This window comes from Patella vulgata, chromosome 1, assembly GCF_932274485.2.
Source record: "Patella vulgata chromosome 1, xgPatVulg1.2, whole genome shotgun sequence".
In the NCBI taxonomy this organism is placed as follows: domain Eukaryota; kingdom Metazoa; phylum Mollusca; class Gastropoda; family Patellidae; genus Patella; species Patella vulgata.
The window spans coordinates 67,263,666-67,407,844 of record NC_065879.2 but is presented as its reverse complement, the minus strand read 5'-3'; the positions used below and the strand labels follow the sequence as shown (position 1 = coordinate 67,407,844).

General features: G+C 36.1%; 2 protein-coding genes and 2 long non-coding RNA genes across 4 annotated transcripts; 1 reads left to right on the top strand and 3 right to left on the bottom strand.

Annotated features, from left to right (window-relative positions):
* Positions 1–55,513: 55,513 nt before the first annotated feature.
* On the bottom strand, positions 55,514–111,924 carry LOC126820554 (uncharacterized). Its single transcript, XM_050548587.2, has 7 exons — positions 111,645–111,924; positions 87,429–87,861; positions 83,987–84,142; positions 82,791–82,928; positions 59,390–59,529; positions 57,484–57,598; positions 55,514–56,835 (listed from the first exon to the last, which is right to left on the bottom strand). Exons 1-7 carry the CDS (start codon positions 111,645–111,647, stop codon positions 56,795–56,797), a joined length of 1,026 nt encoding a protein of 341 aa, XP_050404544.2. The 5' UTR covers positions 111,648–111,924; the 3' UTR covers positions 55,514–56,794.
* Positions 111,925–114,832: 2,908 nt separating this feature from the next.
* On the bottom strand, positions 114,833–125,744 carry LOC126820584 (uncharacterized). The gene is made up of 7 exons (XR_007680009.2): positions 125,709–125,744; positions 122,237–122,328; positions 119,460–119,493; positions 118,892–119,035; positions 118,037–118,133; positions 116,409–116,557; positions 114,833–115,738 (listed from the first exon to the last, which is right to left on the bottom strand). It is a non-coding gene; the product is annotated as an uncharacterized LOC126820584 (long non-coding RNA).
* Positions 125,745–125,785: 41 nt separating this feature from the next.
* On the top strand, positions 125,786–134,903 carry LOC126820576 (protein archease-like). The gene is made up of 8 exons (XM_050548626.2): positions 125,786–125,943; positions 126,887–126,911; positions 127,517–127,527; positions 128,451–128,482; positions 129,070–129,151; positions 129,999–130,081; positions 130,436–130,488; positions 133,899–134,903. The coding sequence occupies exons 1-8, from the start codon at positions 125,847–125,849 to the stop codon at positions 134,023–134,025; spliced, it is 510 nt and encodes a 169-aa protein (XP_050404583.1). The 5' UTR covers positions 125,786–125,846; the 3' UTR covers positions 134,026–134,903.
* Positions 134,904–136,501: 1,598 nt separating this feature from the next.
* On the bottom strand, positions 136,502–140,782 carry LOC126820599 (uncharacterized). Its single transcript, XR_007680019.2, has 2 exons — positions 140,500–140,782; positions 136,502–137,895 (listed from the first exon to the last, which is right to left on the bottom strand). It is a non-coding gene; the product is annotated as an uncharacterized LOC126820599 (long non-coding RNA).
* Between the last annotated feature and the right edge of the window lie 3,397 nt (positions 140,783–144,179).

Sequence of the window (144,179 nt, the reverse complement as noted above, 5' to 3'; positions counted from 1 at the left end):
CAGCCCTTTACCATAATATCCTTATAAATAATCGTCAAGATTTGATGATATTTGTACGGTACTATACTACGCTTGTGCATAATGTACGGTACCGACGATTGTTCAAAGTTTACTGACATAGACGAAAATGTTCATATAGTACATATTAAAACATGTGTAGCCTAAGTTGTTTAATGTTCTTTAAAGTTCTCTATAAGTGTACACGTTGCCCACGGCCATGACGATTAGCAGACAATCGTGCCCTTTGTTTCGTGTTTTAATAATTGCTGTTTGTAATTTGTGACTACGCGAATAGTCACTCAAATTGTGGCGAACTGTTGTTTTGACTTATTTCACTCAGATGAAAGATGTATATTTACAATAATTGTATAATGGATATTATAAGCAGTCCCTAAAGACAACAATAATCGTTTAATGGCTATTATAAGCAGTCCCTAAAGACATCACGAGTTTTTAAAAAAAATACACAATTTTACACTTTTAAGATAAATTTAATAACAGATAATGTCTATTAAATACAACGGACAAAGAGACAAAGCTTTTAGTTTGTCATAACATCCTTTATTTCTTTTTCAGTTATTTTCGTTCTGCGCTTGTAAAATGAATTTAATTTGTTGATTTGTTGCTTAGATAGTCACATATTAACAAAATGAGATCATTAGAGTGCACATGTGAATATTTTCTGACAAACACATATAAATCATCAATGTATTCTTAAAAGATAAAGCAAACTTTTGCTTTTTAATTTGATTTGGTAATACACAATGAACATTTTAAATTGTTTCCCGAAGTAATGACCACGCAAAACTGACTGATTAACGGGCGGCTTAAATATATTTTTTAAAGACTGGACTAATCAGGCGCAAACAATCTACATTATCTTGGACTGCTCACGTATTTCACAGACGATAACCGATTAGAAAGTATACTTCTGAAAACCAATAAAATCTGAATAAGATATATTTTTATTACATAATTAAACCAGGCATACAAAATAAATAGACGTAACCCCGTAAATAATGTCTAAAATTGCATTATGCCTACGTACCACAATTGTTACACAATATGGGGACATTATCGAAACTTTATTATGTCAGCTTTGACACAAAGCGGGACTAATTAAATATCCTTACCATATCAGCGGTTACTCATGACAGTTGGTTGATTTCTTACCAGATGGTCGGCCATTACCAGATGGTGCTATGTAATGTCCGTTGACTTGTACAGAAAGCCAATCTGACATTAAGCAATAGCCAGCTATGTAATCGTTCACTCCCTTTGTCGGTATGGTCAAATCCGCAACACCTATCGTTTTTAGGATTTTCCGGCGTGGTTTCCCCTTGTCAGTTGGACACAATCTAAGTATTTAATACATGTAGTATAGATAAATCTAAATTAAATATAGTAAAAATTATGCATTTATGATTCGTGGATCTGGCTGAAACACTGAATAATGAATGCTGCCTGCCCCCGTGACTGAAAACTCGTGGAGCTGAATGAACAAGCCAGCAGTGAGGCTGATGTCCCCCGCCGAAATCCCCAAATAAATAGATGACACACATTAATTAATCGCACATTATTATTTATTTTTCAAAAGTATCAAGCAATCAAACTATACACTGAGTTTCATCACTCTCTATCAGATATAATCAAGATTATCTTGTCCTAAAGTATTGACCAATGAAATTGATTAGCTCTGCTTAGCTTCAGATCGAAATGTTAATCATTGAACTCAGTCAAGAAATTCACCTAATGAACATCTACATCAAGTATAAACTTTCTACCTCAATAAAAAGCAGAGTTGTTATGTTCCAAAGTCTTGACCAATCAAATTACTTATCGCTCATTAGCCTAAGCAGAAAATTCTCACCATCGAAATTAGTCAAAGTAATGATATAATGAATCTAAATTCGGAGTTCCATCGCTCTCGCTTCATTATAACCAAAGTTATCGTGCCTCAAAGCATCAACCAATCAGATTGCTTATTTCTGCTTCATCATCGAACTCCACCAAAGCATTCACCTAATGAACGCCTACACCACGTTTAAACATTCTACCTCAATTAGATGGAGAGTTATTGTGTTCCAAAGTCTCGACCAATCAAACTGCTTATGGCTTTGCTTACCCTCAGCAGAAAATATTTATAATCGATCTTAGTGAAGGCATTGATATAATAAAGCTATACTCCAGGTGCCATCACTTAATTAAAGTTATTGTGTCTCATGTATATCAACCAATCAAATTGCTTATCTCTGCTTACCCTAAGCCGAAAATTCTCACCTTCCAACTCCGTCAAGGCATTCACCTAATAGACACCTATGCCAAGTGTGAACATTCTAATTCAATTTGAATGAGAGTTATTGTGTCCCAAAGTCTCGACCAATCAAATTGCTTATCGCTCTGCTTACCCTGAGCAGAAAATGCGCATTATCAAACTTAGTCAAGGTATTGATGTAATGAAACTATACATGTACACCAAGTTTCATCACTCTCACTTAATTAGAACTAAAGTTATCGTGTCCAAAAGAATCAACCAATCAAATTGCTTATCTCTGCTTACCCTAAGCAGGAAATGCTCATCTTAAAACTCCATCAAGGCATTGACCTAATAAACACCTACACCTAGTATGAAGATTCTAGCTCAATTAGAAGGATAGTTATTGTGTTCCAAGGTCTCGACCAATCAAATTGCTTATCGCTCTTCTTACTCTGAGCAGAAAATGCTCATTATCAATCTTAATCAAGGCATTGATGTAATAAAACTATACACTAAGTTTCATCACTCTCACTTAATTAGAACTCAAGTTATCGTGTCCCAAAGCATCAACCAATCAAATTGCTTATCTCTGCTTACCCTAAGCCGAAAATGCCCATCTTCGATCTCCATCAAGACATTCACCTAACAAACACAAACACCAAGTTTGAACATTGTAGCTCAATTAGAAAGAGGTTTATTGTGTCCCAAACATTGTGACGGACAGACAGACTGACAGACAGACTAACAGACAGACAGACAGACGGACGAACCCATTTTAATAGTCCCCTGCTTTCTTTGAAAGGCGGGGGGGGGGGGGAATGTGTGAATTATGACTAAAACCTCGTGGATCTGAATTAAAACAATGAATGTGAACTATGTGTCTATCGATCATGGATCCGAATTAATGGATGGGATACGTGAATAATATAGATGTAATGGAGTTGAAATTGAGTTGAAAACTGACTGACAGACAGACGGACGAACCCATTTTTATAGTCCGCTGCTTTCTTCGAAAGGCGGGAGACAAAAAAAAAAAAAAAAAAAAAATGAGTGAATTATGACTAAAACCTCGTGGATCTGAATTAAAACAATGAATGTGAATTATGTGTCTATCGATCATGGATCCGAATTGATGGATGGGATACGTGAATAATATAGATGTAATGGAGTTGAAATTGAATCAAGATGGAGCACTCGGAGATAATATACATGTATTACGTTATACTAGACAGACCAGGATTTAATTCTTTTTAATAACTTTCCTTCTCCATAACTGCCAAAGAATAACATTGATGTGATTTAAGTCATTATAAATCAAAATACCTCAGACTAGCAAACTTTAATTTTATTTCTTATGGCAGGTCAAGAATTTCCCTTTCTACCCAGCTCACGAATAGACACGCCTTATTAGCCAGTGTGCTGCTCCGCTCACGTCGAGAGCCAGAAACGTTCTAGCGACGAGTTCGGTGTTCTTATCTCACGACTATCGCCAAGTCCTGATCCAACCTCCTCCGAGGTGTCAGATTTTCGGAAAACTCAAATGACTAGTGTCTTACAACCTACTCTCTCATGATTATTTTTTGATGCTCCAAATGTCTGTTTGTTACAAAAAACAACAGTTTATTTTACAATAAATTAAACATACATTATGCAAGAGCTAAATCTGCCTATTACAAGTCTTTATTTAGGCTTCAGATGTTATAGAAATGATTAATTAGGCCTTTATTTACACAAAAAGCTCAAAATCAACTCTGAAGACCCACATATGGCTTGGATACAGTTTGGATTTAAACAGTCGTCCATTTAAAATTAAATCAATAAATGACGGACCAAGCTTACGTTTACCGTTAGTCGCTGATGTCACTGCCCAGCGAGGCTACCATAACCATTGCGCATGTTACTTGATAATCGAGAATATGTGTGTGGAGTTTTCGTCTGTCAATCAAACGATCGTCAATTCTCATAGACGGTGTAGACACAACTGATGCCTATTTCTAGTCTAAACTTTCAACAGTGACAATTCCGTTCAGAACAAAGTAATTTGACTGAAATTTTTAACATCTATTTTTGAATTATTATAGCAAGAATGGCTAACTCTTTATAAAACTCGTAATGTATCTTTAAATGGTACTCTTATTGTTTTTAATTATTGGTGATATTGACAATTAAACTTTCAAAGCAAACATTAATCGCATAGTGCTTGTGCGATCGCTAATCAAAATAACACGTAAGATAAACCCCATTCAATGATATGTTTAGCTACTTAAACGGCAAAATAATTACATTACATATGTTTTAAGTGTAGTTTAATGATCGAGAGCTATACATTATGGAAGATTAGATAAAGAGCTGGGAGTTCTCAATATAATAGTTCAAAACTAGATAATGTAAAGGTAATATACTGAAAATTTCAGTCAAATTGCTTCACTCTAAGCCGAGAAAAACTTATTTTCAAATCACTGTAGATTGTTACCAATGTCCCGATAATTACAAAGTCTCGATTATCCATTTTTGCGGTTAATCATCAACAGGCGGACACATAAGATGGCATGAGGAGTTATTTGTGGTCTATTCATGTTATTAAATGTCTAATTAAATTAATAGTTTATATAACATTTCAGGACTAAAGAAAGACCTGCAATAGGAAGATTTAGCTCTTGCATAATGTATGTTTAAGCATAATGTATTTTTAAACGCTAAAATAATTATATTACATGTGTTATATGTGAAGTTTAATGACAGGGCGAGATATTAAGTAATATATAGATAAGTGTTCTGCTGTTCGAATATTCAGCCAATATCGATCAAATATTCGAATAGTTGCTATAAAAATACGAAGTTCAAATGCATACGTATTGTTTCTCAACCATCTATAATGCTATACAATTTCAGACATCATAATGGTTCTTATTTAGAAGTGTAACAAGCGTACAGTCTTTGGTTTGAGGCAAGAGGTTTTTGTTTTCTCAATAGCACCCACGGTGTTGCAAAACGTAACCGACAAAAATAGATGGCGTGGATGTGCATCTTCAACAATTTAAATGATTTCATACAAAATTGAATAATTTATAGATACTTGAATTTTTTACAAAAACTTTCCTACTAATCAGTGGCAGGAACAGTTTATTTTTATCAATAACACCCAAATCATTGCGAAAAATGATTTGTTATAGACATGTGTGTATTCTACACCATGTCCAAAATTTAAATGATTTCATAGACAATTGAAAAAAATATGGATAATATAAATTTTGACGTAAAATTGATTGATTCAAGGTGGTTGCATGCATTCCAAAATGGAAGCAGTTTTTATTTATCCCAACGTAGCCATCTTTGTTTATGTTAGTTAAAGTAGCTAAGTCCGTAACTCAATATCATCCAAAATCTTCGACATTTTGCAATTTAAATCAGCATTGGTGTTGTGATCTTACCTGGAAAAGATGGGCTTCTGATATCCAATATTTAAGACAGAATAAACATTTTAGCATTGGTACACCAATCGTGTACCATAATGCGTTTCAGCGCCATTTGTAACAAGGTGCTCAAAGAATGGGGCTAGGCATATTCCACAAGTCATGTCGAACGGTGATATCATATTCTTATTTGGAGAGCATGCGCAATAAATAATATCGGTGTTGACTGGAATAACCAGACGCTAGAAACTGACTTGCGGTTGAGACTTCTGGCGTATTTCGCCGAACATAACTGATGACAATTCACAGTAAAACGGACACGATTGAATGTAAAACAGTTTATATGAATTCATATTACATTATTACATGTGTTGCGACTCATTTGTGCCAATTTCTAGGTCCAAAATATTAGCGATTTAGCTCCTTTAACTATATCTAAACGTAGCCATCTTTGGTTATGTTAGTTAACTAATGTATATCTATCTAAAGGTAGCCATCTTTGGTTATGTTAGTTAACATAATAGATCTAATATTGCTTCATGTCTGTAAGTTTGTTTCATATATTGGTCTTTTTTTAGATTGTATCATGCTCACTGGTGATGAAAGATGATTTGTTGAAATATATGGACTCTTTTAACCGTCATATCTTCCTTTTTGTTCATTCAGGATTAAAATCTGCATGTTATTAAAGGAGTTACATGATATATCTGTCATGTGGCTTTTATAAATAGTTTAAAATGTGTAAGTTGCAGTTCCATCATGTCGGTATATGTCGCTTTTTCAACATTCCAATGCATAATTTTGCTAAAAAAAAATTATGAAATCTTTTGGTTATGATGTGTGCAATATGCACATCTATTACTTATTTTCATTGCCGTTCACTATTAGCTATAATGTGTGCGCTTTTGACGAAAAAAAAAACGATCTTGTTACAGTTAAAGCTAAGGCGCTTTCGGTTATCGTGATTTCTTTATTATGGTCGAATTAACTGAATCCGAATTTCATTTAGTCCGGACCATAGTCCGAAAATACTGAACCTTGCTATTGTGGCATGGTCGGAGTAGTTCCAAGATGGCGGGTGTCGATGAAACGTACGTATAGAATATTTAGAAATAATTTATTTTGGTTTAGCATATGATTTTAGAAAGCTTAAAATAATTTTAAATGGTTGCTACTTCTATGAGCAGATATCTTTTGTCTCATATGTTATGTCTGAATCTATGTAGGTCTAGAAAAAATAGAGTAAAATTACAAGGAATTTTGTCGTCTCTAAAAATTAGTTTGAGTCGCGCAAGATTAATTTCATGAAGGTAGTATTTGTTAAACTATATAACATTATATAGCACAGCGATCCATTATCCTCCATGGAAAGATGTATAGACCTTCCTTCAGCAAACCTTAGCCAATTTAGTAACTTCTGGAAATCGATGATAAAAGTTCTGGTGGTTGACTGACCAGTTCCAACATTGGTCAGCACATGGTTAGTCCGAGTCAAAATGATCAGCAGTAAATATTCGCTTGACCGCTATTATCACTGAAGACCAATTTTATGAGTTCTCAATACTATTTCTTTTTCTTCTGCAAATTAACTTCTAAAACATTTTTCTTCAACCATTAAAAAAATAATAAAGGTGTTAAAAGTATATATGGACCAGTTTCTCGTTACTACGTCCGATTTAAACAAGGGGGAGGGGGCGAATAGTTAACGCGTGAGCGTTAGATCAGAAGGTATGTTATTGAGTCAAGTGGAGTGGTTTCGATTCCCGGCCTGTACGTAGGGTCACATGTCCAACATCGTGGGTTTTCTCCAGATCCTGTCACTGCTAAAGACCCCTACGTGCAAACGAATTATTGAAATAAAATTGAACCATATGTTATTCCCGAATTGACCTAGTTTGTGTCGAGTGAACGTTATACTCCCTCTCTCTCTCTCTCTCCTAAATGCCAGTCACTAAACTGAAGGGAAACTTCTATCATAGAAGAGATAAACATGAATATGCAAACTAAACTTCGACTTAGTGTGTGAGGTTGGAATCAAGGATATCGTCTGATCCCTATACGAAAAAAGTTACATCCTTTTGGCGGTATCAGGAGATCACCTGAGGACGGGGACTTGTTGCGAACACCGGTCGGGCATGCCTACGTGAAGGGATGGATGGTGGGCTTAGAATTTGCTGTTGTGTGTAGGGATCTACGGCTCTTAGAATGACAACGCTTGCGCGTCTTGACTTCATAATTACGAACAGCATTGGACGTTGGGCCAACCTGCACGTTACCTTACTGGGTATGAACTGGCAGCGTGTGTGCGCACTACCTTACCGTGTATCGACCGTCTCTATATCGGGGCATGGGTGGCAACTAAGCACCTGTCTACGCCCACCAAAGGTTTCTATGTTTATAGCTTGTTCTAATGATTAGCGTCTGACATCGGAGCGAGACTGGCACTAAAAGGCCTACTATACGATGTACATGTATTTCAAAAGGCATGACTGTGTCTTCATGCCTTGGTACAGAGGCGACAGGTTTCATTTCGAGTCTTCCCATTCCTACCTTATGCTGGACCATGATCTCTCAGATTGGCTCTTCTGGCAAGTTTCCGTTGGAATTTGTTGGAATCAGAAGTGAAGCCCAACGAACGATCTTGTGGAAGCGGACTTTAAATATAGTCATTTCATGCACGCGCACTGTCACGTTGGTGATCGAAGTTAAAGCAGCCTTTACCCTCCTGTCAGACAGTATCCACACACAGAATAGTCAAATGTCTGATCACGTAAACAAAACATGGTCTAAATATTCAAAATTTGAAACAATTCCACTTAAAAAAGGCATCGGAAAAAGTGGGTATTAAACTAAATTTAGACACAAACTTGATTCCTATATAAACAGGGTAGGGCTTATTGGTGACCTGTTTCCCTTTAAACTACCTAGAACAATCGTTCCAAATAGTACGAAACCGCGGTGGCTCAGTGGCAGGTAGGCACTGGAGAGCTAACCAGACAAGTAATCCCTTTTCGCCAGTGGTGCAAGCCTTTATGCGACGAAAAATATGCGCATGGCATTTGCGCGTCTTCATTCACCCCGTTGGCGTAAAAAAGGCAGAGCGTTAACCTAACCTCCAATTCATTCTTAATTAATGGTACAATGTCAATAATAAGGCCCAGCTATACAATGGCATTCTTGAATTACTTAAATGCACTTGATGGGGTTTTCACCAATCGGAATAAACGCAGAACCAGTAATTAATGAAACCTTATTTAAGCGGGTTTCCCAACCATATCAGTCTTACTAACAGCAGCGAAAGAATCAAAATACGTCTAATGCCATTATATTTCTATGGATCGATTGGTGATAATGTGAAGAATTTATGGTTTTGCTATTGATATATCTCAACAATGATTCTGACATTTTATAAACAACTGATATGTAGGACACGGATTTGTATTTACATTACTGTGATGAACGAAAATTCCATCGATCCATGCGGCTCAATAAGTAGCCAATACACCCGCCATATTTATGTTTGGCGAATTCTAATTGATGAGCCAGTCTTTATTCCGATTCAATCCAAGCAGAGAAATTATCTAGTGCTGGTATTTTTATTTAATTAAAAGTTACATAGTCAATCCGAGTACATATTTTGGATGAAGCCGTGATATATGCAAATCATGCACAGTTTAAACTACCCTCGACATTATCTTTAATACATCTCTTCACCTAAATCAGTCCGAGCTACTTTTTATGGTGAAACAATAATTTACCGGTTCCATATTGTCTGTTTATTAATTCATTGAATTATTTTTTTTTATTCCAATACACATTTAGAAAAAGAAAAACAAAACAGATTTTAATAAATGCAACTCAATATCATCAAAAATCTTAGACATTGAAAACACGAATTATTTGTCAATTCAAATCAACATTGGTCTTGTGATTTTACAGGGAAAAGATGGGCTTCTGATATCCAATATTCAAGACAAAATAAACATTTTACCATTGGTACACGAATCGTGTACTATAATGCGTTTCAGCGCCATTTGGAACAAGGGACTCGAGAACAGGGCTAGACATATTCCACAAGTCATGTCAAATGGTGACGCTATATTCTTGTCTGGAGAGCATGCACAATAAATACTATCGGTGTAGACTGCAAAAAACAGACGCTAAAGATTGCCATTCACATGAGACTTCTGGCGTATTTCGCCGAACATAACTGATTAGAAGATACAGTAAAAATAGAAACGATTGAATATAAATCAATTTATATACATTCATATTACATTATTATATGCGTTGCGACCCATTTTTGTCAATTTCTAGGTCCCAATTAGCGATTTAGCTCCTTTAAACATTTTTTGTGAAATCTCGTAATTAAATGCCATCACTTTTCATATTTTAATACTTGCAAGAACTCAGAAATAGAAAAAAAAAGTCTTAGTAGAAAAATAGCTTTTAGTTATACAAACAAGCGGTTGTCATGCAAGATACACCCACATTTTGCAAGAGATGCACAGAGAACAAGCTAAAATAAAAGAAGCGATTTGTCAGGGGTCATAATCCAGGAAGTAACAGTCAGGAGGGGTCATTTAGGCCCGCCGTTTCGACCTGAAATTCGAACATAACCATCATTATGGTGTAACGGTGATAAAACCAGATAACAATTGTGACCGCTAGATGGTCCACAAGCTAAAGACGCGATTTTTCGTACAATCAGGGGTCATAATCCAGGAAGTTACGTTCTGATATTTTCAAATAGCATATATTTTAAGTTTCATCAAAATCTGATAAAAATTATGACTTCCAGAGGGCCCACAACCTTGGTATTACATGTATATACTTTTACATTATTTGCTCACAAGGAGTGGCCATTTTGTCAGGCAGTTTTGGTCCGATTTTTACGAAATTCGAACTCAACCGTCATTAGGGAGTAACGGTGAGACGGTAACGGTGACAGATTAAACGTTTTTATAATCACATAAAAATTGTGACCCCTAGAGGGTCCACAAGCTAAACACGTGATTTATTTTCGTACAATCAGCGGCCATAATCCAGGAAGTTATGCGCAAATATCGTAAGGAACCAAGGTCTTTGGATTATAGACATACATTTCAAGTTTCATCAACAGCGGATCAAAATGGTGTCTTCCAGTGTGTCCACAACCTTGGTATTTCATACTTTTACACTGTTTGCGTACAAGGAGCGGCCACTTTGTCCTACAGTTTCGGTCAGATTTTTACGAAATTCGAACTTAACTTTCATTGATGTGTAACGGTGATATATTTAAGGGCTTTTTTCAAAATGAATACAAATTGTGACTTCTAGCAGGCCCACAAGCTAAATAAGCGATTTTTCGAACAATAAGTGACCAAAATCCAGGAAGTTACGTTCGGATAGGCGCGATTATTGAAAGAAACCAAGTTCTTTGTGATATAAACATAAAGTTTCATCAAGATCCGATCAAAATTGAGGCCTCTACATGGTCCACAAGCTTGATATACCATATTTTTATATTTGAACACTATTTACGTACGAGGGGTGGCCATTTTGGTCCGATTTTCACGAAATCCGAACTCAACCGTCAGTAGGTTGTAATGTTGTTATATTCAAACGTTTTCATTTAAAAATTGGATAGAAATTGTGAGCTCTAGAGGGACCACAATCTAAAAAGGAAATGTTTCGTATAATCAAGCGCCATAATTGAGGAAGTTACGATCCGATATACGCGAATATCGAAAGAGACCATTCAAGATCTTTGGGTTTTATATAAACATGTACTTCAAGATTGATCAAAATTGTGACCTCTGGAGGGTCCACAACCTTGATATACCCTATGTTTATACTATTTGCGTACGACCGGCGGCCATTTTGTTCTGACAGTTTTGGTCCGATATTCGAACTCAGCCGACATTACGGTGTAACTGTGATATATTCGAACTTTTTAAAAAAAAAAATTGGATAATAATTGTGATCCCTAGAGGGACCACCAGCTAAAAACGCGATTTGTCGTACAATCAGGGGTCATAAATCAGTTACGATCCGATATGGGTGAATATCGAAAGGAACCAAGATATCTGGGCTATAAACATACATTTCAAGTTCATCAAAATCAGATGAGAATTGCAGTATCCACACGCTAAACGCGTGGTTTTTTGTACAATGAGGGGCCATAATCCACGAAGTTATTGTCCGATAAATGCCAATATCGAAAAGACCCGAGATCTGTTGGAGATAGACCTATATTACAAGTGTCGTCAAACTAGGATAAAAATTGTGACCGGTAGAGTGTCCACAAACAAATTGTGGACAGACGTCCATCCGGACTGACAGAGGAGACGGCATAATACGTCCAAATGAAAATGTGGGGCGTATAAAAAAAACCAAACCTTAAACACATCATAGTAGGACATTATTAACTTAGCTACACATCTTCTATAGATCATTATAATAAAAATAATGGTAAGTACAGGAGGATCGCACCATACTTAAACAAGACGAGACAAATGAAATGAAATGGGGTTTAACGTCCTGCTGTTTTGCTCCGAACTGGGCTAATGAAGACGGGCATATGCCATACAGTGTGCTATATGAGGGAAATTTTGCCCGGACAGCGGCACTACGGCCTACTCTTATATCGAATTCCAACTGTCAAGGGATCTTTTACGTGCACGCCAATGTGTACACGGGACCTCGGTTTTTCGGCCCATCCGAACGACTAGACAGCTTTCCTTGTCAGCCCCTCCATCCTGCATCACTGACAAGCGAGAACCACGCCGGAAAATCTGGATGAACTTTCTCGGCCAATGCAGGGATCGAACAACAAGACGAGACAATCAATATAAACAAGACATTGCAAGCAATAATCAACCACCATATTATTACTCAATCAAATTTTTAGTTCCAAATGTCCGCGCAATATTTATGGTTTCTAAATTGACAGGTAATATTTTGAAATCATATTTACGGGGAAAGAAGGTTTAGTTATTATTTTAATTGTACTGGAATGTATCTTGTTTTTATTACAGTACGGTTCCTCACAGCTCTTACAGCAAAGGATGAAAAGGTCTGTCACAATTGATGACAAATTAAAGCACGTAACCCCTATAGCAGCCAGCCCAAACCTCCCTGTGTACCTCTCAGCTTCGGTTGTATTTAAACTCCTTGCATAACGTTTCAACATTTGATATTTCATGACCGAGGGCATGATATGTGTGCAAAGTGCATTTATTGATAAGCACAAAATTACAGAATATTTTTTTATGTTATCTTCTCACTTCTATTTACGTAATCCGTTCACGCAAAGACAGAATATTTAACACTTGATTTTTTCCACCGGCCGTTTTTCTTTCTCTCTTTATCGTGTAATTATTTGTTTATTTCCTTTTTATTTTATATAAGGATGGTACACACAGATAACATCGAATCTATTTTCAAGCAGTGACCTTTCCGTTCAAAATGTATGTGTTGTATTGTTGATTGGAGTCCAAAATATGAAATGGGGTTTAACGTCCTAATGTTCTGCTCCGACCGGTCTAATGAAGACGGACATATGGCATACAGGGGGAACTACGCCGGAAAATTTCTGATAGCGAGCCAACGTTTCACCCGCTGAGTCACCGTGATTCAATGGTTGAAGACAAATCTGCATGTAAAGATATTTTGCGCTAGAGTAAAAGATGTACTTTTGCTTTTAAAAGAACTCATGCGTTTAACTACAAACAAGTCACAGGTATGTGAGGCTGGCCACGATTCATTAGCGGGACTATACAATTTTACCTTTATATCTGCAGTACTATGCTGGTTATATACTCTTCAAAAAAAGAAAGGGATATTGAAATGCAAATACCTATGCAGGTTGTGATATGATAAATGATGACCACTGAGCTGCACGTGCGACACGCAATAGCGCCATACACGTGGGAGGGGTTCATTGTCAAATTTGACACTTCAAGTAAGGGTTGATGAAAACTGCCGCGTGCTCGTTAATCTATCCATGTTTGCTTTCCTATCGGTTCTTCAATAAGAGTTACTGTTTAGCGTATCTTTGCTTTAGTGTGTTACGTTTATTTTGATCGGGAGACATATTCGTCAACGTCAACCGACAACACTGCAAGAAATGGCCGTGGCACTGCAAGAGGAGTGGGTCAGATTGCCCCAAATCGTGATTGGACTGTTGATTAGGAGCATGCCACGACGAATTGCTGAATGTCTCAGGATTGCTGTGTAGCAATTACTCATTATTAAGACAAAAATCAAAAACGTCCATTTTCACTTTGCCAATGAAATGGAGCCGTCAGATGAGCCGCCCATATGAACTGGTTATGTTCATGTGTAGGCAATTGTCATGTTATTAACATACACTGGTTACAGGGGCGCAGATCGCCCAAAATTAGTGGTGGGGACAGTTCATTCGCGGGCGACTATTGGTAAAGAGGGGGGGTTGGGGGGTCCTCCCCCGAAATTTTTTGAAAACTAAACGCGCTAAAACGCACTCTGTGGGTATTTTCAACATCATTTTCTGGCAGCAAATGATACGAAATATAATCGAACGCCGCTGGCGTGAGCTGCTAGAGGTTGGGGGGGGGGGGGGCTTTTACAATTTTTTGAATTTTTGTTACAAAATGGTGCCTAAATATGCATTCTCAGCGATTCTGAGGATTTTTTGTACCAATAACAAAATAGTCCAGAGAGCAATTTTTTAATCGAAAAAAAATTCCAATAAAGTGTTTAAAATATTTAAAGCTAAAGAACAGTACACATATATCCACTCTGTCCGTTTCTTTTCCCTTTTGTCTTCTTTCTGGACGGCCCATGACAGGTTTTAAAAAATGTCTTTTCCGATAAATTCCCTAAATTTCTAAACCATCTTCAAAACAGCAAAAATAATTCACTTACTTGTAATAATAAGTACACGATTCTTGGCTCAGCTTACTGTACTCCAAAAAATAAAGGTTTCGAGTCTTAAATTTTAGATTTAATTGCCTATATTCCACAGAGAGAGAGAGAAACCAGTCTTTAAAAATAGTATGGCAGCAAATCCAGCAATGAAGGGTTCCCCTTGTATACAAACTAAATCCTTTAGTTAGGTGATTTATCATCCAGTATACCAGATAAAAACAAAATCTCAGTTATTCCTTAACCCTTTAATACCCAGCGTATCATATAGGCACACCTACATGATATACATATTATTATAATCCCTATGGAATATTTTTAATTATTTACTGTTATAATATGAATTATAACTTATTCCCTGTTAAATAAAAATCGGTCACCGGGTGCAGCTGTACAACTTCAAGGACCCTGGCTTCAAGTGCCTGAAATGGCAATAACAGCTCTGGAATGATTTCAATTTAAAAAAATAAACAGTGATAACATCGGAAATAAGTGGTGGGGACACAGTATATTATGTCGCCACCTCTAAAAATATTGGTGGGGACGCGTCCCGGTGTCCCCACCGGGATCTGCGCCCATGACTGGTTACCTCTAATAAAATCAGCACTGCATCTCCGCAGTTTTGTATTGTTTCTAAATATCCCCATTTTTTTTTTTTGAAGAGCATAATTAAAACATTTGGTATCTCAAAAATTCTTTACACGGCAGCTATAAACCCAGTATTTGTTTGTACTATTCAAAAACTAAGTACAATATTTTACAAAATTTATATGGAACGGTCCTAAAAGAATAAAGCGAGGCGTTCTAATACAGAACAATAAAGAACGCAGATTAAAAATAATTGACATGAAAGAATTAATATGTAATAGTATTTTTTGGATTAAGAGCATATATCAGTCACCCGTTCAAACATGGCTTATACCGTATGAATTCGTTATGGCTGACATGGCGAACAATTAATACCTGCCTGCAACTTTCCAGATTCAAACTTAAACATACTATTACCTATTTATACAAATCTATTTTCCGACGTGGTTTCCCCTTGTTAGTGGTGCAGGATGGAGAACTTTACAAGGACAGTTGTCTAGTCGTTCGGATGGGACGAAATACCGAGTCCCGTGTATACATTGGCACATAAAAGATCCTTGGCAGTTGGAATTCGATATGAGTAGGCCATAGTACCGCTGCCCGGGCAAAAGTGTCTCTCGTAGCACACAGTATGGCGTATGCCCGTCTTCATTAGCCCAGTCGGGGCAGAACAGCAGGACGTTAAAACCCATTTCATTTGCCCCTTGGATTGCACCAAGACACACGAGTAAAACAACTTCGCAACCTTTTCGCATGAAACCCAAATCCAAGGCCTTTAAAATCCCGGGGTTCTCGGTTTCAAAATCAGTTGCACATGTAAACATGTGATGCCACTTCTGAACGAAGATCAACGCAACAACGCTATCGATCGGTTACAAGCAGGTGAATCCCAGACAGATGTAGCCAGACTGCTGGATGTTTCCCAGAGAGTACAAGCTCAGGCCAAACAAAAGTAACCCCACCTGCCCTGGGTCGTCACCTCCGGTTATGTCATTTGCGGGAACGGTTTAGAACATCGACCTCTACTGCAGCAGCAATTTCTGGACGGCGTAGAATCACAGGCTAGACAGTCCATAGACGCCTACCTGAAACCGGATTACGAGCCAAATGTCCCGTTAGAGCTGTTGTTTTGAAATACGCCGACACTGTTAAATCCGACTTCAGTGGGTTTAGCCACACAGGGTATGACCACAGCAACGCCGGAGAACAGTTTGGTTCAGCGATGAGTCGCGGTTCCTGTTGCAACGAGGCGATGGTTTAGCGAGGGTATACCGACGACGAAATGTCACTATGCGTAAAAATAATTTATTATATTAGTATAGTCATGAACTTATTCATCTTAATTTGTTTTCATAAATGTTTTAAATAAATGGCTGTAACCTAATGTTTATTAATAATGTAATGTATGACATGTATGAGCTTGGTAACACATTACTGCAACTTTCTTTTAATTCAAACTGTAACATATTTGTTTTTGTGCCATATCGATCAAAGGTTTGCTTTTTGCAGTTCGGCCTACCTTTGTTGACGGAGAAATTATTTATTTACTTAAATTTTTCTATAACAGTGTTTAATTAAATGTCAGGGGTCTAAATGGAAAGGCGAAGCATTTCCCATGTTTTTTACGCTTTACATGACGTCTTATTTGTGGCACGTGCTGCAATTCTTAGAAATAAAGGCGGAAAGCAAAGAAGTGTGTAACGCCACTACCTGATTTTGGAACTAACATGTACATACTTAAAACTGTATTTCTTTAATTCCCCTTTGCCCTCACTCTTTTAACTCTGAAATCTACTTTTATTCCTAGGGCAAACTGTATTTGTTTAATTCTCTTTTGATGTCTAACATCCTAAGGTTCTGCTCTGACTGGGTTAATGAAGACAGAGTAGGGATTGGAACGCGTGATCTTGATATTGTTGCTTGGATTTAAACCAACCATGTTAGATATTTAACTCTATCACAGTTATTATTGTCTGGGGTGTTTGAATGGTGTAAATCTTCTTCTGTAGATATTAAGGTGTGCCAGTCATCCCCTTAAGATAAAGCTACTATGGTACAGTATCTCGCGGAGAGGTTCTGTCATGACCGACAGTCTGACTTATACTATAAGCATCTTGAATGAGATCAGGTCTACAGTTTCGTCAATTTACCAAGATCATTATTTATGCATGCGTTTGTGGAGTTAGGAAATATTTACCATACAACTGCTCTGCCGCTTGGCTGTCATCGAATTTCAGCCGTGAATGAATCTGTCATGTCAGTTTTCAAATTGGATATAGGTTAGGTTTAAGAATTTGGGGGGAGAGGTTAAGTCTCCACATAAGCACTGACCTAGGATGATGAAAAATTAGTTCTTGATATTTCCTAGTTTTATTAAAATACATACAATACATTAGATTTATATACAAAGGCGATTTCACTGTTTATTGGTGTTGGTGGCGCTGATGGTCTTCCTTGGGTGGTGCTTCTGGTATTCTGGTATTATTGTTTCTGAAGAAAAAAGAAAATAAATTTGAGGCTCTCGGCAGAGAGCCACATTAGTGTGTTTCCTACAACGGATTGGATTTTCTAAAAAAAATCGTGTTTGTTCCACATCACCGGGTTACGGCTAGGGATTCTTATATCTAATTGATTTTAATTACTAACGGTTAGGCATAGGATTTGATATATGGTTTGTTTTGGGTCAGGGTGGAGACTGGTCTTATTTAATCTAATTTACTGTGCACTAGGATGTCGTTCAGATTTTTATTTTTAGAATATGCAATTATAAGTTTCTGTGTGAATATTTTTGGGTGATTTTCTTGGAGATCCGTATAGTGTTTTCTGATGATTTTGGACGCACTTGCTGCTGTTGCGCTAAATGGAACTACAAAAGGAGCTATTGCGCTAGCCGTATGGATATTCAAACCTAGGGGGGCTGTTGTTTTCAATTTGTCAATCCAGAATTTTTCTCTTGTTAGCCTAAACGGTTTAATTTCTTCTGAAGTTTCAAAGTCGCTCTTGGTCTTTTCTATTGGCGTGACAATGAGATCTGAAATGTCATGATTTGGTTGGTTGAATGAATTGAGACAGGTTTGTCTTTTTTGGTGACTATGTCAGACCGGTGACCGTTAATTCTTTCCCTAAGTGCATTTTGAGTCTCCCCTACGTATTGCTTGTCACATTTTCTGCATGAGATTAGATAAATTATGTTTGAACTACTACTGTCTAATATTGGGAATTTTGTGCCAGATGTTTTGTTATGGAAATGGTCGGATATGTTTAAGATTTTGCATGTTTGACATCTTGGATGGCCACAAATTTTGGTTTTATGTGCTGATTGTATATTATTTGTTTCTTTGGCGGCAAGCTCAGCTAGAGTGTTGTTTTTCATACGTCGTAGATAGCGTTTGGAGTATCCCCTTTCCCGTAGTTTGCTAAATACCAATGTACATGCTGACTCAAAGTCGGTCTTCTGAGTACATATCCTATGAAAACGGAGAATCTGAGATTTTATGATGCCAGAGAATGTATGTTTTGGGTGAAAGGAGCTTTTGAACAATAATTGATGTGTGTCGGTTTCTTTGAAAAATACTTTAGTTTCCAATTGGCCTGTGATTTTGGTGTTGTTACTTTTAAAAACGGTAGTATCAAGGAAATCTATGCTGTTATGGCTTACATTTGCGGTTAATTTGACAGATGGATGATGATTGTTCAGAATGTTGAAAAACGTCCAAAATTCGTCTAGTGTGTAGGTCCAGACTATGAAAACGTCATCTAAAAACCGCCCATAGAAATCTGGTTTTAATGGACAGAGTGGCAGAACTTCCCTTTCCCACTCCGCCATGAAGAGATTTGCATAACTCGGGGCAAATCGTTTTCCCATCGCAGTTCCGGAAGACTGAAGGTATACTTGGTCGTTAAAAGCGAAGTCATTCCTCCTCAGACAAATGTTGAGTAGTTTGAGGATTTCTTCGTCCGGCCTGGATGCTTGCGGGTTCCTAAGAAATGCTTTCCTAACTGCTTCAATACCTGTGTTATTATCAATGTTCGTGTACATGCTTTGTACGTCGATGGATATTAAAACGGTGTGTTCGGGGACTCTTAACTGTTTGATTTTCTGAATGAAATCGTTAGTGTCTTTAAGGTAGGATGGGTGTTGGCATGCTAGGGGTAATAAGAAATGGTCTATATATTGTGATACGTTGTATGATTCGCTGCAACAGTCTGATATTATTGGGCGTCCCTTGGGTATTTTATTAGGTATAAACCATTCTGTTTCTGGATTTTTATGTATTTTTGGTAGTGTATAGAGATGTCTTTGTCGGCAGTCAGATTTAGCAGATAGATAATCATATTGTTTTGCTGTTATGTATTCCTTATCCTGCAATTCATATAAGATGTTGTTTATTAAATTTGCGGTGTCCTTAAAGATGGGTTGGTCTAATTTAGTGTAATGTATAGGATTACTTAATTGTTTTTCTGCCTCTGAGATATAGTCTGCACGATTCATTATGACACAACACGAGCCTTTGTCGCTTTTCTTAATTATTATGTTTTTGTCCTTTTTAAGGGTGTTTAATGCCGTTTTAGTGTCTCGGTTGAGATTTGGTTTTTGTGACTGTGGTTGAATGGATGATATTTCTATATTCATTTCGTCGAAAGTTTTTAGGATGGCTGGTGATAATGACTTTTTAGGTGGTTTCCATGTGGATTTTACTGTGAATAATTTTTTACCTCTGCCGGGTTTGTTCCTAAAAAAATAAGTCAACGAAAGTGTTCTTTGGAAGCGATCGGTTGCCTGGGTGATGGGGTCTATGGATGTTATTGTGGGGGTTGGGATGAATTTAAGGCCTTTATCAAGAATGTTCATTTCTAGGGGGTTGAGAAGTCTGTCGCTCAAATTGACAACTGTCTGTCCTAAAGACGGCTTCTCATTCCTTTTCCCTAATCCTAGTTTAAATTCCTCATCCAGCAGTTGATGATCTCTCTGGCCGTGTCTGGGCTCCAGTGGATTGCGTCGTTACCTTTCAGTTCTATTTTGCCCTTGAAGGTTGGTAATGTGGTGGCGTTTGGTGAAGGTGCAGTGGAGATCAGTTGGTTGTAGCTGGTGATGTTTTGGTAGGCGATCGGATTTTCTTGTCGGAGTCGGGAAGAAGTGGGGATCTGTGTGGCGAAGAGCTTGGTTGTTGGGAAAGCTGCTCTGGTCACCTTGAGTATCCTTGGTCCACTTTCCTCCCTGTTGTTGAGCCCGACGTGTATCACTAATTCCTCTGGTGCAGGACCCATGTAGTTCTGGAGTATCTGTCTGATGTGGCTGATCTTGGCTCCAGAGTAGCTATGGATCTCCCAGTCCCCGACGAAGGATGCAATCCTAGCCAGGTTAGAGGATCCAATAACCAGGGTCTTTGCCATGACGGGTGGTAGGAACCATAAATCCTTCTCGTCTTTACCTTTGTAGCTGTGAGGTCTCTTTAGGGATAGGTTGAGTGATCGCCTACATCTGGTGGAAGATCTGGTGGCGATTCTAGGGTTAGGAATGATGGGCGATCTAGGGGACAGACAGTCGACAAGCGCGTTTAGTGGCGATATAGATCCCGAGGAAGTAGGTGAGCCAGACACAGCCCGGGGCGAACTGGTTGATCTAGCTGCACGCTTCGAGGGAGTGTTAATGCAAGTGCCTTCTCCAGGGGATAATTTTCTCTTGTTGGGTGTGTTTCGTTTTGGTGTGTCCCGGAGAAGGTTGTGTGTAATGTGCATGGGTGATGAATTGTCAGATATCCTTTCACAGTCTCACACAACAACTTTTGGTCTTCGAAGGAATAATTAGTGGGCAGAAATTCGCCCATGTACCTGTTATCACCCGTCACTTCAATCAGTTATATAGAGGGATTACCCGTGTTTTCCTTTTGCGTTCGTCACTTCCGATTGTTGAAACATTGATTCCACATCTATCGTAGCAATGATCTCTGTGATAAAATAATATTTGGAACTTGTTTAACCAGTTCTATCACATATTATGATAATGACTGGCACCAATATTGTCCTTTAAGTACACAATTTTACATCTATTCATCATTCAATTTTCTGTGCCGTTTCGAAGACGGTCACTCTCGTATATAGCTGTACGTGTAATATAAATGTCTTCCTGTATACAATAGTTTTAAGAATAGACACAGCGTTCATTTATTACTATAAATTGTGCTATATTATACATCAGTCTAGTATTGACAGGTCTAGTTAACACAGGAAAATGAACATCCACTACTGGAAAGAGGCGACTACTTTGGATAGAACCCATGCCATGAGGTTTATGCTGTAGAATAACGATTGTGTCAGATATTGTGATTAAATCCCTTTCGAATCTTAAAAATAAGATAATTATTTCAATTTTTATACGCCCACATTTTCATGTGGACGTATATTGTCGTCGCCCCTGTCCGTCCGTCCGGACGCCCGTCCGTCCACAATTGTTTGTGAACAGTCTACAGGTCACCTTTTTTTTTATCCGATTTCAATGAAACTTGAAATATAGGTTTATCACCCTAAGATCTCGGTTCCTTTCGATAGTGGATCCTATAGAGGTCACAATTTTTATCTGATTTTGTTGAAACTTAAAATGTAAGTTTATAACCCAAAGATCTCGGTTCCTGTCGATATTCGTTCATATCAGAGCGTAACCTCCTGAATTATGGCCCCTGATTGTACGAAAAATCGAGTTTTTAGCTTGTGGACCCTATAGAGGTCATAATTTTTATCCGATTTAAAAAAAACGTATTATTTTATCACCACTAAGGACTGTTGAGTTCGAATTTCGTGAAAATCGACCCAAAACTGACACGACAAAATGGCCGCCCCTCGTTCTCAAATAGCGTAAAAATATGGAATATCAAGGTTGTGGACCCTATAGAGGTCACAATTTTTATCCGATTTTGTTTAAACTTGAAATGTAAGTTTATAACCCAAAGATCTCGGTTCCTTTCGATATTTGCGGATATCGAATTGTAATTTCCTGAATTATGGCCCTTGATTGTAGGAAAAATCACTTTCTTTTTAGCCCGTTCTCTATCCATCTCTCGAAAATGTGGGCGTATCCTGCCTGACAGCCGCTGGTTTTGTGTTGTTAATATCTTCTCTGTTTTTACATTTCACACGGGGTCTTGCCAAGTCATGCTTTTAAAGTACGACGAGTTCTTTAGGATTATCCAAATGATCATCAATATGTTTGTTGATTAATCATTTTTGATTGTAGACCGGATATAATACAGATGCCTATCCCAACTTGTCTTCTGCCTGGCGTTTACCATATCGAAGAATGTGTGAGACAATCCAAGCGACTGACTGGTTCGCATGTTAAACTACTGACAATGCCAACACGAATCACCTTTTCTCAAAACAATGACTCCCATTTGTTCTTCATCAAATTGTCGAAGTACGAGCGGTCAATGATGCAAATAAATCGGCATTAACTAATGGACATTTGTTGTAAGATTGGTAGAATTTTTGCTCTTTAAATTAATAATAGCATTACATTAACTATAGCTTTTGACTAATAATTGGTTTCATATTATAGAGAAGTCATATCTTATGCACTCAAATTCAATGAGTGATGGGTTTATACATGTATATAAAAATAGTTATAATTTCATACACATTTAATTCTGGGCCCTTATTCACGAAAACTTAAACTAAGTTACAACCGAAGTTTTAAGAAATACTGCAACTTCATTGGATATATGTAAATTGATTTAACTGGTCAGCCAATCGAATTGCAGTATTTCTTAAAATTTCGATTTTATCTTAGTTTAAGTTTTCGTGAATAGGGGCCCCGGGTTAATAATAAAATAACACGTCGGACACTTCTGGTGGAAAGATTTTACTGTCCCTACTGTTCAATCGTTACAGAGTGGTTATTGACGTCATTAGGCTTAGTAACTAATCATCAAAATTAATTACGTAATATTTGTCCAATTAAATAATTGGCAGTGCTGTCTCAAAGACACTGGCAATGTTAAGGTCCCATAGTCATTAGACTGGCCCTGGATTCTTAGATAGCTGAATCGTGTAGATTCGAGAGAGATCGCAGAGGTTCACGAGTCACCATCTGGATTGAGTGGACCCCATTGATTTGTAGGAGAGCCATATGATGTAGTGTGTTTAGTCAGTAAACTCGGTCTGCGAGTTAGGGGTTAAGAGAGAAAGACATGTTAATTTTAAGTATGGCAATGTAACATATGTATCCAGTGCTTGATATAAAAATGTAGAAACAAACTGTTGCATTGTTTTTCATAATTTTCTTAATCTTAACTACTGAGATGGTAAGAAGATACACAACCTAGCCATAAGAAGATAATATAGCCAGAATAATAGACGATCACAGGACTAATAAAATGTGTAGCAGAGAAGAGACTATGCGTCACGCGTTGGATATGGGGAGTTTTTGGCTTATTAGCTTTCCACATCTTACCAGCGGCGCATAGCGCTGCATAACGCTACACATTATCTTAGACAAAGCTGATGTTTTATTGTTCTTTTTGGCTGAGTTATGTTTAATTCCGTGCTATTGTAATGGAGAGTTTCATTATTAGGAAGCCATACTCTTGAAGGAAACAAAGGGGAAATTGTAAAGCCTCTAAAGCATACACATGCGTAAGACCAACGTATCCACGGTTGCGATAGTGATAATTGATGAAAAATTGGATTCGGTCAGTCTATCGAATTCCAAATATAGGCACCAGATCCCATAAAACACGAAGTAGTCTAACCAATTCCAAAGTGAGTTATGACAATTGACAGTACACATTGCTTTATCTCGATTTCGTGTCGCCTTGTTGTCTCGGGCACATCCGTTAGTTAACGAATAAGATAACTTATTTCTATTCATGGACATCGAGTGCAAGATGGTATCTAAAAAAAGGCTACAGTCCATATTACTTTATATTGATTTCACGCCGTCTTTGCGTGGTCTTAGACACATCATTTAAAGAATGAGAACAAAATCTAATATCTTGTTATCTAACCATCGATTTTTATTTTAATCATTCAAATTAGAACCTAAAGAACATGTTTTCTTTACTTATTGAAATAAGAAGAAAACTGATTATTGCCAGTAGGAGGTATATATACCCATGTTTGACACAAAGCAAATTCAGGCAAAACTTAATTAATACATTTGTATAAACTGTGTGGGGTTTTTAAAAACCTTTTTAAATGGGCTGTTTCTTGTTCAGATTTCTACTCATACCAAAACAGTCATTTTTGCATGGCAATTTATATTTATTGTATACTGCCATCACGTTTAGTGCAATACGGCCATGATGCTTTCTGAGCAATACTTTCACTGGTATCATTGGTGACTACGGGCATTCTTGTTAAACAGACATGATATGGTTCGGAAATATAATGTTAGAAGATTTAACTTCTTTCAAATAACGTTTTACCTTTTGCATCTTGGTTTCATTATATGCCCTAGTTCGTTAACCAAAAAAAAAAAACCTTCTGATGGTAGCAGGGTAGACCTGTAGATCTTCAGGTTTCCGTTAATGAAGGATATCCTATGATATGAACATAGGACATAATTAATTCCTACGTTGGTTACCCACAAATGTAGCTCCCCCTTTGCATGAATATTTTTTGTGTCGAATTGGAGAATGTGGTTTGAATGTACGGTTTTTTTGGCAAGTTTTTATGGATATTCATGATTTTGATGCAAAAAAAGAGGTTGGTTATTTTGAAATTTAGGACTGACATTTGCATGTTAACTAGTATGCTACGATTTCCAAAGTGAACTTCATACATGTTTTTTAGCAAGAGCTTGTCAAAAACCTGTGGTAGATAGCGTCCAACCCAAAGAAACTTTGGTAAAAAGTTCAATCTGGTTAAAACACAGATCCTATTTCGTTTCGTTTTTATAATTCAAAATTTCGTTTTACTTGTCTTTACTACACTTGGATCTGGAAGAGTTGTTATTTAACTCGTGTTCTGAATGGTGTCAGGGATAAGCCAATGAAACGGTCTGTTACGGCGAGCTTTAGGCGTGTTTTGCACGGAACTGTGGGTAATCCACTAGTAACATCAATGCTGATTGGTTAATCAAATGTCTGACATCATAGGGTCATAAGTCGGTCTTTTGACCCCTGACGTGACCTATCGCGTAGGCCATCGAAAGTATAAAAAAACGAAACGAAATATAGATCTGTATTTTAATCAGATTGGGAAAAGGTTAAGAGCCGGTCAGTTCCTAAACAATTGCGCATAGTTAAGAATCCGGCCCCTAACCTAACTTTCTCTAGATGATTCGTGTCAAGATGAAACAGATTTACGAATCCAAATCGTACATCACGAAGATTGATATGATTTGCTGGATATCTGAACAGTGTCCGCCACGTGGGTGTTTTCTGTAATGGTTCCTCTCAACAGGTAGTTAAAAAGGAAATCGTATCTAAGTCAAGTAAATAACGTATTTCAATAATTATACTGTTATATTTAGAATACCCCTAGACTAATCTAATTATCTAAAGACTAAGAAATTGACTGCTTGAAGCAAAACAATTTTCACGCGCGAATGTTGAAATCTTGAAAACTACTACAGACTATGTGTATATTATTGGATCGCAAGCTATTTTCGCATATTGCTTACACTCTGATGCGGCTGTCTGTAACTACTGGTTCCTAGGATGTGCCATAGTATATATTTTGATATACATGTAATTACTTCTCAAAATTAACCAATTGCTTTAAAGTGGATAAGTAGAGCAAGCTCGCAAGTATTGTTTGTCTGTAAAAGACAAAACGCCACGGGACGAACGATTGACATTATTTCAAGGTGGAAAAAAATGTCACTTTTTTTTACATCCTGTCAATCTTGCCCTACAATTTTTCAAAGATAAACGCACCGAGAATATTTCGGCGCATTCACTTTTTTACACACCTATTCCAGTTACTATACCAAATTTCCGCATGTATTCTCAGAAATTTAATATAATTGCTAAAGATCAAAAAGATCATTTAAGCCTCAGTGCCCAATAGCGTGACAAATAATGCAAGTATTTTACAGAATCTCACCCAATCACTTTCAGATGATCAAATAAATGTTAATTCTTCCTTTTGGAATTTATCACCAGGTTTAACCGTCATTGCACTTGGATTTTCTGTACTGGCATTACTATCGCTTTTATATGGATATTCTCTAAAATAAGACGCTTGTCTGCACTAATATTACTTCTCCAAATATCCCCCTATGTACGTTCCAGTAGCTTACCCACATTCGAATATGCATATACCACTCCAAAACCTGGAGTAGATTATAACTTAGTACCTTTAATATGGAAATATGTGCCTTTAATACATGCTACTATCTGTATTATTCTCCTCATTATTATTTCATATAAATTATATCAAAAGAAAACTTCTCATCCTGTATCAATATTAGAACTAACAACAGATTCATTATGTGAATTTATCCCTCTTATGTCCTGTCATTATGTCCTTCCTACCAGAGACAATTACTGATTTGTATGTACAAAACATGATACAACCTTCACTTCTTTTAATTATGATTTCAATATATCTTTATTTGAGTTATGATGTTCATTCGTTAATAAACCCAGTTCGACGTCAAATAATTAGTACTTATGTTTCTTATAGATTAAAGCTCCTTGAATAATAGATATTGTGAGAGCGCTGTGCTTCGATGTATTAGAGAAACGCACCCTCAGCATAAGAAGTCCTAAAACACGTCAAGATAATACAACAGAGCACGCTCGCAGATGTAACGGATTACAAAAATCCACTCAACATTAACCAGCAAAGTTGCATATCTAAAAGGTTATAACTTAAAGTAATCAATAATAAGAAAGGGGTATTAGATATTCTGAAAGGGTAAGTATATTATAGTCTGCCTTGCGCATGACGCCCAAATGCATGGCATATTTGTATTAGACAATACAGTATAGAGAACCAATCACAGCAAATAGGCCGGCAAGATACCTGTCGAATACCCCTTTAATATGATTTCCTTTCGGATTTCGGGTTCGGTAAATAAGACCCGACTCACGAAGCAAGAGGTCTCGGGATTGATCCCTGACATCATGCTGGTGTGGGCAGGACAATTCATCCGGATTTTATAGCTTCAGTTTCCCATATTCTGGTTTGTGCAGAAAAGTAAAACGTTAAATCTTATTTTATTTCATTTGTATCATACCATACTTTTTGCTTGTTGGTCGGTTAAAAACCTTGAAATCGTTTCATCTAGATGTGATTATCATCCAAATGTGTCATAATAAAAATAATGTTACCGGCTTAAAGCTTAAAAACGACAATAGACCGAACACAATATACAATGTAATCAAGTTGTATGCCAAGGGTTATAAGATTTAAATATTTCATTTATGTAGGGATATTAAGAGCTAAATCTGATTATTGCAAGTCTTTATTTAGGCTTCAGGTGTCATAGAAATTACAAATTAGATCTTTTTTTATACAACAAGCACAAAATCAACTCTGTAGACCCACGGAAGGCTTGGATTTGGCTTGGATTTAAACAGGATTTCATCGATTGATTAAATTTTTAAAGGGCGTCGTAAGCGGAGATTAACCGTTACGTTGACGTTATATTCCCGGAAATTTTAGATCGAGGCTAAATGATAGATTGTACGCAGCGAGGCCGCTGTTGAGCGAGGCCGCATGTCAGTCAATTTGATTGAAAGTTCGATATATACGGCCTTGATATTATGTTTAGTTGTGGTTAAAATGAGAGGTTGGATGTCGGTATTATACGCTTTTTTGTCACTTGCGTTTACAAATTATGGAAATTGATAAACATCGCAGCAAACATCACCCCAGTTGAATTGCAGCCCCATTGGATCACTGTTTCCTAATCCTATTTGTCTGCTTCGGGAGTTACGTAGGCCTACCAGTTACATTACAAAGAGTACGCGCAGGCTAACAAGAAGTCGGCTATAATTATGCCTCATTGATTTGGTCCATTCCTTTCAAACTTTCGCTTCTTATCTATATATTAAAAGTCTTACGAATTGAATTGCAACCCCGTCTCAAACCGAATAGGCTAACGGTAACACGTCCATTGAAAACGTTACTTGATAATCGAGATTATGTAGGTGGGGTTAACGCCTGTCAATCAAACGATCGTCCATTCTCGGAGACAGTGAAGAGAGGGTTGACTCCTATTTCTAGTCAAAAATTACAATGGTGATAACTTTGTTCAGAATAAAGTAATTTGACTGAAATTTTCAATATATTCTTCTACCATCATCTATTTTTGAACTGTTATAGCAAGAATGGCCAACTCTCTATTAAAATCTCCCGTAATGTATCTTTAATGGAAAATCTAATTCCTTTTTTTCGGAAATAAAGTAAGCTTTAGCCTTCTAACATGTTGTGTTTGTAGAATAACCATTATTAGAATATTACCCTATTTATGTTTTAAGTAATACGTAAACAAATCTAATGGAAATAGCCCTTTACTTGTACTCAATAATACTTTACTTTGTCGTATATACATGTATTATAAAACCCGTACTTCATCAAATGGAGTGAGTACGATACTTGAGCTACTAAACATTTATAGGCGGAGGACTGGGAAGTCCTAACTAGCTTAGTTTTCAAAAGTCGTTGCAACTCACCGCTGTGGAAAGTTTTAATATTTATTTCTCGAGAAATAAGCCTAATGTGTTGTAAACAAAACTGCCACACTCCAATTTATGTGCCAGAAACGTTTTAAACAAATTATCTAAACGACAGCATTTTTTGTCATCGCAATAATAAAAGTAGTGAGACGGCGAGCTTTCAGGCTATGAAAATCTAGTAAATAGCGAATAACAGTAAATACACGTGACCTTAAGGAGAATTTAATCGATCACTGTCGTTGTTTTCCTATAATATAATTAGGTCGATTTTTTTAGCCAAACTCGTTGTAAATCATATTTCTAATGAAAAGAAGGTGCGCACTATTAATACTGGTATTTACCGGTGTCGGCTAACATGTAATAAGTGCATAAATGTGAAAGATTTAGGTCAGCAATGACTCATTGGGTAGAGTGTCCAACTGACAGCTGCTCACCACTTGGCGATTATGTGCCGTGTTTTTGGACCCTCCACCCCATCAGACGGACAGTTTTCCCCGATGCCAGACAAGCTTTACCCCCGTGAAGCCGCTGTCGGTAATACCTGACGGGCTTGTCCTCTCTCAACAAATTCTTAGCTGTTTGTAGCCTGTGTAAATGTGATGAATCAATTTATTATTCTTAAGATAGTATACGACACTGTGGAATTAATTTTTGCATGCATCGTGTTTAACGTCCCACCACAGCTCCGAGTATTAAGATAATTTGAGAAGGGTTGGAAATGTTGTTTGATAGCAATGATATAGGCCTATATATAATCGAATATAAATATAGATAATTGCCAAATATCAAAATCAATCAAGGTGTGTGAAGCTATATTTTATTAGAGGCTCTCTTCCTACTGTATTTGTCTTTGTGTGTGTAGACATACATACTTTGCATTGTCGAGTTCACCCTAATATTATCTGGTTAGAATAGATCCCCTAAGCCCACCCTTCCTCATCCCATATAATATAACTATGCATAAATCAAATGCAAGGCCCAGCCCCCCCCCACCCCCAAATAACTGGCTAAAATGTCCCTTGTTTGTCCATTCCCCTATTTTAAAAAATATATATAGACTACTTGGTCTTGCTCAAAGGAGCGGTCTATGGGAGTTTTAAAAATAAATAATTTTTTTTAACTTTATTTATTAAAGATAATTGGATTATAGAGCAGGCAAGCCCACTCTCCAAAAAAAAAAAAAAAAAAAAATACAAACAGATATAAATATTACAATCAAAACATAATGAAATTACAATAATAAATCAAATACATAAATATACACATATATATATTACATACACTCACACACACTCATGTACACACTACACATACACTAATTCATTGATAATTAACAATTGAGAAAAAATGTACCATAATAGACTAAAATAAATATGTATGCTGCACATGTCTGATATATAAAGAAATAGTTTTAATACATGTAGTTCAAAAATTAAACATTAAATATTACTGTAATGACTTTAATTGACAAAAGTTCTGATTTTAATGAAAATGAATATGGAAAAACAGTATGTACAAGCTCTGTTGATAAGATATGAATTTATAGGCTTGAATCAGCATACAATAGGTATGTAAAAACATATATACAAAGTCATTTTAAAATTTAATAAAACATGTTGATTTTGATTTTATAATTATACTAAATCCTTCATGGAGAGAGAGAGAGAGAAATGGGATTTAACGTCCACTCGACACAAACTAGGTCATTTCGGGACTAACATATGGTTTAATTTTATTAACATAATTCGCTTGCGCGTAGGGGTCTTTAGCAGTGGGAGGAAACCGGAGGACCCGGAGAAAACCCACGAGGTTGGACAGGCGACCCTACTCCTTGCCACGTACAATAAATCATTCATGGACTAAAGTGTACAAAATATGCATAATGAATTTGTTATGGTTAATATATGTTATAGCGAGTTCAATGATAGGTTCAATATTAACAGAGATTACTTGAATTGTAAAACTGTTCAAAATTTAAACTCGACTAATGATACAGATTTAAAACATTAGTTTAACTATAAAATAAAACAAAATTATAATCTGATGGAATAACTTGATTTTAAAAATATCAGAAATCAAGATAAAAAAAATCACTAAACTTCAGCCGATCATAAGGGACAGACACAAAAAAAATCCCTGATGTAAGAGTTATAAACTATGTGAGAATGTAGCATTCAACTGAGGATAAAATCCATGCTCCCATATATTGCTTTAATTTTAGTAATGCCAGGTTAAAGGTGTACAAAGAATTGGGGATAGAAAATCATTTTAAAGAAAAGGAAAAAATAATAATACTTTTAAAACAGATATTTGTTGATGTAATAATGAAAATATATATATATTTTTTTTTTATTGAGAATGTATTGATTATTATTATAGTTTTTACATTCAACATTCTTCTTCATCATCATTATCATCCATAGCCATCTCTGTGGGTGTAGTGTAGGTGTGGAATTTTAACAGTCTTTACATCCACATAGATCTGTAAAGGAAAGAGCAGCAACTTACACGAACATCTACAATTAATACAATTGTGTGATAGATCAAATTATCTTTGCTCAGTTAACAATATATTACCAGTAATATAGTAACTTAGCTCAGACTTCCTGGGTGAATATTAATTTCTAAACTATAATTCTTGCATGATATTTATACTAGAATATATCGCCTAAAACTACGAAGCCCAATTAACCGGCCCACTAGATCCCTACATCTAAATTTTTTTTGAACAATGCAATCTCTAAATGAAATCAAAATCTAAAATTGCTCATTTAAATAGCATTTCCGCCTGTAGGATCTTTTCACGGCTTAGACTAATTGCCTTTGATTTTTCAAACTATGCTCCCACAAGACGGCAGGTTTTGTTTTAGACCAATCACCGACGGAATATAAATTTGACAGGTTTTGTTTTAGACCAATCACCGACGGAATATAAATTTGACAAAGTTCCATGGAACCTGACTAAAATGATTCTAATAAGAATGTAATTTTAAATATTATGTGCTGTACTCCATATTTCTAATATTACTTTATTGAAAATGATATTTCATAACCCTTGACATTGTAATTAATGACTAATGTAATTTGTTAGTTATGTTTCATAAAAATGTTTTGCCCTTCACCAGTTTAGGCTTCGGTTTTATTTTAAAACTTGAAAGTTTGCCCACCACTGCAAGTACTTTATATATTTCTTAACAACAACCAACGTGAACACTCACAGCCTAGAAAAAATTTAAATACTAAGACTAAGAAAATAATAATAATAAAGTAACTAATAATAACATACAAACATACCTTCGAACACATCTCGATACGTGATTGCAATGTTTTTTTCTTCTTCATCCAAAGTCTGCCACTGTTTTGAATATTCCACACAATGCCTCCAGGTGTTGTCGTTAAAAACCAGTAACTTGCAGGGCTGTGTTGCATTCTGATGAATAACCTAGTTAACATTGATGGTTAGATTTACGTAAAGTTTACGTCATTATGGTTAGATTTTGGTTAGCGTCCAATAATGGTAAAATTCTTTGGTTAAATTTACGTTACTTTTACGTCATAATGGTTATGGTTACTTTTACGTCAGAAAATGACGTAAATGTAACGTAAACTTTATGACGGATTACTAACCAATTTTTTTCGCTTTAAATACTTCTTGAGTAAATAACATTACAAGTGTGTGCACATTCTAACAATTGATAAATAGTTGGAATTCAGACATAATAATTATATATGTATTATTGGTTATAATTCTAACGTTATTCTAACGTAAATTTTACATCAGGTTTCTAACCGTTAGTTTATGGTTAGTTTTCTGACGTAAATCTAACGTTAGTTTTCTAACGTTAATATAACGTTAGTTTTCTAACGTTAATATAACGTTACTTTTATGTCATAATTTTAACCGTTAATTTAACGTTAGTTTTCTAACGTAAATCTAACGTTAATTTTCTAACATAAATCTAATGTTAGTTTTCTAACATAAACCTGATATTAGTTGTATAAAGTAAAACAAATGTCAGTTTAATTTCATGATACTAACAATTAAATTAATGTCATTTTTTATCCTTAGTTTTCTTACGTAAACAAATGTCAGTTTAATAACATGAGCACCATTTGTAATGAAGCGACTCAATGAAGAAGGCTAACCATATCCCACAGGAGAATACTGGTGTGGACTAGAATAAGCAGACGCCAAAGACTGTCATTCAATTTGGGCTTTTTGCATATTTTGTCGAACATAATTGATTAAAATATACAGTAAAACCAGATAAGACTGAACTTTATTCAGTTTATATACATTCATGTTATATTATTATATGCCTTGCTACCCATTTTTGTCCATTTCCAGGGGCCCAACAATAGAAATGAAATGGGGTTTAACGTCCTACTGTTCTGCTCCGAACTGGGCTAATGAAGACGGGCATGTGCCATACAGTGTCCTATGTGGGACATTTTGCCCGTACAGCGGCACTACGACCTAGTCTTATATCGAATTCAAACTGTCAAGGGATCTTTTACGTGCACACTAATGTGTCAACAGGACCTCAGTTTTTCATCGGATCCGAACAACTAGACAGGTGTCCTTATCAGGCCCTACGTCCCGCATCACTTTCTCGGCCAATGCAGGGATCGAACCTTTTAACTCCTTTAAGAATTTCAGCCTGTAAGCGACACATAAAGAGAAAAAGGAATGAATGAATGACCTACTCTCATTTCGAATTCCAGCTGTCAAGGTTTCGTTTACATGCACATGCAACATGAGCACAAGATCTTGATTTTTTGTCCTATTTGAAGGACTAGACACTGTCCTACATTACAAACAATGGGAAAATTCTATACCAGGATCGGACCCCTCGTTAGTTAGCCAGTGTGTTAACTTGAAAGTTAACCATTAGCCATTCAACCACGCCAGTGTGCTACAAGGGAGTTTTATCCGGACAGCTGTGCTAAGGCCTACTCATATATTGAGTTCCAACTGTCAGGGGATCTTTAACGTGCATGCCGATGTGTACATGGGACCTCAGTTTTTCGTCCCATCCGAAAGGCTAGAAACCTGTGCAGTGCACAAACACATTCTCCTTATTATTCCTGTCTGTGACTACAGTAACTTGATATTGTACACATTGGAGTGCACGTAAACGATCCCTTGGTAGTTGGAATTCGATATAAGAGTATTCTGTTGTGCCGCTGCCCGGGCAAAATTTCCCTCATAGCACACTGTATGGTGTAGGCCCATCTTCATTAGCCCGGTTTAGGAGCAGAACAGTAGGATGTTAAACCCCATTTCATTTCATTTTGTGTACATGGGACCTCAGATTTTCGTCCCATCCGAACGACTAGACAGCTGTCCTTGTCAGGCCCTCTGTCCTGCAACACTGCCAAGCAGAAACCACATCGGAAAATCCTGATGAACACTAGCCAGTCAGTGGCTCCGGGGTCATAAATGTAGTGCCACAAAAACAAAATTTGCAGTTCACAAACACATTCTCCTTACTATTTGAGTCTGTGACTACAGCAACTTGAAAGTAGTCCAATTAATAGCCTTTTTTATGTGGTTTTGCAATCGAAATCAAACCTGAGAGGGAAAACAAATAATGATAATACATGAAAAAGTGTGGCACCATCCAAAGGGAGAGTGAGAATGAAATGGGGTTTAACATTCACTCGACACAAACTAGGTTATTTCAGGACTAACCGTAGGGGTCTTTAGCAGTGGGAGGAAACCGGAGCACCCAGAGAAAATCCACGGGGTTGGACAGACGTCCCTACTCCTTGTCATATTCAACCCGGGAATGGAACCCATGCCAGTTGACTCAATGACATACCTTATGATACAACACGCATGCGCTAAATCGATGGACACACTAGCCGAATCGTTCGGCTGAATGGGTGGACACACTAGCTGAATGCTCCGCCCGATTCAACCTGTCGGTTGCATCACCTTTCACGTCACATGATTAAACATGGCGGCGTCTGTGTCTTTAATCTATCATGTGACTTCTCGATATGAGTGGTGATTGGCTAATGAATTCTATATTCGGCCGAATGCTTCGGCGAAGCGAACACACCAGGCGAATATAATTGATTCGGGCGAATTATTCGGCCGAATGACAGTGGACACCGAATCATTCGGCTAGTGTGTCCACCGCCTAACCATTTGTCCATCCGACCCTCCGCCAGTGCGTTACCAGGGAGTTTTGTCTGGACAGGAGTGCTAAGGCCTACTCTTATATTGAATTCCAACTGCAAGGGGATCTTTAAGTGCATGCCAATGTGTACATGGGACCTCAGAGAGAATGAAATGGCATTTATCATCAACTCGACACAAACTAGGTCATTTCTGGACTAACATATATAGTTTAATTTTATTTCAATAATTCGCGTGCCCGTAGGGGTCTTTAGCAGTGGGAGGAAACTGGAGGACCCAGAGAAACCCATGAAGTTTGACAGGCGACCTTACTCCTTGTCATGTACAACCAGGAAATCGAAACCATGCCAGTTGACTCAATCATACCTTATGATACAACGCGCACACGCTAACCATTTGGCCATCCAACCTCGCGCCAGTGTGCTACAAGGCAGTTTTGTTTGGACAGCAGTGCTCAGGCCTACTCTTATATTGAATTCCAACTTCCAGGGGATCTTTTATGTACATGCCAATGTGTACATAAGACCTCAGTTTTTCGTCCCATCCAAACGACTAGACAGCTGTCCTTGTCAAGCCACCGTCCTGCACCACTGACAAGCGGAAACCACGTCGGAAAATTCTGATGAGCTTTCTCAGGCAACACTGTGAGCGAACTTGTGACCTCCAAGCAAGCCAGCCAGTGTCTTATTCACTTAGCCACTGTGGCAAAGGGGTCATAAGTATAATTCCACAAAAAAACCTGTGCAGTTCACAAACACATTCTCCTTACTATTCGAGTCTCTGTGACTACAACAACTACGTCGAAAGTAGTGCGAACTGTAAATTTTATTTTGTTAAACTATCGTAAGAAAAGAAACATATTGAATATGCTTGTCAATATTCTTTCTCTGTCAGAGCAGCTAAAAGGTGAAATTTGTCTTCCAAAAACTCTTTGTGAGTCCTCTTCCATCCAAAACTTAAAAAATCATTATTTCAAAAATGGTGTTGAGAGAGAGAGAGAGAGAAATGGGGTTTAACGAGAGAGAGAGAGAGAGAGAGAGAGAAATGGGGTTTAACGTCCACTTGACACAAACTAGGTCATTCGGGACTAACATATAGTTTAATTTTATTTCAATAATTTGCTTGCACGTAGGGGTCTTTGGCAGTGGGAGGACCCGGAGAAAACCCATGAGGTTGGACAGGCGACCCTACTCCTTGTCACGTATAACCGGGGATTCGAAACCACGCCAGTTGACTAAATGACAGGTCGTCACCATTCGGCCATCCAACCCCCCAAAAATGGTGTTGAAATGGGTGTTTTTGTGAATGCGCTTAGAAATACTCATGTGTAATGAAGTGCTATAATTGAACCATAATAATAATATAGTAGGCCTAGTGGACTCCTCCGTCTCATTTTGGTTGAATGTTTGGAAATTTGATGGCTAATTAGATTTAGGACACTCTGGCATATTTTCTAGGCTTGGCTTCATGTGGCCTGTTTTCCATGCATACAAGAATTAACCAATTAGAAGTTAAACAAAATAAAATCTGCTCCAAAATATTACAATACTTTTTTTTATTTCATTGCCCAAAACACCTTTACAGCCTGAATGTTAATTTTGGGGCAGCGTTTAACTGCATGGGTGGTAATTGAATTTATTAAATTGACTAACTTTTGCACAATAAGTAAATATAAATTATCTTAATACCCCAACTCAGACAAGTTAGTGGCCTTTCAAACCAATTTAAATTCGGTCAAAATTTGTAGAAATTTAGATATTATTTTATTGCATGTGTGTACAATTTGTTATGTGTCTAAGCTCTGTTACCACAAAAAATATATTTAATTTAGTCCTTATAGTAGATTCTATCACACGTTTGAAAGTTGTCCAACGGTCGAATAAATATGTTGTAGTTTGACCTAGATAAATATAAGACTGGGAAAATAAATATAAAAAAAATTCCGACATCTTAAAAGTAGATACCTATATTCGCAATGGAAATATTATTTTAAAAATCGGGATTATTTAATTTGATACAACTGAATAAAATGGCTCTAGTCGATCTATTTAAAAAAACATCAACCAAATATACGAGTTTGGCTACTGCCAGTGCAGTACTGCATCCGTCGTGATCCGAATAAAGCTGTACGTATGTATATTATATCATGTGCATGCTTAAAAAAAGGCCTCTGAATCATATAATAATTTCTTCAATTTTACTATTCATAAGCCTAAAATATTACGTAGTTATAGACTATATAAATAAAATATTGAAGTGCGTAGGCCTACAGTTGATAGTCGCATAGACTCCGTTATCTACGTATATGATATATGCCGCCATTTTGGGTCAAGGTCAAGATAAATTACAGTCAATACAAATGAATAACTACATCGATAAATTATTAAATGTAATTTCTATTAACTGATTTCAATGTTAGGTGGTCTATGTTGTCTTTTTCAGTATATTGTCCACATTGATTAAACTATCATTATTAAAATCATTTTGATTCTTCTATATTTGTACGTACTTTTTTACAACTCTGAACCCGGAAGCGAGGTATTCTGGGAAGGTTATTTTAAAGATGGCGGGCGTTTTGGAATTTATTCGTGGAGTGCATGAGAAATGTTCAATATACAGCTACTTGGATTACACAAACAGAGAAAGATAGATTATACCAGTTAAATTGAGAGGTTTTATTTGAAAGTAAGTTTTTTCTTATATCCCCGACTGCTGATATACACGTATACTGAGACTACAAATTCAGCGATATGAAAAGAACTTACAATGTAATAGTAGTAAAAATACTAATAAATACTATTCACACAGATGTAAAATTATTTCTGTCCTTATTTTTCTAATTTTTCACCGTAATTCTTACTTCTGTAAGACGCCAGGTTACGAAACAGTTTGCTTTTGTGAAAAAAAAAAAATTACTATCAGGTTATTACTGTACACATTTTCATTTTTACTTAATTAATAATTACTTAGACCTTTTGGACTAAAAAAAAATATGTCCTCACTACTCAACGCTGCAGGCTTTGGCACATGACATTTTTACTTTCATAGCATTGGCAACACTTTAATCTCAATCTTCTCTGATTCTAAATAGCAGAAATATAGCAAATTATTCTGTAACACTGTAATCAACCAGAACGTAATTCCAAACTTGACGTCTCCCCCTTGGACCCCGGCGGCTATTGCTTTTCATCAAAAATCTACCTGCTGTGCATAACTAAAGTTGACTTTTGAGCGCACGACAGAGAGTCTGGAGAGGGCCAACGCCAGTCTCTGCAGGCTGGGGCCAATGTACAGTCTTTCGAATGGGACAAAAAACCAAGGTATTTTGTACACATTGAATGATAATTTAAACCTAATTTCATTTTGATTTTGGAGTATAAAAGTTGCTTTAATTGAATTTTTTTTTTTTTTTTACAGATCCTATAGGCCTATTTGAGCACCATTCATGGCAGTCATGTCGAGGAAGTTATAAAAAGGTTGATAAGGGCTTTGTATATGGAAGCTAGATGACATTACTACTTATCATACACAACTATTTGTCACATACCGACTTGGGATTGAAACCAAGCGACTGAACTCAATAACACTCCTCAATAACACTCGTCTATGAAACCACCCAGATGGCAAAGAAATAAAGACTTTTTAATTATGTACCGAACTCATATATGTATCTATGGTAGCACAAAATTCACCAGAATGTAGGCCAAAGCTTTACTTTACAAGCAGTAGGCTTAAAATATTTTCCGTCTGATCTTGTAAGAGTCAATTGTTTATGAATAGTTTGCCTCAAGCAGATATCCTGTCACTGTGTCACAGTATCATATAACCGCTCTTTGGCTTGAACTGAGTTGTATCAGTGAGTTGAAAATCTACTGCAGCCAGTATATTAGATTCAAAATTCTAACGAGCTTTCGTCTAACTTCTAACTTCTGTTCATGTATTTTTTAACTTCTATTCATGTAATTTCTAACTTCTATTCATGTATTTTGTTAAATTAAGACAATGTATAATCCAACTTCTTTATTTGTTCAGTGTAAATTTTAATTCTATTCCATCTTATTTCTATTATTTAGACGAAAAACGTCTTCTTAATTTTTACACTTCTGCCTAGCAACCATCATTATGAAGTCATTTGGTGTCGCCACTGCGTGCTCATTTTTGGTGATTGCGCACCTGGTCGGGACCATTGTGTTGATATAAATGACACATTCTTGATAAAGACGAGAGTGTCCTCGTCGAAACGTTGCTTTATATTAAACTCAGTAAGAGTTATCTATAAAATTGTACCCTGTGTTAATGTAGACCAACAGTATATAAATATTAATTGGCTCAACTTGTCTTAAAAAAAATGAACAAATGCTGTTTAGCTTGTATTTGAAATAGAAAATGAAATATAATGGGGTTTAACATCCTACTATTCTACTCCGAACTTGGCTAATACGCCATACAGTGTGCTACGAAGGAAACTTTGCCCGGACAGCGGCACTACGGAACGATTAGACAGCTGTACTTGTTAGGCCCTCCATCCTGCATCACTGACAAGGAGGAACCATGCCGGAAAATCTGGATGAACTTTCTTGACCAATGCAGGGATCGAACACCCTACCGCTAGGCTAGTGAGCCAGCGTCTTACCGACCGTATTTGAAATCGTATTTGCAAACCATACATAGATATCACGTTCAATGTTGTTTGTGGGGTTGGATGGCCGAAAGGTTAGCACGTGCGCGCTGTACCATAAGGTATGTCATTGAGTCAACTGGTGTGGTTTCGATTCCCCGGTTGTACGTGACAAGGAATAGGGTCGCCTTTCCAACCTAGTGGGTTTTCTCCGGGTCCTCCGGTTTCCTCCCATTGCTAAACACCCCTACGCGCAAGCGAATTATTGAAATAAAATTGAACCATGTTAATACCGAACCTACATGTAGTTTGTGTTGAGTGGACGTTTAACCCCATCAGACTCTCTCTCTCTCGCTCTCTCTCTCGAAGTTGTTTTCAATTTTAGCACTCCACCAAACCATTCAACTGGACTAAGAGCGAGTCGTTTGTATCAACAGAATGGTCCCGATCAGGTGCTCAATCGCCAAATTGAGCGAACGGTGGCGACACCAAACGACGTCATAATGATGGTTGCTAGGTAGAAATCAAAATTCTAAATTTGTTTACCATTCATGCTTAACATGTAAAGTGACTAGACATTTTTCGCCTTAATAATAGAAATAAGATGAAACAATTAAAATTTACACTGAACAAAAAAAGAAGTTGAATTATACATTGTCTTAATTTAGAAATTACATGAATGGAAGTTAGAAATTACAAGAGTAGAAGTAAGAAATTAGACGATAGCATGTTAGAATTTTGAATCTAATATACCGCCATAGTATACGGGGAAACTTTTTAAACCCTTACAAATTCTTCAAATTTTTGTGATAGATCAATAATAGCAAAAATCTGTGTTAAAATTATATTTGTAATGTGTTTAACAAATTCTATCACACATGTAATATTGGTGTAATTAAGTATATACCTTATTTCAATATTGGGGTATTATATCGTTGCCCTGACTGTTTGTTTGTCCAAATTAGTTTGTGATTGTGAAGGTGACAGTTTTTTATACGCTAACATTTTCATGTAGACGTATATTTTTGTAGCCCCTGTCGGTCCGAACGTCCATCAGTCCGTCCACAATTGTTTGTGGGACCGTAACTTCATGGATTATGGCCCCTGATTGTACTGAAAGTCATGTTTTTAGCTTGTGGACCCTATAGAAGTCAAAATTTTTATACGCCCACATTTTCATGTGGACGTATATTGTGGTAGCCCCGGTCCGTCCGGACGTCTGTACACAATTGTTTGTGGACACTCTACAGGTCACAATTCTTATGCTATTTTGACGAAACTTGAAATATAGGTTTATCTCCAAAAGATCTTGGTTGCTTTCGATATTGGCATGTATCTGACCGTAACTTCTTGGATTATGGTCCCTGATTGTACGAAAAATCAAGTTTTTAGCTTGTGGACCCTATAGAGGTCACAATTTTTATACGCCCACATTTTCATGTGGACGTATATTGTCGTAGCCCCTGTCCGTCCAGACGTCCATCCGTTTTTAGCTTGTGGTCCCTGTAGAGGTCACAATTTTTATTCGATTTATAAAAAAACAAAACATGTGTATATATAACCATTACACACTAAGATCTTGGTTCCTTTTCATAATCACGCATATCCGAACGTAACTTCCTCGATTATGGCTCCTGATTGTTCGAAAAATCGCATAATCAAGGTTGAATTCAAATTTAGGGAAAATCAAAATGAAACTGCCTGACAAAATGTGTAAAAGTATGCAATATGAAGGCATTGGATACTCAAGATTTTAACTGGCCTGCAATTTAAAAATTTAATTAAAAAATGGGAAAGTGAGGCCAAGTCTCGAATATACCTGTGCCCTCATTACCACAATGCACACATCATGTCGAAACTAGAAACTGTGATAACTTGGCTCAGAATGAAGTAATTTGAATGAAATTTTCATTTTACATGTATATTATTTATTTTTGAACAATCATAGCAAGAATGGTCAGCTCTTTATCTAAATCTTACAGAAAGTATCGTTAATGTATCTTTTTCAAATTTTGTCCCCACCCCCGCAGATTGGCTGCAAAACCTGTGAACACTGCCCTATAATTTATTCACATTTGTTTCAAAGTTGGTGTGAAGCATAGATATTAAGTATTCCACAAATTTCCTTTCCAGTATTATCCCACCTAGTTCGAAAACCTTTAGCAAACGTGATAGAGGCCGTATTGTTTTTTTGGGTTTTTTTTTATCAAATTTGGTCAACGTCACAGTTTTCCTTTCTGATATACTGCTGAATGTGTTGGCGTATTTCCACATTTTCAAAGTTTTTCTCGAAGACCGTTTCCTAAATTGTCACCAACTTAATGCTGTGGATAAACTGTTACAATTTAAATGTCTACTTTTGTATTTTATTACATTATATATGTATTTTTTGAATAAAGTATAGATACTTGTAGTATATTTTGTTGAATAATTATGTAAGTTGTACTGGTTTTTTGGCGTTTGGTTGCAATTACATTTAGAATTCTGAATGGATGTTGATAAATACATGTATAGAGAGAAATGGGGATTAACTTCCACTCGAATCACACTAGGTCATTTTGGGACTAACATGTGGTTTAGTTTTATTTCAATATGTGACAAGGAGTAGGGTCGCCTGTCCAACCTCGTGGGTTTTCTCCGGGTCCTCCGATTTACTCCCACTGCTAAAGGCCCCTACGCGCAAGCGAATTATTGAAATAAAAAATTGAACCATGTGTTAGTCCCGAAATGACCTTATTTGTGTTGAGTGGACGTTAAACCCGATTTCTCTCTCTCTCTCTCTTAATTCAACGACGGAACTTATGATGCAACGAACATGCGTTAACCGTTTGACCACCGAAACCTCGAGGACGAAATAGATAGAGAGAAATGGGGCCTACGATTCAGTTTCAGTTCAATAATTGTTTGCGCCAGGAGTCTTTAGCACCTCATATGGTTAAAGAAGATTTGGTTATTGGTCGACTGAATTTTACAATTACAACCACCAATAATAGATTATATTAAAGGTTTTAATTGCTCATTTGACATTAGAATTGCATCCGAAAATGATGTTTATTTAATGTTAGATTTACGTTAAAATGGTCGGTTAGATTTCCATCATTTTGCTCATCCTTTTAACGAAAATTTAACGCCAGGAAATGACGTTAATCTAATGTAGAGTTTACGTCATTTTTACGTCATATTTACGTCATTTTCTGACGTAAATCTAACGTAAAGTTTACGTCATTTTCTGGCGTAAATCTAACATAAGTGACGTAAACTTTACGCAAAATTTACGTTAGATTTACGTCAGAAAATGACGTAAACTTTACGTTAGATTTACGTCAGAAAATGACGTAAATGTAACGTAAAAATGACGTAAACTTTACGTTAGATTAACGTCATTTCCTGACGTAAAATTATCGTTAAAAAGATGAGCAAAATGATGGTAAACTGACTGACCATTTTTACGTAAATGTAACGTAAATTTAACATCATATTGTTATGTGGGAAGGCACTTCATTTTTCTGGTCAGAATGCCAGAACAATGTGTCCTTGTTGACTATAAACGCCATGATTGAAGGATCGCGGCTAATAGTTTTCTTTTTTTTGATTGGCCAAAATGGCACTCGGCATTGATCATAGTGCGTATTCCTACGCGTGTAATGTTTATTTTTTTTAGGTGATTAGGTTAAAAAGAATTCCATTTTTAAAAAATAATTATTAAATACTGGCACATGCTGAATGTGTGGAGATCTGTTTTTTTAAATGAGTACAAAGAGACGTGTAATTTAAAAAATTAAAATCTCCCACAGAGGTTGTTGCAACGAACTTGAACGATAAATGTCTTCGGTCTTTCGCCTATTAGAAGAATAATCAATAATTTGATCAGTAACAGGTCCCCAAGCGCTATTTATCTTATTGTTTATGGGGTGACATTCTTCCAAAAAAAAGGTAGCCTGGAGGTCGCAGGTTCAAGCCCGGTGTTGGCCAAGAAAGTTCATTGGGCTTTTCCGGCGTGGTTTCCCCTTGTCAATGGTACTGGACAGAGGGCCTGACAAAGACAGCTGTCTAGTCGTTCGGATGGAACGAAAGACCGAGGCCCCGTGTACACATTGGCGTGCACGTAAAAGATCCCTTGGAATTTCATATGTGTAGGCTGTAGCGTCGCTGTCTGGGCAAAATTTTCCCCATAGTACACTGTATGGAGTATGCCAGTCTTCATTAGCCCAATTGGGGCGGAATAGTGGGACGTTAAACCCCATTGCATTTGATTTCTTCGAAAATAGCCCACCCAAGGCTTCGCCAATTCATATACGGCCGACATGAATATGGGCATGCTTGCTCATTGGGCAAATTTTGATATGGCGCCATAAATCCTGGTTCATAGTTAGTAATTATTTTTATCTGTCCTGTGGAGTTTATATTCACATGTGTATTATAACCTAAACAGGTGACCAGGCCACGTTTGATAGTTTTGTCAAGTACATTCGATCCTAACCAATGATCAAAACATATAAGTCCAACATCGGGTAACAATTAGTAAGTGGACTTGCGAATATATGAGAAAATATAATAATGGAAAGTGGTACCTTCGTCAACTATGTTTGCTTTGGAGTGTTGGCAATTTATATCTCAGAATAGAGACCCATACGTAATATTCATACCATGTAGCATTTATAGTTTTCAAATTTGACCAGAAGGAAAATATATGAATCGGACGCTCTGCTATCTAACATGGTCCAACAAATGATTTGAACAATGGTCAGGTCGATATGTGACAGGCTGTCATTAAATTGCCACAACCGGGCTTTGATTATGAGTGCGGATGATCAAGGTAAACGAACGGGTTTTAACGGTGAAGTGTCACGACACCAAATTGTGGATTTACTTACGACACCTTTTAAGGTGTCCAAATATTAAATAAAGACGTAATTTAATGCCTGCAACCAAAACACAATGGATTTAGTTGTACGTAATATAACGCTTAAACATAGATTATGCAAGAGCTAAATCTGCCTATTGCAGGTCTTTCTTTAGGCCTGAAATGTTATCTAAATTATTAATTAGACATTAATTAACTTATCCAGACCATAATCAACTCTCGGTGGCATCGCTAGCCAGTGGTATTTACTGGATTAGAACCCAGTCTGCTGCTTCTTATTAAATGGATAATCGAGCCTTTGTTAATTTGGCTGAAACTTTCAGCATTTTCTGTTTTCATTACCTGTTTGTTTAACTATTATAGCGAGAACGTACGGCTCTTTATCTAATCTTACCTAATGCCCCTTGAATTTTTCAATTGACTTCATATCAGCGCAATGCATCAGGGAATATCCTGGCTCAAGTAAGCGAGATATACCACGTTACCATGAAATAGGACGGCCCCGCGCAATGCCCACACTTATATAAACGAACTCTGTATAATTTTAATCGTCTTTGCACGTGAAATTTGTCAATGCGCATGGTCGGGTGACTTCACGTCTTCTCAACACTGTTTGCATAGCCTTATTACAGCTTTAAATTTGTCGGTCTATCATTCCCTTGTGTACAGCGCCATAATATTTTGTTGTATTGTGTAATGTTCGGGTCCCTGTGTGGAAAAAATAACTTCCGGTCTAGGGTTTCCGGTTCCGGGCGTGGTTTGAGGTTTGTAAATGTTTCCGATATTAAAAAGTGTAAACAGTTTTTTGCTGTCTTCGTGTTCACTCCTCTAATAAACTGTCAGGGTGGCTGACCGTGGATCTACTTACCTACGTCTCCATCAGCGAATTGATAGCACAGTTCCCGTGGTCAGGTTGTACTTTCGGTACGAAAGGACGGCTCTTGGCTTGTTGCCAAAAACGTGGCATTACTACACAATTTATTAACGATACCGTTTTAACGGAAAATGGTATATGAGTACCTGAAGCAAAATAAAAATTGATATATTTACAAAATTCCTCGCTGTCGGGAACACGAATTGTCTCTCTGAATTTAATCGAGGATGCATCTTCTAAGGGTTCTTTATGTGTAACCCAATCTGTATTCGATCCACACGACTTACTAGGCATAATACTGTCCTTGATAACTTAGAATAGGGAATGAAATATTACGAAGGTGCTTTTCAGTACACTTCAAGATTCAATCCCGGGAGGACAGTGTAGATGTGTAGTCTATGGGAACGATGGCAATACCATGATGCCACATGTGGATCGTAATGGTGGGTATATTTAGGTTTGGATTACGATATATTACCTTTTTGACATCACAAAAGGTCGAGCTCAAAAAGGGTAGAAGATTAATTGTGGTTTCAAAAACTGCCCGGATGAGTTTCGAAATCATCGACTAGTTTTAAAAACCATCAAGACTTATAGGTCATGTGACCTTTTGATCCTTAATGACCCCAAGGATTTCATGTATCCCAAAACGAACTATTGCATCTCGCAGGCTCACATACCTCTATGAAAGGGTATCGCTGCCATTATTAAATGCTCTGCGACAATGTCGTTTCCATTGATTATATGTAAAAAGTACAATGTACAAAGTCCTAATACCGATAATGATAAAGTCAAAATACCTCTAAGGCAAGCGATAAATGTAAAACGTCAAATGTTTAAGGTTAAATGACAAATTTTTTGTGGAAAATGCTTTTTATTACAGCATGAACTTTCATATGCAAATGTAGGATATCACGTGACTTATTAACATATACGGAAACCCGGCACACTATAAGGATATTCACCGCACGATACAGTAAATCAAGCTGGCACACCATAAGAAACTATCTAGACGGCCGTGCGTAATCATGAATGTGCCAGGAAATAATTGATAGATTCAAACAGCCAAAGAAACATATTTTCCAGTAATTTATAACACAATAACTGGAATTTCGTATTGATACCCGTATTTTGATATTTTAAACACCCCCCACTCTTTCCGGTCTCTCTATAAACAGATTTGAGTACAGCCTAATTAACTTTGATACTTTAAAAAAACAACAATATATAAGCATTGTGCCCAACAAATAAATAATATATTTAAAGAGAGGAATGAGTATACATTTTTTAGTATGGACATAGAGAATTTTTGATTAAGCATTTTCCCACAAAACATTTGTCATTTAACATTTAACATTTGACGTTTTACATTTAACTCTTGCCTTAGAGGTATTTTGACTTTATCATTATCGGTATTAGGACTTTGTACATTGTACTTGTCACATATAATCAATGGAAACGACATTGTAGCAGAGCATTTAATATTGGCAGCTATACCCTTCCATATACCTCAAGCTTTTTATTTCACTTTTCTAGAATTGTGACAATTTAAATGAGGACTTAACGCTTGACATCCATGCCAGCCAGATGTGGCACTTCGTGATCTATCACTAAGATGTCTCTAACATGAAATGATTACTAAAAACTCATTTTGTGATTGATCCCCTCTACTAGGTCGACTTTATCTGAATCGGATGTTCACCAAACTCTTCGGCATTAATCGGGTATTTCCGATTCGTAATAACAATTTATCACCATACACAAAAATGTCATCCAGGAAGAAGGTTAAAGGTCTTCGATTTGATGACAAAATTCAAATGGAATTGTAACGAAATTATTATATTAGCCTGATAAGGGGGCCTAAGTTTGGTTAATCGAACACAGGACTACCCATAATCGGCGAGGTGTAAATAAATATGTTATAAATAAATGTGTCAATCGCGACTACACTACAGTGCCAAGACGAAGGGGGGTTGGATGGCTGAATGGTTAGCGTGCGGTATCATAAAGCCTGTCATTGAGTTAACTGGTGTGGTTTCGAATCCCCGGTTGTACGTGGCAAGGAGAAGGGTCGCCTGTCCAACCTCGTGGGTTTTCTCCGGGTCCTCCGGTTTCCTCCCACTGCTAAAGACCCCTACGCGCAAGCGAATTATTGAAATAAAATTGAACCATAGGTTAGTCCCGAAATGACCTAGTTTGTGTCGAGTGGACGTTAAACCCCATTTCTCTCTCTCTCTCTATATATATATATATATTAGAAACACTTTGATTGATTAGAAGTCAGCACGCGTTACTTCAACAAAAGGAAGTCACCACGTTTAGCAGTGTTAATTTATTAAAGGAAATACCGTACACATTGTGAGGCAGCAGCTAGAAAGAATATATGCTGAATCTAAACAAAATAATATATCTCAATCTAAAATCCGATTTTTTGAGATTGGTTTCTCACGAAAAAATAAGTAATAAAAAGATTTGTCAATCATATCGTAACACGGAAAGGTCAATTAGTAATGTACAGAAAGGGTTGTCATTAATATTATTTGTTATAAATGTCAATTTTATTTGAACAACACAGAATAAAGAATAATCTAGTAACGTAAATTAATTTTTGAGTTTTTTTTATTGTTCTCTCCCATTTCATTTCTTATTCCATACATGTTAACCAAAAATTAAATCAAAACCAAAAATTTAATATATGAAATGAAATGGTGTTTAACGCCTATTGTTTCGTGTCAACCGGGCTAATGAAGACGGGCGTGCGGGGAAATTTTTGCCCTGGCAGCGTCACTCTTATTTCGAATTAAAACTGTCAAGGGTTCTTTAACATGTGTACATGGGACCTCGCTTTTTCGTCCCATTTGAACGACTGTATGTTGTCCCAGCTCCGTCCGGCACCACCTTTCTCAGTGTAGTTTATATAAACGCACAGATATATTTGTAATCGTAGTGTGTGTGTCTTCCTTTGCTCAATCGTCTGAGAAACATATCCGTGTTCATCCTATGAAAATTGCTTTCACTGAATATTATTTTTTTTGACAAAATTCAATTTCGTTTATTTTTTATTTTCTCTATTATATATTTGACAGGACTTAATTGTACTTAACATTTGACAGGTTTAATCATTAGGCCTTTATGATAACCAATGACTTGCCCTGATTCTGCAGACAGTGGCTTTTGAAAATTGCTATTACTCAATCATATTACAAATATCAAAATTCAATTTCGTTTTATATTCTGTCATTTATACGAGGGATGCCTCAAAAGTTCTAAGCCTATCTGCGAAAGACCTATACTAGTTACTTTTTCAATTTTGGAAACAGGTCTCATCCATGGTTACTAATCTGGCCGAAAAAAAGAGTTCTGATCCGCGTTCAAGAGCTTTGGCACGTATCTTGCAGAAACTTTTGTAATTCCTACCTTGTTGGCGATAATGTGCTGAACCCTCTCACGAGAAATGCCCACACCAATGGCAATACCGTCAATTAGCCCTCAATAGGTCATGCACTCGGGTAATGTTTTCATGAATGGTTGCTGTTGATGGTCGGTCATCGTCAAGACTCCCCGCTACGCTTAAATTCCACAGCCCACTTCTTTACTGTAGAAAAAAGAAAGGACTCCATCCCCTAAAGTGAAGACCATGTCGGCATGTATCTGTAATGGAGTTACTGTCTGTTCCAGGTAATACTGCTTGTCATTTCTTCAAATTTTAATTAAAATGGCTAAAACTTCGTGTAATACCTCGAATGGTCACCCCATTGCTCTCTTTCTTGTGAGAACTAAGTTCAGGTCAAGTTTTATAGCCTTTCTCCTTTCTAAAATCGAAGATTGTTGACATCTTACTACAGGAAACAGCCATGTTTGGCCTAGTTATCTGGGCGAGCCTTAGTGGACAAGGGCTGCTGGGTTTGCTTCAAGTCGTTTCACCCTACTTGGATGTATTGGTGGTTATTTCGGTCCAGTAGAATATAACTCTTTTCAAAGAATTATTTACTGAATCCCAGACCACGGTTGTTTGTCCCACTAACTTGAATATTTAATTGCCCTCCGTCCGAAGGTTGTAATTTTTTGATATCGATATAAGCTACATGTAAATTTTAACCCGCTACCGTGCTGACGTGTGACGAAATTGTGGAAGGAGGCTGCATGACATACTCAAACGTAACTCGGTCCATTCAGTGGCTTAAAATTTGCCTTGCGAACTGTTGGAAATTTTAAACTTGAGCTAAGACTGGCATGGTGATCAGCTAATTTTCTATGTAGCGCAATTCCTAATGAAACCTTCAGCAAAATTACTACTACTACTACATAAGATCATTTATCACCCAATAATACATTCTGCAGTAGATATCGCTTGTGTGATATATTTCATAATCTAAAAATGAACTTGTTATTCAATTGACCTTGATGGAAACACTGGGTCAATATAAAGGACTTTGCAATGGTTGAATTGCTGTCAAAAAATGATGTATCACTACGCCGTAATGTTCAGTAAAAGTGAAATCTACAGCAAAGAATTATATTTATCTATTTGTGCATGTAAGAAGGGATTGGGTGATAAATAAAATCTCCTACTCGTCTTAGACTGGTAGGAAATTCTCTATTTAGACAGTTATTAAATCAAGAACATGACATATGTGACTGTTATCTAAAGATTAAGATAAAGAGCTGAATATTATATATAGTTTAAATATTATAGTTTAAAAATAGATAATGATAAATGAATATATGGATACTTCAGTCAAATTACATAATTCTGAGCGAAGCTATAAATGTTGGGAGTTTTGATAAGGAAAGCGCTGTCTCGATTTCGATTGCTACCATTTTTACGATAATAAAAATATTCTCGATTATCCATTTCACTCCATTAAAAATCACGACCATCCGATGCTTTAGAGAGTTGATTATGTAGGCCTACTGGTCATGAGAATAAATGTCTTATTAATAATTTAAATAACATTTAGGGCCTAAAGGAAGACATGCAATAGGCAAATGTGGCTCTTACATAATGCATCTTAAAAGAAATTCACTTACATACGAGCCATTACTGTGTAGATTGTGGATGGTCGCTAACTGATCAGGTCAAATGTATCTAATTTTGGTAAACAGTTTTTAACCGTCCTTAATTTGCGATCCGGCTTTGTAGAGCCCCGTACACATAATTTACGTGTATATTTAGAACGTAGGCAATATTTTTTTTTAAAAAACTTTTCATTGGTTTATAATTCACTGTATTATGTTTCTGAAATAACTACAGTAATAAAATTGTTTGACACATTCCTTGACATATCGCGTAATTTTTATCTTGAAATTGTGCACAGCAATATTCCATTTTTTTCCCAGCATTCGTTTGTTTTTGTTTTCTTTTCTACTACAACATCGGAAACAAATCTGTTGTATCTATATCTAAATGTCTATATTTAAAGGAATACCGGTATGTGAAACTATTGTAAATCCAAAATTTTTTAAGATATCTTACAAATATTTTACACTTTATCTCAAAGGTTACTATTCCAATCCGATTAAAATACAGATCTATATTTCGTTTCGTTTTTTATACTTTCGATGACAAGATATAGTGGAAGTTCACGTCGGGGAACAGCGCGACTTTTGGTCTTATGACATCAGACATTGATTAATCATTCAACGTTAACGTTTCTATTGGTTTACCCACAGTTCCGTGCATCAAAATCCCAAAAACTCGCCGTAACGACCGTTTCAATGGCTGATCCCTCACATCACCCAGAACACGTCAATAATAACAACTCTTCCAGATTCTAGAGTAGTAAAGACAATTAAGACGAAATTTTGAACTATAAAAACGAAACAAAATAGAATCTGTGTTTTAATCAGATTGCCATTCAATCTGCTGCAACGCAATTCTATGAATATCGATAATGTAATGAACAGTGGGGAATATTTTATGGGCATAAAAAGTTGAAAAGTGATTCCCACAAAATTGCTTATTTCCCGGACATGTCAAAAATTTGAAATGATCTATGGATTATATGACGTATATGCTTTGAAAATAGTTGTGTTTCAGCCTTAAGATCTAAATTGCAATAAAACGAAATTGGAAATTGGTTTCAGTCTTGCTCTGCTTAATTACAACAGCAGCTAAATTTTAACCCCTAAAAGCGTTCCGAAAAGGTAAACAAAAATGCTCGTTTCTCTCAATCAGAGTTATAAAGTCTCAGAAAACAGAGTTATAAAGTCTCAGAAAACAAAATTCGGAATCATTTTACCCGACATATTTATTTAAATTTAAATAAGGGCTAACCTTTTACACCAATTTACTTATTTCTGAGAGTTCGCATGGTTCTGACATGTGCCAACTTTTCAAAATAGCTTTAATCTTTAAGTCACTCAAATGTATCCAGTGAGAATTTTTGAGCGAAATAAGCAAGGTGGAAACAAAAAAAACCCCTATCAATCTGAACAAAAACAATATTGTTTCAAACAAGCTTCAAAGTGTGAGAACCTAATAAGTATTAGGAGATACTCGATTGAACGTTCCGGAATTAAATTCTCTCTATTCCGAAAATAGTGTTAATCGAGTGAAAAGGATAATTTCGGAGTATAACGCATGTGCCGATTGCATAAAAAATATCTCAACCAATCATGTGAGCTGAAACATAATTGTTACTTAAAATACGTCACGATTCTACTCACACCACCTCAGCTGTCGGGACTGGCAGAACTGTGACAGGACTGAATTCTGTATTACTTGATTGCAATTCTGTCAATTCGGGACGTTCCGGACTGACAATCGAGCACCCCTTTTTGTCGCGAAACAAACTGGCGCATTCTCCTTCACTAGACATTTCTAACCGAATGCACCAAATTTGTTAAGTACCTGTCTACCCTAATACGAAATACAAGTGCCCTATATTAAACGCACGCGTAGTCGAAATGTTTATGTTCTAAATGTTTATGTTCTGATAAAGTGACAATGTCGAAATATATGAAATTTACAAGAGAATACTGGATTTTATCGGACTTCTAGTCATTTAATCTAAGGGAAGATATCAAAGGGATGACAATTCCAGGTATGTCACAAAGTTTTAGCCATTTTAATTAAAAAAAATAAAGGCTTGGCACGCATTTTTCGAGTCGGAGTATCACCAGGAACAGACAGTACTCCTTTTATATGCAGATACTTGATGATTGCTCTTTGTCCAGTTTTGTCCATCTTTGGTGATTGCACAAGATGGTCTGGTACGAAGACAATAATAATACTACTGTTACAGTTCTTCTATCTATGATCCATTCAATGATTGTACTTGTTGGTGGCAAACGTTTGTTTCAAACCAATTGATCTATCCATTACAGGCTTAGAACTGATCAGCCAATCCTCTTATTTACATTACTTAACATCTGTCCCAATTTATTATTGCGTCATTATGATAACCGGAGACTTGCGTGATTCTGCAGACAGTGTCTTTTTAGTTTCACTCAGACAGCAATAAATTAAATCTGTACGGATTAATCATTGTTTTATCATTGTATTATTATCATGACTTAGCATCGTCCACTGATCATCAGAACCATAAAACACAACGATAACATTTTCAGAGGTTTTTACTATCACTATGAGCGTCTACCGGGAAACTGTGACTTTGCGTGATAATTCAGAAGATATATTTTTAGTTTCACAAAGACTTCGGGTTGTATGAATTCAGAACTGTGTCAAGGAATGTTAAATATGTAAAATACCCATATACATGAGAAGTTGTATAGTAAACCTATCCTACCCCGTACACCGCACCCGTCACTCTCATAGCTATGTCGTGATCTTGTCTTAATGTGGAAATTTGTCTTGAATTATCCAACAACAGATTTCTTTTAATGCTCTTCCACACCCACACGACTACCACCGTAAGATAAACTGATTGTCAAGAGAGGTCGTCAGATGTGATTTACCGCTTGGTAATAATTATTTAGCAGAGCAGACAGTCGATGATGACTCCGGATTTCAAGGTCATCGTATCAGATCATCCACTGTACCGGACCAACAATGGCCTATCACGGGATCACTCACTGTACGAGTCAAAACTTGCAAACAACACGCTAGTACCGTTTATGCCACCTTAATTTTAAACACAGAATAATAGTTGTCTTAAAAAGCAATATGATCGTTTTAATTCCACACAGATAAATATAACGGACAAATAATGCACCAGTATGATTAGATAAGAAACCTCATCTCTCAACCCTCCGTGTTTGAGATAAGAGATAATATTTTTTAGTTTTACTTGGCAAAACCCCATCGCGAATCAGATCGGATTTCAAACAACAAAACTGTCAATTTGTTCTTCAAAACATCGATTGATTACTCTTTATTTGTTACACTTGTGCCACATCCAAGCATATAATCTTACCTGACACGGGTACCAGTCACCTCTTTTAAATCGAAGCGATAATAGCTGGCTTTTGGCCATTTTAACCAAAAGACAACTATAAACCAAAAGTTTTTCGCTACATTGGGCTGGGTTTAACTAGTCCTAATGGTATACAATTAGCTTATTTTTTAGTTATTGCATGCATTAATAAAGAAATTAAGTTTGCCAGGTGAAATTTAAAGCATCCAATCGTAGCTAAAAACAAGCACATCAGCATATCTCAACGTTTCAGCTACGTTCTCGTAGCTACATTATGTTACATAATCAGAGATTATCTGATGTTATAGACGCTTGCTGCCACTTCGACACAGGAAAGTGATTTTAATATCAACATATCAAACATATCAACCTGTCCGACCCCTGGAGTTCTTGGTAGCCTCTCTATGTGATTATGTAACTTTACCTTGATGGCATGTCTTATTTAAACTTTCTTTGATGATAAGCAAATGTTAAACCTGATATGATACATGATACATCAGCCAGATGTCTAATAAGATTCTTTTGTCTGGAATAGTTTATAAAGCCAGATTAACAAACAAATGGAGAGAGAGGTCCGGACAGGACACGAGAGCAGAGGCCATGGGCGCCTCGGCTCGGCACAAGACGGAACGAGGGAGAGCGCCCGAGAGTTGGCACATTTATGCCAAGCTAGGATATGGCTCCCTCAATACAAGTAAGTTATGGAGTCTTTAAGTTTTGTACATAAGAAGTTTTGTTAGAAGAAGCAGAGAATAAAAGTATTATAAGCTGTTAAACTAGTCTTGTCATCCGAACCTTGATTAAAGAACCAATACTGTCACAATTATAAGAAGCACCGAACAGTTTAAGTGTGTATCTCTAGGCAAAATGGCCGCGAATAATATTTATAGTGCAAATCAGAGGCACGGAGATATTGAGGTCTTCGGTATAGGACTTTGAATATTTGGTGAAGGGTATATTAAAATTTTTAGAAATATAAAGTCTTTAGGTTTATCGCAATCTGATTAAAATACAGATCTATATTTCGTTTCGTTTTTTTTATACTTTCGATGGCCTATACACTACACGAAGATCTGACAAGTTATAGCGATAGGTCACGTCAGGGGTCAAAAGACCGACTTATGACCCTATGACGTCAGACAATTGATTAACCAATCAGCATTGATGTTACTAGTGGATTACCAACAGTTGCGTGCAAAACACACCTAAAGCTCGCCGTAACAGACCGTTTCATTGGCCTATCCCTGACACCATTCAGAACACGAGTTAAATAACAACTCTTCCAGATCCAAGTGTAGTAAAGACAAGTAACACGAAATTTTGAACTATAAAAACGAAACGAAATAAGATCTGTGTTTTAACCAGGTTGGGTTTATCAATATAAAAGAAGGTATATTAAATATACTGTATTAATATATACAATTTTATCAGCACCTTTGTCAACCCAGCAACCGAAATCCTTGATTAAGCAAGATGAATTCTCAACAAAACTATACATTATCCCCAGTTATGCTTCCTTTCAATGCTTATTAGGAGATCGAATTAACCCTCGCTATATATACTCCAAAGATTGTGTAATCCAATTATAAACACTTCTTGTAATCCATACATATATATGGGGCTCGATGTATGTATAATATCTATCTGAACGCACTATAATATAGTTTAAAAGACAAAATAGTCTGCGCATTTGCAACATTTAGAAGAACTACGTCTAATGAATGGAGTAAAGTGTAAGCATACATCTGGGAATTCTAAGTCAGGAAATCAAATTCGCTGAGCTATTTGAAGCGTTGAGTAAATGATTCTGTGTGAAGTAATGGGCCATTTAACCACACAAAAATATGGAACTTAAACAATTGTATGTCAAAAATACTTTCTTTAATTACTGTTATTATATTCATGGTCCATAATTTCACAAAGATTACGGTCTGTTAATAATATATCATAAATATGTGTGCTACAGTAAAAGGAAAGAGTTATTGATAATGATTTGTTATATCCATAGTGATACAATACAAATATACACATTACAATTTGTTGAAGTTATATTTGAAAACTATTAGCATATATTTTACAGTGCTGTTTGTATTTGATTCATTTTGTAAAAATTCTCCTCAGAGGTGATGGGATAGAGTAGGGTTTAAAATTTCTCCTAGTCCTTAACAAAATATGCCGGTCATTATCAGAGTAACATATGGTTATGTGTGCAATGCGAGGAAGGGGAATTTTAGCAGGGCATCATCTATAAATCATAATAATGATCAAAACAACAGTATTTCATGGATAGGGTTAAACCCAATGAAATTTTATTTAATCATCTCTTAAAATCAGTAGCCGATTAAGTTTAAGCGATTATCAATGTTTTGGGCCACGATTAGTAAGCTTTTTTGATATGAAGAACGCATTTGTAGCTGAGATCAAATTCTACTTGATTCACGGAAATAAGAGTCAAAATTCAAAACATTCAACTGTCAGATCTAACAACAACACTATTGAAATACTGAAGTTCAAGCTAAGTGTATAAATATATTTTTTATATACAAAATAAAAACATTTTAAGCAAAAGGCGGTCTTTCAAGAACTTTATGATGTCAGATTCACACAATGCTGTCAATCAAAACAACGCATGATCAAGGTAGGGATTAGGCTTCACTCACATGTAAACCGGAACAGAAGCGCGTGCTGGATCATGAAACATTTTTTTCAAAAGAAAGAGTTTTCTTGCAGTGAAACAAAGTAATTTAATTTGTACAATCACAACACATACTATATTAAGGTTCAGTGTTTATATCGGATACCCAAAAATTATTTAGCTTTCTTTTTTTTTCTTTTGTATCTATAAATAACGAACTTAATAAAAACAAAAATCTTATTAAAAATGTACCCAAATTGGCATTTTTTTAAAAATCAAGACGATTTCGTTCGATTTGAATTAGTTTCATAAAGTGTTTGAATAGCAACGACCAATACAGACGACTTACTGCCAGTTGTGATCGACGATACCGTATATGTCATTATGAAAGAGAATAACTGAGTTACAAGTAAGACCTATAATCGGAAGTACATGATGACCTGATTGCGACTGTTGGCACTTAAATCGTTGAGTTGCGTTGATCTGATTTCAAGAGGATTATGATTTATAACGAAATACCACTACCACACAGAGAACTCACAAATTCTGAAAATATAAAAGAAGGAAAAAACATAATAAAGAAACAAGCAAAACAAAAAAAAAAATACCATGGCGGTATTGAGGTAACGGGGAAATTTAGCTTGTATGAAACATTATAGGTCTGATATCACTTCTCACTTGCGAATCCACATACACCAATGTCCTAACTTGGACCAAATTTTATCACGGTTGGTGCAGAAAAGTAGGACATAAATCCCGCTTTCATTATCAGGTTACACTGGTTATATCAGGCATGATCATCAGAGAACATGAAAGGTACGATTATATATCAGTATTACTACGATGCCAAGCTATAATAGGCATGGTGCACAGGCCAGGGTGGGTGTGCCTACTTTTCTATAAAACATGATAATATTTCGGTCTTGTGTATCATTATTTGGGTAATTTCCCTTTGGTTAATCCTTAGGTTCTATTGGAAGGGTATCAATTTGTGCATAATGTAGTTTTACACCCATGATCCAGGGTGGGTGTGCCTACTTTTCTATAAAACATGATAATATTTCGGTCTTGTGTATCATTATTTAGGTAATTTCCCTTTGGTTAATCCTTAGGTTCTATTGCTACGGTATCAATTTGTGCATTATGTAGTTCTACACCCATGATCTAGGGTATCATAAGGGGGACATAACTCACCTGCCCTGTCTATTTTACCATTCTGATTAATGTCCATTTCTTCACAAAATCTAATGACATCTGATTGGCTGAGATCACTGGCTTGTCGATCTAACTTAGACATAATCTGAATAACCTAAACAACAACAATTAAAGCATGTCGTCACAAATGTCTAAACCAAAATGATGACAAAACAAAATTGGTTTCAAGTTTTTAATCAACAAACCAGACATTCCCTTGGCATTTTAAATCTTATTCTGGGGTAGGCAAGGGTATTTTAAGGGTGGGGGGACTAAAGGGTGTAATCGACTGTCTCAAAACTGGTTTACACTGGTAAAACACATCTTAATATGGGGCATAGTTAGTCAAGTCGATATCAAGTCTAAGACTAATCATTCTCTCCCCATTGACTTTATTGTTAAATCCATGACATTTCTTGGCCTATCATATTTTCAGGACATCCTGATGACCTTACTCTTTATAACGACAAATAGCCGAATATGACACAGGCATCCGATGAAAGTATTAAAACCGTTAGATGGAGAGAGAAATGGGGTTTAATGTCCACTCGACACAAACCAAGTCATTTAGGGACTAACAGATGGTTCAATTTTATTTCAATAATTCGCTTGCGTGCAGGGGTCTTTAACAGTGGGAGGAAACCGGAGGACCCGGAGAAAACCCACGAGTTTGGACAGGCGCCCCCACTCCTTGTCACATACAACCGGGGAATCGAAACCACACCAGTTGACCCACTAACAGACCTTATGACGGAACGTGCACGCGCTAACAATTCGGCCACCCACGCCCTCCCCACACCCCAAACCCCCACACACTTTTATAATGATCTATAGACGATAATATGGGTGAATTAAAAATGTCCTACTACGATACGAAGCGTACGCGCTAACCATTCGGCCATCCCCCGACTCCCCCTCCCCCCAAACCGTTAAAAAAGAATCTATACACATTGGTGTCATTCCCGTCTACCTAATTGTCTTTTTAGAGATAAAATCATCAGAACAATCACAATATGTTGACATATTACCCACTTAAAGGACAATATTGGTGCCAGTTATTATCACATATGTGATAGAACTGGTTAAACACGTTCCAAATATTATTTTATCACAGAGATCATTGCTACAATAGATGAGTAATCAACGTTTCAACAATAGGAAGTGACGAACGCAAAAGGAAAACACGAGTTATCCGTTTATATAACTGAATGAAGTGACGGGTGATAACAGATACATGGGCGAATTTCTGCTCACTAATAATTCCTTCGAAGACCAAAAGTTGTTGTATGGGACTGTGAAAGGATATCTGACAATTCATAGAAAAAATCCATGCATTACCATGTTTTTATAAGTATAGAATGAAAAAACACCCGTGAATGTACGGACTGTTTCTATTTTTCTCGTGTTCTCTTATCTAATGACATGCAATTACTTTTTTGAATTGTCAGATATACTCTTACAGTGTAATATAACAACTTTTGGTCTTTGAAGGAATTTTTAGTGAGCAGAAATTCGCCCACGTATCTGTTATCACCCGTCACTTCAGCCAGTTCTATAGAGGGATAACTCGTGTTTTCCTTTTGCGTTCGTCACTTCCTATTGTTGAAACATTAACATAAACGGATAACTCGTGTTTTCCTTTTGCGTTCGTCTCTTCCTATTGTTGAAACATTGATTATTCATCCATCGTAGCAATGATCTCTGTATAAAATAATATTTGGAACGTGTTTAACCAGTTCTATCACATATGTGATAATGACTGGCACCAATATTGTCCTTTAATATTGCGGTATCTATCGCGCTATTGACCTCTATGCTGTTTTGCCATCCCTGGTTAATACGCAACCAAGCAACTACTATAAATACTGGTCTATAAGGGATGGTAATCTGTATATAAGCTCATTACCTTGGTAAGTTCAATCTCGTGCTGTTCTTCAGGGAAGATTCGATCCAAACAATTTAATATTTCTTCTTTTATCACCTCATCGGGCTGTTTATGAGCCAAAACAAGTCGACAAAATTCATTAAAGCAAATATTCCCATCACCTGTAAATAAAAATGCGATATGAATAAAATTTTAAAGCTGCAATAAAAAATTGATTAGATTTGTTTAAAATGTATTTTAACTTTGGATACAACTGGATTGGACTAAACTTACAAACGTCCTTTCCTTAAAGCGGTAATAAGTCTATACAAGCAAGAATAATTTGTCATCATAAATCAGCTTTTAATCCTACTAATTGTTGAATATGCATTTAAATTTAGACATTCTAGCATTTTACGTTCTGGTACTTGCATTCTTTTTGAATAATGTTCAATGTTTATATCTGTTTAAAATACAGATGTGACGTCATCCTTTGATGTTGGCGTACCATTATTTCCAATAATGTACGGGCTACTTGCCAATCGTACATTATCTATACTAGATGAAATATTAGACTCGCGTGACGTATTTCACTGAAAAGCACGTGCGGGATAGTGTCTGTATTTTAAGTTGTTTAATGGTCTCGAACTAAAGACATTGCGTAATATTTTGAAACAACACCCGGCTAACGCCTCGTGCGGTATCAATATATTACATAATGTAGCTATGTCTCTAACTCAATATCATCCAAAATCTTCGACATTGAAAACACGATTTATTTGTCGCTTTAAATCAACATTGGTGTTGTGATCTTACCGGGAAAAGATGGGCTTCTGATATCCAATATTTAAGACAAAATTAACATTTTACAATTGGTACTAAGGGACTCGAAAAACGAGGCTAGGTATATTCCACAAGTCATGTCAAACGGTGACGCTATATTCTTATCTGGAGAGCATGCCCAATAAATACTATCGGCGTAGACTTGAAAAACCAGACGCTAGAGATTGAAATTCGATTGAGAATACTGGCGTATTTCGTCGAACCTAACTGACTAGAAATTACAGTAAAAACAGAAACGATTGAATGTAAATCAATTTATATACATTCATATTACATCATTGCATGCGTTGCGACCTATTTGTGTCAATTTCTAGGTCCCAAATATTAGCGACTTAGCTTTTTTAATGTCTCGCTCACGACCATTAAACCATACATAATGTCATTTACTATAAACTATAGAAACCTGTTGTTTCAGTATATTAGGGATGAATGACTTTTGATAGATGTAGATTTACTAAAAGGGAAGAGGGATATTATTAACATTGTTAAGTGGATTATATATATAAGTGTAAAGTTCTGATAACGTATCCGTAAGATAGTTTGTAGATTTGTTATAAATAATTTTATATAAAAAAGAGAGCCTACTTATCCTTTTACGTTCTGACAATATAACTAAGCCGTTTTCATAATATCAAGATTCGTAAGTTGTTTATTTTAGGAAACTTGTAATAATTATTGATGCCTGAACTGATTTATTTCAAATTTATCGCGATCAGATAAATTACAAAAACCTCACAATTCACAAGAATATTCAAGTATGGATATTTCGCTTCAAAACGTATTTAAATTTTTTCTCAAAATTTTTTATAGGTGAGCAGCCTAGGTGTCTGTGATTGACTACAACATCTAATGATTCATTACCAAAAAATAAAGTTGCGGCGTCTCAAAAGTTCCCGGAAATACAATACTTAATTGGTTTCAGAACGATTCATTGTTGGATCACGAGTTTAGTTTGAATCAATCAGTCCTTAACGGAGTCTATATTTTATATACACGAGATTTACTACAACTAGTGAAAATGCTATTGGCAAACAGTATATCTTTTATGTACACAATAAGAATGGACCCACTACAGTGCCCCGGGGATCCACATAATTAACCGATAGAATAGAATAGATTGTTCATATCTGTATTATTGTACGAGTAAAACGAATGAAGAAATGTGTCAAGGTAGGGTTCCCCACGCAGTCAAAATTTCCTCTATTAAAAGTTTAATTAACCACAGCGAATGGCCGTACTAAAATGACAAATAATGAAGTGATTACAGGGTAGACGTGCATCAACCGGTGTGGGTTCTATTAGCCTTTAAATAGCCATCACACGTGGAATTTTCTACACATCTATCAACCATTAAAGCAGTAACGAATCTAAAGAACAGTAAAATTGAGCTTTTTGGTTGTTAAAGCAGCTAGTTGAGTTGTCCAACTAGCAAGTTACTAAATTAGATTTCTTGAGCTCGATTTCTGTAATGTTTCGTAGACTGGCTTACCGCGAATTATTTCAAACTAAGGACACGTAACCTATTTTGCACTCAAAAATGTTCGGATGTCAATGTAAATTCTCGTTTACCTTTTCAGTCTATTTTTTTAATTGATGTTTAAATGGTTATAACTTATCGTGCGAAACTAAATTGAGGCTTGTTATATATAAATATTGTGGTATAATTGTCGAAATATTTGGAAATATTTATTTATGGTAGATGTAACATGAATTTTCAACATTGTGTTATGTCTGCGATATACTATCGAATTACTCGGATTGGTGACCCCGAAACAAGGTTATCATAACCTTTAGATGTTGTTTTCTCTTTTTGTAAATGTTACATTTATTTTTATTTCTTTTCTTTTTTTTTTACTTTATAATTTATTTTTTACTTATCCAAATCCTTTATATTTGTTTTGTTATATTAGAAAGTCTTCGTCCTGTCAATTTCTCTAAGCGCCTTTCTGACTAAACCATGGTTTGCCGAAAGGTCGAATTTCAACGCGGTGGCTTTGGGTGCATTCGTTGATAAACAGGTTGAATTTAGAGATTTAATCGATATCGGTTCTAAATCAAATTCTTGAGTTTATCGTAATTCGCTTGCTTCTAAATGGCTATTTCTCTTGTAAAAGGTGACGTGGTATTAACAGGAATATCTCTATCACAACTAACACTTTATGATCAGAAATACGCCTTCCAAAATCTGTAGTTTCACGTAAAGTAAACGTTTAGATCCAGAAGGGTCAAAATAATGTCTAAAGCCTAGCCCACACCAGTGCGTCACTATTCTGCGTAAATCCTTGCGCAACCTAGCGTATGTATTTGCGTAAGCCAATGTGCGCTGCTTTGTGTCGGTAGTTTAGCGGCGTAAGGATACCACAGTGGTGTCTTAAAAGACGCGTCATTTCTTGAAAATGTTCAATATTTTGCCAAAATCCACGTTACCACAAAGGTGACACAAATAGTAATACCATAGAAATGTATAAATATTTATATATCTATGAGTAACGCGGTGTTGTGTGATGTGACGCATTGCTACCGCATTACTTCTGTCTAGTTTACGTCGCATTTTTCGGCAACTGACGACCATAAACTACTTGCGGCGACGCAGGCTGACGCAAGGGTGACGCTATAGTTGTGTCATCTGATGTACATGTGACGTAGCTGCGTCTATGCTACCTCACCACGGGGATCACCCTGCACCATGGTAACGCACGAGCCCTTTTGTGAAGGCTTAAGAAAGTGAACGGTTAAAAAAACCTTGAGACTGATAACAACACTCATGGAATTTGCTGGTGTTTTTTGTAGTGATAAGAGCATTGTTTAGAACTGTTCATATCACTGGGTGATTTGTATGCTGTTGCTATTGATATGATAACTCAGAAAAGGAAGACTGTGGATTATGAATATCGATAGGGGTCGATGAACACAATGCTTCAAGCCAAATATGAAAAAGAGCCATTAAAATCTATAGCATTTATCGCGCTCACAAGATTTTTGGAAATGGCGGCATAATTTCGGAAAGAAAAGTCGCGGAGCGCTGAATTTCGTTAGGATTCTTCCTCTCATGACCACAAGGTTTCACACCAAATTTGATAAAAATCCGTCGAAAACTATAGTGTTCACAAGGGTTTCAGGGTTTCTGGAACAGAAAATCGTAGAACGCTGAATATCAAAAGGGTTTGTCCACAATGCTTCAAGCCAAATTTGAAAGAATACGTCGAAAAGTCCAGTCCCTATCGGCGTTCACCAGGTTTTCGGAAAAACGGGCTTAACTTCGGAACGAAAAGTTGCGGAACGCTGAAAATCGACAGGGTTCGTCCTCTCGAGACAACGCATTTACAAGCCTGGATGACGACGTAATATTTCACTGTGGGCGTATAAAATAACAGCAAAAATATACAATGTAATAATATATTTAACTCAGTTAAAATGCAGAATAAGACTTTTTGCTACATTTATAACGATGAGTCGTTTGCATTTTACGCTAAAATATTTTTCACGGCTTAGTCCACGCTAATAAGTGTTAATACCTCTCGTTATTAATCCATTTTTGACCATATTAATTGTTGGATATGCATATTAATTTAGAAATTCTAACAATTTAAGCCACAGTAATTGCGTTCTTCTTCAAAAGTGTTAGTCTGCAGGCTCAGCGCGGGGGGGGGGGGGGGGTGTCCATCAAATGGGCACAAAACCAGACCCAACTTTTCTAGAGTAAAATTTTGCGTAGAATACGATGCCGAGTGGTAATCAGTCCGCCGTTGGGGCGTTTTCGAGATATTCGGGGTCAAAAGTCAAATGGGTTCATTTGCACGGAAAGTGAATGCGCAGTCATTCTTGTATCATGAAAATAAGCTGAAAATGATCGAAAGTAATCACACTTTCAATAAAAATGTAAACTTGCTAAATTCCCCTCTGTTCTTTGTGACCCCAGAGGTCAAAAGGTCACATTTTCAGTTTTAGCACTAGGAAGATTTAAAGTAATAAATGTCAGCGTAAAATATAAAATCTAAAGCGAAACCTGTTCTAATTAATAATAGGAACATTTAAAATTTATCTTTAGGTGGTCTTAGCACCGAACTTTTACTTTGAAACGTCAAAAATGAACTTGCATAACAGAACCAAAACGCTTCTGAACCTTTTATATTTTACGTTGACATTTTATTGCTTTAAATCTTCCTAGTGCAAAACGGTAAATTTCACCTTTTGACCTCCAGGGTCACTAAGACTAAAGGTGGATTTAGCAAGTGTACATTTTTATTGAAAGTGTGATTACTTTCGATCATTTTCAGCTTCTTTTCACAATACAAGAATGACTGCGCATTCACTTTCAGTGCAAATGAACTCATTCGACCTTTGACCCCGAATATCTCGAAAACGCCCCAACGGCGGACTGATTACCACTCGGCATCGTATTCTACGCAAAATTTTACTCTAGAAAAGTTGGATCTGGTTTTGTGCCCATTTGATGGACACCCCCCGCGCTGAGCCTCCGGTCTGCTCACTGTAAACTACGGAAACCAGTTGAGTCCTTTTTTTAACCTCTCGCTCTTTCGACCTTGACGTCCCTACTTCTTGCTTTCTTGCGTTTGAAAGCCCTTGCAATCTCGCCCTTCGACTTCTCGCCTTTTGACGTCCCGTTTCGTTTCCAACTCCTCGACTTCGAGATAATAAAATGGCCACAACAGGCTGACAAGTACTACTGTAAACTGTATTCTAGTAGTAGGTTTGTAAACAAACGTTGTACTTGAGGAATGTGGAGGTTTGTAAGATTCATTAAGTTTGTAGATGGCTATAAGATAGCGTGGTTGTTTTTTTTATAAATTAATAACAGTATTTGACATTTAATTAAGAAAACATAATCAAATTACCATCATTATTAGATAACCTTCCGGCTTCGGTCAAACTGGTGGTGTGCTTATTACTTAGCGAGCAGCATAGATCGATGATTTGGGCCATTCACGAAGTTTTTAAAATAAATTGAACGTAAATCACTGTATATACACTCATATTACACTGATACATGCTTGTAAACCCACTTTCGTCTATTTTTAGGTGCCAATGAATAGAGCTGTACGGCCTTTTAGTCAGTATTACATGTGTCATTATCACTTATGAAGACCTGTGTCATTCTTCCATGTGCCATTATTACCTATGTTATTATTACATGTGTCATTATTACCTGTGCCAGTATTACCTATGTTCATATTACGTATGTCATTATTACATGTGCAATTAATACCTATGCCATTATTACATATTATGTCATTATTACATGTGCCATGTTTAACCATGCCATCTTTACCTTGTCATGTCTACCTATGGCATTATTACATGTGTCATGTTTAACTATGCCATTATTACCTGTGTCATGTTTACCTATGTCAATATTACCTGTGCCATGTTTAACTATGTCATTATTACCTGTATGATATTTAGCTATGCCATTATTAACTGTGTCAGGTTTACCTTTTTTCAACCTATAAAACAACCTTGTAAAAAGATAACCGCAAGGTCGTGACCACCAAGTCAAAAATGTGACAAATTTAGCAGTTGTATCAAACATGATGAAATGTTTTGCTACTACTGTGATAATGAAGATGTGTACATGAGACCTCGGGTTTTCGTTCCACCCGAAGGACTGTACGTTTTCCCTTGCCAGTTCCTCCGTCCTACACCACTGACCGGGGAAACCACGCCGGAAAATCAAGATGAACTTTCTCGGCCAACGCAGGGATCAAACACGGAAACTCTAGGTTAGCGAGCCAACGTCCTACTCACTGAGCCACGGTGGCTCCCATCAAACATAATAACCATATTATACTTATATTGCAACTAAAATATTCGGTTGTATTCGCAATAAATAAATATAATATTAAACAATTATGTGTACCATTTGTGGATAATTTGTCACATCTGTTTAGCTTAAAAGCTTCATTGTTGACGAAAACTGTTAATGGGAAGAATATACTAATAAAAACCCTATACTGAACAGAAATTTGAATTACCTGATATCAAATTACATTTTGTATGACAATCGTATTATTTCTTATCACGTAAATTTCTATTAATATTATTGGATGTCATTTCGAAATAACAAGATAAAAAGCAATATCGATAACAAATTCTTATTGTATAAACCAAATGAGTTTGGTTTTTTTTTTACCTTATGTTCGTTTTTTTCTGTTTTATTTTAAGTGTGCAAATGACGTCAATAAATTGCGAAAAAGTACATTTTTTTTAATCAATAAATTATAACCTTACAATTCATGGCATGTAACCGAACACCATCTTTTATTCAGGCTATTATAAACCAAGAGGCCAATGGAAACAAGCTGAACAGTTGCAGACCTATTATCAATTCTGAGTATCTGCATGATACGAAATTAAAATTTGGTCTTAAAAAATATTTTATCGGTAATCGCTTGCAGTGAAACGAAATATTTATTGATTGATCTCGTTACACTTAGTTACAGAAGACTTTTGGATGAAATATTAATAATAAAATATGGTGTTTTCACTCAATCCATCCGCCAAACCGGAGTCTCCATTTCGATTGGAAATTGGATCTGTATAACTACCTATATTATTCGAGAGTTGAACACTTTATCCTTGCGTACATGATTTAACCAATTACGAGGTATATTGCCAAATAGCCTTCGTGTAACACTTTTTGTAGAATTTTTGCTTTTTAAATTAAGGATAGCTTTATATTGGATTAATAATATCTCTGGCAAATTAGTCGATTCACAATCAAGTTAGCTAATGGGTGACAGATTGTTACATGAAAAAGGGTCATAATGTGGTAAACATTATATTCTAGGTAGATAACAGATATCTCATGGGAATTTTCTCCAGTAAATTTCCATTTAACCATATAAGGGTGGGTTTCCATGTCATTTGGCTAAATTGACCAATCCCTCAAATTATTTACATCATATTTCACCAATTGGATAATTGAACGTCAAAACCCAAGCTACAAAACTCATATTTGTGAGCAATCGCCAGACAACAGACAGATTCCAGAAGGGAAAAGATGTAGCAGTTTCTATCAGCAGACTCGCCCATCGGGTCTGGCTGGCTAGTGTTTGAGCATGACTTTAGTATTGTAATCTATGCTATGCGTGTACAATATGTAAGCAGCTATGATATATAAAATGTAAAAACAAACTGTTGCATTGTTACTCCTGGTAAGACAAACGTCTTAAGAAAACAGTAAGAAGCAAAGACAGCTATAGAGACAAATTCTAAACGATCACAAGGCTACTAAGATATGTAGTAAGAAAAGATGCATGGGTCGTACGTAGGATGTGGCGACCAATTTTCCCGCGTCCGCTCTCCACGTCTGACAGAAGACCCATGGTGCTATATTCGAAACACCTTTTTTATACTCGTTACAATAAGTGTTCCCTTTTTACTGTAGGCGGTGGATCAGCGAGAAAAACGTTGACTCGTTAACCTGGGGATCCAGGTGTTCCAGGTGGTTCAACCTTGTCCGAGTGCAGGGGTGTTGGCAAAATTTCCCTGCATGGCGTATGGCAGTCTTCAATATAGCCCAGTCGGAGCAGAAAAAAAAGACTTTAAACCCATTACATTTCATTTCATTTTCCATTTTTACTGTTTGGGAGATCATAATTTATTTCAGTGTTGATTAAAAATAAATTGACAATTCACTTTAGTAAGTTAGACCCATCGTCCTTATTAGAGCTCGCAATAACCAGAAAGGTCATAACCGATAGCCTAACTTGTGTATTAGACCACATATTTAAACATCCAGAACAATCCATTGAAAATATTAATGAATCGTTTTAAATACTACATTATTATCTTTCGTATCGTCCTTTTCTACACTCTAATGGAATAGTCGAATCATTTCTGAAGTTCAGAAATTCATTTTTATCTATACCGTACACCATGCATGTTATTTTAATGCAGTACTGTATCGATAATAAATATAATTCAGCTCAACTTTTTTTCAAATTAGAGAAAAGAACTTCTGTTTGTCCAAAGTAGTTTTTATTATTTTAAAAGAAAATCTTATACTAGTTTGAATATTCAGATTCTTTTCTCTAATTTGAAAAAGTCGAGCTGAAAATATTATACTAGTTTGAATATTCAGATTAGAGACAGAAACTTCTGGTGATCAACAGATTAAGTAGTTTTTATTGTTTAAAAAGAAAATTATATGCTAGTTTGAATATTTAAGAGACAACATTACAGGTCCATTAAAGGATGCAAATTAAATATTTTCTTGACGACTATGTGAATAACATCTGAAAATCCTGCACACGCATAAAACGGTGAATGTAAAATTCAAAGAGAGAGAGATAGAGAGAGAGAGAGAGAGAGAGGATGGGGTTTAACTTCCACTCGACACAAACTAGGTCATTTCAGGACTAAAACATTGTTCAATTTTATTTCAATAATTCGCTTGCGCGTGGGGGTCTTTAGCAGTGGGAGGAAACTGGAGGATCCGGAAAAAACCCACGAGGTTGGACAGGCGACCCTACTCCTTGTCACGTACAACCAGGAAATCGAAACCCCGCCAGTTGACTCAATGACATGATACAGCACAGCGCGCACGTGCTAACCATTCGGCCATCCAACCCACCAAAATTCAAAGAAATTAGTGTAAACGTCAAATGGTCAATTAAACAATCATCATCCAATCAAGAATGACTAGACCTCTTTGATTTGGGCAAAAAAATAAAATTATGCACTGGGCACATTTTTATGGAAAATTTATGTTTATAACTGAGCGATGTTTCGATTTAAGAATCAGTACTTTGAATATCATTCAATCAATTCTAAAATAGAGTTGTTGATTTCATAGGATTGTGGGTGTTGATTTGTTTTGTAGAATAAACATCTGTTTTCGTTGAAGACATCTATAAATAAAGTTTGTGTTGAAATATGACCGATTTCATGCTCCGCTGTCGACACAATAGCCAAATATTAACCTAAAAAAATATAGTAAACAAGCCGACTTCCGCTTAATATTGCCCCAAAACTAAACGAAATACAATACTTTAGTTTGATCTAAATCCAACAGCACTAGGCACCAAACGATTCGCAAGCGGTTGTATGAAGACCGAAACTGTGTGCATTTCCAAATAAAATATATTTCGTGAGTGCTTCACCCCATTGTTCACTTGTGATGACTGGTGGGGGCTTCAATCGTGTTTTTAGTTATCATTATCCTCATTTAGATATTGATATTTTTTAGGTTCAGCATCATGCCACCACAGAAAAGATCACAGCGACATCAAGGCAAGCGGTTGTATGAAGACCGAAACTGTGTGCATTTCCAAATAAAATATATTTCGTGAGAGCTTCACTCCATTGTTCACTTGTGATGACTGGTGGGGGCTTCAATCGTGTTTTTAGTTATCATTATCCTCATTTAGATATTGATATTTTTTAGGTTCAGCATCATGCCACCACAGAAAAGATCACAGCGACCTCAAGGCAAACATGTCAATGTGTCACATGTGGCTGTCCCGAAGAAAACTCGGGTTCCATCCAAACGACCCCAGCAACTGCCTGGTTTCTCCAAAGTGCCAGTAAAACGTCCCCGACAGATATCTATGCCCGCTCACTCTAATACAATTGCCACTGATATTTTGAGCCACACACCAGCCAACTCCAACCTTGCTTCTGTGCCATCCACCTCCACTTTGACCTCTAATGAGCTTTCAAGCACAGCACCAAAGACACCCTTGAAGTCACCAATGAGCTCATCTACAGATTCAAGTTTCTATACCCAGATCCAGGAAGCCATAACAAATGCCATCCCTACCATTACGCAAGCTGTCTTGGCTTCTATTAATGCGAGAACAGTAGGACGTTAAACCCCATTTCATTTCGTTTCCTATTAATGCGACTACTCAATCATCGCAACCTCCACCAGTTCATCAAGTGACGGAAGGTATGTCTTGCCCACAACTGCCGACAGCACTAGATCATCAGCCACATGGGGTTTCTACTACTGTCTCACTCAACCATGAGCAGGATAGGCATGCCCAGTATGATAGTTGGTTAGCCACAGCTCAACCCCTGTCGTTAGCAGTAGACCCAAAAATCAAAGGCAAAGTTTGGGCCAATGAATATGTCGAGATGTCACAATTGCTAACCTCGAAAGCTCCTAAATGCCACTTTTTAGTCAGTGAAAGTTCTGACAATCAATTTGTTATACGCAAGGAATAAGCCACCTCACCTAAACTGCAAGGCTTGACGCAATGGCTCAAAGCGTTTCACATATTTGTTAGTATCTATGCGGAAAAATTCCCTACGGAAACACCTCATTTAATGAAGTATATTTCTACAATCCAAGACTTGGCTAGTCAAGTGGGCGAAGCTGCAGCCCTGGATTATGACGTGAAATTTCGTCTTTGGCGCCAGTCCACATTGTTTCCGTGGCAATGTTTGAACATTGAACTTTATCAAAAAGCTTTGGCATCTGGCATTCACAGTAAATTGCAAACTATGAACCCATCTTTTCGTTTTCCACCATATAACAAACCCATCGGCGGAACGGAAGGTAGCAAACAAAGTAAAGAGCCAAAGTTGTGTTGGAATTACAATAACACCGGATCATGCACCTTTCGACATGTTTGCCAAAGATGTCGCGGTCCCCACCCACGTTTCACTTGCCCCCGAAAGCCTAACTCAATGCCTGGGACCCAAAGCCATCCTATCCTGTCAAAACCAACCACATCTAACAAATATACCCCTAAATCCTAACGGCATGGATAATACCATAACCACGCCTGTAAAACTGATCGTTTACAATTTTGGCTTGAATCCTACGATCCGGTTAAGCGTGATTAACTGGTTAATGGATTTTCTCACGGGTTTCATATCCCATTTCAGGGGTCCTGAAACCCTACAATCTCAACAAATCTGCGTTCTGCTCTTGCAAAATTCTACTAATATTAAAGAAATTATTGACAGAGAGGTTGCGGCAGGTCATTTTGCAGGGCCATATACCATCTTATCTCTGCCCAACTTCAAGATTAGCCCTTTAGGTGTTGTCCACAAAAAAGAACCAGGAAAATTCCGAGTAATCCATCATCGCTCTTTCCCCGAGGGTTCCTCATATCAGTAAACGATGGCATCTCGGATCACCTGTGCACTGTATCCTACCAAACTGTTGCAAACGCTGTTGCTATAATTCGTCAACTTGGTCCAGGTGCCCAAATGTCTAAAACAGATGTAGAAAATGCATATAAAATTGTTCCCATTCACCCTAGGTTTCAGTTTTGAGGGCAATTATTTTTACGATAAAACCTTGCCTTTTGGGCTTAGTTTCTCTTGTCGACTGTTTGAAGAGTTTAGTACGGCTATCCACTGGATTATCGATTCAAACTTAAATGCAAAGGGTACTGTTCATGTCCTTGATGATTTTTTGTTTATTGGGCTTCCACAGTCCCCGGTATGTGCACAATATTTGGCATTCTTCCATGACAACATAGCGCGTTAGTAAAATTAACTCGACAAAAACTGTCTTGATGTCTCTCGTGCTATTGACCCCTATACGTTTCAATCACAATTAACAAAGAAACTAATGTACAAGTCTAAGATTTCTTCTACATATTAAAACTAAATTTGAAATTATTCAATATTAGTCAATGATTATATAGTAAGAAGTCAGACCTGAACAATTCGAAGCATTGAAGATCCTGGTTAGGTATGTAGGCGGGGATTGAGTTCAAAGAACTTCATTGAGTCGTGTAGAAATAGATTAAGCGGAAATAGTGTTATCGTATTTGATCAAACAAGATATCTTTAAATATGAAAGCTAAAATCTTTAAATAATAAGGTCTACAGAATGCAGTCTACCAATCATCAATTAAATAGTTCAAAGTATAACCCAAAATATTGCAGGAAATACTACTTATCATTTTAAGTCAGTAAAAAGTCATAATTCAGCCAAAAGGAATTAACGGAATCCTTGAAACTTGATCTGTAAAACAAAATGCCAGACATGCCAATGGGACAGACGGGCGGAAAATCTATAGTTCTTCCGGTATTTTCAGTGTGTATTAAACACTATATTTAACCGTTATACTATGAAATTGAGGCTATAATTCTTAAACTATATGGCATTAGCCAGTTCAGTAAAATTACTAGCCTTTTTCATTATGGATTTCTGCCCTCTCTCTCTCTCTGTCATTTATAATATCAGGTCTGTATTAGTAGACTACAACCTACGCAATTCATAGGAAACTGAACCGTTCGATCATAGTCAAGTATCATTGTTTCGGCCCCAGATTCGTCAGTGACAAGGAATAGAATCGCTTTCCTAATATTTTGAGGATTTCCCGGATTCTTTTGTTTCCTTCCACTGTTAAAGAAATGAAATGAAATGAAATATGGTTTAACGTCCGACTGGGCATACTCTATGCTGTGTACTATGAGGGAAATTTTGCTCGGACAGCGGTGCTACGGCCTGCTCTTATTTCGAATTCAAACTGTCAATGGTTGTTTTACATTCACGCCAACGAGTACATGGGACCACGGTTTTACGTCCCATCCGAACGATTATATATTGTCCATTGCCAGGCCCTCCGTCCTACATCACTGACAAGAGGGAGCCGAGAATGAAATCCCGATGAGCCCACGTCCTACTCACAAAGCCACCGTGGCTCCCCTCTCTGTTAAACTTAAAGGCCCGGTACGTAATGAAAATAAACTTTGTATTGGTCACACCTTCATTATTCATTAACTGTATTCAAACGGTGTTTAACGTCCTACTGTTCTGCACCTACTGGGCTAAAGAAGACGGTCGTACGACATACAATGTGCGAAGCACGATGATGGACAATTCATTAAAGTATAAAGATTAAAGTCAACAAGTACAAGCGTACTATCGACCAGGAACCAATCATGACGTCATTGCAGCCATCTTGGTATTGTGACGTCATATCAAAAATGAAAGTACGTCCATAGATGCGTAATTGTCTAAAGAACAAGCATGGCAAATTTCATGTGGATCATACTTGAATTAACGGAGCCTTAGGATTGTTTTTTAAAGGGCGTGGCCCCTAAGACGAACAACAACAGGAAAATGAGTAACAAGTCAAAACTTCGAAAATAAGTCGAAACATAAAACACCGGGGTTGTGAACAGGAAACTTATTAACTGGTTAATATAACATATAACTGAGATTAACGCGTCAATAGAAATGAATTATAACGATTTTCCAGCCAAATATGCATATTATATTGACGTCACAGAGTGTTAAGGAGTTTTAACAGACCCATGAAAGGGCCTGATTCATGCAAAATATCATCCATAGGCCACATTGCCACTGTCGCTTTAGTTACGTCTGCTAGATCGCATGTCCACGATCGAAATAACTTGGTCGCTAGTCTCCCACTCGGAATCAACGGTGTTAAGGAGTTTTAACTGACCCATGAAAGGGCCCGATTCATGCAAAATATCATCCATAGGCCACATTGCCACTGTCGCTTTAGTTACGTCTGCTAGATCCCAAGTCCACGGTCGAAATAACTTGGTCGTTAGTCTCCCACTCGGAATCAACGGTCCAAGTCGAAAGCAACAAATTCGATTTGTTTTGAACGTTTTCCCCTCGAAATTCCACCTAAATACTGGATTTAGAGTCCAGAAAAAAAATAATGATCAAGAATAATTTTTTTTTACTCTCTGAAATAGGTTGGCTACGAAAATGACCACGTATTAGGAACTTCGTTAAATAACTCATATTAACTCGTTAAAGTGTTTACCAGTGAAAGGAAATTTTAACTTGCTTTCAGCCCTGTAAAACACACCTATAAATAGGCTACAAAGACATGCACTAAAATTGACTTATTTGTGCAGCCGTAAATAAACTGGTCATATATTATTATTAAAATACCAGATGTTTATATACAACATGACAAGATGTATGGAAGACCAAACAGCTCTTTAATCTTAGTTCTTATTTCTTAGTTCTTAATTCATAATCCTTAATTCTTATTTTTTTCATTAATTTGTTGTCTTATTCCGACATTTGTACTCTAAAATTAACATTTGTATCTTAAAATCAATATTTGTCATAAAAAAATTTTGTTTAATTTAATTTTAGTTATATAAAGATTAAATTTATTTTGGAAAATCAAAAAATTAGCCTACATTTACATTTCATCAGATACATACAACAAAAAACAAATCTCGAACAACAAATTTCCAAATACAAATTTCCAAATACAAATCAAATTTCCAAATACAAATTATGTCGACATGAGCGGAAATCAACATGGCATACAATAAGTCACCATACAATAATGGGAAATCGAGAAAGCATATATACAATAAGCAAATTCGCTGTACGACCGCGACTGTAGTGAAACCACGTGCGTAGTATGGCTATTGGGCCGGGCGTTCAAAAAAGAAAATAAATTGAAAGCAGTCTATTTTCAGAAATTAGGTTATTGTCTCATAGCGACATTTTTTTCTCAAACGAAAGGGTGTTTTATCTCTTCTAAATCATGTTATCATGAATGTGCCAGGGAATAAGTAATATATTGAAAGAGGAATATAAAATACTTGCCGGTCAAGCATTACACGATAACTCGTATTTTAAAATTTAAATTGTATATCTCTATCTCTAGAGAGGGGGGGGGGGTGTATTTAAATTCAAAATACTGGTCTTAATACGAAATCCCAGTTATTCATCACCGGAAATCATTATTCTATCGCCTTTGCATATATGAGTATTGGTTATTTACTGGCACATTCATGATTACATGATTTAGAAGAGATAAAATCCTCTTTTGTTTGTCTAATGCGTCGCTATCAAAAAATAACCTAATTACTAAAAATAGGCTACTTTCAATTTAATTTATTTAATGCTAGGTCGGCTTAACCAATATATGTAGAAACTATGGGTTAGCCATAACACACACGTGGTTTCGCCAAAATCACAGTCATCGAACGAGTTTTTCTTATTGTATGCTTGCTCGATTCCCCATTGTTGTATAGTGACTTATTGCATGCCAGTTTGATTTCGTCGTCATAATGTTCCGGTTCAATGAATTTCGAGAAATGTTTTTGGACAAATGTTTTGCAAGATTTGTATTTGGAGATTTGTATTTGGGAATTTGTTGTTCGAGATTTGTTTTTCGTGATTGTCTCTGATGAAATGTAAATGTAGGCTAATTTTTTTGATTTTCTAACATAAATTTTATCTTTATATAACCAAAATTAAACTACACCAAACCACATTTTACAAATCCTGTATGGCAAATATTGATTTTAAGATACGAATGTTAATAAGAATTGATGACTATGAATTAAGAACTAAGGATTAAGAATATTGAATAAAGAGCTGTTTGGTCTTCCATAAAGATGTTGTTGTTTCTTGGATTTATTTTATGTCAGACTCCATGGCTTCGCTGTCATAATGTAATAAAGTTGACAAGGAAGTCTTATATTATTTTATCAAAGAAAAAATAAGAGAAGATATATTTATGAGCATCGCGTCAAGGACGGTCATAACAAGATTCTTGGTTCTTCCAGCCACACTTTATTACCAGTTTATATGGTGCATCCTCGGTATCCCCAGTGACATCTTTCCGTTTTACCCCATTATAGCCTATATGCCGGTGATAGTAGGTAGATTCTACGAAATAATCAAAAAACAATTTACATACCAGTCCTTAGTGTCATTATTCACGTTTACCACACTGATTCAAAAGTAAGTCGATAAAAATAGTAGAAGTATCAAGGGCGGATAATTTGAATTCGTGAAAACCCCGTGAATACACCCAGTGTATAGTGGAGTAGAATGGAAAGGTACCACTGAGGGATACCGAAGATGGTACACGTGTTGATTATTTTATATAAGAATTTCTTTTTGTTTATGGTTTTGTATTTATGCTTAGTTCTGTAAAAAATCGAAACACTTTTTTGTATTTTATCAAAGATTGACACATTGCAGTATTCAGAAAGAGCACGGAAATTGGAGTAAACTTAGATTTTGAGATTGGTTTTATTTTTATTTTCTTTTATTATTTCTATTTTCATTTGGTGAGTAGAGACACAATAGAGTTCATATTTCACGTATTTGTTTTAAATCCGACCCAGATTTCATCGAAAAAGTGGAAACCTAAATAACATATAAGGTGATGGAGAAACTGAAAAAACACGAAGCCCCATTTTAGACTCTGTGCAGAAATAATGTATTCAAATCTATTTAGGCTTCACTCTGATTAACACACAGATCATATTTCGGTTCGTTTTTTATAATTCAAAATTTCGTTTTACTTATCTTTACTACACTAGGATCTGAAAGAGTTATATAACCCGCCTTCTGGATGAAGTGAGGGATTAGCTAATGATGTGAGGTGCACGGAACTGTGAGTAATCCACTAGAAACATCAACGTTGATTGGTTAATCAAATGTCTAACGTCATAGGGTCAAAAGCCGCTCGTATGACCCCTGACGCAACCTTGCACTACAACTGGTCAGATCTTTATGTAGTAGAGGCCACCGAAAGTATAAAAAAACGAAGCGAAATATAAATCTGCATTTTATTCAGATTGTTTAGGTTTCTTTCTTTTTGAGTTTATAAAACTGTTAAACAGCCAGTTTGGCGTCTTTGAGATAAATAGAGAACTACAAGCTCGTACATTCGAGTCCGTTTTTTCTTTAATAAATTTTAGCTTATATTTTTGATGAATGTAGTTGCTTGGAGTATTTTTATTGTAATATTAGCTATCATTAATATGAGAGATGGATGTATGTAAGAGGAAGTGGTAAACAGCTGCTGTCTTGTATTTAAAAGATAATTTCTCTCGACATTTATACTTCGGTCTGTCCTAAAATAAAGGTTAAGTAGATGAACGGTCTTTTTTACAAGAATGCACAATTTATTTTTGATCCATAAGTCTGATTATTTTATTTCGTTAATAATTAGAAAAGGGATGAACTGGGCCAATCACCCTATATTGGGCCAGATTCTATAACCAAACTAGAAATAAATTTGTCAGGGCGTATATAAACTAATAATAAGTGTCCTGTCAATGTATCTTGAGAGAGAGAGAGAGAGAGAGTATCCAGGTAATACAATGCCCTGGCAATTCTACCTAAGACAGAAAGAGCGAGAGGGTGTGTGTGTGTTAAGGAGTTTTAACTGACCCATGAAAGGGCCTGATTCATGCAAAATATCATCCATAGGCCACATTGCCACTGTCGCTTTAGTTACGTCTGCTAGATCCCAAGTCCACGGTCGAAATAACTTGGTCGTTAGTCTCCCACTCGGAATCAATGGTCCAAGTCGAAAGCAACAAATTCGATTTGTTTTGAACGTTTTCCCCTCAAAATGCCACCTAAATACTGGATTTAGAGTCCAGAAAAAAAATAATGATCAAGAATAATTTTTTTTTACTCTCTGAAATAGGTTGGCTACGAAAATGACCACGTATTAGGAACTTCGTTAATTAACTCATATTTACTCGTTAAAGTGTTTACCAGTTAAAGATGACAAGATGTATGGAAGACCAAACAGCTCTTTAATCTTAGTTCTTATTTCTTAGTTCTTAATTCATAATCCTTAATTCTTATTTTTTTCATTAATTTGTTGTCTTATTCCGACATTTGTACTCTAAAATTAACATTTGTATCTTAAAATCAATATTTGTCATAAAAAAATTTTGTTTAATTTAATTTTAGTTATATAAAGATTAAATTTATTTTGGAAAATCAAAAAATTAGCCTACATTTACATTTCATCAGATACATACAACAAAAAACAAATCTCGAACAACAAATTTCCAAATACAAATTTCCAAATACAAATCAAATTTCCAAATACAAATTATGTCGACATGAGCGGAAATCAACATGGCATACAATAAGTCACCATACAATAATGGGAAATCGAGCAAACATATATACAATAAGCAAATTCGCTGTACAAAATGAAATGAAATGAAATGAAATGGAGTTTAACGTCCTACTGTTCTGCTCCTAACCTGGGCTAATGAAGACGGGCATACGCCATACAGTGTGCTATGAGGGAAATTTAAATTCGCTGTACGACCGCGACTGTAGTGAAACCATGTGCGTAGTATGGCTATTGGGCCGGGCGTTCAAAAAAGAAAATAAATTGAAAGCAGTCTATTTTCAGAAATTAGGTTATTGTCTCATAGCGACATTTTTTTCTCAAACGAAAGGGTGTTTTATCTCTTCTAAATCATGTTATCATGAATGTGCCAGGGAATAAGTAATATATTGAAAGAGGAATATAAAATACTTGCCGGTCAAGCATTACACGATAACTCGTATTTTAAAATTTAAATTGTATATCTCTATCTCTAGAGAGGGGGGGGGGGTATTTAAATTCAAAATACTGGTCTTAATACGAAATCCCAGTTATTCATCACCGGAAATCATTATTCTATCGCCTTTGCATATATGAGTATTGGTTATTTACTGGCACATTCATGATTACATGATTTAGAAGAGATAAAATCCTCTTTTGTTTGTCTAATGCGTCGCTATCAAAAAATAACCTAATTACTAAAAATAGGCTACTTTCAATTTAATTTATTTAATGCTAGGTCGGCTTAACCAATATATGTAGAAACTATGGGTTAGCCATAACACACACGTGGTTTCGCCAAAATCACAGTCATCGAACGAGTTTTTCTTATTGTATGCTTGCTCGATTCCCCATTGTTGTATAGTGACTTATTGCATGCCAGTTTGATTTCGTCGTCATAATGTTCCGGTTCAATGAATTTGGAGAAATGTTTTTGGACAAATGTTTTGCAAGATTTGTATTTGGAGATTTGTATTTGGGAATTTGTTGTTCGAGATTTGTTTTTCGTGATTGTCTCTGATGAAATGTAAATGTAGGCTAATTTTTTTGATTTTCTAACATAAATTTTATCTTTATATAACCAAAATTAAACTACACCAAACCACATTTTACAAATCCTGTATGGCAAATATTGATTTTAAGATACGAATGTTAATAAGAATTGATGACTATGAATTAAGAACTAAGGATTAAGAATATCGAATAAAGAGCTGTTTGGTCTTCCATAAAGATGTTGTTGTTTCTTGGATTTATTTTATGTCAGACTCCATGGCTTCGCTGTCATAATGTAATAAAGTTGACAAGGAAGTTTTATATTATTTTATCAAAGAAAAAATAAGAGAAGATATATTTATGAGCATCGCGTCAAGGACGGTCATAACAAGATTCTTGGTTCTTCCAGCCACACTTTATTACCAGTTTATATGGTGCATCCTCGGTATCCCCAGTGACATCTTTCCGTTTTACCCCATTATAGCCTATATGCCGGTGATAGTAGGTAGATTCTACGAAGTAATCAAAAAACAATTTACATACCAGTCCTTAGTGTCATTATTCACGTTTACCACACTGATTCAAAAGTAAGTCGATAAAAATAGTAGAAGTATCAAGGGCGGATAATTTGAATTCGTGAAAACCCCGTGAATACACCCAGTGTATAGTGGAGTAGAATGGAAAGGTACCACTGAGGGATACCGAAGATGGTACACGTGTTGATTATTTTATATAAGAATTTCTTTCTGTTTATGGTTTTGTATTTATGCTTAGTTCTGTAAAAAAATCGAAACACTTTTTTGTATTTTATCAAAGATTGACACATTGCAGTATTCAGAAAGAGCACGGAAATTGGAGTAAACTTAGACTTTGAGATTGGTTTTATTTTTATTTTCTTTTATTATTTCTATTTTCATTTGGTGAGTAGAGACACAATAGAGTTCATATTTCACGTATTTGTTTTAAATCCGACCCAGATTTCATCGAAAAAGTGGAAACCTAAATAACATATAAGGTGATGGAGAAACTGAAAAAACACGAAGCCCCATTTTAGACTCTGTGCAGAAATAATGTATTCAAATCTATTTAGGCTTCACTCTGATTAACACACAGATCATATTTCGGTTCGTTTTTTATAATTCAAAATTTCGTTTTACTTATCTTTACTACACTAGGATCTGAAAGAGTTATATAACCCGCCTTCTGGATGAAGTGAGGGATTAGCTAATACTGTGAGGTGCACGGAACTGTGAGTAATCCACTAGAAACATCAATGTTGATTGGTTAATCAAATGTCTAACGTCATAGGGTCAAAAGCCGCTCGTATGACCCCTGACGCAACCTTGCACTACAACTGGTCAGATCTTTATGTAGTAGAGGCCACCGAAAGTATAAAAAAACGAAGCGAAATATAATTCTGCATTTTATTCAGATTGTTTAGGTTTCTTTCTTTTTGAGTTTATAAAACTGTTAAACAGCCAGTTTGGCGTCTTTGAGATAAATAGAGAACTACAAGCTCGTACATTCGAGTCCGTTTTTTCTTTAATAAATTTTAGCTTATATTTTTGATGAATGTAGTTGCTTGGAGTATTTTTATTGTAATATTAGCTATCATTAATATGAGAGATGGATGTATGTAAGAGGAAGTGGTAAACAGCTGCTGTCTTGTATTTAAAAGATAATTTCTCTCGACATTTATACTTCGGTCTGTCCTAAAATAAAGGTTAAGTAGATGAACGGTCTTTTTTACAAGAATGCACAATTTATTTTTGCTCCATAAGTCTGATTATTTTATTTCGTTAATAATTAGAAAAGGGATGAACTGGGCCAATCACCCTATATTGGGCCAGATTCTATAACCAAACTAGAAATAAATTTGTCAGGGCGTATATAAACTAATAATAAGTGTCCTATCAATATATCTTGAGAGAGAGAGAGAGAGAGAGTATCCAGGTAATACAATGCCCTGGCAATTCTACCTAAGACAGAAAGAGCGAGAGGGTGTGTGTGTGTGCGTGTGTGTGATTTTGTAGCTTCGCCCAGTTGAGCTATATTTCATGACGGGTTGACACGGGTTGATCAAAAATTGATCTCCTAATGACAAGTTTGGAGAAAGGTTCTCCTCATACTGACTCGTTTTGGTGGCCTACTAACCAGTAAGTTCGCAGTTCGTTCGAGGTGTTGGTTGAGAAAGTTGTGTGGGATAAAGCACGAGATTGGGGTTATGCTGGGGAAAGAAAGACTGAAGAAAATAACCCGAGAAAAAAAGTCGAGGCCCGTAGGCCGAGGTTTTTCTGTCGAGGGATTTTTCTGAAGTCTTTCTTCCCCAGCGTAACCGAAGTCGAGTACTTTATCTTGCTTATAAACCGTCTATTTTTACATGTAGCCAAAATGAGAATATCCCAGCATTGCAATAAGAAAAACCTTAGATCATGTTTTCTTATGAAAAAAAACCCCCGTACCCTGAAAGAATAACCTGTTACAGGTTTAAAGAAAAACTTTCAGAAGAATAACCCGAAATTCCCCTGTTCCAAAGCCGCCCCCGACTTTCAGACCTCAAGTTATTCCAGGCATAGATTATACACCAAAGGTCAAAGAGATTTACCGTTACAGGTTTATAAGTATGGTTTCACCGTGTCAGTGGTTCAAGACGGGGGTCTTTCGGGGGACAGCATCTAGTCCTTCTGTTTATACGAGAAACCGATGTCCCGTTCACAGTTGGAATTCGATATAACAGTAGGCCGCAGCACCACTATCTAAGCAAAATTTCCACCATGACACACTGTATGACGTATGCCCGTCATTAGTTCAGCAGGTACAGAAACGTGGGACGTTAAACTCCATTTTAATTCAATGCAATATATATTTTTTTATAAACAATCAATAATGGAGGTTCATAAACAGTATAGCACTCTACATTCTGACCACATCATTGTCTAAGCCTTCAACACTTATAATCCACTTAACTTAAAATTTCCCCATATTTCAAGCCATTGAAATCTCAAGTAGTCAATCATTACTGCCACTTCGGGGATTTTCTTTCGACGTTTCTTCCTGACAATTTTAGAAGCATCGATTACTTTAAAAGTCGAATTGTTAAACTGACACTTTGCTTGCTAACAAATCGGATTGCCCTATGAAACATTTTCATTTCTTTATACGGTAGTGAAATGACAAACTGTGTTTTATAAAATACACGTGGTTCAATAGTATTGTCATATGTTTAATCACACAGTATTTATTGGGATGGAATAAAAGGGGAAAATGCCAACACCGTCGAGTATATTCTATACCGGATTATACCAATAATTGACTGTGCTATAGGGGAAATTTAGCCCGGACGCTACTGCCTTCTCTATTTTGAATTCCAACTGCCAAGGGTCATTTTACGTCTACGCCAACGGCATCTGAATGACTATACACCTGGCAAATGACAAGCGCCACGGTGATAAGAGAAACCACGTTGAAAAATCCCTGTGAACTTTATCGGCCAACACCGAGATCGAACCCCGTGTCCACTGGATAGTCAGTCGACGAACAACGCATTAAGCCACCGCGCCTTGAATCAAAGTGTCTGTATATATTTACACAAGCGTGTGTAATGTGGTGAATTATAGGAAAATATATGAGGAAATCACTGTAAGCGATTTGAAATACTGGTGCCTGTATACTCTTCCTGGTACAAGTAGAGTAGACTTACTCATTCTTGTTCTGATTGGATGAGTTCACACAACCGACAAATATGTGCTTTTGTATTGTAAACTACTTGTATATCAATATTATTTATTACTTACTATTTTTATCAGCACTTTCATACATCTGTCGTAGTTCATCATCTACAGGATTCAGACCAAAACATCGGATTAATTTTTTGAATCCACGGTAATCTACTTCGTCGTTGTTTGCATATATTTCAAATGTCTTTCTTAATTCTATAAATACGAAGATAACACCGTTTACAAGAAGGCGACGAAGAAGTAGCAATATTTTGTTAATGTGTCATTTCTACAATAAAACAATGCAATAGCCCTACTGCCCCCCCCCCCGATGACGTATGTATACTAAAATACGTTAGAATAATCTGTACAAAGAAATTCAATATCTTTTACATTTACAAGATAATTTAAAGAAAAAAACTTATTAAAAAGAAAAATGCATTGAGCATATATATATATCCTGTCGCTGCAGGGTACTATAAAAAAAATCGCTACTCTATCATACGTGACACTATACTGCAAAATAAATCATTTAGTTTGAGAAGAAAATGTTTGATGGCGGATCTTGAGATATTTTTTACCAATCACAACCTTGAAAACTTCCATGGTTTAATTCAATCGGAGATTTTCCGAAACCTCTTGCTACCGTACAAACCAAAATTTATAATTAAATTTTGAAAGCCAGATGGTGCCACATAACATTGGATAATATTAATCAAGGGATGCACACAAAATGTCGTCAATCGGGGCATTTCGAAACGAAATGTAGGACTATTTTACCTTGTCTCTAGGATGATGAAGTATATATTAAAATCGATACAAGATTCTAAACATTAAACGCCATTAAACAACCAGGTTTCCAGCATAGTGGCACTATATGGTGGTAATGGATTATGAGACCAGGACATTACATAATCAAGTGACAGGTTATTGAGTTCGGACAGCGATACGAGATGTAAGTGGACCTAATCAAATGCATTTCAGAAATGTTGATTGGTCATGATAATCGTATTGAGTGGGCGAATGCCTTATCGCCCGGAATTATCGCACTTACTAGATTGACACCTTCCGTGGCAATAAAATCAATTTATTCGGGTCTTCCCAATTATTAACTGCTCTGTTGTTTTTTATTTGTCATCCAAGTAATTAATTCTCCGATCATTATGCTGTTGGGACTTTGTAATGGTGTCAACTAACAAGGAAACCCCTAATATAACTTGAGTTGATGACTTTAATGACCGATGGACACTAAGAAAGGATGGGTAATGACGTACTTTCTACTTGTTCTTCAGAAAGATTCAAATCCGCTGGAGCGTCGTCGCCATTAGCTACAACTTCTTCTTGTTCCGCTTCGACTTCTGGTTCAACCTCTTCCTCTGCAGGTGGCTCTGTGGACTCCTCTTCTTCTTGTTTAACTTCCTCTGTTTCGCCTACAGAACATGAAATACAAGTAGCAGCAAATTTATTTAAAATATTATTTAATATCTATCAAGTAGTCATCAGCTTCTGAAAATCAGGTCTAACCTCTTCAAATATCTGGAAGTATTGACTTGTGTAAAGGCATTGTATGCTTATTATTTATTATACCATGTGTGGAGTAAGCATGGCTTACAAAATATTTTTTCTACGATTGCATAGAAGACATAACGATAGGCGACATCAAAATCACACTAGCAAGGGATTTAAACAGTAGCTTGAATATATACTACACATTGTACGAAGTTTTATTTAGATTCCTTACAACCTTACAAGTGCATGCGATTAAAATATTGCTTTACGTTGTAAATACGAAAGAGAGAGAGAAATTGGGTTTAACGTCCACTCGATACAAACTAGGTCACTTTGGGACTAACATATGGTTTAATTTATTTATTTCAATAATTCGCTTGCGCGTAGGGGTCTTGAGCAGTGGGAGGAAACCGGAGGACCCGGAGAAAACCCAAATTTCTAATTTAAATTTTTAGAGCGGTCGTAATAACAATACAGGTCATCACAGTATGATGTGATTTATTATTTTTATATATGCCACTGTTAATCGCGTGTACATCGGACTATAAATTGCCCACTCGCACATTATAATCCACAATATAATCTCTCTTTATATTACGAAACTGTGTTTGTCGTTCCAGCTTTCCGCCAAATAGCTGTAGGTCTTCTATAAACCGATTTAACAGTGAATTATCATTGATTGCTTTATATATATCGATGGCTGAGTATGCAAATGTTACATGTCCATCATTTTGACCTTTTTGAATTGCATAAACATGCGTCCTTCTACTGTGTATCAAGTCATTGCCATGAAAACATACAGCACATGTCCCCATTCAGCAAAACTTTATTATGCAAAAGTGATATTTGTGGACATGTAACTTTTGTCTACTGAAAGCTCATAACACTAAACAGGAACAGTGGACATATCTACGAAAGCCCAGAAGGCTCATTCCAAATTCCAAATTCCAAATGCGAAATTCCAAATTCATGTCTTACCGATAAAATAGCAAATTGGCAGCCCCCCTCAATTGAACAAATTAGAATTTATATAAATTGTAATTTTACACAACTAATTACTTCTAGTTTACCTATCCCGGCCGGATAAATACCCGTTCCAAGTTCCAGGTTCCAGATTCCAAATTCCAGATCCCAAATTCCAAATGCGAAATTCCAAATTCATGTCTTACCGATAAAATAGCAAATTGACAGCCCCCTCAATTAAACAATTTAGAATTTATATAAATTGTAATTTTACACAACTAATTACTTCTAGTTTACCTATCTGGGCCGGATAAATACCCGTTCCAAATTACTAGATTCCAAATTCCAAATGCGAAATTCCCAATTCCAAATGCGAAATTCCCAATTCCAAATGCGAAATTCCCAATTCCAAATTCCAAATCTGATCCGATTTTTGCTTTTGACTAATCAGTTAGAGTATAATAACAATATTCCAGTTCGGGTTTGCTTCGGCAGATGTGAACAGTTTGGGTTCCCCTGCTCTAACATCAAAAGTTATCTGCCGATCTGTATGAAATTTACATGCGTCATTTAAATTAGTAAAGAGAAGAATCCTATTGAATTTCAGCAATTTCTGTTTATTACTTCGAGAGTTATTGCCCTAGTTTCACTTTGTTCAACCCTGTTAATGCTCGATTGATGAAAGTTACATCCGATATGTATGAAATTTATATGCATCATTTAAATTTGTGAAACGAAAAAACCTGTCAAATTTTAACAATTTCTGTAGATTACTTCCAGAGTTGAGACCCTTGTTTCAATTTGTAGAACCTTGTGAACCCTCAAACGGCAAAAATTATGTTTCGTTGCCCGGCAACCTATCTTTAAAATGGGTCATCACATGACAGAGTACACAATAGCTCAATATTTCTTAAAATTGAACTCATTCCTGCGCATATTATATAACTAACATGGCATTATGTCCATCAAAATGTGGACCTGTTTTAAAAGTTCAATTGCATAAACGATATGTCCATATGGAACCGATTTGCCAGAAGTCAGGAACCAATTTCATTCAAATGATCATCTAGATTTGTGTAGTACCAGCCAATATATAAAATATATATAGTACATCATGTTCAGATAATTCCCTGATTTGAAATAGGAATTCAAAAGTTTAAAATGCGATTTTCTCGAAACAAGAAAAATGGACATGTAACATATGCATACTCAGCCATCGATATCTGAATCTCTTATCTTATATTGTAAAGGTTAATTCCCCTTAAGCTAAAATATTACTGTTTTGTAACGTTTATCAGATAACAAAGCTCCGATTCTACCTAAGTAACTGTGATTTTCTAAATGTCACAGAAATTAAATTTTAGAAAAAGAGGCAATTTGAAGCAATTTTTGTTAAAACCGTGCCCCCTGTTTAATTCTAACACATGTTTAATGTGATAACAGTGATTAAATGCAGTTTCGCCACCCAAGGGCGCCAGGCTTATCGACTTTGAATCATTGGTTTAACATATTAAAAATACATGTAGATAATGTGCGTCGTATTGTGTAATAATATTGCTAGAATTTTTGCTCTTGAAATTAATGGTGGCAGTATACTTCATTAATTAATATATTTGGCAAATTAATAGTTTCACACATATTCACATATATATTATATATAGTGTGTACTGAATCAACTTAGTCTGTAATTGACAGTTGACAAATAAAAAGAGTTATTTAGCCAAAACATGTGTCTATAAAATACAAACGAAATATCACGTGCATGGAAATTTTACCATTGCATCATTTGGCTTAATTTAACCACTCATGTCGTTAATTGCACAGATTCAGGGCCATGATCACACTTGATTGTGCATGATATGCATAAGTCTTATAAAAGAAATCATAGTAAACTTTTAAGTCAGACTTTCATTAGATTCCAGAGAGGTTCCATCTGAGTGCTTGTATACATGTATTCGGCTATGCTATATAAGGTTATATAGTTTTAAAATTCCGCAGATAGAAACAATCAATACCCATTGGCATAATTATTAAGATGTTGGTTTGAAGCAAATACTCAATTTAAATCAGACTTTGCACAATTTGTTTCTAGTCGTATTTGGACTATACAGATCCTTATATTTCACTCCTTAATCCTTAGTTTTAGCTCCGATGTTGAAGTTTCAAAAGCAGTGAAGCTCATATGAATAAAATAAAAGTCGGAAACTGGCAAATCTTACAAGCCACTAGTAAATATTTACCTACCATTAACTTCTGGTTCGGCTTCTGTTGTTTGCTCTTCTGTAGTTTCCGTTTGTGGTTCAGTAGCCGCTGCTTGGTCTTCAGTTGCTTCCATCGTCTCTTCAGTAACCTCAGTCACCTCTTGAGTAACTTCCGTCTGTTCTTCGGTTGTTTTGTTTTGCTCTTCGGTTACTTCCGTTGTTTCCGTCACCTCTGCCTGTTCATCGGTTACTTCTGTCTCGTTATTTTCACCTTCCGTCTGTTCGGTACTTTCTTCCGTTGGAACAGCATCTGGATTTTCATCGGTTTGTTGAACAGGTGCCTCTTCAGTTTGTTCCGTGGATTGTTCGCCATTTTCCGTAGATGCTTCTGCTGCTTGCTGTTCGGAATTTTCCATGGTCTGCTCCGTGGATTGTTCCCCATTGATTGTTTTGGATTCTGTTTCTGATGCGTCAGCCTAGTAGAAAGTAAATATTTTTATTTATTTATTTATCATTTGTTCTTACACTTAAACAAATATGAAAGTGAGGATGGGTGCATTTAGATCGTATCAAATTGTAAAACAACACCTATGTTTACTTGCCACTTCATTCATTCGTTCAAATTTTGTTTATATCACTCATGGCGTGGTTCCCCTTGTCAGTAATGTAGGACGGGGGCCAAAGAAGGACAGCTGTCTAGTCGTTCGGTGAGACGAAAAATCGTGTACAATTTGACGTGCACGTTAAAAATCCCATGACAGTTGGAATTCGATATGAGTAGGCCGTAGTGCCGCTGTCCGGGCAAAATTTCCCTAATAGCACACTGTATGGCGTATGCCCGTCTTTATTAGCCCAGTTCGGAGCAGAACAGTATAGGACGTTAAGCCCCATTTCATACCATTTATATATCTTTTTCTGAGCTTGTCGCTTTAATTTAAATAAACTGCAATTATGGCCTGTGTTTTGAAGTGATAATAAAGTAATTGAAAACAAAATCGAACGCCAGTGTATAATCTTAACTAATAGCCTAAGTGTTCATAAGATAGTATCAAGCATTTTCTAGTCCTTTCAATGAAATAGAGTACAATAGCCTGAAGTGTGTGTTTAGGCGTTTAATGGTGTTTATTGCGTTTACGTTATAATAAAACTCACATATAGTTCAAATAATTTGCTTTCTTCGAAGGGCGTTTTCCATTAAAATTAAAATATCTATTCGCGTTGATCCAATTTTTCTATTGTCATTGAATCTATTAGAGTGTTTTTAAACAGCTCAAACTGTTTATTATCAGTTTAAACTTTTGATTTGCTGGACCTACCAAGTACTATATTGTAAATTATGTAGGTCTACCATTAGAGTGTTTTTAAACAGCTCAAACTGTTTATTATCAGTTTAAACTTTTGATTTGCTGGACCTACCAAGTACTACATTGTAAATTATGTAGGTCTACCATTTCACACAAAAATGTCTAGTCGTTTGGATGGGATAAAAAAAAACTAAATCAAGTGTATTAGTTATCGTGCACCATTGACAGCTATAATTCAGTGAAGAGTTGTCGGAAGCGCCGCTTTAAGGGAGATACTCAAATATAGTCAGGGGCAAATAACTCGACAGAAATGAAAAATCTCTCCTATGTCCCTTTCTTGGATGGCCGAATGGTTAGCACGTGCGCGCTGTATCATAAGGCCTGTTGAGTCAACTGGCGTTGTTTGGAATCCCCGGTTGTAAGTGACAAGGAGTAGGGGCGCCTGCCCAACTCGTGGGTTTTCTCAGAGTCCTCCGGTTTCCTCCCACTGCTAAAGGCCCCTACGCGCAAGCGAATTAATGAAATAAAATTAAACCATATGTTAGTCCCGAAATGACCTCTCTCTCTCTCTCTCTCTCTCTCTCTCTCTCATTTTACCCAGTATCATCTTCTTTAACCCCCACCTTTCGCTGTCGGAAGTTAAAAGTTACGTCTTTTCAATTACATCCATGGTATAATTTCTTGTTGATCGGGCATGCTGGTTAATCTGATACGCCCCCCCCCCCCACACACACACATATGATTATATTTATTTAGATATAAATGCTCCATTTTTATAAACGCACGTGGATTAGACACCAAACGTTTGTGAGCCGCATTTTGTTGCATATTCTGTATATATTGCCTATTATTCACATACCTGTATCATTTACTTGATAAAGACGAGAGTATTCTCGTCGAAACGTCGCTTAGTATTAAACTCAGTAATTGTGTATCCATATAATTGTACCTTGTGTTTACATTCAATCACTAAATGCCAATCAAAGAAGGGTAAATATTACGTATTACTGTACGAACCCCTATCTATTCACAAATACAGCGTTCAAAAAAACTTAATTTATTTAATTAATTACTCCCAAAGTAACGTTATTGTGAATAAACCAGGCGTATTATTTGAGAGGATTGGCACCCCACTGAGCTTAACTTAATGCAATTCCCAAAGCAATAGTTTCTTTTTTAACAATTGATATGATTAATTATTATTTTGGCGGCAACTTTAACCATTGTCTCACAAAAATATTCGAATATTCGCATTCAATTAGTTCTTCAAGGCTATATGTACTGTTTTGGGGGATATATTATTTGTTATTTGATGTCAGTTAAAACGAATGGAATTTGATCAGGATTGTTGTCACAATAATTTGTGTACTATATCAACTAATATTCAAAAATAAATTGACAGATATACGGAAAATAATATTTATATAATTCAAATTTGCTAGAAATCTGAAAAGCACCAAAATGAATGCGAACATTGTTTAGTTAAACTGAATCAAATATTTGAATAATAAAATCAGCATTCGATGCGATCACTATATCTCGAACACATGGTAACGAAAATACTAAATGAAAAAGTCCAATTTCATTGCCTATCCATCCAGGGATAGCTCTGTTTTATTTAAAGTTCCAAAATCCTGCAATTGTAGGTAGAATTCTTGGTGAAGTTTTCAAAGTTCTGATAATTGGATTGGTTAAACGATGCAAGTAATCTGTATTGCAGACATCTCCCTATGAAGGTTACTGCCAACAAAAGATAAATTTGAAAACTAAACAAATGAAAATAACACGAAACGAAGTTTGAATCATTAAATCATTATGTAAAGTGGGAGGCCAACGATTTTGAACAAGGTTTCTATAAATTTTAAATATATATTTAGAAATAATCTCCCCTGTAACACACGCAAAAAGGAGTGATGTAATTGCATCAACATGTTCACTGCTCTCGACAGTAAGCAGATTTGGTGTAAGTTTAGCGCTCAATTTGGTTCACTCATCGTCGTTTGGTCGGAAATCGAACGACCGATACTTATATCGAATTCTGACAAGAGTTCTTTTACGTGTACGACGTGTATACGGGGCCAATGAATAAAAGAAAAGATATAAGAAAAACTTGAATGGAAGCACAATACAGTACTGGTTTTATTTCAACCAGATTGACAAACTGTTGATTTGTTTACGTTGTCAATGTAATTGAGACATAAACATTATTAAACATTTAAACTGACAACGCCCATTTTACATGATGTCGTTTGAACAGTTATTAAATATTGACAATTAAATGAATGTATAAAACATGTATTATAATCTGCCAACGCCCTATATACTACAGTATAAAGGTATGTATACAACTTGTATTATAATCTGCCAACGCCCTATATACTATAAAGGTATGTATACAACTTGTATTATAATCTGCCAACGCCCTATATACTATAAAGGTATTGGACATTTATTATGAATATACCATTTTTGGAGAGTTAAAGGAGGTGGTTCTTCTATGTTTACGGTAAATAAATACATACACAAATGAAAATACGTCCAGGTAAAAGAAACCCAAACACTTTTATTTCTCCATTCTCCGCGAGTTCGTTAGCTTAGTAGGAGCATTAAACTCTGCATTAAATACAAAATAAATAGCATCATTAACTATGGACCAGGAACCGGGGAAGACGTTTTCTTCAAGTAGTGACGTCATATCAAAAAAAAAAAAACCTTCAAGGAACATGCATGGTCAAGTTGCATGTTGATTATTCTTGAATTAGCGAAGCCTTGGCCCTTTTCCGGGTAGCGTCGCCCCTAAGAAGAAGAAAACAAACAAAATGAGTAGCGCTTGCGCCCCAGCTCCAAGCAAAAAAGAAACCCTGATTATCCGAAGAGATTTTAAAATTCTAAAGTACAAGTACACCGCGAACAAATAAACGTTCTCGTTTTATATATATATATCGATTATTATTTCAATAATTTTGCTATATTTCCTTCTGTAAACCTATTAATGACCGATGTTACCCCATGGAAATCAATAATAATAACATGTTGGCATTAAAATAAATGATTTGGAACGCAATGATGGAGAACGTCAAACATTGTGATGAATTAGGACATGAGGGGGTGGATGGTAATGGTTAGTGTGTGCGCACTGTATCATACATGAAAGGTCTGTCATTGAGTCGACTGGCGTGATTTCGATTTCCCGGTTGTACGTGACCTTGTGGGTTTTTTTCCGGGTCCTCCGGTTTCCTCCCACTGCTAAAGACCCCTACGCGCATGCGAATTATTAATAATAAACAATTTGTGTAGAGCTGAGTGCTCCAGCTAACAGCTGCTTCACGGTGCTCTTCTCAATTAAAATACATACACTGTAAAATAAATAGTTCTAAAACATTAAAAAGTCAACATGTTCATAGTTTAAAAGCACGTTTAAAAAGTTCTGTTTTAATATTTCTTTTAAAAACAGCAACATTAGTAGAGTTTTTTTTTACATGAATAGGCAATTCATTCCACACGTTAGCAGAGGTGTAAACAAAAGCCCGTTCACCAGTTTTAGTTTTTACTGTAGGAACATGTTATATGGGGTTAAAAGTTCATTAAGATGCCAATGAAGGTTTTGAAGTACTGGAGTATTTTTTTCAGATTGTTTAGTTATAGAGACGATACGTGCAGCTTTGTTCTGAATTTTCTGGAGTCTGTTTATATCTGATGCTGGTAATTGGTATAGAATTGCAGTAATCTAGTTTGGAGAGAACAAAAGCGTTAGTTAACATTTTAGCGGTATCTGACGTTGTAAATGATCGAAGTTTACAAATATTATTGTAAGGATGAAAATTTAAAGACTTGCAAATAGTAGAGATGTGACTTTTCATTTTAAGATCTTTATCAAAGTAAACTCCAAGATTTTTTAACTGATTGAGAGGATGTGATTGTTGAATCACCCATTTTAACGGATTGAGAAAGAGATTTTCTGCTGACCTCTGTCTTATCATCATTTAATTTAAGGAAATTAAGATTCATCCAATTTTTAATGTCATCTACACAAGCCTCAAGTTTACAAATGTCGGTGGAGTCACTCGATAGGTTTAAAGCAAGATATAGTTGTGTGTCGTCAGCATAAAGATGAAAGTTAATTCCATGTTTTCGGATGATATCGCCAAATGGTGTTGTAGCAATAATATTTTCTGTGAGCTGATAGTGAAAAAACTTCCATCAGTCAAGAGGTAGTTGACAGGCAACCGGGTGTGGACACCTTGCTTGATACGGTGTTTACTGGAAGTGGGTGGGGCTTGTCTATGTGTTTGTTTGTCCAAAGCGATCGCCATTGTTGTTCTACAAATTTAAAACAATTATGGCGGTCGGTTAGGGCGTTACCTTTTTTTAATTTAATTATTTCTGTAGTTTTGTAATCGGAGTTCAGCTTTAAGCCATGTATATTAGAAGTAAAAAAAACCCCAGATGCTCTTTGTTTTCGGGTCCCTTGATAGCGATGTAATACTCTTTTATCCAAAACGTAAATAAGACGGTCGGAGTAATGGCGATCTTTCTTTCCACTTTTTTTAAACCTAGGGCGTGCAATTTTTGTCTATTAAATTTTATCCAAAATCGTCTGGGAAAGTTCTTTCCCCCTTTATGTATTATTCATACTAATCCAATATTTAACCTCTAAAGAACTGACACCGAAATGTTGACGTTTTTAGAATTATATCTCTGAATGAATGAATGTTAAATGACGTTAATCATGTCATATGTGAAATAGTCATGAATATATTTCATATATATAGCAATCTGATTCTCAACAGGGAAATAAATATCATTAATTTGGTATAATAGCACATTCAAAATATGTAATTATCGAAACTCCAGACACTATTTTGGGTTAAGGCATTTTGCAGAGAATTCGTTAAAATCCTCCAAAAGGCTTATATTTCAGCAATGGTCTGGTAGAATTATCTTGGATTTTTAAATGCACACTAATTGAACATGTACGGTTTAAATTTGTAATCAAATCACGTCAAGTCAAATTTTCTGTTGTTTCCCTTCACAGATTCAACAAGGGTACTCTTTCAGGGACATTGCTTATTGTGATGATTGATATTGATTATTCTATAAATTGATTATTGATTATTGTTTTAATTGGATATTATTTTAACATTAAGGTATTGATTAATCTGCTAATTGTGTATTGATTAATCTGGTTATTGTGTATTGATTATTTTAATAATTGAGTATTGATTATTTTAATAATTTAATATTGATTATTTTAATAATTGAGTATTGATTATTTTAATAATTGAGTATTGATTATTTTAATAATTGAGTATTGATTATTGTAAAATTAAATATTTACTATTTTAATATCGGGATTTTTGTTGTTTTAATTATTGAGTATTTATTATTATGATCACTGAGAATCTATTCTTCTGATAATTGGATATTTATTATTTTGATCACTGAATATTGGTTAATTTCTATTTCGGTATTGGTTATTTAAAGCTGTATTATATAAGAGCTAAATCTACCTATTGCAGGTCTAAATTCTGGCTTCAATTGTCATAAACTATTTGTAGATATATTTAATTCACATGCCAGGGCTATAATCAACTCTCTAGTCCATCGCATGGCTGAGATTTAAATGGAATGAAACACGATCGCCATTTAATAATATTAAAATTTAATAATGGATAAACAAGACTTACGGTTGCTACGATAATAAACAAACTACGCTACATCTTCAAACACCCATAACTTCGCTCAGAACAAAGCAATTTGAATAAAATTTTCAATATATTCATTTTTCATTATCAATATCTATTAACTGCTATAGTGAGAACTTTCAGCTCTTTAATTAAATCTTACATAATAAATATTTTATGATTCGGCGTTGATTAGTAATCAAATACTACAATGTCTCAGTTTGGTCCAGAAGCCTTCATACTTGATTCTTAGAATTTCAGGTGGATATTTACGTGCACACAGAACCTGGAAATAATATTTGCTTTCGAAACATTGAAATTTTCACTCGTGCTAGCAAAATAACGCACACTCTTTAGTAGAGAATTCTAATAGTTACAGGATATTTCTTTATCGTCTATCACTTAATGGCAATGTAGCCTATATGCATCTCTTGGGAGTATACAGTTTCTGTAAAACATGCTAAACGAAATATAATATAACTTTATAACCCTATTACAAGCCATTAATGTACATATCTTAGATGTGGTTAGAATAATACTATATTTTTTTTACATCCCTTTGCAGTCGTTGGTCTTAATCAAATATCAAGTTGATATATATAGAATCGTTGTAAGACAGTTTATTACAGTCACATCAAGTTTCTGTGGTTTGTATACAGGTTAAGATGTATTTATTGTGTTGTTAAGACACGGTTTTATTTATAACTCAGCTAATCTCAATATGTTAATAATACCTTGTCTATGGTTTGTATGTCTTATTCACGGCTCAACTTAATCCAAGTTTGGGCGAGACGTTGTAATTGTAACTACTCTAGAAAAATATGTAGATCAAACAAGAGAGAGAGAGATGGTGTGTGTGTGGGTGTGGGTGTGTGTGGGGGGTAATATACTTAAGAGAGCAAGAGGAAATTAGCTGTGGGCTAATATATATAATCATGGTATATTTCAATAATAACATCCATTTCCCGGATCATGTAAAACTGTGTGCAAAGATAGCGTGTTTAATGTTCATGCAACGGAGTTATTAACCCTTGTCGGTGCACGTGGGGTCTCCGTGGACCCCATGCACATGTTTTATAGTGTTGTGTAATAACTACTGGGCACTGCTTTTTGAAATTTAGTGACTTTGTCTCCTATACATTTTTACACGTAATGAAGAACTCGGTATTCATCTGCTTCCCACATGCAGAGTTCTGTTACATGCAAATCAGGCCCAACGCTTGAAGGGAACAAGGGGTCCAATCGGACCCCTAACTTAAACAACTCAACGTAGGGATTTTGCTAATGTATTTGCTGCCTAATACCATATTGCGTATGCCAGAGTATTCTCTCTTTTAGCAGCTGCATGTTACAAATACCAAAAATTAAATGATGAATTCAAGATATTCAATGGTTTTTGTATCAAGCGTGAATTGCCATTTTAACCTCTTTATCACATAGTATACAAAGTAGCAATTTTGTGAGAATTATTAAATCTTTTCCAAATGTCACTAAAATGTTTTTGTAAAATAATTTAGTTGTTTTTCAGTTGTCAAATATGAAGGCAAATAAAAACTAAACCGCTGCCTTTTAATTCAAATATATCTGTACGTAAAAACTTTGAATTATAACTGGGGTCCATATGGACCCCTGATACCTGCTATGTGATTCTCATAACGTGAACCCACAAGGGTTAAATAAAAGTTGTTTAATTATTTCCTTACGAAAGATTAGGATGAAAGTGCACCACTGTAAGAGTCAAATTACGTGTATTAGACATTACAGCTAATCTTAACACTGTTTGAAGTCTTTCTCGTGTGTAAATGTGTTAGAGACTGTGTGTCTATATCATCTACAAACGATGCAAAAGTCAAATTAAGTAACAAGGCCCTCTATATCATACCGACGAAATCAAGGGTGTATATTTTTTATTTAAAAATGCATTATGTTAGAGCTAAATCTGCCTATTGTGTGTGCGTCTTTATTTTGGCCTCAAATATTATATAAATTACCAATTAAACATTTTTTCACATGACAAGCCCATAATAAACTCTCTAGAACATTGGATGGACGCGATTTTACATGGATTGAAACACGATCACCATTTAATAATTTAATTTAAAAATGAATAATGCAGAGTTGGTAACATGAACTATATTGTGAAAACTTCAAAGACCGATATCTCTACTCAGAATAAGTTAACGTGGCCGAAATTTTAATTATTCATTTTGAACTATTATAGAAACAACGGTATTTATCTAAATCTTACATAATGCATCTTTAATTGTTAATGTTAGGATCGGCACTTCTCTGTTCTGTAGGAGGAAAATTAAAGCTTGATTAGTTATATTTCATTCAGACGGAGCATAACTACATTAAACCGGTGTAGAAAACTAGTCGCCCAAACGGAATAATCAAATTACATAAATCATTATGGCCATTGAATAGATAAGCTCCCCCACAAAGATCTTTACATTCTCGTAATTCATATAGTAGTGTTGATTCTATTCATTCATTGTTTCAACCACACACATTCTTGTATACCATAGATTATCTCCAAGGGCGTTACAAGTTAATTCACTTAATAAATGAAATGAGCTTTAACTTCCTACTATTCTGCACCAACCGGGATTTCATTAGTTAGTACATATTTAGGGAGCTCGCATAACGAACAAACTACTTTGGCTGTTCTGGAATTCCTTTTCCATGGAATCAAGTGCAACTCCGCGAGAAGTATGATAGCTAATAAACGTTATTTGTACTTTCGTTGGGGGCTTGTGTGGTGAAGTGGCTTGGTCTCGATCCTAAGCTTGTACGTGACAAGGAGTTGGGTCGCCTGACCAACAGAGGTTTTCTTCCGACCATTTGGTTTCCTCCCATTGCTGAAAAGACCGTTACACGCAAGCGAATCGTTGGAATGAAAATGTTCCATGTTGATCCCGAAATGACCTAGTTTGTGTCTGTCATTGAGTCAACTGTCGTGGTTTCGATTCCTCGTCTGTACGTGACAAGAAATATGGGCGCCTGTCCAATACGCAAAAGCGAATTATTGAAACAAAATTGAACCATATGTTCGTCCCGAAATGACCTAGTTTGTGTCGAGTGGACGTTAAACCCCATTTATCTCTTTCTCGCTAAAGGACATGATGGCCCATCTATTTCTGTAGAGATAACGCTGGCAGCTAGTAGAACCACAAGTCACACTAAATACTAAAATTTTAAAGTGATTGAACCTTGGCGTGGACTGAGCAGAAAATATCTTCGGGAATATTTTAAGACCGGTACATATACTATTCAAAAAAAGTAGGGGATATTTGATTTTGGGGGCATAATACTAAAATATGCAAATGACTACGAAAAAAGTCACTATAGAACCTAACAGAAGAAACATTTCCAGTTACATGTGACGCCCAAACGCACCAATAGCTACCGCATGGAATGCAGGTGATGCTTGGGATCATCATGGGGGTCCAACCCAAGATTTGCACGACTCTGACTTTGAATGTTACAGTCATTGTGGCATTGAATTCCAGGGTGGAAACATCAGTTTAATTGTTTTAGTGACCAGAAAACAAATTTTGATATGCGTCGGCTTACCCAAAATGAAAGGTTACGTGCCCTTGGCATGCTACAGATCGGCACAACACAGGCGGTTGTGGCGCGGACGATGAATGTTTCTCAGTCTGTCATAAGCAGGCTATGGTCCAGATACCGTGATACACAATCTGTACAGGACAGACCACGCTCAGGTCGACCAAGGGCGACAACTCAAGCCCAGGATCGATTTATCCGTACCTTGGCCTTGAGAAATCGTGTCATCACAGCAAATCAGATCAGCGCTCGTCTTCAAACAGACACTGGTGTGAGAGTGAGTGGCCAGACGATTCGGAATCGACTGCATAGGGGTCACCTTCGCGCCCGACGTCCTCGCGTGATCCCTTGTTTGAGAGATCATCACATTCAGGCAAGACGTCGTTGGTGTAGGGATCGTCAACACTGGGATAATCGACGCTGGAGCAATGTGATGTTTTCAGATGAGTCAAGGTTCACTGTTGATTTTTTGGACAGACGTAGGAGGGTGTGGCGTCGTCGAAACGAGCGTTTCCAAGACGTTAACGTCATCAGACATGATCGATTTGGGGGTGGTTCTGTTATGGTGTGGGGAGGCATCACTGTTGCTGGAAGAACGGCTTTACATGTTGTTGCAGGGCGTGTTACAGGCAAGTACTACCGGGACAACATCTTGGCAGTCCATGTTGTGCCGTTCGCACGACGTCATGGCCGCCGTTTCATCTTCCAGGTTGACAACGCTAGATGTCACAGGGCCAGGATCGTTACAGGTTACCTCCAACAACAGAACATCACCACATTACCTTGGCCAGCACTGAGTCCCGACCTCTCCCCCATCGAGCATGTCTGGGACATGCTTGGACAGAGGTTACGTCAACGTCAACAACGTCCTGCCAATGTCCAAGAACTTGCTTCTGCGTTGCAACAGGAATGGGACAATCTGGACCAAAATGACCTTAGACGTCTCATTTGGAGTATGTCACGTCGGATCAATGCTTGTTTGGCAAACAGAGGAGGATTTACCCGTTACTGACTTGGTTGTGATGCTGTGGTAACTTTGTTGTTTGACCCCGGGTATCATTTTACCCTTATAATGGTCAGTCTGTGCCTTACTTAGTCTAACGATCATTTGGAATAAATCGATGAATGTGAACTTCATTTCATTTTGTCATTTGTTTCTTCGTCAGTTTCATTAGGTGACTTTAATAACACTTAAAAATCAAATATCCCCTACTTTTTTTGAATAGTATATATGTCAAGGACTGACAAAAAAAAGCTCACCATAGAAATGAAATTTAGTCTCAGAGTAAATTTCGGATATTCGTCATTGCATCAAAATGTCTTACTAACTGCTACCAGTAATGGCTCGAGACATCCTTTTCGTGGGATTATAGCTCATCAAACGAAACACTGCGAGGAGTTTTTCATATCAGAAAATAAAGCACTGTTGCTTAAGCGATCTTCAGAAATAAATCCAAATAAAATTTTTCATGATAAAATTTATAATTTTTTATGTGCTATAGGTAAATGTATGTTGATATATCAGTATTTGTCGTGAAGGGATTTAAAGAAAAGATCAAACTTTTCATTTGATTTACGGGCTTAGGTTCAAACGTGAACAACGTGAGAATATGGCCGGTAGTCTTCTAACTGCAAAATTTCAAGTATCTATTTACATACATGCCAGTGTGTATTGCCGTACAGCCAACATCAAGTTATGGGTTAGAATGAATTATAAATCGGGTACCATTTGTGGTATTTATTACATCTATTCATCATCACAAACGATTTTCAGGGAGCCTATATACTGACCAACAATATCACAGACTGACTCAAGTTAAATATCTTCACGGTCTTTTATCAAAGGACTTGTCCTTTCGTTTTTAATTAACAAAAGGTATTCCTCCATTGATAAGACAGCAATGTGTAGAGACTCAGTATTATGTGTCTGGTACCACGCTGTAGAAATCTTCTACAGCATGTCATACAATTCTTATATGGCAACTCTCTGTAATCAAATCAAATTACCCTGTTCTGAAAACTTGATTATCTGTTGTCGAGGATATTGCTCTGTTTGTACTGACGTCACGGGGCTATAAAGTAATTATTGTAAACATCGCAATAAATGAAGTGAAACAAGCATCAAGTTGACCTAACAAAAATTAGATATTTTAAAACTAAAATATCGGATTTTTTTTTCAGTTGTAATAATGACCGCATTCCTTATCGACTTCAAGCGCGGGGTGGAATTTAGAGATGCAGAAGGCATGCCAGAGAGGTTGAGAGTTTTTCCAAAAGGACGCGTTATGTAGATGTAATAAATGTTTAACTATAACTCGTCGCCATTTTCTCTCCCCAATATTTTAAGGAGAATATGGACCAAAAAAGCCTTGTGGTTTTAAAGCCAGGTTCCAAGTTTTGTTATGACAAGCTGGCTGCTCGGTTGGCAAAGAATTGCTAGTGCACGTACATGTTCTTTTAGCAGTATACATTGGAATAGCCACTTGGTGGCTCAACACCTCGGCAAAAGAATTTAGTATAACATCTCGCCTTCACAATACTTCAATCGTATGGAGGTTAACGTTTGGTATATCGTATATTTCCAAAGTTACATATATACTCGTCTTCAGATTTAAACTATCAATCGTTCATTAAATGAGCACATCCCTTAAATACGTCAAATACTACAAAAAAGGGAGATTGTGTTATATCGGACTGAAAGGAAATTATGAATTGATGTTAACGGTAAATGACTTTGGTCCTTGTGGAAAACGAACAGATTCAGTCTGATAATCGAGAATGATAAACATGGTTGCTTTACCTCCGTGTACTATGGTAGATTAAAGAGAACGCTATGATAAACGTCTATTTAATTGAATTTGGATACGACAATATGTACAACCCGCAGATGTCTCCCCCGGGCAAGTGAGATTCGGGCTTGAAAAATCCCGAGTGTTATTTATACAGCCCACATAGGAATTGGAATCACATGGCACCCTGTTTCCATTGGCGATATACGTGGTTTTGTGTTCAATATTCGACAGCTTAGACTGAAAACTAAACTAATCTTTAATAAACGAAATGAACTGGGGTTTAACGTCCTACTGTTCTGCACAGCCTGGGCTTATGAAGACTGATATAGGCCACGCAGTCTGCTATGAGGAAATTTGCCCCGACAGCGGCACCACGTCCTACTCTTATATCGAATTCTCAGTGTGCCCGCCAGGGTTTTTCTTCTCCTCCTCGAACGACTAGAGGCCATTACTTGCCAATCTGCACCACTGACAAGGAGAAACACCCCAGAGAATCCTAAGGAAACTTTCCCTACCAACAAAGTAATCGAACGCGGGAACTCAGCGAGCGAGAACCTTACTCGTTGACCCCCCGCTGCTCAAAAACTTAACAAACAAACTGACTTCCGTTAAGCCTACTGACGTGAAACATAATCATGTAAAACCCGTCTCATCACTAACAGAAATAACACATGAGACCAACACTATTCAAGACTTTGTTTTCTCCCGAATCAAAGAGGCTTAGCGCGATCGTTTAAACATAATTTGTTTCTTGCAGGACATGTATAATCCTTAACATCAACAGGGTGAGATATTTGCACATCAAATCTTGAAAGTTAATACTTCAATTGCTGATTTCGGTTAAAAAAAAAAGCAAGAATTACTTGTCTTTCCTAGTAAAAGAATTTGAAACATAAAATAAATTCTGGTGTAAAATAATAGTTCCAACACAATAGCAGTTGTAACATGATACGATTAATTCGTGTAGTAATGCTAGGTTTCCGCTGCCGTGCGATATGTTACGGTAGGGTTGTCCCTAATGAGTCCACGGTCTGGTAGGTGCAGAAACGTTCAGATACGTTTCGATACGACCAACACGATTGCTACGACTGACCTCAATATATGATACGATGATACGACCTGATAGGATCACCACTATTACCACACGATTAAAACCACGAGATCAATCGTAGCGCGAATCGTGATAGTGGGAAAATAGCTTTAAGGTCTATTCATAGATTAACTTCAGGGAGCAACGGTACGTGGCGGTGTGAGTAAAAGAATGTCATTACGGACCCTTTTCTTTTTAAACTCTTTATTTCAACTGGTGAAAATAGAATAGAATAATAAAACCCTTGGGAAATTTAATGTTTTGAACTATCAATTTTACTCCAAAGCAAGATTTCCCCAGGTGATTTTTATATTAGAAAAGTAATTGCCCAATTTAAAGTTAGGCATTAGTGCTTTAGAAATCGTCGGCAGTTGGTAAAAACATGATTTTCGAATGATTTGTGAGTTGTCTATTGGGGGTATTCAAAATAGATTATACGCACAATTTGGGACGAAAAGGTCAATCCACGTTGACATAAAGACGTTAAAACATGTAGGCCGTAAGCAAAAATACACGTGTTTATGGTTAACCCATCCTAAACATATTTTCTACTTTCCCAAATCCTATAAGTCGATCTTGGCGTGGTTTTCTGAAAATTCGATATTTACAATTACTCAGTAATTAGGCAAGTAATGCTAGGAAATAGATTATACACACTTTATTCTATTTAAAATGACTTGACAAACGTTATAAATGCAAGAATCATTTAATTGTTCAATTAAGTCTATCGAATCTTACTCCACGAACCCCAAGAAAAATTCCTACTTTTGCGGGGCCAAGTACCCGTAGACACAGGTATTATTTGTTTGTCCTAAAATACTCCCAGTAAGCCACTGCTAGGATTTTCGGTTATTTGAAATATTTGGTGCATAAGCATTATTATTTGTTCACAGTCCCAGTGTACCAACGTTTAAAGATACATTCCCACAAAAGTATTTATCGGGTGGTTATTTCCAATAAAGGTATGGCGATTTTGGTATATATAGAAAGTAGAGAAGCCCAATCTGGGAGACGTATAGTCAAATTATCCGCCCTTAATTGTGCTATTTTATCGACCAATCAAAAATTTCCATAAATATAAAGCTCTTGGGAGAAGGGAGGTAACTTGTATTTTGTTGAAACTAAAGTCGCCGAAAAATTGTTGCAAACTTTGTAAAAATACTTTAGAACAACTTTTTGTGTGCATGTCACTTCTTTGATAATAAATTTTTTCTTGCAAAGTCTTTCATAATTTGCTGTATTGTGGTGAACCAGAGTGGTATGTAATCTGTTTTTTGATTGGTTCGTACAAACAACCTAACTGGTCAATGAAGTCATCAAGGGCAGATAATTCAAATTAGCGAACACCCCGTGAATTGACCAAAGGATTAGTGGAGTAGAAAGGATACCGCGGATGTATTACACGCCGCCCCAAGCCCAATAGTCACTTGTGGTGACAAGAGGTGCCATGCCAACACCTTGCTGAACGTTTGCTAGATCTGGAGAGATGCTTTATCTTTGGCATTAATTGTTTAAACCAATCACAGTAGATTTTGTCAGACTAAAGCTGCATTTCCTTTAGTACGGATCCGGTCCGGTTGCGGATACGGAAAAAAACACTTTCATAGTAAGAGTGTTTCCTTATGTGCGGGTGTGGATACGGTTCTATATGCGGCGTCCGGTACGGTTTTTCGAAACGGACCATGTAGCGTTCGGTACAGAAACGCATGCTGAACCGTGTCCGGTATGTATGCTTCAGCCAATTTTAATGTTTTTTCTTCTTTTACGAACCTTGACAATGCCGGTGCCATGTTAAAAAGAGGCCCCTACGCTTGAATAACCGCATATAAGTATAAGGATACACAACCTGCCGTGTACTATGTCTACTCCCGGACCGGAGCCGGACCGGATCCGTACTAAAGGAAATGCAGCTTTATAAAAGAATACAAACTATAATATGCGCAGCTTTTCTGCGATATCACTCCCAAACACACATAAACAAAGGTGTTGTACCGTGTAATTTGTCGGTTGTTACGTAGTCGTTAAAGTAAGATAGTTGGGTCTCAGGGGCAATCAGTTGTTTTACCCTTTACACTAATTGACATCGACCATTCATCACTGTTTGAAAATAATCCGTGTGCTTACTGGCTAGTAGTTTCGATTAACCTACCTATTAACGTCCTTCATGTCGCTAAAGGTTAGGGTGCTAGATTGTCGAGACTTGGTTCACGTCGGAATTACCAGAATCAAACCACCTGAACCAAATAGGTTATCTCGTCAACAATTGAGTTCACACTAAATGGGTTCGAATGTCAGAAGCATTCCTTTCGGTGGTGCGGGGCGGAGGCAAGAACAGCGACTAGTTGTTCAGATTGGACGGTAAACCGCGGTCCTGTGTACACGTTGGCGTGTACGTAAGAGAACTCTTGACAGTTGGAATTCGATATAAGAGTAGGCCGTAGCGTCACTGTCCGGGAAAAATTCCCTCGTGGCACACTGTATTGGGTACGCCAGTGTTCATTAGCCCAGTAGGTAAAGAAAAGTAGGACGTTCGACTCCATTTCATTTCTTTTCCCTGTGCCGCTCTTCCACCCAGTTTTAGAAAGTGACGTAATATCGTAATAAAGACCGTATTCGTTAAGTGGGTTACTTTCCTTTGAAAGAGACGTAACCGTTTCAGATAGGACCGCGCCACCCATCCACCCTACCGGCCGTCCCCATTACAATATTTTCTGGGTGAATTCGAGACATTAATAATACAGTATTCAAATTCCACATAGCTACCATTTCTGTGTATACTTTGCTGTCCAGAATTTTGTTTTTTTGTTATGCTTAAGTCTAAATTTAGTTTAAAAAAAAAAACAAAGTGTATTCCACTTGCAAAAAATTTGGCATTTGGAGATCTGGGCCGCACACGGTTTCTAATCTTTATGACAATGTAAAAATCAGATTTGACAAAGGAGTTCAAATTAGTATTGTTCGCTCAATTTAATAATTATTTGCAACGGCCATGGCAAAGTGTTATTAGTAATCAAAGCGAAACGAAAAACGTAACCCTGGCGACAATCGCATGCTAAATCTAAATTGTATAAATCAACTATCTAAAAATAAGAAAACGCGGAAGCAGCCCTGTTTTAATCAAGTAAGAGTTATGAATTGGGTGCAATTAAACTAACAGGATAAATACATATAATTCCAGGAACCTAAAGGTGCACGTAATCTTTTAATCTGGGCCATTTTTCTGATTACTGCACTAATGTCTTCCTGTACTGACATCACAGAATATCAAAAATATTCAGGCAATCATAAAGCTCATCTCCATCTATAAATCGTGAACTCATCATCAGTCAACGTTTGATGCGTTTGGTTAAAACGAAGACCAACAAGTTGTTTGATGTCAGGGCGAATCACGTCAAATACATTAAATGAAAATACGGGTCATAATATTAGCTGTCAATTTCTGACGTTTCTGTACTACAATCACTTGAACAAATCTTAAAGTGGCATTAGGTGAGATTAGATAAAGAACTGTTAGTTCTCGCTATAATAGTTAAGAATAGATAATGAAAGGAGAATATGTTGAAAATTTCAGTTAAATTACTTCACTTTGAGTCTAGATATTAGCGATAGAATTATAGGCTAGCCTCGATCGTCGTTAACCATTGTTAGGAAAATAAACAAAGTCTCGATTATCCACTTTTATGGTAACCGCATCCACCAGGAAACGAGTTTGAATCTTCTAAATATCGCAGACATCCGATGTTTATGGTCTTGGTAAGTTAACTAATGCCTATTTCATAATTTAGATAACATTTAAGGCCTAATAGAAGACCTGCAATAGGCAGATTTAGCTGTTGCATAATGTATGTTTAAGCGACTGAAATGAAATGAAATAACTCTGACAGAGATAATCTGTTTCACAGCGGTAACGTGAAAGCCTTCTTCTAACCCTGTACAGGGTCGCGTTTACTATATAGTCCAATCAATCTACGTTAAATTTGGTGCAACGTAGAACAAATTGCAACAGTCGGTGTTAGTGGGATCATCCTCTACATCCAAAGTTCTCTGATTTTCGGTCCTGGGAAAGAGTCTAATTTGAATAAATTCAAAATGGCCACCAAATGTACCTTTGGGGTCTCATAACTTCTTTAATATTGACTTCTTAGCTTATAAATTTATTACAGTTAGAAACATGATCACTGCGAGTAAGAATATCAAGTTAGAAATTATCATAAATGAACCTCATGACGGCATCACGTCTTATTTTGACGTTGCATGATATCAGCATACACTTTTCAAAGACATGGCTGAGCTCCTTGGAAGAAGTTAGAGATTACCTTATTCAAGTTCGAATTCTTTCTTGCTCCTTCTCAATATTTGAAACCTTTACATTCGCTGCCTGAATCAGTACGCTGTGTTGGGGATCACTGTGGGTAAGTGGGTAAAGCGCTGGCTCGCTAGCCTGGAGGTCGATCCCTTCATTGGTCGAGAAAGTTCATCGAGATTTTCCAGCGTGGTTTCCCCTTGTCATTGATGCAGGAAGGAGGGCTCAGTCATTTTTTGGAAAAGTGTATGCTGACATCATTTAACGTCAAAATAAGACGTGATGACTAGATATTTTAACTCGCAAGGGTCATGTTTCTATTTCTAATAATTTTATAAGGTGAAAATTCCATATTAAAGGAGTTATGAGACTTGGAAGGTACATTTGGCGGCCATTTTGAATTTATGTAAATTATGCCCTTTCCTCGCCCCGAATATCAGATAACTTTGGGTATGTTGTAGAGGATGATCCCACCAACACAACGATACCAAGAAACCTTATGTTGTTATTTGTTTTAGATCAATTCATACTTTGACTGGACTAACAGGTCAACGTGTTTACGTGTGACGCCACATCACATGGCGTCGATAATACGCGACTTGTTTACATAGGTCGTAGTAACAACACAAACCAAACCGGTCCTGGAAGAATTGGTACCCCTTTACACATTTTATGTACCCGGCCATTTACATAAATAGGAAATATTTTGTATCCAGATATACTCCAACATCTTTATTTATTTTCTTAATAATTGTTTTAGAATTTAATATGCAGAAGAAAAAAGTTAATATTGAGAGCTAATTAACTCGCCCCGATGTCATCCCTCTCAGTGATAATAGCAGTCAAGCAAATATTACCGAGAGTAAGACGCTGGATAGCTAACGTCTCGGGTTCGGTCCCGGGGTCAGTCGAGAACGTTCCTCGGGATTTTCTGGCGCGGTTTTTTCATGTCAGAACGGAGGGTCTGGCATGGCGAGTGTCTAGTCCTGCCCCTCAAGCACTAGAAATGGTTCCACTACCTACTGATGTCTTCCGTCTTGCTCCAGCCACAGTAGTGGACCGTCCTAAGACCTCCCCTTGAGCAAGTTTTGTAGCCAATTGACAACAAAAAAGTTACTGGCCTATAACTCCCTTAATTGCTAATAACACCGACCCCAAACTGTACTGTACATGGCTTCACATATAATAAACCAATTCCCATTGAAATAAAGGTGAAATCTTACCGTATAATTATTATGATTTGATTAAACCCAACTATTATGCGAAATTTCTGTTCAGTTTAAAATGTCTGCTGAACCAGAATCACGGGGTGTCATGTCACTCGAAAATACAGAAAAACTGTTCGTTAAGATAAGATTATGATTTCAGTGTTCCACTCTTCACTATTTGTAACATAATTACTTATTTCCATGCAAACTGTGATTATATGTGTTGAACATTTTGCAATTGAACCTAATTTTACTTGCTCAAAGCCTCGAATAGTGTATCAATTGCAGCCGTAGATAAGAATTATCACGGCTAAAAATTGCAGCTACTCAAGCACCTGATCTTCTGCCATGCGTTTCAATATTATTGTTTTAATGTGTATATAATAGATGAGCTAATTAATCACGCGGTAACACCTCTTTACAACAGAAAGTCGTTTGGTCATACCAAAGAGACATTTCCAAGACCGCCGTGATCCCCAATACTTAAAGGGGGCAAATCTCTAACTCAATATCATCCACAGTCTTCGACATTGTGAACACGACTTATTGGTCAATTTAAACGTCGCTTAGTATTAAACTAAGTAATTATGTATCCATAAAATTGTACCTTTTGTTAAAATGTTCAATTACTTTAATAATTCCAATCACAGAAAACATTGATGTTGTTATTTTCTAAGTGTGAAAAAGATAACCTATGATCGTATAATAGTGAGTTGACAACCTATTGAGCAAAAGACATAGAAATAATGATGATTTGACTTTCTTAGAAAATATGAAATTGTAACTTTAATTTCTAGGTGCCACAGAATACAGATTTAGCTCCTTTAACCATCGACTGGGAATATTGTGGTGAAATACTCCACACAGAAACCCCCCAACATTGTCATTTATTTTCTTGGAGCAAGTGACATAGTTAATCAAATAAAAGCCACGCGATTGACTTGCACTTAGAAGCATAGAAGTTATATACAAGTACATCATTAAAACTGTCTGGTTTCATTCTCTCTTTTAACGCTCTTAAGAAATGAAGCGGCAGACTATGAGGGATTCAATCGCTTCAAGCAGATTACATATAGTAGATTCTATTATACCAGGTTCTTGTTGGTTAACAAATAACTAGTGAAGTGAAAAGGGGTTTAATGTCGTACTGTTCTGCTCCGACTGGGTAATGAAGACGGGAACAAATAACTAAGTCAAGCAGTGCCTAATTAATAGGATTTATTTATAATGGGGTTTTTACCAGTGAATTTCATATCATTAACTACTGGATTAAATGAAATGAAATGGTGTTTAACGTCCAACTTTTCTGCGCCGACTGGGCTAATAAAGACTGGCATACACCATGTAGCGTCCAATGCGAAATTTTTTTCCCCGGACTAGTTCGGCAAATACGGAATACTTGTATTTCGAATTCCAACTGTTAAGTGTTTTTTAAGTGCACGGGATAACGAATCGAAACGTACGTTCATGCTCTAAAAGAGCATTGTTTTCCAAACGCTGTTTGACTTCGAACAATGCAATAATGATAATAATTTTTGAAAATAACGGTAGTAAAATTACATTATTTCAAATAGCCCTCGATTCACCCGTTTATACATTGGCGCCCACGAAAAATAACCTGTTAGTATGTCTGCAATCCAATATTGACTGGGGGTTGGGTGGCCGAATGGTTAACGCGTGCGCGTTTGATCATACGGCCTGTCATTGAGTCAAGTGGCGTGGTTTCTATTCCACGCTTGTACGTGACAAGGGGTAGGGTCGCCTGTCCATTCTCGTGGGTTTTCTCCGGGTCCTCCGGTTTCCTACCACTGCTACATAACCCTATGCCTTAGCGAATTATTGAAATAAATTGAACCATATGTTAGTCCCGAATTGACCTAGTATGTGATGAGTGGACGTTACCCCCCCCCCTCTCTCTCTCTCTCTCTCTCTCTCAGGATCTATCGATATTGACTAGAACAAAATAAACATCTAGTCTCAAAATTACATTGATAGGGCCTATTGTTTTGACTATACATTAAATTACATTTCTTTCATGTTGGCTTTTTAAAATATTTACACCAGGAAAGGAAAACATGTTGATTGTAACACCATGCAATTTTTATTGATCTTTTTATTCAGTAAATCTTTGATATTGGGGACATAAAATATTAAACACAATAGCATGTATAGTATAGTATGTATAGAATTTCATTCTGCAATACAAATTCATTCAATCGGTCACGGGTATATATTTTTTATTAACATTCTGATTGAGTATTGATTTGGCTTAAAGTGATACGACAATCTCGCGATTTAAAGGTCGGGTCACAAATTAACTGTTAATGTCATGGTTAATTCCATTCTGTGTCGTTATTTTACTGGGAGAGCCAAACGGGCCACAGGGATCACAATTTCTTCTGCCAAATTCTCTTTTAAATTTACGCTAACGTGTACAGTGTACAGTCCCATTCAACCGATATAATAATATACGTATAGGGGCTAAGTGAGAGGGGGGCAATGACAAGCTTTGCGTCATGGTTTTGAGTTTTCGCGTCCCCTCGCAAATACCAAAAACTCACACGGTTTCAATGCGGTTTTCAACATTATAATCATAATCATAAGGCTCAACCAATGTTAAACATATAATGTGGGTCAGATATGCTACAAATTGACTCTCGCATGTTCCACACAGCCTAATATTACTCGGCGGCACTGGGAGGTACGCCCCCCCCCCTCCCATATATATCATATATATAGTTAGAGTCGTGTGACGTTTTAACACCCTCTTTCTCTCTCTGTGATATAATATGTTATTGTAGCAGGATTAATATATCAATATTCTTAACATTTAAAATGAAATGAAATGAAATGAAATGGAGTTTAGCGTCCTACTGTTCTGCTCCTAACCTGGGCTAATGAAGACGGGCATACGCCACACAGTGTGCTATTAGGGAAATTTTGCCCGGGCAGCGGCACTATCGCCTACTCTTATATCGAATTCCAACTGCCAAGGGATCTTTTACGTGCATTCCAATGTATACACGGGACCTTCTTAACATTTAAAAGTACACAGCTTTATTAATTGAAACATGGTAAAACCATAAAGTTGTGTTATTATGAATACTAAAGTACATCAAACAAATTGCCATCGATAAAAGTTAACACCAAGTAGGCGAGTGGTCTTAATAAAATCAGATATAAAAATCTGATGAAAGTATATAAAATACTGTTTAATATGCAGAGAAACATCATACCCTGCCTCGTGCGCAACACTCACCACAACTTATATATAAATAGAGCGATAATTCAACTGAAAAATCAGCTACTTCATTTTTTTTCATATGACCGTATCTTCTTATAGAATCTTAATTAAATAAATAAATAATTTAGCAAAGGTCATCTTTCTAATTAAGTCACAGTAAATATAGCTGTGTTATTTGTATTAATCATTTATTCCTTTTCTAAACATGCATTAACTTTACCAACTATTCATTCATCCGTTTGTTTAAGGCATAAGGAATAAACTGTAAATAAAATATTTTTACGTCGACATTCATTCATTAGTTCATTAATTGAAACATTGTGATTTATCTTACATAAGCTATGTATTTGTTAAATCAAATATTTTTTGGGGTGTGTGGTTACGGGGTGGGGTGGTGTGGGTGTATGTGGGTGGATCAGTAATACATACTCTATATTATCACATCTCAAACACAGGCTTTGGTATTGCTTATAATTATCATGACACTGTGATCTTAGACAGAGACCTGGGGCCTGTTTCACGAAATTTTAACTAAGATAAAATCCAAATTTAAGTAATTTGATTGGTCAATATTAGATTGATTTTAGTGCGTAGCCAATCAAAATTTAAATATATACTAAAATTTGGATTTTATCATTAGTTACAATTTCGTGAAACAGGACCCGGGTCTAACATTTATTTATTGAGTACATTATTAACTGCACAATTAACTGCAGCTTGTAACCAGGACGCATTTCTGTGTACAAGTACTATGGCCTTACCCATATAGAAGTTTTGAACCTAAACTTCTGCCCCACTCTCCCATCCACCATCCCTTCCCATTTCGTGACCAATGGTTCATATTAATTTATAAATTGGTTCAATGGTATTTAATACTTGAAACTTGAAATACACAGTACACACTTCATATGAGAGATTATGGACGATTATTGGATTTCAATTATCCGCTTTGTCCCCTCTCTCTTCTTTAAGACTTTAATCATCATGATTAAGAGAGATTGTTCCAACCAATAATCCACTATGTCAGATTAAAACCCAGTTAAAAGATTAACATGATAACTTACCATTGCGGTTGCTGAGATAAAGTTCAAACCAAACTCTGTCAAAACTTGTCTGGAAAATTTTGTGAGATTATAAAAAGAAAATTTGTGATCCTCTAAAAAGTTTTATATCACAATGTCCGACTTAATATCGTATTTGTTAATACACTGATCGTCTAGAAATAATTTTCAAGTTTTAAATCTTGTCTCTAATGGCGATAATATAAATAGATATCACTGCTCTATAAATCCACAGACCTTTTTCTTTTCTTTACATTTGGCTTGCTTAGTTACCAAGTTGTTTATAAATGGCGGAGAGAAGTAGTGTTGTGTAGTAGAAAAGTCTTTAATTGTCGTACGATAAAGTTGTAGGTCTAGTTGAAGAACTATAATAAGAAATTGTGGGTATGCATGAGATTAGGCCAAGTTGTTTAATTATTAGGTTTGCTGTTTATTTGGTGTAGGTAAGGGGAGATTATAAATACTAGTCGTTAATAAACCTAGCACAATATCTCCATTTCATAAATAATGATAAAACATGTAGGGTCAGGTAAAGCCATACAATATCAAATCTGGGGTTGCATGAGATTAGACCAAGTTATTTAATTATTCTGTTTATCGTTTTTTTTTTTTTTTGTATTTTTTTAAAGATACATCGTCAGGTAAGACGAATGCAATCTTAATTTCTCAGTAAAACCCATTCTAGGAGATATCAAAAGTGTTAAAGCTTTTTAGTTTTCGATCGGACGTTAAATAAAGCTATTTCACACACAGTTTGAGTCAAAACAATGAATACAGTTTATCGTACTCTTAAGAAATCATTTGCGAAGAATGGCCTGGCTGGTACAAATAGGACAGCAGAATTGTTATTCCTATATTTATTTAAAACATACACCGGGGGCCGCTTGAATTCAACGGAAGCTACAAATGGCCATAACTTCACTTAGTTATATTCGGTTTGAATAGATTATGGACCAAAATATTGTGGCCTTTTTTATTAAAAGTGGTTTTGATGGTCTTTGGCTCAATGTGTAGCATTTATTCGGGCATATTGGGCCTTTAACTACAAGAATCACAACGACAGTTAACCTGATAGTAACTGTATAATGTATTCTATTTAAATTATGATTTAATTGCCCTTATTTTCTCGCCAGATGTATGTCAGTATATTTAGAAAATCTTTGGGGACACAATTATTATGGCCTATTTCTCAGTAACCAATAATGTAATATTGCAGAGGAAATGTCTTAAACACTAATTCTAAATATACAAATATTATCTCCATTTGTGAACTTTTTATCCCGTTCATTCTAAAACTAATGAATAGTAGATTGTAATTTCGTTTCGTTTACTTGTTCATTGTGGAATACATTAACGTAAGCAAACTTTCTGTAATCACAAGAATTGTGATTGTATCAGACAGTCGTTTTCCAAAAAGTTATAACACTTACGAGCCGTAGTGACTCAGTGACTAAGATGTTGGCTCGCTAACCTGAATGTTCTGGCAAGAGGCTACGTATTATCGTCCGGATGGGACGAAAAACCGAGATCCCGTGTACACATTGGCATGCACGTAAAAGATCCCTTGGCAGTTGGAATCCGATCTAACATTATAGCACAATGCTTGACGTATGCCCACCTTCTTTAGCTCCGTCGGAGCAGAACAACAGGACGCTAAAACCCATTTCATTTCGTTATAACACTTGAACCACATGGTATCATTCCAATATTATACTTCCCCACAATTCACACAGACTAATTGATCAGTCAGTAACTTCGCGTTATCTCAACACAATATCTAAACAAAATATCTGAATAAAAATAAAGAGAAAAGTAGTTTAAATTAGATTGGCCGATCGTATTTATTATGAATGAGGCACTCTGAATGACTTTATGTTTCTTCTGTCAAAAAAGGGGTGGGGTGCTAATGCCCTCTGTACTATAGCCCTTCGCCAATTTTTCAGCTGGGTGCTTTACTTGGGAAAGGAGAACTTTGGCGAACCTCAATTTAGCTGGAGGCATCCCTCCGAAAATAGACTGTCGGTAATGCAGTCTGGTTGTATTTCAGGCACTGATCGTCGAGATGAATATAGCTGCCCATATATCGCCTCGCTAAATCACTAGCCTATGTGTAGGATAAAGCACGAGACTGAGGTTATGCTGGGGAAAGAAAGACTGAAGAAAATAACTCGAGAAAGAATAACCCGTTACAGGTTTAAAGAAAAACTTTCAGAAGAATAACCCCAAATATATCCAAAACAACCCCCGACTTTCAGACCGCAAGTTATTCCGGGCATAGAATATACCCCAAAGATCAAAGAGATTTACCGTTACAGGTTTATAACCAACCAGATAGGGAGGTGACAAACGAATTGAGTGAGTGAATCAAAGTGAATGCATATTCTCGCCGCGTTGAACCTATACCTCAAACACGTGTTGGTGTTCATATGGAGAATCTCCTCCTACGAGTCTTTTTTGATATCAAAAAATATCAACACAAGTCGATAAAGTAAAAAAAAAACCGAAGCTCTACTTTATCAAGGAGTGTTGATATTTTTTGATATCAAAAAAGACGAGCAGGAGATTTTATTTATCACCCAATCCCTTCTTACATGCACAAATAAATAAATGTAATTCCTTGTTATAGATGTCACTTTTTTACTGAACCTGATTGCATTATGGCGTAGTGATACATCATTTTTTGACAGCAATTCAACCATTGCAAAGTCCTTTATATTGACCCAGTGTTTCCACCAAGGTCAATTAAATAAAAATAGTTCCTTTTTAATAAGAAAGAAGTTACTTTAAAAAAAAATGAACTGTTCTCATGTAAAGTGATATCTCCTAAGGAGATATCGCAGTAGATTATGAAATTTGTCACACAAGCGATATCTACTGTAGAATGTATTAATGGGTGATAAAGTAGGTTTACAGCAGAATGGTTTTTTTTTTAAGAAATCACTCGGACTCTACAACAAGTCTATAACTGGGTTGATAACTGGAAAGTTAATAAGGACTGGGTGCATAATCCTTTGGTCGGGAATAGACACTAGGAACCCCTTCCGTCAATAATGGCGTGCACGAAATTTAAATAGCAGAGGTATCGGTTGAATATAAATTACTATAAGTCTTGATGAAACTGACAGAAATATTGTGTTGACCAGACGTTAAACCAAACTCCATTCCGTTTGTAATATATACTGTAGCAAACAAATATTTTATCGTGTATTTTATTACAATAATAATTTTAAACATGACAGTGTATTATATACAAATAATTTATATATAATATCAACTAGGGGAGGCAACTACAAAAGAACTATGACAGAAAACGTATAACCCTGATTTCTTAAATTTAATGCATCTTTAAATCAAATTTGAAAATCATCATAATATGACATAATTGGCCTTGTCAGAAATACAATTACACGCCGAATTGTGTAATACAAATATTTTGTGCGTATTTCTATTATTATTTTTCAAAATATTGAATAAGAATAATAAAATTTCTGATTTGATTTAGCAACAAATTGCAACATAGAAAAATCGAGATAGTCAATTAATATTTATATCACGCATTTTGTGATGACAAACATTTTAAAGATATACTATATGGGTGCTCCAAAGGTGAACGAGATAATTTAAAAGATTGTGAAATACCCCCCCCCCCCCCCGCAAACAGAATGCATTAAATTAATGCGAATACAAGGGCAAAATTTAAAAACTGTGACGACGAAATATAATGCGACATAAAAATGTATTTATGCAATTATTTGTTACCTTTATCATCAAGTGAACTAGAACTGTGGCAAGAAATGAATGGTCATGATGAGGTCAAAGTTCAAAATCCTTGGTGTTGGGGAACAAAGTGCAATTTTAAACTGATGTGAGTATTTTAAGCTTTTTAAATTAATAAAAGCAGACATTTGTTTCTTAATTAAAGTAATGTTTTAATGTGGAGGTGAGCAGAACTACAGAAGTACAGGGATTTATGAAGACTCTCCATTGGAGACATAATATGCTCTTATAAAATAACAACTATACTAAAATTAATCTATGACGTAATTGAGCAGACGACTTCCACTACAGACATGGCTGTAACAAAAACTTCACAAACTCTGAAAATATAAGCGTCAAAAATTTGTTTAAAAAATTCTTCCATCAAAAATTAGGTTAAGACATATTTCAGATTCTTTTTCAGGACATTGAATGATTTAATATGTTTTAATAATTGGTTACACTAAATGTGTTCCGTCTAAATATAATCACTATTGTTTTTTAACTTTGCTAATAAACACCGGGATTATGGTGCATTACCTGTGGCAATCTAAGACATAGGGGGGTGATCCCTGGATTCTTTTGCTATTTGTTTGTCCCTAGGCATTAACGACAATAGACCCAATTACTTCCTATGATGCTGGTGCCTATATTGGAAAGATTTGCACAATGATTCAGCCTTCCTCATTCCGAAAAGACACACAAATGGCTGAAGCCTTTTGTTGGAGGGGCTGAAGAAGGTTCCTTGGCATTTTCGAGTCTGGTTTCTCCTTGTTAGTGGTGCAGGGCGAAGGACCTGACCGGCGGCCGGTTGTAACCAAAATCAGCGGCTCGTCCGTGTACTCGTTAGTATGCACGTAAAATAACCCTTGACAGTTGGAATCCGATGATGTGTAGGCGAAACCGCATTTTTTTTCGAATAGCCCAATGCATGGCCTATGCATGTCTTCCTTAGCCATATTTAAGTTCATACACATTCACACCGTACCAAAGTCTAGAAATAAACCTTACCATTATAATCTATTTTACCATCTCGGTTTAAATCTCCAACTTTAATCATTAAATCCACTTGTTCTTCTGTTAAAGCTTCTCCCAGTTTAGTCATCAGTCGTTTTAACTCGTATTTATCAATAAAATTATTACTGTCGCGATCCACTATCCTAAAATATAATTAAAATTATCACGGTCACAATATACTATCCTAAAATATAATAAAAATTATTACAGCGAATATAATTAAAATCATTACTGTCACGATACAATATCGTAAAACATAATAAATTTATTACTGTCCCGATCCACCCTAAAATATAATTAGAAATTATCACTATCACGAAATACTATCTTAAAATATAATAAAAATTATTACAGCGAATATAATTAAAATCATTACTGTCACGATAATTATCCTAAAACATAATAAATTTATTACTGTCCAGATCTACGGTCCTAAAACATAACAAATTACTGTCCCGATCTACGGTCCTAAAACATAACAAAATTATTACTGTCTCGATCTACTGGCCTAAAATATGATTAAAATTAGTACTGCCATAATATAATGAGTTCAATCCTAAAATGTAATAAATCAATACTGTCACGATTTAGTATCCTAAAATACAGTACAGTAAATGAATAACTGTCATCATCTACTATTGTTCAATAAGATTGGTACTGTCACGATTTACAGTCAACAATAATGATATATACCAAAGCTAGGATATAACTGAATGGTCCGGGTTGGATTGCGTTGGAGTGTTTGGGTGGGGTATCCAGTCATTAAAGGATATCTTACCTAAAACTTCTAGTGATGAGTTCAGTGAATAATTTAATGGATGTCATACTTGAAAACTCTAGCAAATAATTAAAGTGTAGTTTATTTAAAAACTCAAGTGAATAATTTAAGGGTAGTTTGCTTGAAAACTCTAGTGAATAATTAAAGTGTAGTTTATTTAAAAACTTTAGTGATTAACTTAAGGGTAGTTTACTTGAAAACTCAAGTGAATAATTTAAAGATGCATTATGTATCATTAGATAAAGAACTAGCCATTCTTGCTATAATAGTTCGAAAGTAGATGATGTAAAATGAATAATTTGAAAATTTCATTCAAATTACTCTATTGCAAGCGAAGATGTTAGCCTTTGAAGGTTTGACAGACGTGTGCAATAATTTCAACCACTGTACTGGTTGATCGAAGCTAAGTATCGGTCCTCCATATTTGATTAAATCAAAATATCGCTGAACCATTTTAATCTATTTAATATCGGAGAAATTTGATGCCACCGAGACTTGAGTAAGGCCTGGATCAGTTAATTAATGTCGAATTAATACTTTAGAAAACATTTCAGGCCTAAAGAAAGGCCTGCAGATTTAGCTCTTGCATAATGCATGTTTAAGGAAAGTTTGCTTGAAAACTCTAGTGAATAATTAAAGGTTATTCTACTTGATAACTCCAGTGATGAATTAAAGAATGACTTTTTTGAAAACACTAGGATTTTCACTTGAAAACACTATTGAATAATTAAAGGATTTTCCCTTGAAAGCACTACTGATGAATTAAAGGGTGTTACTTGAAAACACCAGTGATGAATTAAGAATTTAACATGAAACACTAGTGATGAATTAAACGATAACTTACTTGAAAGCCCGCAACATATCATTCTGTTCATCTTCTCTAGTTCTTTGTTTTTTCTTCATCAATCCAACAAATTCATCAAATTCAATAACTTTATTTTCTGTTCAAATAAATATTGAAAATATAAACTTCTTTCGCCAACAATCGGTTGTTTTGTCGTAAACTTGATTCAGCGCGGCTCATCAGCCTCGGCACAATCTATTTGTTTAAAGTTTTGATATTTTGCTTGTACATGTAATACCCTGCCTTGTGTTGCTGTAAGCTCTTAAATGGAACAAGGTATTTTAAACTGACAAAAAATCAGATGGTTTTTAGTTCGTTTTAGTTGGTTATTTTATTTATTTATTTTTTTTTTTTCGGGGGGGGGGGGGGTTATATTCCGTATTTCATATGTACTGTCTAAACGGCAACCGTTCTAAGTATACGATATATTTTAGGCTGCGTAGTTGAGAGGAGCCACGATGGCTCAGTGAGTAAGAAGTTAACTCGCTAACCTGGAGGTCCCCCGTGTTCATGGGATTTTCCGGCGTGGTTCCCCCTTGCCAGTGGTGCAGGGCCGAGGGCCTGGCAAAGGATAGCGTATAGTCCTTTGGATGGTCCCGTTTGCACATTGGTCCCGTTTGCACATTGCTGTGCACGTAAAAGATCCATTGACAGCTGGAATTCGATTAAAGAGTATGCCGTAGCGCCACTGTCGGGGGAAATTTTCCCTCATGGCACACTGTGTGGCGTGTGCCCAGTCGGAGCAGAACAGTAGGACGTTAAACCCATTCCATTTCATTTCATTTCACTTAGTGGAGAAAATCAGAACAATTAAGGCAAAATGAAAGAAAGATATAATTTAAATTAGATTGTTACTATTTGTATCCAACTGATCTCGTATTTCATTTAGTTCTTTCTCTGTTGGGTTTAAATCTAATCCTCGTAAAACTTTCCCTAGTTCCGTGGTGCAGATATGGTTGTCTTTATTGGTATCAAAAAGATCGAATACTTCCTTCCATACTGAAAAATATAACAGCTAAACTATGAAACTGTTGCCAACTGGAAGGTGTGGGAGATCTAAAGATATTTTCAAATCACTAAGTTGATAAGTAATCCATCTGGATTGATTGTAGGAAATGGTCGAGGTCGACATTGAGTGCGCGAAGGTTGGGTAGAGATGCTATCCTTAAACACGTCACTGCAAGACCAGTAGTATATCAGGATTATTAAAAGGGTTTGGGGGTTTACAGAAAGAGGTGTGAAGGATGGGAGGGTGGTGCTTCTGTGATCTACTGAAAGTTATAAAAAATGACGGACCGAGTGGGGTGGAGAGTTTATTGAAAGGTGGGGTGGGGTGGATAGATAATAATAACAAATAAAAATCATACACAACCCTGTCCATAAATATTCAAAAGTTTAAATATGTAAACAAATACTTGCTTACCTTTTAATTTTTCTTCTTCTTCTTGTTTTGATGCCTGAAAACGGGAAAAAACAAAGGTCGTTTAATACAAGCCATTTAAAACGCTGTAAACCATTATAAAAATATAATACATACTCCAAGGTTTGAAAACTCGTGTTCTTGAACTATGTAAAGAGACATTTCTATTTAAGAAAATAAATAGTATGGTCATGGTCTGTTTGATGAAGACAAATTATTCAAAAACAGACAAATTATTTAGGATGTCCAAAACAGGCATAGTTTCTTTCCTTCTTCTTTTCAAACTCAAAGATCGGTGGTTAAAACTGGTGTGTTATGGACTCTGTTCTGGTTCCGCTACTTTTAGATACAGTAGCGGCAGGGAGACAGCGCCAAGGATACGAATTTTCGCATTCTAGTCAACTAATTGCGCCTATAATGGTATATGTTTACTGTCTTGGCGTTAAAATTGTTAACGGTAAATTTTATATAAATTGGAATTTTTATTTTTATTGATTTTCATGTCCCTGCATTTCTCCAAGTTCTTTTTTCATACAACACATAGACGGGGTTCGGTTGGCCGAGTAGTAAAGCGCGGTGTATTATTAGACTGTGGCCAATGCAAGTCACGGGTTCGATCCCGCAAGGAGCAGTGTCGATCGCCTGCCTAAGCTTGAGAACTACTTTTAAAAGTACAAATAATAGTCATTACAAATAATATACTATCGTACTTTCAAATATAATAAGTTAATGTAGACAACATCTTAATTCAAAATCAAAATAAAATCTTTGACTAACAAAAGGTATACATTTATTTCAATATTTCGTTTACGTGCAGATGTCATTAGAACAAAAAGTGTCGTATATGTATGTGTGCTGCCCCTTTAATGACTAGCATTGGCGGAATACACATGTAGGTATGTATGTTGGCTACTTATTTACACATTTCCACACAGTCTAATAAATCTGCCACTATTATTAGACAGTTGTAAATTGTATTCTATTGTTCAAAAAATTGAGGGAAGGTTTTTACGTGTGTCTTCAGTCGCCTAGAAACTAGTCAACATTATTGTTAGGACTGGATAATATTTCTGTAGGTTAGATTACCAGTTATAAATAGTTGATGTAAATTGATCTCCTTTATTGATTCAGTACAGTGACTGCATATTTCTGAAACCTAGCTAGGACTCACGTTAGATTTTAAGACTGTGTATATTCTATATCCCTTATATAGTTGAATGGAATTGGGTTATTGTTTGTTTGGGGGGGGGGGGGTGCCTTGTCTGCGATATCACCCAAGGTAGAATCGGATGTAAAATCCCATGAACGAACCAACGATCATTTTGAGACGAATGAATGAATGAATAAAGTAACTGTTGTTCAAGGTCCTATTTTTCTACGCTAGTTGGGCTAATAAACTGGGGCTTAAAGTCCTATTTTACTGCACCAACCTTGATACTGAAGACGGATACACACATACAGTGTGCTATGAGTGGTATTTGGTTCATTTTGCTCTTCATCGACTCCAAAATGGTCCTCTTACGTGCACTCTAAGGTGCACACGGTACCTCGGGGTTCGTACTATCCGAAATACTCGACGTTTTTCCTTGCCAGACCCTCCGTCCTGCACGACTGGCAAACCAGGAACCTTCTTCGCACATCACCTGAATGGGCCCGGCCTTTCTCACTTACTTATAGTCACCCCCGGGGTAATAAATACGGGCATAATTATACGGTGTGTTGCGTGGGACATTTTGACCGGATAGTGGCCGTTTTCGTACCCCTCTTCATCGAATTCGAACTGTCAATGTTTATTTTACGTGCACACCAATGAGCCTATGTTTACCTCGATTTTCGTCCATTTCGAATGACTAGACGCCTTTTCCTTGCCAGTCCGCATTAAACTCCCCGTGCCGCTGACCATCGAAAACCACAATGTAAATCTAAGGTTACGTGGCAATGCGAGGTATGGAATTTTCAAATGGGGATTATATTCACGAAAACTGAAAATTCCGATAACAATGACAGACAGCGGAGTTGACATTGAGTGAAGGTATCTTAGGAGTGTGTTTGAATGGTCGGTATTTGAATCGTTAGTCCTATTCTAAATTCATACAATAGTAGTGTCGGATTATAGGATATATAGGCCCATTGTTAAAATGTTATCCCAACATGGCCTTTATAGATCTCCATAACATGTTTAAAAATATCTAGGCATAATTAAAAAAACCTGAATTTTGGAAGACCCTTGCGGACTGTGAGGACCCGATTATAGCTTATAGACCCATTGTTAAAATATCCCACAAGATGTTTAAAAAAATGAATTTTGTAAGACCCATGCGGACTGTGAGGACCTAAACTATGCAATCTAGATAAATCCAGAGGTGGTAAAGAATCGGAATATGTATTTCTAATTTAACCATGAATAAAATTAGCATTTATAAATCTGCAGCCTAGACTAAACACAAAGTTGGACTGCAGGACAGGTAAGATAAGATAAGGTAAGTGTGTCAAGTCTATCGGATTGTACTAAAAACCGAGGTCCACCCCTGTACACCCTGACGTGCACGTAAAAGAGCCCTCGGTAATTAGACATCGATAGCGTAAACCCCATATCCTGGACAACCAATAATCTATCGACACTCGTAGTACAGGTTTAGACGAAGGTCTATTCAGTGATATTGCCAAACAACATTAGTAGGCTATATAATATAGTCCAGTGAAACTTATAGACTGAATAGCGTATTATCATGGCAGAAATCCTACCATCACAAATCAAAAAAAGAAGAAATATGCCTTACCATGGTTGCTCTCTTTCAAGTCAAATTGTGTTGAAATATTACTATCGACTGTCTGTTGTGTTTGCATCGGCAGATAACTCGCACTGGATAATCTATGTAAACAAATTGAACAAAAAGCTCGCCATTAATCGATAAGAACTTAACGAACCATATCCAGTCAGTGGCAATTCGTATCCCAGTCATTTTGCGTTGACAACAGAAGGGGGGGGGGGGGGATAAAGGTAGTTCAAGTGTGTTGGTTATGTCGACTTCAGAGAGGGCACTTATTTCTAGCTCGATGGACAGAACTATCTAAAAAGTGATAAAGATGTAGGAAATAATTATGAAGCATGCAGGTTTAGGGGACGCATCTGTGAATAACATGGACTATAAATCAACGTCAAATCATTCCAGCTCTTTTCAGTGACGGAGTTAGAATTTCTATAGGGTGCGGGTCGGTGATATAGCCCCTCCTAGAAATTTTAAGGAGCTAAATCGCCAATATTTGGGACCTAGAAATTGACACAAATGGGTCGCAACGTATATAATAATGTAATATGAATGTATATAAACTGATTTACATTCAATCGTTTCCGTTTTTACTCTAATTTCAAATCATTTTTGTTCGGTGAAATACGCCAGCAGTCTCAATCGAATGGCAATCTCTAGCGTCTGGTTATTCCAGTCTACACCAATAATATTTATTGCGCATGCTTCAAGATATGAAGCATGCAGGTTTAGGGGACGCATCTGTGAATAACATGGACTATAAATCAACGTCAAATCATTCCAGCTCTTTTCAGTGACGGAGTTAGAATTTCTATAGGGTGCGGGTCGGTGATATAGCCCCTCCTAGAAATTTTAAGGAGCTAAATCGCCAATATTTGGGACCTAGAAATTGACACAAATGGGTCGCAACGTATATAATAATGTAATATGAATGTATATAAACTGATTTACATTCAATCGTTTCCGTTTTTACTCTAATTTCAAATCATTTATGTTCGGTGAAATACGCCAGCAGTCTCAATCGAATGGCAATCTCTAGCGTCTGGTTATTCCAGTCTACACCAATAATATTTATTGCGCATGCTTCAAGATAAGAACATGACGTCACCGCTTGACACGACTTGTGGAATGTCTAGCCTCGTTCTTCGAGTCCCTTGTTACAAATGGCGCTGAAACGCATTATGGAACACAATTCGTGTACCAATGGTAAAATGTTTATTTTGTCTTAAACATTAGATATCAGAAGCCCATCTTTTCCCGGTAAGATCACAACATCAATGTTGATTTAAATTGACAAAATCGTGTTTTCAATGTCGAAAACTTTGGATGATATTGAGTTAGAGACTTTATATAGCTACTTTAATTGCAGGACAATTAAACAATGTAAAATCCTATTTAATTTACATTCAACGGCCGACCCATGGGTAGGCTACGTGTTAGGGTGATATATATCGTCTGGTAATTAGCATGCTACAGGTACCCTGTCAGTACTCTATTATACGGTACTACATGTTGGTCATTGAGGTTGTCGATCTAAAAATAATTCCAGCCAATATTTTAAAGTATGCAGTATGCAAATAAGATTGTTTGCATTCGTGATGCTGTTAAAGGACAATATTGGTGTTAGTCATTATTACATATGTGATAGAACTGGTTAAATACATTCCAAATATAATTTTAACACAGAGATCATTGCTACGGGAGACGTGTAACAAGTACGTGAAGAAACGGGAAGTGACGCCAAACATGACAAACACGTGCTGTCCTTCTATTATAACAGACTGAAGTAACGAGCGGTAAGAGACAAACGATCGAATTTCATTTCACTGATAATTCCGTTGAAGTTGAAAAGTTATTATATGGGACGGTGAGAGGGTATCTCACAATTCAAAAATAGAATTGGCTGTCACTAGATAAGGGACACGAGAAAAAGTAGAAAAATCCCGTGCATTCCCCCGTTTTTATTCATTCTGTTCTTAATAAAAACATGGTAATGCACGGACTTTTTCTAATTTGTTCGTTATCTTTTATCTACTGACAGCCAATTCATTTTTTGAATTGTCAGATATCCTCTCATCGTCTCATATAACAACATTTCATCTTCAACGGATTTATCAGTGAAATAATATTCGATCGTTTGTCTGTTACCGCTCGTTACTTCAGTCAGTTATATAGAAGGACAACTCATGTTTGTCATGTTTGACGTCATTTCCCGTTTCTTCACGTGCTTGTTACACAACTCCCGTAGCAATGATCTCTGTGTTAAAATTATATTTGGGATGTATTTAACGAGCTCTATCACATATTTTATAATGACTGACACCAATATTGTCCTTTAAACCAATAGCTACTGTCGATTTTCCCGCGTTTAAACGGCTCTAACCAATGATAAAATTATAGTTGTTTGGTGCGCGGAGCGAAAATTCCGCCATTTTTGTTATTTTTTTATTTTTTTTTGTAAAATTTTATCTTGATGGAATTTGAATAACAGACATAATAAACTGATGACTGATTATGTCGAATCAGTGAATATTTTTTTTTTAAAACCTGTTTGAGTTTTTTCTGCTATTTATTTGTAACCGGTCGTCTTGGTTCAGCTTTTGGCACTCGGTGAAATTTTAATCCAGTGATCAGTTTTATCTATATCCATCGTCGCAACCAAGAACGACACATAAGTGTCCCATTTTATCAAAAATTCATATTCAGTATTTGGTTCAGAAATACTGTTGAATAAAAATATATAACTGGCTTCGATGTATCCTATACGGAATTATTTTTATTTCCAAATTTATTATTATATTTTTTAAGATGTGCTACGGCCGTGTAAATTTTGAAATTGTCTTGATTTCTTTCGTGGAACCGCAGGTCACCTCTCTAACTCTAATGCTCTATTTCCTGGCATTTTACACCTAAACAGATGTTTAATATCTATTAATTGTTTTCAGTAAATTAACACAAAATTTTAAAACCTATAAATCGGCTTCATACAGCAACTTTCAAATTTCAACTTTTTTTATTTGCATATTACGTCCATTAGGAACAGTATACATACAAAACATACCAATATACAAAAATATATGGAATGCATCTTATTAAGTAAATTTATACGGCGGTCGACGTGTACTGGACTGTGTGCGAGGTTGACATCGTCTGCTACAGCGCAGTTATATCGTCAGAAAAAAATAATTTTGACCTAGTTTAAAATCAGTAATTGGTTACGAATGTTATGTACAACTTACAACAAGAGTGACATTCAAGAATAGCCTACGTTTCGTATAAAGAGAAAAAGACTGAATGAAATCCTCGTTTTCCCTAGCATTTACCATGTTAGCCTTCCAAAGCTAAAAAAAAAAAAAGACACCGGAAAGCTCCAAGTGTTGTTCCCAATGACGTATATATATTAATATATATGCGTCATTGGTTATTTCCGTTTATTTTGGTTGCACAACGGGTTGTAGAGTATTTCGTTTCAAAATAATCTTACCTATTATTGCATTAGAAATTGTAATTCACCGACAGAACTTCCGGTCGCCAAACATAGTCAAAATTGTCCAGACCTTTTTTCTTCCTCTTTACGTAACTGGTTAACCGGGAGTTAGGACGTTATCGAAGGTAAACAAATATGGAGGAAGAAGGCGATTACGGATACGATGAAGAAGATGCCGGCGTAATTATCATGCCCGGTGAAGAACCAAAAATACCAGAAATAAAATATGAGTGTGAGTAATAATAGGAGAACATGATGAAGATTCTACTTTCATTTTAATATGTCGACATTGATCTGATAACAAAAATGTAAGGCAGAGCTAGTAAACACACGTGTGTAACTAAATTTTGTGGAACCTAAGCCATACGTATACTGTCACACTGATCAGCAGTGAATATTCGCTAGTCCGCTACACAGTCACTGACAGGGTTGACATCGATGTGCCCTAAAATGGGCCGCAAATATTAACTTTTTTCCTTCTGCAAATTAAATTGTAGTTAAGCATTATAAAATAAAGGTGTTTCAATTATATATGTAGGGTACTCCAGTACGAAAGAAAATTACAGACTCGAAACCATCCAACCATTCATGTTCATTCCTTTCGGTAAATTCACATAATATTGATTTTAAAACTTTGCTGGATTCAAACCTAAAAATAAGGCACCTGTCAGGCACAGATTCCCTCTTGTCAGTGATCATGCGCAAAGGAGGGCCTCACAAGAACAGCTGTCTAGTCATTCGGATGGGATGAAAAACCGAGGTCCTGTGTACACATTGGCGTGCACGTAAAAGAACCCTTGACAGTTTGCAGAAAAACAATGAAAGCCAGTGCGCGCTTTGCAGGGAAGAGGATCCAGTCGTTCAGATGGAACGGAAAACCTGTGTCCTGTGTATAGATAGTGTACGTAAAAACTTGGAAGTCAATTGCCGTCCCGGCAAAATTTCACCCTTCACTGTATGGTGTATGCTCGTCATCGTTTGACTGGTGCAGAAAAGTAGGACGTTAAACCCGGCCCATTTTATTCACCCATTTATTGTTGCTTGGTGTACATTTATTACCCTACATAAAGTTCACAAATCCATCAAGCTGTTTTTGAAGCATTCAAATATGGCAACATTTATTAAACAACTTGAATGACCAAACTTATTTATTGTTTATTTATTTTTATTTCCAGATTTAGATCACACAGCAGATGTTCAGTAAGTATTTGATCACACCTGTTTCCTGTTAATTCTTTGGAACTACAGTTCTTAAATAAGTGGACTCGAGTTTTAACATCTCATCAACATAATACTTCAGTCCAGAATAACATGTTATTTGTGTGCAATACTAGAGAGAAGAATTTTAGTCAGACAGCAGTATTTACACATATTCTTCTGAATTTTCTTTTATTTTAAAGATACATTATGTAAGAGTTAAATCTGCCTATTGCAGGTCTTTCTTTTGGCCTCAAATGTTATATAAATAATTAATTAACTATTTATTCACTTGGCCAGCCTATAATCATCTCTTTAGAACATCGGATGGTTGCGATTTTCAATTGAGTGAAACATGATCGCCTTTTAATATTTGAATTTAAAAATGGATAATTGAGACTTAGTTTATTATTTACATGTAACGTAACAATGGTACTTGACAAATGCTTCAATTGAGACAATATTTTGAACACATTAAAGCCTGATACGAGTAATTTGACTGAAATTTTATATGTACTCATTTTTCCTTTTCAATTTTTTTAACTATAATAGTAAGAACAGTCTGCTCTTTATCTAAATCTTACATATTTTTAATGCTTATTTTACAGATTACATTCATGTATCCTTTCCCAGTACATATTTAATGTAAAGACAGCGGTTAGAAATGAGGTTTAACATCCCACTCGATACAAACTAAGTCATTTTGGGACTAACATATTTAATTTTATTTCAATAATTTACTCTCGCATAGACCTTAAGAAAACCCACAAGGTTAGACAGGCGACCCTACTCACATACACGAGGGGAGTCGAACCCATGCCATTTTTAATGACTCAAAAACAGACCTTATGATCTAACAGACACGCAAACAAACTGTTGATTTGATTATATATTTACCGTAGGCTAAAACGTATTCATACTAAGTACTTAATTTTTCAAATGTTTGCTTCAAATCCCCTCAATACATTTTAATCGTAGGAAACTACCACATGCTGCTTAAGTCTATTTTACTCGAGCAGACAGACTGCCACTACTGTCCATGTATACCAAATATTCCATACTTTATTGGAAAGAAATACCCTACTCTGTACATATCTATAAGTACTTTTTTGAAACGCATTTGAGTATAAAAAGACCATCATGTAAAATACACATGGTTGTACAAAAAACGCAGCCCAATTATTTTAAATTAAAATTAATCGATTCGAATCATTTTTAATAAAAATGCTTTTGACTCTCTGAAACTCTTTATTTTACCCATATTTTGGCCTTTTGCGGCTTTAAACAGCAGACATGTTGCATGTTTAGAACCAACCAAACCATTTGGATTCAGTATTTCTCTACTAGTCATGGTGAATATTATACATGTATATGTAACATGACAGAACCCCAGTAAACAAGAATAAAGGTGTCGGTGGAAACTATCAGTGGCCATATTTCTGGTATGGTACCAATTTTTTTTGTTAAGAGTATTTTCGTAAATTCTATATTTGACTTTTATTATGACATGTTGTCCCTTTAAATTCTTTACCTATAAATCAGGGGGTAACGATTTAAAAGAATCATTTGAACAGGTAAGTAATATTTTCCTATTGTTGCTTTCTTAAACAGGCACAGGTAGAGAGATCAACATATGAGTTGTATAAATATTTTACTGCTTTTCATGCACATAGAAATGATTTATCCTTTAGTAGTTGAATAGCTGCAAAAGGGATTTCACTTAATCGTCCCAGTTAATATCTGTCAAGCATAGTCCTAGAGAAGCCGAAAGTTGAAGCTTGAATAATAGGATTGCACATAACAGATCAGACACAGACAGTAAGGCCAAGTGAAATCACTTCTCTCCTTCGTCTTCCAGAAAGCTAAGAATTGACTAGACAACTTGACTTTGTTCTGTTATCTCATAGTTAATGCGAGGAACAAGACAGAGCAAAGGGATACTAATAAGCTTCCATACAATAGAACTGGAATAAGGACTTTTGAATAGTAAGATCAGCATTTAATGTGAAGACTACTTTATGAAGATCAGTATACAAAAGCAACTGAATAAAAGTTCCTCTGTGAGACACATAACATTAAAATAACTTCCCTTCCATATTAATATTTTGAAAATGTTATTTTTGTGTTAGCAGAAACATGGTTAATGTTATTTTATATGTAGGTAGGGACTGCCATGTTTGGTTATATGACAACAGATTATGATTCGGTTCAGATGAAAACAGTTCATGAAATACAAGCAGATGGTAAGATACATGTAATTCTCTTTAACATTCAAATGCACCATTGATCTGACTGGAAGTGTTGTTGAACATACCAATAATTTAGCTAAAAATTATTTTTGGCATGTTAGCTGGATATTTCCCAACTCAAGAAAATCAACACCCCATGATCAGACCAGAACAACTTTACAATGTCAAAATGTATGCACAAAGCCAACAATGGGAAAAAATCCAATGTCGGTAACATATGGGTTCACCTCTAGCAGCCACACAACTTCATGCAGTGTCTCCAAATGAAGGAAATAAGCCATTGAATGGCTGCTTGTGGAATCTTTCTCCAGTGCTCCTGTTGCAATGTTGCTTCCAATGCTGACCTAGATTTTGCAGTTGGTTCACCCTGGGAGAGATAACGTCCAACAGAGGGCTGACCATTTCAGTAGCGCCACTTTGGCTGAAAGGTCTAGATATTGTTGCAAGTGTCGTGGGTTAGATCCCATGGTTGTATGTAACAAGCAGTAAGGTTATCAACTTATACCTTGTAGCTTTTCCTGTCATTGAGTCGACTGGCGTGGTTTCGAATCCCCGGTTGTACGTGGCAAGGAGTAGGGTCGCTTGTCCAACTTCGTGGGTTTTCTCCGGGTCATCCAGTTTCCTCCCACTGCTAAGGACCCCTACGCGCAAGTGAATTATGTAAATAAAATTAAACCATATGTTAGTCCCGAAATGACCTAGTTTGTGTCGAGTTGACGTTAAACCCCATTTCTCTCTCTCTCTCTTGTAGCTTTTCTCCAGGTACATTTAGGTAATCTGAAGTGAATAAAAATAGTATCTCTCTGTGGTATGTACGATTTTTTTTTATTGATGATTTCAGGTGATGATCTAGAGTCCTTATTATTCCATTTTTTAGATGAATTTTTATTTTTATTTTCTGCTGAACCATGTATAATACCTAGGGTATGTTACAACATTTATTTTTGTGTATTTGACATTTGGCAGCAGGGAAGATAAGCATAATAAAAACAAGATTTAAAGCAGGAATAAAGACCACCATTTGACAATGACAGTTTAAGAGAATACTGTTAGATACAAAAATGAAACTCCTGCTCAGTTTTACAAGCAAAATGAAAATTTATAATCTATGTCAATGAGAGTTTCATCTGTTAATCTGATTGGTTGCGATATGAATTTCCGTGAGATTTTCGTTGCCAATCATGTATTCAATCTGTTTATAAGTTGAAAACTGTAGACATATTTACAAAACATATATTTTAAATGTGCAGCATCAGATTGTTACATGTTTATTTTCAGGTCATAGAAATAACAGAATTTGATTTAGATAACTTTCATATCACAGCAAAAGGGTGAGTTTTATTGTCCACCGCCTTTCGAAGAAAGCAGGGGACTATTAAAATGGGTCTGTCGGTCCGTCAGTCGGTCCGTCCGTCACACTTTTTGGGACACAATAACTCTCCTTCTAATTGAGCTAGAATTTTCACACTTGGTGTAGGTGTTTATTAGGTCGATACTTTGATAGAGTTTGAAGATGAGCATTTTCTGCTTAGGGCAAGCAGAGATAAGCAATTTGATTGTTGATTGATGCGTTGGGACACGATAATTTTAGTTCTAATTAAGTGAGAGTGATCAAACTTTTTGTATAGTTTCATTACATCAATACCTTGACTAAGTTCGATAATGAACATTTTTTGCTCAGGGTAAGCAGTGCGATAAGCAATTTGATTGGTCGAGACTTTGGAACACAATAACTCTCTTTCTAATTGAGCTAGAATTTTCAAACTTGGTGTACGTGTTTATTATGTTGATGTCTTGATGGAGTTTGAAGAAGAGCATTTTCTGCTTAGGGTAAGCAGAGATAAACAATTTGATTGGTTGATGCTTTGGGACATGATCAGGGGCGTAAATGTGGGGGGGTAAAAGAAAAATAGTCGGCCGCAATACGTCGCGCTACTCACGCAAAACTTTAGTATAAAATAACCTTGTCAACATATCATGTTTGAAAAAATGTTGTGTTTCACTCTTATTCTGTTGTGAGTATGTTGGTCCAAGAACAAAATTTCCCCTAGAGAGAAAAATAGTCGGTCTCAAAATAAGTGCAGTCACTAAAATTATGCATTGGCAACTTAATGAATTAATGAGGTAAACAATGGCAGAATAGATCCCAAATACTAAGTATTTGCGTGAATCCGTGAGCCTAAATTGAATACGTCACACAAAACTATAGTGCCATAACTGCCATGTCTGCTTGTCATGTTTGAAAAAATGTTCGTCACTCTTTATTCTGTTGTGAGTATGTTGTTTTGTGAAATGTTTTTCCTCCATGGCAAAAAAATAGTCAGTCTCAAAAAAAGTATTCACCGCAGTCGGTCTCAGTCTAAATGATTTAATGAGGTAAACAAACAATCACAAAACAGGCGAAATTGACAGATAGGCGACAAGATTCTGTCCCATTTCTTATACTATCGTTAACGAGAATTTGGTTCCATTTGCATGACATTGACTAAAATTTCAGACCCAGTCCCGAAAAATTAAAAGTTTCGGCGGCGCTTGATTCCGTTATAACATCATTCTTCTATTCCTCTGTTACCTTATACTGTCTCAGCACTATCATATTCACAGTGAGGTGTGTGGGTCGTCAGACTATACAAATGTTATGTCAACTCTTGCAAAACAGGCGGAATTGACAGGGGCAGATCTCGACATTCTGTCCAATTGACTCACATTTCTGGTCCTCTCGTCCACAAGACTTTCTCCCAGCAATGACCTCAAATTCTAGGATATTGACTCAATTTTTCCAAATTTTCTCAGGTTGCTCAGTGTTATAGGCACAATCATCATATATGACATAATATTTATGTCAACTCAAATAAAATTGCTTTCCAGCGAGACAACGATCGGCGAACAACTACATAACTATACAATACTATCTATTTTCTACTTGGACGCTTAATGTTATAGCCAGTATTTTGTTGACATTCATTGTGGGGTGGGATTGTGGATGTCTCCCTAGATTTGGAACTGCCCCCACCCCACACCCTATTCCCAGCTTCAAGATCCGCTACTGAACATGGCCCCTATAAAACTTGCACCTGTGGTGCGCGGCTTCTGACTGCGTCACTCGTACTGGGAGTATGTGCATCAGTCGGTCTAATTTTGGCTAAACACCCCCTCAAACAAAATCGTTATGTACGCCCCTGGAAATGATAACTTCAGTTCTAATTTAGTGAGGGTGATGAAACTTGTTGTATAGTTTTATCACATCAATACCTTGACTAAGTTCGATAATGAAAATTTTCTCCTGAGGGTAAGCACAGCAATAAGCAATTTGATTGGTTAAGACTTTGGAACATAACAACTCTGCTTTTAATTGAGGTAGAATGTTTAAACTTGATATTGATGTTCGTTAGGTTGATTCTATCTGATAGAGAGTGATGAAACTTAGTGTATAGTTGATAATCAGTTTGATTGCTCGATACTTTTGAAAAAGATAAACCTGCAATTAATTAATATGTGTCATCTGTTTATTTCGGGATTTTGGCGGGGGACATCAGCCTCACTGTTAGCTTGCTTTAAATGGAAGAGAGATAACCCAGTCCCTATTTCTGTTAAGCTGGTCATGTAAGAGAAGAGTTTTGCTCACAAGGCAGTGTGTGCTTCTACTTTTCTTTGAATTCCATCTGCCAAGACTACTTTTACATGCAAATAAATGTGTCCATGAGTAGACCTTGGTTTTTTATCTGATCAAAAAGTAAACACTTTACTTTTCAGTCTTACAGGTACTTTCCCTTGGAAAACAGACTTGTATTCACACCCTGGGCACGAGTTATAGAGGTCTCCCGCAGCAGACATATTCTGTTTATGTCAACAGGCGACGGTAGCACTATTTAGTGGAAGGGTGCGAATATAAGGTTGAGTTTAAATCCAGTTCCCTTGACCCTCAGTGTACTCAAAATAAGTACTCAACGAATTAGATATTAAAGGCATTGCAGACAAGAGGCAGACATAGATATTTAGACTAGGCACAATCAATTTAAAAGTAGTCTTACTTAACAGAAAGCACTGTAGTCCAAAAATGATTCATACCTCTAGTTAACTCTCTACTGATTTTACACTGTCATCTGTATTATTACTGTATGCCACAGGGGGATCATGTGGCTAAGTGGGTAGGACGCTGGCTCGCTAGCCTGGAGGTCGGGTGTTCGATCCCTGCATTGGCCGAGAAAGTGCATTCAGATTTTCCGGTGTGGTTTCCCCTTGTCAGTGATGCAGGATGGAGGGCCTGACAAGGACAGCTGTCTAGTCGTTCGGATGGGACGAAAAACCGAGGTCCTGTGTACAAATTGGCGTGCATGTAAAAGATCCCTTGGCAGTTGGAATTCGATATAAGAGTAGGCCGTAGCGCCGCTGCCCGGGCAAAATTTCCCTCATAGCACACTGTATGGCGTATGCCCATCTTCATTAGCCCAGGTTAGGAGCAGAACAGTAGGACGTTAAACCCCATTTCCTTTCATTTCATTTCTGTATGCCACAAGGATAATTAATTTTTATCCATCAACATGAAGTGATTGTTTTAAATCTAAACAATGGGATAAATCTAAATAAGGAAAATGATTACCAGCTTTCTGACACATTGAGACTTTACGCTTGAAATTAGTTTGATTTTGCAGAGGGAATTCAAGTTGATATGGTACTAAAATGTTTTGTTTCGATCTTGATTAACATACATGTATATGTTATCTTAATTACTCTTTGATAGGTATGGTGAACCATTTGAAATTGGAAAACATCCACAAGGGACAGAAGTGAAAGCTATAACTTATTCAGCTATGCAAATACTCGATCAAAAGCCAGAACATGATATTTTTGTTGTGATTGACATTTAGAAGACTGTTTTCATGAGAACAAAGGTTTTTAGAATTCTTTTGGAGGTTTTCTTCAAAGAAAATCATAATTGGGTGAAATTATAAAATCGTGCAATTTCCTCATCACATCAATTTCTTTTGCATTGATGATATTCTGGTTTTACCCCCTTCCACTTGTAATTAAACCTGTCAAATCACTGTACCATGACCAATTTGCAAACAAAATGTTTGCCGGTCTGATAAGAGACAACACAATATTTAGATCAACGACGGTCTAGTTTTTATCACTACCTTAATTTAACTCAGCTATTTGCAATGAAAATTTCTATTTAAAGTGCACAATAAAAACAACAACCCTCAAAGTGGACAGTTTATAATACTTGTCATTGACTTCTAACATGTCACAGGTGGGTGAAATTAGCGGATGGTTACAAATTTTGATGAGATTGAGTGTTTACTTTGGAGTGATTTTGATTGGAGCCAGAGATAATGGAAGTTCAACTATTAGTGGATGGATCGGCCTATATATTCTATAGTTAAATAGTTCAATATATTTATATACCCCGTAGGATTGATTTATAAAACTTTAAAGACAAGATCTCTGAACCATAAAATCACCGGTAACTGTGAGCAGCTATACCGTTCGTTCGTTTTACGTCCACTTCCACCTAAGGTGATATCACAACAGCTGTACTCTTTATACTGCCTTAAATATGACCTGGTATTAAATATTTCCTTTTGACATATGACATCAACACAGATTAAACTATTATGTTGATAGGCTTGATTTTAAGACCATGGATGAGTTACAAATTCTTGTTTTCTTGAAAATACTACTTTTAAACATATTTATGTGTCATCTTTTTGTTATTACCATATTTCTCAGTGTATTAAAAACACTTTTTATGTAAATATAAAAATAAAATGTTCTTCTTATTTATTTTTAAGATGTACATTTTCTATGAATAAACAAAATTTAAGTCATTAATGTCAGTGTTATGCGTTAATGTATAGGAAGGACTTATTTAGTTGTCACATGATGTGGAACTAGGCTGAAAACATTAAATGATGATTCAACACATTTTTAATTCAATGTCTGTTATTTAAGTTTCTGGTCGTCATTTACGTTCTTGAATAATGTATCTTTAAAGATACATTATGGGAGATTAGATAAAGAGCTGGCAGTTCTCACTAGGGAATTTGCTGAAAATTTCAGTCAAATTGATCCACTCTGAACCGAGATTTTAGTGATTGAATTTTCGGCCTAACCTCAATCATCATTACTAAAGTCGGTACAAACATAGTCTTGATTCTCCATTTCATGATTAAATCAAGAATGAAAGTGCAGCAGCAAATGGTATCCTAATCCAGTAAACATCGCAGGCTAGCGTTGACATCTAGAGTTGATTATGATCTGGATAAGTTAATTAATGTCTATTATAATTTAGATAACATATCAGGCCTACAGAAAGACCTGCAATAGGCAGATTTAGCTCTTGCATAATGTATCTTTAATAATTACAGTTCCATGTCTCAACCGACATTCATATTTGCAAATATGTGTTTATTAATGTAAAAAATGTCCAGCTGACAAGCACCTTGTTTAAATGGCTAGGCTGCTTTGTAAAAAAAGTAAAGAATCAGAGGGGCAATACCTGTCTTGTGAAAATCACGCGCTTTGGGTATTAATTGAGAGAAGGAAAGTATCAGATTTAGATAGACATGACACTTGTAATATGGGTGTTCACGTCCCAAAACAATGAATACCAGTTAGTTTAGAATCAGAATTATAGTACAATGCCCTTGAAAATTATAACCTATTGGTTTACTTACCTCCGATCTCTGTCGCGTTCATGTTGTGGACATGGCGTACAGGTTACTTTAAATATTCTACTCTATTCTCCGGTATATGCAGTATCGACTCTTAAGGTACGCCGAAATCAATAATTTCCTCGGTTACAGATTCACCCCGCCCCGCCCCGCCCCTGTCGGCCCACAACAGTCTTCACATGGAAATTCCAGAAATAATGCGTCATGGAGGCGCTCCATTAACCAAGAAGCATGTTTTCCGAAAGTCTGAAAAAGGCTAGCCTAGAAACGCATACGAGGTGTTTGGATTATAGTCTGTTGGCACCAAAATCGACACGATTTGGGACAAGAAATTCCATTTGGAATAGCGTTCACATCACAGCAGAGAGAGAGGTCAGTTGGGATGGGCTCGCGACTTTCTTTCATATGTGGGGATGGTGTACTGTACACCATTGTATAAAATCAATACATCTTGAACAAACTTATTTGCCAGTATTTTTATCAATCGACTCATTTTCATTCTATACTGTTTACGCCATATACACTGTATAAATAACATGTATTTTGATGTTTGCACGGAATAATAATTTGAAGGTTGGTGGGGGGCGGGGGTGCGGAGATTACATTTCCCACCTGACTTGCCCTAAACGTTTTATTATAGCAATAAATAGTAAGTTAGACCCGTATCTAAATATTCATATACAATTTTATTACAAGAAAATACTATGGGATTAAATGAGAAGAAAAAAACAACAAAAAAAAAAACAAAACAAAAATCACTTAAAAATAATAGTGCATAACGTTCCACAATGTCAGATACTTTTTGATCCGATCACTCAGTTCAATTTTAAATATCTGAATATAAATGTATAATATATACGTATTTAATATTTCACATTCCTTATAGTCTAATAACAATTTCTTTTTCGTGTTTATGTCATTTACACTTGCACTACGTAGACCAATAATATATATATGTACCGGTACATGTCGAAAGAAATAAATATCTATTTTTAATTAGAGTGGATGAAATAATAAATAAACATCGTTTATTGTTATGTAATATGGCGAAACGTTATTAAAAATTAAAATAAAAGCCACAAAAACACAAACTTCAAACAATTGGAAAAAATCAAATTCAAAATAATAAAGTAACACTCAAAATAACATAATAATATACAAAACTGAACTAAATATAGATGTTAAAAAGCTGCTCTATATGAGAATGTTCTTTAAATTGCATTGAAAATCCTTGGGAAAGGGCAGAATAAATTATTTCTTAATTCATTTTTAAGAATTTGTTAAAAAATCGAAAGTATAATCAGTGTAATTACACTATCATAATTCTGTCAATCAATTTCTTAATAAATAACCTAATGATAATTATGGTACGTAGATATTTAATATTTCGATTGATGATAATTTATTACATGTGGCCTTTGTCTATGAGGATATGAGATATTGCACTTCAATGGAAAAACAAATATTTAACTGGCGAAATTGAAACTTAAACGGCAAATCAGCTCTAATAATTGTTGCAACTCGGGTTATTCCCCTTTACGATAGGTATTACAGTAAAGCATTAGGCCCCTACACGTACTGTTGATATATTTCTAACGGTCATTATCAGAAATTTCGTTGGTTTGATAAATTATTTCATTTAGTAATCTAAACTTGAACGTGAGTTACTTCCCCTTCCTTCGCCCGAGTAGCCTATTTGGCTAGTTCCACATTGCAGGCCTATAAGCTGATTAATTTCTCATTTGGGGAGTTAGCATGGCGAAGAATTAATGTCTGTAGTACTGTTGAATGTATAATATAGCCTAATCGTAAAATTCTATGTTGATTTGCAGACTGATCTCGCAGTCTTTGAACCTACACGGACTGAATAGCCTCCCCTTGCTAACGCTATAGGCATGGTTTTACAATAATTTCTCTTTTCTAATGTAACATTCTGGTCTCCTAAGTTTACTTTTGTTTCCATCTTCAAGAATGAATCTGCCATATAAGGAAATCTTCTTTATCTTGAGTGCTGTCTACATTATCTGGAAACTCATCACGGCCCACAACTCTTCCACTTCTCTGAAATTGATTTTAAAAACATGATGAACGAAAAGTCAGTGGGCATTCTTCGACAATTTTAGACAATGAAAAACTCACCCACCTCTTCCAATGGACATAATATGTTTAGAACATATTTCGTTATTATTATTTTCGTTTGGTTATTTCAATTTTTTTCTAACATGGGTGGGATTTGCTTGGTTTTCTTTTGTGGTCTTTTAGATTAAGAATGGTAGTCTATCTTTATTTCGACAATAATATTCTAACTTTCAACGGTATATAAAACAAAAAGAACAAAACTTCTGTTTATTTTTTAAATAAATATGTGTTCTTTTGCTTTAATCCACCTAAACATGTAATATGCAGTTCGGTATGATGCATGACCTACAATGCATAGTGGTCAATTATGGGTGAATTCTAATTTATTACTAAAGCAAAACGAATAGTGTTAGTCTAGGGAACTGGTGTGATCATTATAGTTTATTATTCAACAACTTACTCTGTTTATACCCTTTAGAGGGGTCGAGTTCCATGCCCTTAAAATAGAAACTATTCCAACACTGGAAGCAAGTATTGCCATGGTTGCAAAAATATACTTTTGTAAATTTTGCATTAATACTGTAAGTTCTAGTTGTTGGTTTGATATCCCGACCTGATCTCAGAAAAAAATTGACTATTAATGCAAAGGCCTAATGTACGTTCGTTTTAAACGTTTTATTTGTTATTGTGACGACATAACATTGTGATGTCATAAATCTAAGCATAACCCAGCTTTTGAATGTGAAGTAAACAAGTCTGTCTTTCACATGTTGGTCGTCCTTTAAAAGAGTAATATCAATATTTTCCTTTTGGCATACGCCGTCAACCCAGTCCAAAAGGTGTTGCATCTATCGCATTTTATCTCATTTGGGTAATTCTTGAGACTGGTCGCATTATTTCTATTACTTATTTGTTGTAAAGCTTTCATTGTCATAGTGAAGCCCGTATCATTACATGCCCTGGGCTGACCCCAAGATTTATTCACTTGATTTGGCATATGTTGTTTATTTCTTGTCTTTGTAGTTTGTCTTGTCCTCGGGTTGGTCTTATCGACTTTGTTCCCGTTACATGTTTAGGCCTATGACATTGATAAATACACAGTTTTTTACTATTGAATTTCAATTTGGATGGAATAAGCGAAAATAATCGATGTTCTGTTTATTATCTACATTTCTAATTTAACTTTCAACAGTTCATCGAACTATAAAAGATCTAGGTTTATAGCATAATCTATAGAATCTCTTTGATTTGCGTGAAAACAGCAAGGTAAAAATATAAATTAAAAATTTAATCGTATAATCGATCTCATAACATGTTTTTATTAAATTTATTCTTTGAATGGCATTTAGTAATTGGAACATAATCGAACAACACACTATTTATGGATAACAATTACTATGGTTTATTTCACTGCGAAGTCAACAAGATTTCACATGTCGAAACGTCGCAGTGAAATAAACCATAGTAATTGTTATCCATAAATAGTGTGTTATTCGATGTTATTAATTACTTTAGATTAAAGTCTCATGACGTCATTGAATCTCAGAAACGAATATCTGTCAAAAAATGGTTTAATTCCGTTCAGTATTAAAGAAATTGTAAATTTATCAGCTTTCTGCAGACGATACAGGGGAGTATCTACCGTTGATTTTGTTTTATTACTTTAATTATAAATGATTAAATTTAATACTTTTAGCGTAGATTAATATGGAAAAAAATGGCGGTTATAAGCAACACATTGTTGAACTGAACTGGGTATTGTGACGTAGTAGGGTCAATAGGAAAATGCTCCTAACACATAAAAATCATATTCAACGCTCCGTGCTCCTTCTCCCACATTTTGTCATCCGAAAACAAACCATCCGAATATTTTCATTTAATTCAGACAAGTATCAAAAGTAAAGATATTCAGCGAAAACTGTATTGTCCCCCTTGGGGCTAATTCCCCCTGTGCATTGTAATAGCATTTTGTTATGAAACTTGAAACCAAGATTTTCTTACGTCAATTGATAACTAGAACTTTAAAATAGTTTATCGACACGGTTTCTTTGGAACAACACAAAGATAGAAACATGGGTCTAGCGTATTGAAATGAAATATTCAATGGGGTGTATACAACGTCCCACTTTTCTGCATCGACTGGGCAAATGAAAACGGGCATATATCATACAACGTATTATGGGGTAATTTGTGCTACGACCTGCTCTTATTTCGAATCCTAACTGTCAATGTTTCTTTCATGTGCACGACAACGTGTAGGCTACACGAGACCTCGGTTTTTCGTCCCATTCGAACGACTAATCTAACGCCTTATATTATCCACACTAACTGTGTAATGAAGACGGGAAAACACAAAGAGAAGCGGAGGTTTCGATAAAAGTCGTCCAGAATTTTAGAAATAAAACTATTCGAAACAAATCTTCAAAATAGAACTATTCAATCAGTGACCTTGCATTGAAAGGGAGATAATCGCCGTGTATGCAGCTAATTTATAGCCCGGGCTTAAATATGTACTTAAATTTTTATTTTAGTATTATAAATCAAGGGAATATGTAATGATAAATTATATAGATAATTTTGTCTTACCTTTTGGTATTTAGCATCCATAATGTTGAATTGTTCCGTGCTTCAGTGATAGATCTGTAAATATAGGATGTAGGTCTAGTTATTTATAGTGAGTATATTTGGCAACAGGTTGCTATATGTAATTGCTATGGTACTAGAGATGCTGTCTGATAATCATTACTACATACAATGTGTATATAAACAGTTTCACGGGCACCTGCTATGACGTAATACACTGTCTTAAAGGTCATCTTTCATATCCAATCAAAAAGAAAGTGAAGATAAATAATATAAATACGAAATATGATATCCTACATGTAAGTATATGAGGAAAATGAGAACGTAACTTATTTATATAGCAAAGAATAATTTGTTAATTTCTATGATTCTACAAAAAAATCAGACAAGTTGGAAGACAGGTAGTGTAATTATTTAAAAAAGCAACACGACATATATAGGGCCAATAAATATATATATCACTATTTAGCCTGAAAAGAAATATACCGGCTAAATGTTTATATAGGAATAGCTGAAAGTGGGCTACATAATCTCATGACATAAATAATCTAGACCAACTTAGCAGTACTCCTGCATTTACTTACAAGTAGATACCCTACTAAGCCAACTGGTACCAAGAGTCAAATCACAGGAGCGCCTTGTGCTTCGTCTAAATGTTCTTTATATTGATGACTTCTATTGTTAATTATTGAATGCTAATTAAATATCCCTTCATCGCATGCGGTGGTTAATTTAAACCAGATTTGGTTTTAACCAATTCTGATAAAACCAAAACACAGCTTTTCCTAAACCAGATAACGGGTTAGCCAGGTGTTCTTTATACATGTAATAATCTTTTCTAATGTAATGAACACTAATTGACATAGATGACGATGCTAATTCGTATCAGATCCGCAATTAACAGATTGTTGTAAAACGAAACCTAGATTGCACGTGGTGTTCCAGATTTTTTTTTTTTTTTTTAAGATAATTATTTCATTGTCAGCAAACACATTAATTAAATCTGTATTAAATGCAGAACATAGGACGTTAAACCCCATGCAGTTCATTTTAATCACGCATTATGACGATTAGAATTTGTTTGTGTTTAATGTAATTTTTTAACTTACCATACACATCTCAGTATGCTCTTGGGCTTTTGTATTTTTAAACCTGCACCCGTTTAAATAATCTTTGAAGTACACAATTCAACATATACAATAAAACTGGGGATAGTTACACCCTAATGTCGCGGTAAAATTGAGAATGTCAAAATCGCGAAAGTGTCTCTTGAGCTGAATTAGGATATTTTAACACGTACACGCCCTTTGCATTTCTTTCTGTCTTTCTTTGTTTTGTTTTTTGTTTGTTTTTTGTTTTGTTTTTTTCTGTTTTTTTTTTTTTACAAATTGAAAAATGTTTTTATAATAGTCACAATTGCTTTAGTACATTTTGTGTCAATCCCGCTGGGAAGAATTCTAACGGGTTATAAATAAAGCTGTTTCCTTTTGAAATATTTTCATATAATTCTAAAAGTAGATAATTGTATTTAAAGGTAAATAATTATATCTGTACACAGTTATATTTAAAGTAGCTAAATCGCTAATAGCCGGGACGTAGAAATTCACACAAATGGGTCGCAACGTATATAATAATGTAATATGAATGTATATAAACTGATTAACATTCAATCGTTTTCTATTTTACTCTAATTTCAAATCAGTAATGTTCGGCGAAATACGCCAGAAGTCTCAGATAAGAATATGAGGTCACCGTTTGACATGACTTGTGGAATATGTCTAGCCTCGTTCATCGAGTCACTTGTTACAAATGGCGCTGAAACGCATTATGGTACACGGTTCGTGTACCAATGGTAAAATGTTTATTTTGTCTTAAATGTTGGAGATCAGAAGCCAATCTTTTCCCAGTAAGATCACAGCATCAATGTTGATTTAAATTGACAAATAATTCGTGTTTTCAATGTCGAAGACTTTGGGTGATATGTGTTAGAGATATAGCTACTTTAAAAGTACACAATTATAATTAAAAGCTTGCAGTGCAGGGATGTATGTAAGAGAGTATTGAATTATTACTAATTCAGACACTATGCACTATACCTAATTAAATCATTTTGACGAGCTTCCGCAGGACTTCCCTTGAAAACGTCTTAATGCTATCATGTTTTCAAATCGTAAGACATTTTAGAAAATATATATCTCATCGATGGATTATCTCAAATGATGCATACACTCGAATTTAAACGAACTCGGCGTAACTGTATAATCATATCACGACACATCGACAGTCATTGTCTTAGTGACCGGTCAATATCTCCAAAGTATTATTTTTATGCATCTTTATGTTATTTAAAAGATGTGCCCTACTAAACTTTGGCCAGACACCTTTCGTACGACATAAGACACGTAGTCTACGGATCTTGACATAAACCAAAAAGGTTTAGCCCCTTTAAGGCAACACGATGTTTATAATTTATACATTTTCAAAGTGTAATACACCTGATTCTAACCCCAATCTTCCATCCCGACTCGCTCCCGATTAAAAATGTTAAATAGAATAGATTGACCCCCTTCTTTGTGACGCGGTATGGCCAAGTTCTTGACAACCTTGAAACGTGGAGTCCCCACGGAGCAAAACGTGTGCATGTAGAATTAACCTCATCGAGGAAATAATAAAATATTATTTTTAGGTCACATTTCAGGTTACAATTGTAGATTACATAATTATAAAAAAAAAGTGTGGGGTATTTTTTATTACACTGATTTTTTATTTTACTTCTATAATATATTAGACAAAATTATTACGATATTAAACTTTGCAGTTTTAATTTCTTGTACTCAAATTATTCTTTATTTATCACAAAATGTATTGGTTTTCACTTCCCTTCTGGAATAATAACATTTCTTTAAAATATTTATATATATTTTAAAGAAATGTTATTATTTCAGAAGGAAAGTGAAAACCAATACATTTTTTGATAAATAAAGAAATGTTACTTTTTGCAATTTTAATGTCAGTTTTACGACAGAGTTGCTTACATTTCCCAGATGTATTTTTTGGGGGGTTATAGTAGGTTACTGGGATAAATGATAGGTGAAAACTAAATACTGATAAATAAAGATAATCTATATTTGCAGTATAAACAATGTTATTTGTAAATTCGGTGACTATAGATTATTTTATTTCCTTGAGTTGGGTTGGTCACTCCGTATTAACTTAAGAAAAGTTTAAGTTTAAGGAAAGTGCGTTCTGGACCTGCGACTCAGCATAATAATTCCGTTGACCTTGATTAGACAATCGAATTCCAACTGACATGACTGACAATGGTTCTTTTACGTGAGCGTCAATGTGTAGTCTACACGGGACCTCGGAGTTTCGTACCATCCGAAAGACTATACGCTAATGCACCACTAACAAGGGGGAGGGCAGGCTGAAAAATCCCGAGGACGTTTCTTGCCCAACACAGTGATCGAACCCTGGACCTCAGAGATACCTTAGAGTAATGTTCAACCCCCATCAGTAGATTTTTATATTCAGCACGGGGCAATGTTTTAGGGCGTCAGGTGAACTGGGCTGTTTTATTGTCCAATGGGTATTTAATAAATGGACACTAATAACAAATGAACGATTATAAAGTTAAAATATAAAAATATCTACAATGATTTATTATCCGAGATAGACAACTG

What these genes read in the sequence shown, in the direction of transcription:
- LOC126820554 (XM_050548587.2), bottom strand. An exon ending in ACGAGATTGAACTTACCAAG is followed by an intron (nt 57,599 to 59,389) that starts GTAATGAGCTTA and finishes GTTGTTGTTTAG; the next exon opens with GTTATTCAGATTATGTCTAA. An exon ending in TGGTAAAATAGACAGGGCAG is followed by an intron (nt 56,836 to 57,483) that starts GTGAGTTATGTC and finishes TTATATTTTCAG; the next exon opens with AATTTGTGAGTTCTCTGTGT.
- LOC126820576 (XM_050548626.2), top strand. Translation starts at nt 125,847, where the DNA reads ATGGAGGAAGAAGGCGATTACGGATACGATGAAGAAGATGCCGGCGTA. An exon ending in TAAAAGAATCATTTGAACAG is followed by an intron (nt 128,483 to 129,069) that starts GTAAGTAATATT and finishes TTTTATATGTAG; the next exon opens with GTAGGGACTGCCATGTTTGG. An exon ending in AACCATGTATAATACCTAGG is followed by an intron (nt 130,082 to 130,435) that starts GTATGTTACAAC and finishes GTTTATTTTCAG; the next exon opens with GTCATAGAAATAACAGAATT.